Genomic DNA, 144179 nt, shown 5'->3' on the forward strand with positions numbered 1-144179 from the left:
GGCCACACATCCACCCAGGAGCAGGACCACCCTCACAGCTTCCCAGCTCTCACATGGAAAGGAAGCAGAGCAGATATTTCTAAATGTTGTCCCAGGGTGCTATGGGCCCACCGACAGGTCACAGTGTAGTTAGCTCCTAGAACAAAAGGCCAAAAGAAAAAAAGGGGGCAAGGTGAGGTGTGGTATCTTACACTCCTACTCCTCTCCTTTAACTGCGACGTTCTCTACACCAAGAGGAGGGAAGGGAGCTGCCAGAGAGATTATGGGTTTGCACAAATGTGTCTCAGCTTCTAGATTTTTAAAGAAGGTTTCCACCCATTTGAACGGATGCCATTAGCAAACCCTACATCTGTAGCTGCTCTGTAGCCTGCACCAGCTCTCTGTCACTGTGGTGGTTTTGGCAGGAGCTCTGGTGGGTTTGGCCAGGATGCCGAGCCAGAGAGACACGCTGGAGGTCAGGGCTGAGTTTGGTAGCATGCTGGCTCCTGGCCTTTTGTCTTCAGTTCTGTCTGAGCGCACAACCCCTAACACAAAAACCAGGACTGTGTCATTTCAACACAAACACTTCAGATTTATTGTAGCGTTTATTGAATACACTTCCCCTTCTGTTGAGAAAACTTGTTTGACTTTAAGAAGTCTTCTAGCAAATTCAAATGGGGAAGTAGGCACAGATCCACTGGTGTCACGCAGGGTTGTAGGAAATACACAATTCTGCTTTGCTTAGAAAATATCTTAGATCAAGAGAAAGATGGGTATTCAAGATTTCATCGTGGTGTATTGGACTGGTTTTTAGCCTGGAAAAAAGCATTTACAGCCTGTTAAGTTAAACTAAAGTAACTACTTTTGCTTATAGTATAGCTTGCTCTTTTTGTAAAGCACAGTGACAAAACACAGACAATAATGATCAAAACACTGACTTCAAATGGGATTTTGTTTACAGTTTTTAATGAAGCAATTTGTGCAAACATTTTTTTCTTCTTCAACATTAGAAGGAAAAAAAGAAAAAAAGAAAAAAAAAAAACAACGGCCACACTTGGGTGCCTGGTGTTAACACAGACAACGCTTTCTCATTGCAACCATATTTCAAAGCAGTAGAGTGCAGGGGCAGTGGCCGGGCCCTTAGTATTCCTCAGGATTGCTTGAGTGCAAATCTCGCATATATGACTCAATTATGTTAGGAGGTACACCTTGCAAGAGGAGCCTGCAGAAGGAAAGTCCACCTGGAGAGGGCAAAAAGGAAAAGGCAAAGTCAAAACCGTCTATGTGAAAAATCGCTGAAACAATACTCCTGGACTAGCTGCCTGGAAATGTGTCTAATTATGTTCCAGTTAGTTACAAAGATTCAATCAGTCCCTGCTCGGAAATCTTCTCCTGGGTTTAGTATATTTAGACTTTAAGGCACTAGACATCTAGAAGGAAAAGCAAGTTCTGGCTAGGCCCATAGAAGTCCTTTGTTTCCTGCTATTATTTAATCTTAATTTAATTTCCTAACTGGTTGGGAAATACTTATCACTCTTTGAGAGGTTTTGGGATTCTCTATAGATGATTTAAGTGCTCTGACTGAATGGCAGAATAAATGCATTACCATGTTATGAATCAGTAGGAAGAACTGTTTCCGGTTTATTTCTGTTCTTTTTAATTAAGCACCAAGTTCTAACTCAAACACGTTAGAGAAGAAAAAGGAGACGACTCCTTTAAACTTGGCTACTTATACATTGTCAAGAGTGAAACAAATTGGAAAAAAAAATTGTTTTTGGTTAGTTAATCTTCACCCAAGGACATTTTTTACTTTGATACTTTTTTAGAGAGAGTGGAAGCGAGGGGGAGAGACAGAGAGAAAAACATTGACATGAGAGAGACACATCGATTGGTTGCCTCCTGCACACGCCCTGACCAGGGCAGGGATCAAGCCTGCAACCAAAATACGTGCCCTTGACCAGAATCGAACCTGTGACCCTCGAGTCTGAGGGCTCACACTTTAACCACTGAGCCAATCGGCTAGGGCTCACATTGGAATAGTTTGTTAAAAATAGTAAAACCTATCCAATACCTTCTGAGGGTCAGAGAAATACCTACTAATATTTCATACTTACCTTTCATGTTTCTGAATTATATCTAAAAAAATAAAAGTACCCTTCATGAGAGAACCCATGAAACTATACAATTCATGGTCCTTTGGAAAAGTACTTCACTACTTGCTAATAAATTCACGTCCAGACAAAAACAGCATGCCATATGAACATTCTTAAACTTCTTTAGTGCAAATTTGGAAAAGTCATTCTCCTTTTAAAAAAAGACTTCAAGTCACATATCGGTAGAAATGATGCCACTTTTGTACATGTCCATTCCTGGATGCAAAGCGTTCAGAATGCTTGGGTATCACTCATTTTCATCCACATTAAATGCTTTAATTCATGCTCTACCGCATTCATGTCAACAGGAGATTGTTGTGCTGAATAAGTACAAGTTGTTAATTTCAAGATACTAAAATACAAATTAAAAACTACAAAGTTAGATGTTTTAAATAGTCTATTTTCATTGGACTACATAATGAAAATCATGCCATACACCACAAGCTCTGTATGACTTATGACAGCATAAGCTTCATATGCCAAATCCATATGAAAGCTTACCTTAGATGATAATACACATTCAAAAATCCTTACTGTGCTACAACTAAGGAAAAGAGAGAGAAAGAGAGAGAGAGAGAAGTTTTGAGCATTAATAAAGTGCTAAAACCAGAGTTGAGTACTCGGATGAAATTATGGTTGCGATTATGATGAGGTGATTTCATTAATCCTTAGTCATGTGAAAGATGTAGGAACATAGAAGCACATGGAATGAAGGGCAGGGATCCAGTCACTTCAAAAGGATCATTAATATGTAAAACACTTATTAATATGCACAACCACTTTGCCTAAACAGGTGGCAAAGCCAATTGGATTGTACAGTGAATATTTATGGTAAGAGCTTCCAAACCATTAGCTTAAAAAAAAAATCCTACAACATATATATATTGTGTTTTTCAACAAAAGAAAAACATAGATGATGAACAAAGTATTAGTGTACATATATATATGTTGAAATTCTAAAAGGCAAAATTATCAAGTAGGTATTAATGTGAGACTAGTGTATTCTATAATATGTATTCTGAAATGATTCCAAATGTGACTAATCTATATAAACACAAGGCTTAAACAAACAGCCTAGAAAGTGACTATATGTATAATCTACAAAACTTTTAAGAAATAGCCCTAATTCTTTCCTCCTTTGAAAGCTGACATTACCTCTGGGAATTCAAAGAGCACATATGATAAACTCAGGCATAGATCTACATCATAGAGTTTACATCAAGTTTCTTACCCATCCCCAAAGAACTTCTTAATCCATTCTTCCAACTGGGGGAGAATCATACATATACTATCAGACTCATTTAATGCTTAATAGATTTAATAATGGGACCTAGACTTATCTGTCCATTTAAATTCATGAGTATATGAAATACTTTTGGTCCCATGAAAATATCTAAAATGTCCAATAGAAAGATGGGTTACAGATATCCTACTGGTGAATTTTTCAGGGGAAAGTCTTAACTATGAAAGTTTCTAAATATTATATCTGTTTTTATTTGTGACCTTTCCCTATCAAAAATGCTCGGAACACTTTTTCTACAGCTTAGCAATTTAAAAAGGTTCAGTTTTCTGAATTTCAACACAAATCTAAGGAAACTACCCTGGAAACTATCTTAAAGGGAGATCGTATCTCTTTACATGTGAAAAATGCAATTATTACAGAAATGTCATTGGTTCCCAGGTGTTGATAATCTTACATCTAAAATATGGTATCTTCAAATGCACTTCCGGCTTTATTTATGGGGACCTGTGCTATGGTACTTAGTTTTCTGACAAAACTTAGCTCCTAATTACTTAATAACCTTGAATAATTTGGCCTTCCTAGTTCATGGCATAAACACTGTATGCCACGAGCTGCTAAAAAAATATAATGAGAAGCAAATGAGAAAGTCAAGCTTTACATGCAAAGTGCGATTTCATGTAAGAGGAATGGAACAGGAAGTAGAAATATCCGGTGCGATATGAATTTTTAAAACCTGTTGCTGCCCCTCCAGGAACAGTGGTTCTCCAGGGGAAAATACTCGTTGATATATCACTGTAGAATTAGAATATTTGTACCAATATTTATTTGTTCTCAGTTCACATATTTACCTTTATTTTTACAGCTTAACTTGATTCACGTCACCTATTATCAGATAACAATCTGACGATAAACAACCTTGGCTTTAGTTTTAGGACCCAAAAGTTTTACCAATATGTTGCAATTGATATTTTACTATGAACGTATGTACTAAAATACATTATTTTTATTATTAAATTCAATTATCATATAATTCACCATGCAATTACATAAAAATATATCATCTATATCTATCTATATCTATATCTATATCTATATCTATATCTATATCTATATCTATATCTATCTATAACATTATTATCTTTTAGGAAGGACCCCCAAATGTTGAACCAGTTATGAAATCATTTTATATCATTAGCAACATTCAGTTATTTTCAAAACACGCAGAAGTTGCACTAGGCTTTTGTTTTTATTTTTATTTTTGGATGCTGAAACATAAGTACCAACAGTACCTTGGAATTATTAAGCCTAAGAGTTTAGAAACCAGAGGTATTGCAACTGGGACCATAATCTGCACTTAAGCTAATAAAAACTTAAAAGTAATGTTTACATTTGTAAGCACTATCTCAAGAGTAAGCCTTAAAATTTTTCTAAGTGATGTTATGTTTTAAACTTGTTTTTTCTCTCTCACTCAATTATGAATCTATTGTACCATATTACCACAGGACTGACAGAGATCAGAAGAGAAAGAATAATTTAAAAAAAAAAAAGATTACCAAAGGAATTTTTTTCAATAAGTTTCTTAACGATTTTATACTAAATTTAGGACTAAAAACTTTTTTAACATAAGTACTCTAAGCATTTACTACATTTTTCCAAAAAATAGATATTACAAGATTATCTTTCTGACTTTTAGATAATAATTTCTTCACTATAAAGAGGTAGAAAGAGGTAGAGAAAAGACTTCACTGTCACAGAAAGGCAAGGTGATACAATACGGATGAGAGAAAAGATATTAGAATCATGTGTCCCAAAGTAGGTTTTGATTGCCAAGAAAAAAACTTTACTATACAGACTATACTCAATTAATATGAAAACTGATTAAGACAACGGGTTATGCTGAAACTTTTCTACCACATCAATCCTTATACGTTTTCTTGAATTACATGGGTAGAAAACTAGTATAAATGAAATGTAGACCTGTAAATAGAAGTTCTCTAGTGAGATTTTAAAAGCAACTGGTTAAAATATGTAGATGCTATATTCTACATAAGTAATAGTCTACACTAAATTAGCAAACTTACCCATATGTATTGAAAGTTTCACAAAATAGTAAACTAATTTAAAATAGTGTAAATTTCTATCTTTAGATAAGTTTTTGCCCTAGGCTTCTATTTATAGATGGAGTACATCATCAAAATAATACCCTCTTAACTTCATTTATTCTCACCATGCTGTACACATATCAGCATTCTACTGTAATTAATATTTCTTTAGTTAACAAGAATTGCAAGAGTTTAAGGTAAGTCTACTTAACAAGTCAAACGAACTTCACAAATAAATCAAGAGTGAATGCAAGATGTAAAAATGTATTCTCTACCCCAATTCTCTTGCCCCTTCCTCCTCCACCCCAGAACATTTTGGCAAACAATTTGGATTTTGCAGTAAGCATAATAATTAAATGGTTTTCTTTCATTTTATTCTACACCCAAGGTCTTGGATGTCATACCTTTCACCTCCAGTTTGCATTCGACCTCCACTGTCCCTAGGTTATTGACTGCTTTGCAGCAGTAAGTGCCTCCGTCATAGGAGCTGGGCTTGCGGATCTCCAGCGTACAGACCCCTTGGTTGCTGAACATCCTGTATCTTGGGTCATCCACAATAGCAACTTTGTTTTTCATCCAGGTTATTTTGGGCTGAAATTAATATTGAAGTAAATTAGGGTCAAAACATATCTGTACTTAGCATATTAATAGGCCATCAAAGCAGTGACAGAATTTTAAAGCATAGCTTAGAGAGGACACCTAAAAAGAATCCACATCTATTTGAGCACAGTTTCTCTCAAATTAAGCTCTATTTAGTGCTTGGCAAGAGAGCAAATGAGCAGTTCTTCTTTTTTTCTTTACATTGTACTAGGATAGAATGGACCACCTCAGTAGCTTCTGAGGCGAATACATTTCTATCACCACAATAAATTCAGCAAACCTGGTTCCCTTCACTTCTGCAACATCATGCAGTTAGTGATCAAGTTTGCACTACATGAACAGTTCTGAAAAAGTAAGTCAGGTTTGTTCACAGGGCAGCTCTGGAGCAATCTTCCCAAAAGGATTCAATTGCATTTCAATTTCATCTACAGGTCCATGAGGTTAACTCATCCAAGAGACTATATATTGCTGGACATTTTTCTGAGAATCCCCATAAGGTGTCATAACCATCAAATTTCCTCACTTCATTTTCCTGATATCTTTTTCTAATTATTTGTGGGCTACTTATGCCTCCTCAGCATTTAATTTGTCCTCTGACATCTGCTTTCATCATCTGGTGGCAATGGATCTTCTCCAACCAGGTAATTCAAGATCTATCATAACCTAATCACCCAGGGAGGTGAATCCATTCTCCTTGACCCCTGAACTATATCTAACATCACTGACCTCCTACTCCTTATTCGTATTGTCTTCCCCTTCCTTATGTAACTGCACAGCCTCCTCATTCCCTCTTCTACCTCTTATATGATTTTGCTTTTTCAGACCTTAGAGATGGCTCTTCTCTGTCTTCTTCACACTGTTCTTTCTTCCTTCCACCTTTCAAGTGGAAGTATTCATTGAGGCTCACTTGGTCCTGGCTTTTTCCTCATTACCCTCTTTCCTCAGTGGTATTCCTTTTTAATGACTCCAAGGGATGGATTGTACCTCCTCATCTGCCCCCATGCCTGGGGACTCCTAAACTGAGGGTCACAGCCTTGGCCTTTGTCTAAGCTCCAGTGAACTTCTCCTCTGCCTACTGATCATTCCTACTTGGATGGACCAACATCACTTCCAATTAAACACAAATTCAGCATCTTCCTCCTATCCTCAGTTTGGCTTCTCTCTGACTTTCCTATTTCTGTTCATGGTACACGTGGAAAAAATACCACTGTTTGCAATTTTTCAAATTCTAGGGCTCCTTCCCTCAGTGCCACCCAGATAAATGTCTCCATGGGCAACATTCATTAACTGCTTGTTCTTTTCAAATGCCAACATGAAACCTTCAAACCTTTCTAACTCTCTTCTGTCAGATGTGATTTCTCCCTTCCAAGTACTCTGTACCCTTAATATAGCACACTTTAAATTCTGCCTTGCATTATAGTATCATTATTTGTCTTAATCTATTAGAGAAAACTTGATGAATCAATATTTCCACCTAATTTTCAGGTGAAACAATATTACTTCCATCTCCTCACCTCTCAGTTCTTTTAAAAATAGGTGATTTGGTTTTTCCTTAGAATGAATCCCTTATTTAGTAAAGAAATGTAAACATTTTTTACTACTTAAATAGTGTACCTAATTTTCCAACAATACCACCCTCCAACCCCAGAATAAGACACAAATAGCAGTTGGAGGGTCCGTTTGTATGCCTACTTATATTTATAGTGTGGCAAATACAAAAGGGAGAGTTTCGGGTTAATTCTTAAATTTAACTAATGTGATTAAAAAACTAACAAACATGGTACCTTGGGATTTCCTCTCACACTGCAGTTCAGAGTGGCATTGTACCCAGCTATAGCGTAGGTGTTGACCAAAGGCTGAGTGAACATGGGTGCCTCTGTGAAATCGAAGTCTTCATACACTGGATTTTTATAGACTTTACCTTAAAAACAAGCATTAGAAATACACAAATTGGCCTGAGACTATATTATTCTTGGCATACTTTACTCGCCATGAAAACTTCCCTGAACTTAGAAAAACATGTAAAAACACGAGTGAACACCACACCGCATTCATTCTGGAGGGCACACATATCCCACAGGGGGCAGAGTGGTCATCTGAAACTGAAAAAATGTTGAGAAGAATTTGGTGTCAGAGTATTTTGATCAACCATGAGTTTTACTGTGACAGTGATGAGGAAATGAAATGATAGGCATGGAATTCAGCCTCACCCGTTTCATGGGTCTCACGTGTAGCTACTTTGAAGGTGTCTAAGAATAGAAGTAACCCAAGCTCAATAAGTCAATATCTACTTTTTCCTATCCTTGTGAATTTAGGCATTTATATACCTACTGCCCAGAAGTTGGAATGAATTCAGCTTACATTTTTTAAAATGCAATAATAATATAATTTTCCTCTAAAATGTTTACTTTTAAATTTATTATTGGACATTTTTTATCAATTTAAAAATATGTGTTTATAATTTTCTTATTTCCTTTCACCACATTTCTTTTTCTTTCAGTCTCCTCTAGTTACTGAAAACCAAAGTCTCCAGATGTCTAGTTGTGAAATTGTGATTTATAATAAGAAACATATATTTGGTCTTTATCCCCATTTCTGGCTCCAAACCCTTGAAATTTCCTAAGCAAGGAGAGCTATAAAGGTATCTTTTTTTATGTTAATGAGGTAGCATTTGACACACACCACCACCACCACCACCACCACCACCACCACCACCACCGCTACCACCACCTAGGGACTGGTTGCCAAAGGAAACCAACCTTGTGATTAGTGGGTTGAAACTTTTAGTCCCGCCCCCAGACCTCCAAGGAGGAGAGAGGGGCTGGAGATTTAATCAACCACGGCTGTGTAATGAAGCCTCCTTAAAAACCAAAAAGGACATGTTTGTAGAGCTTCTGGATTGGTGAACACTGGGAGATTCTAGGAGAGTGATGGCGCTCTGAGGCTTGGACATTCCGTGCCCATTCCCCATCCTTTGCCTATGCTCCTCTTCCATCTGGATGTTCCTGAGTTAAAATCTTTTCTATTAAACCAGTGATATAGTAGATAGAATGTTTCTTTGAGTTCTGTGAGCTACTCTAGGAAGTTAATCAAACCTGAGGAGGGGGTCATTGGAACCTCTGATTTATAGCCTGTGAGAAGCACAGGAGACAGCTTGGACTTGCAATTGGCATTTGAAGTCGGAGGTGGGGACATTCTTGTGGGCTGGAACCTGTGGGATCTGATGCTATCTCTGGGTAATGTCAGAATGGAGTGGAATTGTGGGACATCCAGCTGGTGTCTAAGACTTGTTTGGTGTCAGGGAAACTCAACCAAACCTCCACTCACTGGAATTGGGTGAGAGCCCCCTTTATCAGCCCACTACCAACTCACCATCCTTGGCGATCACAGCGCTCTCTTTAGTCATTGTTGCATTCTCACTGAGGCCACACATGTTTTCAGCAAAGACCCGGAAGTAGTATTCATTGCCTATGACCAGTTCAGTAATGGTGGCATGGGTTCGGTGATAGTGCTCAATGACAGTGAACCATTCCTGAATGAAAAACAATTTGAGGAAAATCACCTAAAAATACACAACTATCCCAACTGTTGATTAGAATAAATATCAGGGATGTTTCATTCACTAAAAGAAAAATAGCACTAATTTTTATCTTGAGAGCAATAACGATGTACATTTAATGTATTTAATACGTTATAATTGATTTATACTTGACTGTATAATTTAATCTTCATTTATACATTAGAATCATATACCCTAGAGGTCAACTACTACCTTTGTACTTTTCTCATAACTGTACAGTCTGTCATCGATCAATCTACTTGTCTACTTATCTACCTTTTGTATAACAAAATATAATTATAACATGTTATTGCCAAGATATCTATTCTGAGGAAGAGATGATGCTAAATCACCAGAGAAAAATTAAAATTGTTCAACAAATTTGCCTAATATTATCAACACAAGTTCTTTAAGGTCTGTGCTCAGATCTCACCTCCTCCCTAACTGTTCAGCCTTCCATTGCTCTACTTAGGCCACACTGTGTCACCTTAACCTGGAGAAGTTTTCTTCACGGCACTTGCTACCTTAAATTATCCTATATAATAAAAGCCTAATATGCTAAGTGGCTGGACGTCCATTCAGCCAACCAAAGTGTAATATGCTAATGATATGCTAAGGCCACTCAACCGCTCGCTATGACATGCACTGACCACCAGGAGGTAGACACTCCGACCGGTAGGTTAGCTTGCTGCTGGGCTCTGGCCTATCAGGACTAAGCAAGACAGGCCAGACACACCCTGGAGCCCTCCCATGATCCCTCCCTGGCTGGCTAACCTCCCGTGTCCTTCCCTGGCCCCAATCGTGCACCAGTGGAATCCCTCGGTCTGGCCTGTGCCCTCTCACAATCCAGGACCCCTCAGTGGATGTCAAAGAGCCGATTTTGGCCCGATCCCACAGGTCAGGCTGAGGGACCCCACTGGTGCACAAATTCGTGCACTGGGCCTCTAGTCTATTTACTGTTTGCCTTGTTTATTCTCTACCCCACCCATGACTGGTATGAACAAGCCAGGATGTTAAAGACAGATGTTTATTCTCTCTCCTTATATCCCTAGTGCCTATCACAATACCTGGCACATAGTAGGTACCTTGCACAAAATAAATGTTTATTAAATACTATAATGGATGAATGAATGCTAAATTTTTTTTTTCATTTTTTCCCCTTACCATACCAAAAAATATAGTAGTCTCAAAATTTATCTGGCAAACAGTGGAAATTCCCATGGTACCACATATGTTTGGGACCTCTAATTGAGAAAATACACTTGCTGACAAAAATGTTCATAAAGGAAAGAATTTTTCTTACAACTTTTAGGGGCCATAGTTATATATGTACTTTGCATATTTTAAGACAGCAAACAAATGTATTTATGCCCTTTTTTATATCCAAAGCACTTTATACAAACCTTTATTCTAACATTTATCATATTGTTTTATCATTTGGTTTTATGTCTTTCTTATTGCCTAGACCAGGGGTCCTCAAACTTTTTAAACAGGGGGCCAGTTCACTGTCCCTCAGACCGTTGGAGGGCCGGACTATAGTTTAAAAAAAACTATGAACAAATTCCTATGCACACTGCACATATCTTATTTTGAAGTAAAAAAACAAATGTTTTCGGGAGGCCGCATGTGGCCCGTGGGCCATAGTTTGAGGACCCTTGGCCTAAACCAGTGGTTCTCAACCTGTGGGTCGCGACCCCTTCGGGGGTCAAACAACCCTTTCACAGGGGTCGCCTAAGACCATTGGAAAACACATATATAATTACATATTGTTTTTGTGATTAATCACTATGCTTTAATTATGTTCAATTTGTAACAATGAAAATACATCCTGCATATCAGTTATTTACATTACGATTCATAACAGTAGCAAAATTACAGTTATGAAGTAGCAATGAAAATAATTTTATGGTTGGGGGTCACCACAACATGAGGAACTGTATTAAAGGGTCGCGGCATTAGGAAGGTTGAGAACCACTGGCCTAGACTGTGAGTGTGCTAAGAATAGGAGCTGCCCTCCCTCCTTCCCTTCCCTTCCCTTCCCTTTCCCTTCCCTTCCCTTCCCTTTCCTTCCCTTCCCTTCCCTTCCCTTCCCTTCCCTTTCCTTCCCTTCCTTCCCTTTCCTTCCCTTCCTTCCTTCCATCCTATTTCTTTTCTCCAGCAGCTAGAAGTGTGCTCAATCCATAGTAAATGACTGAATAAATACACAGGTTGGCAAAAGTAGGTTTACAGTTATTCCTATGAAAGATAATACAATAATTAATAAATAATACAAGAATAAACTTTGTGTTCCATGTAATCACAACTGTAAATTTACTTTTGCCTACCCTTGTATGTTGGCACAGATAATGAAAACAATGTTTATGGAAGGTATGAAAGACTATAGGAATTTAAGTGAAGAATAGTATTTGTAGCCACAACAAGGCAATGGTGCAGTGATCTCTGGGAAGTGCATTGGGCAGAGTGAGCATCTTGGGGTCCATAGGTCCACTCCTGCTGAAATGCAACAGAAACACAGGGGTGTAGGGGTTAGGGACCATCCCCTGTCACTAGGCAGACCTGAGACATATGAAGCATCAGGAAAGTACTGGCTCATCTAAACTTGACTAGGTATCTAAGAAAACAAATATTGAGCAAGTCTGATGGGGATGGAGGTACCACCTGAAGGAAATGTGGTACCTCTGGATTCACTGCCAGTCTCTAAGCCACAGTCCAGAGGAGAGCCCTCAGTGTTAAGGAAATTCAAGACATGCAGTACTTCCCTTTCAAAGTCATCCATTGATCCAGCTCTCAAGCTGCCTATGTTTAGCTAAGAGATATTGCTTTCAATGACACATTTTGTCACATAACACCCATCCGGTCGGGGGGTGGGGGAGAGACATGCTAGAAATAGTTTATGAAAAGGTGGGGCTTGAAGTCCATTATTTTAGCTTCATGATAACCAAGCAAAGTAAGTATTCGTGAACCTACATGATAGACAAGGAAGATGGAGATCAAAATGATGTCCATGTGTACTTGTTCTTAAGCGGCAATGCTGGGATTCAAGTCTGACTCTTAAGTCAGCTCATCTCTCCATGGCCCCATGGGTTCCTCATGAGAGAGGACCTCCTACTTCTCCCTTCACTTCTGGTGAAAAGTGATTTTGCTGGTGCTGAATCAGAGAAAGCCAGGCCTTACCATGCTCTTCTTGTCAGCCTTCTGGCTCGGGTACCCACTAATGACCGCATTTCCATCGTGCTTTGGTGCTGTCCATGAAAGGAGAACAATCTCTCCCTAGACATCCTCAATCTTCACAAGTTTTAACTGTCCCGGTCGTGCTACGAGATTAGTTAGTAGCATCATTGAGAGCCCGCGTTCTTTCCCAACCTACGCCATGAATCAGGAGGCCATTTCAAAAGCGCCCTCCCTGCCTGCATCTCTACCCACATTTCTTGCACCATTCTTAAACATCAGAGAAGTGGAATGCACTCTAGCTAAGCTTATCTGGAAACTCTTGATTTTCATCTTCCTGAGGGGAAAAAGGATTTTGAAAAGAAAATTAAAATGAAATCTCAGACCGTATTAACTACCCCTCCAGGGCAGCCTACTGGCGTTGAATCACAAGGCTAGGCTGCCTAATTGGAAATGTAAGCTGATATTGGCTGTGTCCAGAATCTACAAGGTTTTCTATGCAAGAATTCAACACAGGAAGTAGTCCTATTGTTGAGGAGTTGAGAGAAACAGAGTAAAGCAATACAGATGTTTTCCACTAAAAAGTATATCCATTATTTTTCTTTAATATTGAACCTCCATCTCCAATTTTCTTTAATATAGATGCCCCATCTCCCATGATTAGTCCTTTTAGTGAAAAATTGTTCTGAAATGATAACAAGTCTTACTAATTTATGTTAAGAAAATTTTTAAAAAGAATTTTATGTAGAGCCAGCCTCACACAAATTGTTGCTTTAGCCTTAATGACAAGTAGTCCAAATACTGATTTGACAGGACGTTCTAGTTCCTTCTTCCAAACCTACCCACGATCTGGATGTCGATCGATGCGTTTTCCACGAATTTCTCCACTTTGACTTCCAGATCGTATTTCCCTGAGTGGCTCCTCTCCGCTTTTCTGATAAATATGATCGTGTCAGTCTCAGAGTTGCGAATGTTGATTTGATTTTTATCAATTTCGGCACCATCCTTCTTCCAAGTTAATTCTGGTCTTGGTTTTCCCTAAAAAGGAAGACAGAGAAAGTAGAGGGGGAGGGAAATCAGATTGTCTCAAGATTTTTTTTTCTACTATTACAAAAAAATGACAGTGTCTTGCTCTGTTCAAGGCAAAGTTGGCAAAGAGTCTGGTGGTGGGCAACTATAGCAGCAACAGTAATTCCCGCTGCCTTAGTTATATTCTGCGTACAAGGCACTACATTAGGTACATGAAGTTTATTATTTCTTGTAATCTTCATATCAAGATGGTATCATTATCCTCATTTTTTGGATAAGGAATTAAATGACTTGCCCAAGGCCTTGCAGCTAAGGAAGCATTAGAACCAGGTTTTACAGGCTGGTCTCTCTAGCACCAAAGCCTGCAGAGCACAGCATAAGGGTCAAGAGCATGGGCCCTGGGGCCCTGGAATCTATATGTGGATTCTGATTCCACCACTGAATAGCTGTGTTTCCTCGGGCAAGTTACTTAACCTCTCTGTGCCTCAGTTTCCCAATTTGTAAAATAAGGACAGTGCTGCCTCACAGGGTGGTTATAAAGATAAGTTCTTTGAAAGCTTCTGTACACTACGTAAGTGTTTTATTAATATCATCTAAATATGAATGATTATTATTCCACCTTTTATTCCAGCTCATTTCAGACTTGTCTATAATTCACTTTTTTTTATAGCTGCTGAAACTATTCTCTCAAAGCAGACTTTGTGCCCAGCCAGAGTGGCTCAGTAGTTGAATGTTGACCTATGAACTGGGAGTTGCAGTCTGATTCCCGGTCAGTGTTTCACATGCCCGGGTTTCGGGCTCTATCCCCAGGGGAAGGACGTGCAGGAGGCAGCCAATCAATGGTTCTCTCTCATCATTGACGTGTTTTTTTTTTTCTCTCTCTCTCCTTCTACCTTCCTCTCTGAAATAAATCAATTTTAAAAAAGCAGACTTTGAAAAATTATAATCTCACTCATGGACATGAGTTTCAGTTTATATGACAAAGAAACTTCCTAGGATTCCTGAGCTCCCAGGCTCACCCCGAAGGTGGGAACCAAACATTCATTCAGTCCGGTGAGGCATGGCCTTCCTCCGGCTCCTAGTGTGGCTTATTGATAAGGAATGTGAAAGACACACATCAAACCCCCGCCCAAAGAGCTGAAAGAATGGCTGGGGTGCTTAGACTTGCACAGGGAAAGGAGAGAACAAATGGTTAAGAAAAGGAAAAACAATTCCAGGTCTTTCCTTAAAATTTGCTCTTAACTATTGGAGGAGGGGGAGGGGTTATTGAGTTCTCTGAGAACCTATAAAGTAAGAAAAGCACTGGATTAAGTGTCAGGAGACATAGACTCTGCTCTTGGTACTACCATTTACTAGCTGTGTGACCTTGGGCAAGTCACTTAACTTCGCTGGCCATCAGTTTCTTCTCTTTTCAAACGAGGATAAAGAAATCTGCCCTTCCTGCCTCACCAGGTATTTTTTCAAATTAAATGAGAAAATGCCTATGAGAACTCTAGAGGTGATACAAACATGGAGCAGTCTTGTCAGCCCCTTCCTGGCAGCTAAGCAGCCCCTGGGAGGCCATACCTATGAGGTCCCTGTTCTCATGCTCTCTCCTCTCCCAGACCCAGTGACAGAAATGAAACACACAGACGCCCAAGATCTGGGATCAGCCCTAGCGATAGAAATGATTCAGCAGCTGCAGTCCAGCACTGGGGCTGAGTCCTGAGTGCTGCCTTGTCTCAACTCCTGCTTTTATCTGAGCCTGTGGAGGAGGGAAGTGGGAGGAACCTTGCCAAGTCATCTCCTTCCCCCTCTACTGTGTTTACACTCACGTCCTCCCTGGCTTCCATTCTGATTGCACGCAGGGTGTATGTGGAAGATAACAAACTGCCTCTTCTAAGGTGTGGGCCCCCTGGCTTGAGTTGACTGTCTTGTTAGCTTGGTTTTCATGGGGCTCTGAGCTTGAATGAACTCTGTGTGTGTGTGTGTGTGTGTGTGTGTGTGTGTGTGTGTGTGTTTTCAAATGTGCACAGGGACCTAAATTCTAAGGCCATGCTATCTGATATAAGAGCAACATGTGGCTAGTTAAACTGAAATTAGTTATAATTTTAAAAAATTGAAAATTCACACTAGTTCCTAGTTGCACATTTCAAGTGTTCAACAGTCACATTTGGCTGCTGGTTACCGTGTTGGAGAGCACATATATAAACATTTCCTCCATCACAGAAAGTTCCATTAAACAGAGGCAAAAAAAAAAGGTGTCAAATAAGTAAGGGTGTGATGATGCAGTGTGTGTGTGTGTGTGTGTGTGTGTGTATGTGTGTGTGTGTGTGTGTGTGTGTGTGTGAGAGAGAGAGAGAGAGAGAGAGAGAGAGAGAGAGAGAGACCAAAACTGACTACTGCAGGCAAAGTCTAGTTAATCTTATAAATAACAAATTCTTTCGCTGGAGCAATGATTTAACAATGTTCACATTTTTTTTTCAGTTAGTGGCATTGAGACATCAAATTTCAGTAATGTCTCTTATTGGAATTCTGCTTGGTTTGGGGTAATGGCGAGAAGTAATCCCATGTTGTTTTCCTGAGAACTTCACTGCGAATGAAGGTCAGTTTTACAGATGTGTAGGGCCAGAGTCTCCAAGCATTTCTTGTTTTGGTTTCTCCCCGATGTTTCCTCCCTGCCCCACCAGAGTCCCAGAGCTTCAGGTCTCATTTGTGTCATGCAGAAGGAACATCTATGGCGGTTTTATAGATTTCTCTTTCACAGCAGCAGATCATCACTCCCCAAATCTCTTCCCTTATTTAGCTGTCTCCCTTGGAGGAAATCCTGAGTCCTGATGAACGTCAACACTAGAGCATCTCCCCTGTCTTCTTAAACACCACAGCATTGCAAGAGAAAACGAGCGAGCCCTGAATTGTTACCTGGAAAGGTATAACCAGGTTGACAGCTTCTCCAACTCTGCGGATGTAGGTTTGCTTCAGGTGCCGTGGGATGCGAATTTTTGGAGGCTCTGAGTGAGAGGAGCAGAGCACAATTTGGTGATCAGTACAGTACACTGGAAATAGCCTTATATTGGCATACTGCTGTGATGCTCACTGCTCGCCTTTGCAGGAAAACTTAGATGGGCCACTAATAGATAATATATGGTAACTCTGGTTCCAAATGTTTTCTTCCAAGAAACGTTTTAACAGTTTAACACAAAAAAATTTATCCTTGACCTCTTTGATTTTATTGCAACTTCCTATTTTTATTGCCGTTATAAGTCTAAAGCGACTTTATAGAAAAACACCAAATTTTCTCTTGGGACCTTGTACATATTTTTCATAGTTTCCAACAGGGAGTATATTCTCCAATGAACAATCCATTTAAGGTCTATAGACACCACATTAGCTGGTAGGACTACCTATTCTTTCTTACCAGAAAAAAAGAAAAAAAAAGAGATTTAGCACTGAGGACTTGCTATTGAGATGATTCTGTTGGCATTTTATAGTAACTTTCTCCCTTGTGCTATCATGAACTGCATAATGGGCAACTCTAGCCTACTGTGTATTAATGTGCACTAGTTCAACATCAAGAAGATACTAGAACATGTTGCTGTAAACCCATTAGGAGCAGGGAGTCAAAGGCTCATGGGCTCACCCACAACCACTTTCACACCCTGAGAGGGATGATGTCGGTCTCATCACTTGGGTGCTCATATGTGACAGACACTGGGCTAAATGCTTTTCATGATGGGACCAATTTAAACCTCTTTGCCACCGTAGGGGCTATGTACTGCTTTTACTTTATGATAAAGAAATGGGAGCATAGGAGTTAAGGAACTTGCTCTTGGCGACACAGGCAGGATTAGAACCTGGAGTCAGCCTGAGGGCCTATGCTCTGCTGAGAAGTACAGACTGCAGAGTCACAGACAATAGATTAGACGCGTAGCAGATCAATCTGGTCACAGACTCCTGTTCTGTAAACGCAGGATGATAACAGCATCTAATTTGTAGGACTGTTGTGAGGATGAAATAATGTAATCCACGTAAAGCATTTAGCATAATGGTCAAGAATAGTAAACTTTAGCCCAGCCGGTGTGGCTCAGTGGTTGAGCATTGAACTATGAACCAGGAGGTCATGGTTCAACTCCCGGTCATAGCACAGGCCCGGGTTGCAGGCTCGATCCCCAGTAAGGGGGGCGGGGGAGCGCGCGTGCAGGAGGCAGCTGATCAATGATTCTCATCATAATGTTTCTATCTCTCCCTCTCCCTTCCTCTCTGAAATTAATAAAATATATTTTATTAATAACATATATTTAAAAAAGAATAGTAGTAAATTTAAGGAGATAATGATGATATTGATGATGTCGATGATGAGGATCCTGGAGATCCTCCAACTCCCTAACTTAACGTGTGAGGAAAAAGAGACTCAGTCAGGTTCGTCAGCAAACTGAACCATCATCCTAATAAAAGCTCACATATGCTGAGGGCTTAGCACTCTGTGAAACAAGCAATGTGGATTCATTTCTTTAATTCTCACCCCTCTTGAGGTAGTAAAAACTATTGCTATCTCCATCTTGCTGATGAAGAAATCAAGGTTCAGAAAGATCAAGTCTCTTACCCGAGACCACATAGCTAATAAATGATGGAGACATTTTTAAGTTTTAGAGAGCTGTCAAGTCCATGGTGATGGATAACATTTTCCCAAAATTCTAATTTTTTGCTGAAAAGCTCTTCTTTATTTCATTGACCAGTTGACAACAAATAGTATAAATGGTTCTCCTTGAAGTGACAGGCTCGCGCCATTCATTTTCTAGAAAATGTCTGCCAGGTAACCAAATCTGACAAGACGTTGCTTGTCACATAGTCATTCTTTCAAGTAAAAATGGAATTTCATGAAACAAGTCACTAGTTTAGCCTCTAATTCAGTTGCACGAGGGCTTTTCCTAGAAACAACCATTGTACTACGGTACACAGCACAAGGCGTCATGCATACTGTGTGTTTTATTGTCGCAAAGTATAGAAAAAAAAGTGTACTCAAGCACCAAGCTTTAATAATACTAATGATTTTATGCCACATCAAGAACACTCCAAGGCAATACTGGCCCTTTTATTTTAGCTGCAAGTGCATGGTGGGGAGGAAGATAAGAAAGAGTAACAGTTGGTGGCACTGACTTGATCCACGCTAAGGCACCAGCAGTTTTACCCATGGCCACTCTCACACCATTAGAGCAGCTGTCAAATAGTGTGTCCAGATTACTAGTGTTCTCTCTCTCTCTCTCTCTCTCTCTCTCTCTAGTCAATGGTGAAGAACCCCAGTGAGGTTAACTAACTGGTCCTCATCCCAAGATATAAACCCAGGCTACCCTCCACACTGCCTGAAAAGAGCTGTGGTTTTGTTTTTGTTTTAATTTTAAAATATGTTTTTATTGACTGTAGAGAGAGGGAGAGATAGAAACTTCAATGAGAGAGAAACATCATTGATCAGCTACCTCCTGCACACCCGCTACTGGAGATGGAGCCTGCAACACAGGCATGTGCCCTGACTGGGAATCTAACCAGTGACCTTTTGGTGCATGGGTCAGTGCTCAACCACTGAGCCATACTGGCTGGGCCGTTTTGTTATTTTCAACTCCCAGGAAGCATGAATACAATATCAAAGGAGTGATAACAAAATAAAAAGTTTTGAAGGAGAAAGGGATTTAAGAAATAAAAGCAAATAATGTAAAAGGGAGATAACATGCTGAAAGGCTCGCCACCCACCTATGATTTCCTTCACGAGGATGGGCTGCGAGTAGTACTTGGGCTCGCTGGCACCGGCTGCGTTCACAGCCTTCACACGCACAAAGATCTTCGCATCCGTGGGCAGGCCCGTGATGGTGAACTTGGTCTTGTCGATCAGATCTGTGTTTGCAACTATCCAGTCCTCAGCTAAAATCCACAAAAGAAAAAGAAGGCAAAACGGTGTTTAGAGAAACAATCATCTTAACAGTCAACTCCAAATTAGTATTTGACTCATAATTAAATCATTTGGCCTGGACTCAGATCACGTGTGTGGCTGGGCATTTTTCAGACTTAAATGAAAAAATGGCCTATACTGGCTAATGCAAATAACAGGAAGAAGGACAATCAGATTCTGTTATTTCTGAAAAAACCTCTATTCAGGATACTAGGGTCACTTGCATAATAACTGTTCCCAAGAATTTGGCAGCAATTGTACAATGAAGGATGTAACCATGATATCTAGCCATCCATATACATTAAAGTTCAGAAACACAGGAAAACGTTATTCTTATGAACGAGAGACAGAACTTTATAGTAAATTTCCAGTCATATAATCTCTCTAGTTTATTACTATCGGATGTTTGTTTATTACTCTGAAATACACACATGAGGACAGGGAATCTGATCATGCTCCCATTTACGAAGACAGTACGCATATACCCACGAAGGTGGAAACGAAGCGCAGGGGCCAAGACCTCCTAAGGAGGTGGCACAATTCTTCCACCTCAAGCCAGCATCCAGGGCTAATAACTATTTCAGCTTCTAACAGTTCCTATGCTTTATGCCCACAGGACAAAAGAAGGCTTGGATCCCAGATTATGAACTCACTGCCCGCCCCCGCCCCCCTCCATCTCTAAAAGGACTTCTCTTGTGTGTATGGACGGTGGGTGTACTTCATGCTGGGTTATGGGCATTCCCAGAAACTTTATCATAGAGTAAGAAAGTGTGAAAGCTTTCAAAGAATACTTTACCTGACGACAGATCATATGCAGCCTCCCCATTTTCATCAGACTGTTTTGCTGATGTACCTTTGGGAATCCGTCATTAAAATTAATTAAAGACACCCACTGTCACACCAGAAGACTATGTATCAGTAGTCAGCATTCTCTGTTAGTAAAGTATGCAAAGTATGCAAAGATATTTGTCTTCAGAGCAGTGACGGAAGAGACCAAACACGTTAGGGGGGCAGGACGGGTTCCTGAGGAGGGGCATGGCCTGCTTTGTTCAGACTGTGGTTTTTGTCCTGTGGCACCGGCCACAGAGAAGAGGAGGAGAAAGGAGCCTGAAGCACCTCCAGCTGTGGGAGCAAGAGGTAGAGAAGAACCAGGCAAGACCCTGAAGAGAAAGGAGGAGCGGGCCCTGGACTCCACAGGGGAGCAGTGCACGGTGGAACAGTCCATCCTTGCTCCTGCCCCAGCCACCCCAGCCTGGGCGGGTCCTCCGAGTTCCCGGGCAATGAAGTGCTCCCGTGATGGGGCTCATGCATCAGGCTGGGAGTGAGGACACTCATAATAAGGCCCACCCTGTCTTACGAGGGCTCTAATTCTCAAAGGAAATGGAAACTGCCCCAGCCGCTGAGGAGGCAGCCCCTGGTTGCCATGAGAGCAAGCTGTTGGTCAAGAAGACAAGGGAGCCAGCTGGTCTCTGCATTCTGCAAGAGTGGAGGAGATGGTGCTGGCTCACAGGGGTGGGGGGGTCATGGGCACACCCCACTGGTTTGGCATGATGACTTTCTGGGTACTGGGGGAGTGGGGACTGCACTGGCTCCCATAGAACTTTCTCTTCTGCCTTATTCCAACCCTTCTAGGAGTACTAGTATCAGGGAGAAGGAGCAGGAAGTCAGAATATCCTGGTGGCTGGGAGTGCATATAGATAATAAAAATTACTTAGGACTTGGAAAAAGAGATACGTCTTTAAGCCAATGCTTGGTTTGGGAACTACTGTGTTGACATTTTCATAGTCAAGAGACAACTGATGAGCAAGTGAAATCAGGAGGCAGAAAACGTGCACGAAAGAGCAAAGAACTAGTAAAGAAGAAAATTTCAAGAGAAAACAGGATGCAATGGGACCCGAGGGGAACAAATCTAGCTGAGCCCTTCACCTCTGAACCACTTTCGCTGAGGGAAGCAAAGAGAAGAAGGAGCGAGAGTGAAGGAAGAAAACAGAGAAGAGTAAAATGCTGCAGGCGTTAAAAAAAACAACACCAAAAAGAAAACCAAACAAGAGAAAGGCAGAGTCAAAACCAACACACCATCTTATAAAAGGAAGAGTTCTCTTACAGAATAAAACCTGACATGTCGAAAAGCATTAAACACTACAGAAAATTAGTCTGGAGGACAACAGCCATTAAAAGAGAATGAAGAATAGGTCAGCCACATGAAAGAAGTAAGAAAAGACTGCAAGAAGAAAGATGTACACGTTCCATAGAAAGCTAATTCCAAAACGTTATGTGGCAAAATATATACATAATAATGACTGTGTACATATATATATGTATAGGCCTATACATATATATCTACACAGACCACACACAAAATCATGTAAAATACACTTCGTTGTATTTTATCTAAGGTGGGCAACATCAAAATGACAGCCATGTATCATTTTGCTGTATCTTCTTACTTTTTAAACCTATCAGAAAGAAAAGAGTAAAGAATTTGCTCCGGGTCATACATAAACAAAAGGTTCATGGTCAGCAGCCACAACACATATAAGATTGGGGAATTCTGGGTGATACAGACAACAGAGTGAAGTGCTCATGATTTTTTTGAAATAGTGTTGTGGGGGAGGGGAATGCAATGGGAATCAACCATATTAAGTTCTCAAGAATTTCTCTGTTGCCCCCCTCCCATGCTGGGATAACTCTGGGAACTTTCTTAGAATGTCCCCCTGGTTTTGGTTAGTGGCTTTCTAAGCCCCGGAGAAATAAACCTCCTGCTCTGTGAGCGCAGCGCATGTAAATGGAACTGAGTGTTACCAGGAGGCTTCGTCCCCCCTCCCCTCCTCCCCACCTGACCACCCCTGGTCATTCCCACAGGTGCCCCAATCCAGGGCCAGGGGTTTCTTTCTCAGCAGTTTTCTCTTCATAAGAAGTTTCTTCTCCATCCTGGTGTTGCCTCCTGGGGAGGTGCATTTGGAGTCACACTCCTGATTTCCCAAATGTGCCCTGTGGTCTCTCTCTGTCCTTCATGTAAGATCCAAGTGAAAGTTTTGGGTCCAAAGAGTTTTCCTGAAGGCTACCCCTTGGCTCATCCTTTGTGGATATGAGTGTGCTTCCCTGAGGGTGGTTTACCTACCATCGTCTAGAATGGAGCCCGAGTCCAGAGCTGGGGCAGTTTGATTCATATATTTTCAAACCATGACAAGGAAGAAATCAAGAAACATTAGAGGCTTTCAGTGAATTTCACCTCTTTTTTGGTTTTCGGTACACTCTGGCCCATATTTTCTTGTGCCACTTTCTCTTTTTCTATGATTTTTATCAGCAATTGTTTTCCTGTTTCTTTTCTGCTCCTAAATTTGAGTGATTAAATTTTTAGGTATCCAAAGCCCTGAGAGAAGTTACTGCCACATGGGCAATCCATTTGGTGCCTCATGTGGGATTTAACGCTGCTTCTTTTCAACACTAAAAAGTTGTCCTTAATTCTTCTTCTTCCTCTTGGTTTCCCACTTTAGAAGGCAGGGGATGGTCACCAAAGAGCCAAATACTAGTATGTAGTTGCTCTTTATTCCCCAGAAAGAGGCAGCTCTTTTGATTGCTGACCTCTGCTCAGTTTAGGGTTGAGAATTTCTAATTTGCTTCTTTCTAACTAGACTTTTATTTTGCTTTGGTACAATTTAATTCCACAAATTCAAGAACTGGAAGTCCCTGAACTATCTTGACTTAGATCAATGGTGCTGTCCAATCGGGCAGCCAAGGTAGAATATTTTTGAGATCTTAATTTGCTAGCCTTGAGTATCAAAGAAGGGCTAAATTTTTATCCATCTTAGAAGGATGACCTTTGGCTTGTCATTTTCAGTAGGCAAGAGATGAGTTCCCAAGAGAGAGAAACAAAAGAAAGGGGGAGCATATCTCACCTAGTGATGATGGTATTCATTTAACCACGAGTTGTACTTACTTCCTTCAAGGCAATACTCTAGCACATAGCCATCTAAACCTGCGGCACCGATCTGATCTGGGGGCCGCCACTTCATTGTGACAGTGGTGTCAGTTACATTGTCAACAGCCAGAAGTGTAGGGGGGCTGGTTACAGCTTCAAAGATAAAAGAGAGAGAAAAAGAAGAAATTATTATCTGCAGAGTTTATGGCACCAGGAATGGTAATAAAATGAGCTAGGATACAAATAAAAATATACACAGAAGACCCATGTCTTAGTAAAATTAAATGAAGACTCCTCAAGCATATGCTGTGTGCAAAGATCTGCCAGACATGGAAACATTTTATTTTTAAAAATATATTTTTACTAGAGGCCTGATGCACGAAATTTGTGCACTGGGGGGGGGGGGGGGGTCGGTGTCCCTCAGCTCAGCCTGCACCCTCTCACAGTCCAGGAGCCCTTGGGGGATGTCTGACTGATGGCTTAGGCTGGCAGTTGGACATCCTTAGTGCTGCCACAGAGGCAGGAGAGGCTCCTGCCACAGCCACTAGGCTGGCCAGCCATAAGCCCGGCTTCTGGCTGAGCAGCATTCCCCCTGTGGGAGTGAACTAACCACCAGGGCAGCTCCTGCGTTGAGCGGGATTGGGCCGAAACTGGCTCTCTGACATCCCCTTGAGGGGTCCTGGATTGTGAGAGAGCACAGGCCAGGGAGGGATGCGGGAGGTTGGCCAGGCAGGGAGGGACCATGGGAGGGCTCCAGGGCATGTCTGGTCCATCTCACTCAGTCCCGATCAGCCGGACGCCAGCAGCAAGCTAACCTACTGGTTGGAGCATCTGCCCCCTGGTGGTCAGTGCATGTCATAGCTAGCGGTTGAGCGGCTTTAGCATATCTTTAGCATATTATGCTTTGATTGGTTGAACTGATGACCGAACACTTAGCATATTAGGCTTTTATTATATAGAACTGATTTCAGAGAGGAAGGGAAAGGGAGAGAGAGAGAAACATCAAAGATGAGAGAGAATCATTGATCGGCTGCCTCATACATGCCCCACACTGGGGATTGAGCTCACAACCCAGGCATGACCTCCTAGTTCCCAGGTCAATGCTTAACCACTGAGCAACACTGGCTGGGCAACATGGAAATATTTTAAAATGCTGCCACATGCTCCCTCCAATTTGGGAGGTTAGTGTGGAGGCTGGGAGGCCCTAGGAAGTTAGAAAAAAGTCAAAGTTTGGAATCTAATGATCTAGAATACATTTCCCATAACTCTCTAAAGTACAAACTCTTGTATTAAGTCTTTCTATTGAAAAAAAAATTCACTACCATAAAATAGCGAAGCCCTCACCTTCTGTTTCTTTGTCTTTGCTGAACTGACTTTTTTGGTTCAATAGGTAACACTTAAGATGTGCTTGTAAAGCAAAGACTAGTTCTGAAGCGTGTTTTGTTGAATGATCTCAATCTGTTGTAGTTACAGTGTTTACACAAGGTGCTGGGTTATACCTTCAGAAGGACAAATGGCGTGTGGTCATGTGTCAGAGAGTTCAGCAACATGTTTTCAGTGGGGAGCAGAAACTGGAGCCACCCACAGCTGTCATTGGAATTCTGGTCATGAATTCCAGGGCCAACATTAGGAAGACATTCAACTCTACCAAATTTCTTAGTCAGAAAACTACTCCTAACCACCTCCACCCTCCTGCTCACCCACCACTCTAAGCAGCCTCCAGATCGGCTCCAGTTGGAGGTCGGAAGGAAGCAGTCATAATCTGGGGTAATGATTTCCAGGACAAGAACACTTCTCTCCTGACTTACCCAAAGGAACGAATGGCTTGGAGGGCATACTGGGCTTGGAGATGCCGATGGCATTGACGGCAAAGATACGGACCTCGTAGGCCACGCCTTCAATCATTTTTTTGGGCTCAAAAGTTGTTTCTTTGCAGAGCTCAAAGTTCAGCCTCATCCACCTGGAGCTTTGCTTTTTTTTCCTCTCAATAAAGTATCCTACAGATGACATAAAATAGAAACGCAAGTTTTTTCCCCTTGGTCTCTAAAACTATACTTTGTCAGATATTAGAAGTTCTTCAATTTTCCAATATTCTCTGCACTCTAAGTCAATGTATGTCATTTTTAAACCACCTTATTTCATCAGTTGTTTGAGATTATAGGGAATACAAGTATTAACAGCATAGGAGAAAGAAAAATAACAGGACTAGAAAAAAATTAGAATTGTACTAAGAAGAAAAGAGAAAAATAGATAATAGATATGTAGGTCATACCAACTGATAGAGTCGGTATAGGTGAGCAATAGATTTAGCACTGAGTCCAAACAATATGAAGGGGAAATGACCAGTTTCTTGAGTGAGTAGAAAAGAATTTTTGTTCCATAGGGAAAGCAAATTCTCTAAGTATTTAACTCTAAAATAAATTTCCCCATAGACACAATTCTACAAAACTAGACATTTACTTACTAGAATGGTTTAAAGTTAGACTCACAGTGTTTCAATATAATTAAATATTATGTCAACTATAAATGTCAACCAAAAAAAAGAACACACAATCATACAATATTCATCAGGGCTATTAAAACCCTTGAATACGTACAGAGCATCCTAAAATACAGTATTTCATTTTGAAAAGATATGTAAAGACAGTATAATAAATTTTCTTCTAAATACCAAATTTTTAATGTACTCTGTACTAATTTTTAATGTACTTTGTACTGACATGCATTGAGGACACCACTCCAGTGGCAGTTCCACAGACTGACCAGCATGCAGTTACCTAAGATTGGGGACCCTCCATCGTAGGCAGGAGGCTCCCAGTTCATGATGCACCAATCGTCTCCCACATCTGTCACATTCGGTGCCACTGGAGGATCAGGGATGTCTGTAGCAAGCAAAAACATAGAATAAAATAAGAGAGAGAGCACGTGCAAAGAAAAAAGTTAATTGGAAAAATGTGCTTTTTGGTGATAATCATAGAAGCAGCCTTATTTCTGAGAACTTTTGCATGTTTACTGAAATGCACTGAGTAATTAATTTGGGCAAAAACTCATGCTTCATCTGAGATAAGAGAAGGTAAGCCAAATAAAAATTAAAAATAAGAATCCTTTAAAGTAGTGTCACAACTTAGATAACAAGCCCCACATGGAACCCAAGACTCTTGTTCTTTACCTTGAGAATAGTAACTAAGTAATGTCCAATGTGATTTTGTTTTCTTTTTTTTTTTTTAACTACAAAGTGAACTTCCAGCAGAACTGAATCCAGGATGGTTTACTGTGAATTTTACAATAGTTGGAAGATTCAAGATGTTCACTGATAAAAATCCAAGTAAAAATGATAAGTCACCATGTCTTGTAAATATAGTTCAGTGCCTGATAAAATGACCTTAGTTTATGGTCAATTTGAAATATGTTTCAGGGACATCTGAAGTGCGATAAAGAGTTCATGAAACCTAGGATCACCAATAATCTGCTAGACTCATTTCACTTGGATTCAGGCTCAGGAAAAATGTACTTAGATGGTCATCGAAGGACCAAGACAGATCTTACTCCTCTATAATGATTGTGATGTGGGAAATTATTTAACATTTGTTTCAGTAACTTTAGAGGACACCGAAAGGGAATATGACTATGAAGAGCTACTGACCAGCACCCAGAATGGCTGTCTCAGTTACTCATTCCTGCAGTATGTCCTCCATGCCATAAAAAAATAAAAAAGAGGAAGGAAAGAAAAAGAGAAGGAAAGAAAAGAAGTGTCAAAGATAGAGAAAGAAAGACAGTGATTTATAAAATATAGCCAAACTATGTTTCTCTTTGTTGCCTACCCAGAAATGTTGAGAGAATCAAGAGCTGACAGTGTACTCATGATCTAGACATGCCAATTTGTCTTTAGAAGTTTACTGATCCAGTGGACTTACCCACAGTTTATATATATATACTAATTTCAGAGAGAGGAAGGGAGAGGGAGAGAGAGAGATTGAAACATCAATGATGAGAGAGAATCATTGATCGGCTGCCCCCTGCCTGCTCCCCACTGGGGACTGAGCCCAAAACTCGTGCATGTGCCCTGACCAGAATCAAACTCGGGACCCTTTAGTCCATAGGCCAATGCTCTATCCACTGAGCCAAACTGGATAGGGGGACTTACCCACAACTTTAATCTTGATGCTGGCATGTGCTTCTCCAGCTTCGTTTTTCAGATTTATGTTGTAAACACCAGAATCATCTCTTTCAGCGACATCAATAACCAGAGTGCTGCTGTCAGGGTAAGATTCTGCCCTTATCCGGCCACTCTCCATGATGGCCTACGGAGGAAAGAAATAGAATGTGGCATGACCTATACAACAACAAGGACTACACTGGAGGGCCATATAACCCAAGCTGGACAAGGTACTAATGCCTAAAACACACATTCTTAGTTTAATCTTCCGTCAACGCTAAGGACAAAGGTATCATCCCACTTTACACATGAGAAAACTGTAGCCCAGGGCCACATGGCTAAGAAGCGGTAGAATTGGGATTTGACTTCAACGCCCACCAACCATTAATTCACCAAAGAAAAAGTTGGAGGACTAAAAATATGAGTACAGAGTGTTATTCTAGGAGACAAGTCTCTGCATATAAAATCAGAAATAGTTAAATTCATTTCAAGAACTAAATAATGATTTTTTTCATCTTTCAGAGGTCTTGATATTTTAAAAATATTGAAAAGGTTTGAAGGTCACAATGCCAATTTTTCATAAAGTTAATTGAGTATTGATTTTTCCCTTCCAAGAGGACACAAGAGAATGAACATCTCATTCCCAAAGTGAAGTTGAGCAGTCTATAATGTTTTTCTTTTTTTCCTTCTCCTCCTCCTTCTTTTCCACTTCTTTCATTCCATTTTTCTTAAACCATAACTTTAAAGCAGCATTACACTTTTTTCACTAATAAAATATATTTATTATTGTTCTGACCAAAGTGCAGTAATTTTTAAATCTTCTTAAACAAATAACTATGAAATAATTTTCAAGAAAATAAAATACAAATGGAAAGTTTAACCATTAGATTTCTTATACTTTATACTAAGCCTTATATTTAGTCTAGAAAACAAACAAAAAACCCCCAAAACAAACAAACAAACAAACAAACAAAAACCCCAAACCACTTCACCATAAATCTAGTACATGCATTTCAAGGTTCCAGTGCTAGGAATTTTGTTGAGATCAATTTAATCATTAATAACACTATATAATAGAGCATAAGGAACACATGTGACCCTCAGATTTATGTCAGAATAAAACCAACAATTCCTTCAGGCTCTGAGCCTCCAGGGCCCTCATCCCAATCCCTGGAAGCAGACTATGCCCTGTCACACAAATTTGTAAAGTTGTAGTAAAACTAAAATATAGCCTAAGTTTTCTTTTTTTTTTCTTTTTTTTAAAAATATATTTTATTGATTTTTTACAGAGAGGAAGGGAGAGAGATAGAGAGTTAGAAACATCGATGAGAGAGAAACATCGATCAGCTGCCTCCTGCACACCTCCCACTGGGGATGTGCCCGCAACCAACGTACATGCCCTTGACCGGAATCGAACCCGGGACCCCTCAGTCCGCAGGCCGACGCTCTATCCACTGAGCCAAACCGGTTTCGGCGCCTAAGTTTTCTTACCTTTCTATAGGATATGGTCAATTATTGGATAAATACTAAAACACTTCTAGCAATTCATCTTATGAGTTTGTTTACCAAACACATTGTACAAGAACTAACTACACAAAAAGTTCCTTTGGAATTTGGTCCACAAATTCACTAAGCAGGTTGGAAATTTAAAACCTGCAAGAAAAAGAGGAAGTGAGGAATCCCTAACCCTGACACATTGTAATCACTAAAGGGATATACACATACTAAAATTTTTTGCTCACAGAAGGCACAAACTATAATAGGGATTTCCTTATTGAATAAAAACAAAGAACTAGCTAATGCCCTTCTCTGTTTTGTGAGTACCACAGCTAAGACAAATTTAGACTCCAATTCACTGTCTACTCCTGTGACAAAAAATAAATTTAAAAAAATTGGAAGATGAAAAAAGACAGAGAGAATCTTAAAAGCAGCAAGAGAAAAACAGTTAGTTACCTACAAGGGAGTACCAATACGACTGTCAGCTTATTTCTCAATAGAAACTATGCAGGCCAGAAGGGAGTGGCAAGAAATATTCAAAGTGATGAATAGCAAGAACCTACAACCAAGATTACTTTACCCAGCAAAGCTATCATTCAGAATTGAAGGTCAGATAAAGAGCTTTACAGATAAGAAAAAGCTAAAGGAGTTCATCACCACCAAACCAGTATTATATGAAATGCTGAAAGGTATCCTTTAAGAAGAGGAAGAAGAAGAAAAAGGTAAAGATACAAATTATGAACAACAAATACATATCTATCAACAAGTGAATCTAAAAATCAAGTGAATAAATAATCTGATGAACAGAATAAACTGGTGAATATAATAGAATCAGGGGCATAGATAGGGAGTGGACTGACTGTTCTTGGGGGAAAGGGGTGTGGGGGCTGCGGGAAGAGACGACAAAAATCGTACACCTATGGATGAGGACAGTGGGGGGGGGATAAGGGCAGAGGGTAGGGTGGGAACCGGGTGGAGGGGAGCTATGGGGGGAAAAAGAGGAACAACTATAATAATCTGAACAATAAAGATTTAATTTTAAAAAATTGGAAGATAAAAAGTTTAATTTGTCTTACTATATACTTTCTGGCCACTAATTGTGATGTGATCATGAAAAATTAAAATTGCCTTAAAAAGGGATTGTGATAGCAGCTATCAAAGCAATATTCAAGCATGATTTCAAGGATGTTTTCAGGTTTAGTTTTGATTTAGCCTTCTTTGTCAAAAATCTTCACAACTTCATCAAAAACTTCACCCACAGATTTAGAAGCATCTATTTTCTTGACTTTCCCATTTCTTCATATGAGTTATTAACTGGCTTTGTTGACTGAAGATAGGTTTGAATTTTCTTTTCCAAGCTTTCTGTTGTCACCACTACTCTTTCCCCTCTCAAGACATCGTACAATACAGATCTCATTATCACAATTAAAAAAAAAAAAAACAGAACGAAAGATACATCTGCCTTCTCATCCATGGTCTTGTTCCAACCTTGAAGGTTGTCTTCAGATCTTGGAACTTCACCAGTCAAGAATTTATTCTTCGGAGCATCCGCAGCCATTATCTGGTCCATCTCTCTCTTAAACAAACTGATGATTATCTCGACTGGCACAATCTTTCCATCTTTAATGTACTTTCCAGTGAGTTTGCCATACTGTTGAAGGAGTTCTCCTGCAGAACGGTGTGTGTAGTCATATTTCTCGATGATGCAGGCGCACTGGGTCCCTTTGCCAAGAACAAACTTGACCAGTGGCTTCACGAGGCCCTGAGGCCAGCAGGCCACCAGCAGGAAACGAAGACCCAGGTTTTGCAGCAGCTTGCAGCCGCAGCGGCTCAGCATACACAGCCAGCATTACATTTTTTTTTATTCCCAGGTTATATCTTCTATATGATAATGAACAGCCAGTATATAAAGAGGCGAAACAGAGACAATCAAGGTAACTTTAGGTAATCTAAGTAATTTGCCACTAACTACTGTTAGCTCTCTATTGTCTCTGGATTAGAACTCATAAATCTTCAATAACAAAAGATTGTGAGAATAGTAAGAATACCTGAAATAGTTTTCATAATTTTTCTGTTTCATAATAGAACAAAATTTTATCATAGTAGCCAAATTCTAATCTTAAGATTATAAAAGACTAGAAGCCAGTTGCACAAAGATTCGCGCAATAGGCCTTCCTTCCCCTGGCTGCCGGCACCAGTTTTCCTCCAGCACCTGGGACCCAGGCCTTTGGTCCAGCAGCAGCGAGGCTTGGCTTGGCTTCTCCGCTGCAGCCATGGCTTCACTCTGGAGCCTTCTGTCTTCACTCCTAGCCCATATATGCAAATTAACCGCCATCTTTGTTGGATTAATTTGCATAGTCACTCTGATTGGCTGATGGGCATAGTGGAGTGACACCAATTTGCATGTTTCTCTATTAGTGTAGATGTTCTGCTTTTTTTCATGTGAAAAGAAAAATATTTATTTAAGGTGGTGTTATATTATCCTCTTCAGTTTTCTATATTTTATTTTGCTTATTATTGTGCTATAATGTGCATAAAGTAAAATTCACACTTTTTAGATATGCAGTTCTATGAATTTTGAGTAATTTATATGATTCTGTAACCACCACCTTAATCAAAATACATATTATTCCCATCACTGCCAACAGTGTTCCCATGCAGTCATGAACTCACCCCACTCTCTGACCCCTGGCAATCACTGGTCTGTTATCTGATAGTTTTCCCTTTTTGGAATTCCATGTAAATGGAATCAGTGTGTAGCCTTTTGGATTTATCTTCTTTCAGTTAGCATGATGCTCTTTCAATTCATCCATGTCTCTGCATGTATTATTAGTACCTTCCTTTTTTTGTTGAGTAGTATTCCATTGTATAGTTTGTGTGCAGTTGGTTTATGTATGTACAAACTGTATGTTTGTACAACTGAACTTTTGGGTCATTTCCATGTTTTGACAATTATAAATAAAGCTGCTATAATCATTTATGTATAGCTTTGTGTATGGACCTATGTCTTCATTTCTCTTGGGTAAGTATGTAACAATAGCATTGTAGAGTTGTGTAGTTAAGTTCACATTTAACTTTATAAAAAACTACCAAACTATTTTCCACTTTCCAAAGTAACCTGAAACACTAATTCAAAAAATATATATGCACCCCTATATTCATTGCAGCATTATTTACAATAACGAGATTTGGAAGCAGTTCAAGTGTCCATCAGTAGATGAGGGGATAAAAAAACTGTGGTACATTTACACAATGTAATACTATTCAGCCATAAAAAAGAAGGAATCTTACCTTCTGCAACAGCATGGATAGACCTAGAGAGTACTATGCTAAGTGAAATAAGCCACTCAGAGAAAAACATTTACCATATGATTTCACTTATATGTGGAATCTAATGAACAAAATAAACTAACAAAGTGGAGACAGATTCATGGATACAGAGAACAGACTGACAGCTGTCAGAGGAGATGGGTTTGGGGGCTGGGTAAGAAGAATGAAGGAATTAAGCAAATTAAAAAAAGAAAGACTCATGAACACAGACAACAGTATGGTGATTGCCAGAAGGGAAGGGGTTGAGGGGAGGTAGAAGAGGTTAAAGGAGGGATATATGGTTATGGAAGGAGACTTGACTTGGGGTGGTGAACACACAGTACAATATACAGATATGTATTATATATTGTCCACCTGAAACCTTTTTATTTTTTTAACCAATGTCTCCCCAATAAATTCAATAAAAAATAAAGTGATTATTTATAGGTAAAAACAAACACCCAACTGTCTAAAGTGGACATACCATTTTGTTTTCCCACCATCAATGAGGTTAATTGTTCCATATCCTTGCCAGCATTTGGCAGTTTTTTAAAACATCTTTTTAAAAATATTTTTTTCTCCAGCTTCTTTCACTTAGCATAATTATTTTGAAATTCATCCACATTGTTGCATATATCAGTAATCCATTCTTTTTTATTGCTGACTAACATTCCATTGTGTGACTATCCTAGAATTTGTTTATTCATTCACCTGGTGATGGACAATTGCATTATTTTCAGCTTTCAGATAATACAAATTAGGCTACGGTACCATTTGTTCTAGTGGATTTTTTACATTGGATTTTCTACATCTACAATTATGTCACAGGAAAATAAATGCAGTTCTACTTCTTCTTTCCAATATGATTACCTTTTATTTCTTTTTCTTTCCTAATTGCCCTGGCTAGAACCTCCAGTACAGTGTTGAAGACAAGTGGTGAGGGTAGACATCTATCTCTCTTTTTTCCTGATCTTAGGGGCAAAGCATTCACTCTTTCAGCATTTACTTAATGATAGTTATAGGATTTTCATGGTTGTCTTTTATTATGTTGAGAAAGTTCCTTTCACTTCCTAGTTTGCTGTGAGATATTAGAAAAGGGTGTTGGATTTTGTCAAATGTTTTTGTGTCTATTGAGATGATCATACTTTTTCCCCTTAGTCTATTAATATGGTAAAATATATTAATTGTTTTTCAAGTGTTAAACAACCTTTGCATTCTTGGGATAAACTCTACTTTGTCATAATATAGTATTCCTTTTATATATCTTTGGATCCAATTTGCTAAATTTCGTGTAGAACTTTTTATCTATGTTCATGAGTGATACTGGTTTGTAGTTTTCTCTTCTTATAATGTTGTTGTTTTTTCTGATTTTGCTATAAGAGTAATACTGGTCTTCAAGAGTGAATTGAGAAATACTCTTCTCTCTTCTCCAATTTTCTGGAAGTGTTTGTGCAGAATTGGTATTATTTCTTTATTAAGTGTTTGGTAGAACTCTCAATAAAGCCATCTAGACTTGGGATTTTCTTTGTGAAAAGTTTTTTTTTAATTTTGCTTTATTGCTTAAAATATTACAAAGAGTAATACATATGTCTCCTTCCCCTCGCCCTTGACCTTCCCCTGGCCTCCTCTAACCCCCAGTGTCTTGTGTCCATTGGTTTTGCTTATATGCATGCATACAAGTCCTTTGGTTGATCTCTTACCCCCTCCCCTCAACCCTCCCTAGTCTTCCCATTGTAGTTTGACAGTCTGTTTGATGCTGCTCTGCCTCTGTATCTATTTTTGTTCATCAGTTTATAATGGTCTTTATTATCCATAAATGAGTGAGGTCATGTGGTATTTTTCTTTCATTGACTGGCTTATTTCACTTAGCATAATGTTCTCCAGTTCCATCCATGCTGTTGCAAATGGTAAGAATTCCTTCTTTTTTACAGCAGCATAGTATTCCATCGTGTAGATGTACCACAGTTTTCTAATCCATTCATCTGTTGATGGGCACTTAGGCTGTTTCCAAATCTTAGCTATGGTAAATTGTGCTGCTATGAACATAGGGATGCACATATCCTTTCTGATTGGTGTTTCTGGTTTCTTGGGATATATTCCTAGAAGTGGGATCACTGGGTCAAATGGGAGTTCCATTTTTAACTTTTTGAGGAAACTCCATACTGTCTTCCATAGTGGCTGCACCAGTCTGCATTCCTACCAGCAGTGCACGAGTGTTCCTTTTCCTCCGCATCCTCTCCAGCACTTGTCGTTTGTTGTGACAAGTTTTTAACTACAAATTCCATTTCTTTTATAGATAGAAGGCTATTCAGTACTGATTTAGCAGCATTTCATAAATATTTTCTAATTTTATTTATGATTACTTCTTTAATTTATGAGTTCTTCAGAAAAATGTTCCTTAGTTTCCAAATATTTGGAAAGATTCCAGATATCTTTCTGTTATTGCTTTGTAATTAATTCCATTGTAGTCAGAGGACATACCTTGCATAACTTAAATCCTTTAACATTACTGAGACTTTTTAATGGTTTATCTTGGTAAATTTCCTATGTGCTTATTAACATAATGCCCATTCTGCTTTTTCAATGGAGTGTCCTATCAATGTCAATTAGTTCAAGGTGGTTGATAGTATTCTTTGAATCTTCTGTATACTTAATGATTGCCTGTCTTCTTGTTCTATGAACTATTGAGAGAAGAATATTGAAATCTCTAATTTATATATTTCTCTTTGCAATTTTATATCTTGCTTCCCCCCACTATTTGTCCCATCTGTTCTTCATGCTTCTTGCCTGCCTTTCTTTTGAATTAATAAATGTTTTGGTGACTGCATTTTATGTCCTTTGTTGGCTTATTAGCTATAAGTCATTTTTTATTTAGGTAGGTCCTTTAGGGTTTATAGTATACATCCTTAATTTTTCATGGTCTACCTTCACATGATGTAATAATAGTTCATGTATAGCAAAGAAAAGAAACTTATAATAGCATTCTTCTACTTTATTTCTACTGATCCTTACTTCCATTTCTCCCCACTTGACCTTATGGTTTTATTGTCATAAATTTTACTTACACCTATGATATAAGCCACACAGTGCATTGTTATTATTTTTCAGTCAATTATTTTTAAGAGATTTAAATATTGAAAAACCTCTTATGTGTTTATCTATTAAATGCAGTTATCATTCCTGATGCTCTTTGTTCCTTTGTGAAAATGTTTCATCTGATATCCTTTTCCTTCTAACTTAACCCCTAGAGTTCCGGGGAGCGCGATCACGCTCCTCGCTCCTCCTGTCTTCCCCCAAAAGTGCCAGGAGCGTGATTGCGCTCCTCCTGCAGTGTCACTATTAAATGCTAGTAGTTCACTCTTTATTGACAGATGGCACCTAAGTGCAGATTACTTATGATGCCGAATGTTTGTAGTTCTAAAATTGACCACTGGCATTTATCTGCCTAATTTTTTACAGGTACTACGATTTTATGAAGTTTACTCAGATTCTGTAGCCCTAAAGCTTCAAAATGGCGTCCAGTTCTAAGTCTGCTTTTATTAGTGATGATGACATTGCTAAATATGTCAGTTCTTGCTGTGAAGATGACGATTTTGTGGAAGATATTGGAGAAGGGTGTTCCTCTATTTTAACGTTATATGTTTTGTTCAATTTTTTTCTACTAGTATTTTATAATACAATCAGCAAACAATATATGTCAAAGATGAAAACAAATGTAGTAAAGGTTTCCTTAAGTTTTTGAATATGTAACTTCATTTACTTGAAATTAATAATTTTTTTTTCTAAACTGCTGTAAAATCAGCAAAAATGCCTTGGCAATTTTAGCATAGTTCCTAGGATATTGGTTGGCACTCAAAGGGTTAAGGACTTCTTTTAGCACTTCTTATAGTTCAAGTTTGCTGCTGCTGATTTCTTTCAGATTTTATATATCTGAAAATCATTTTATTTTGTTTTCATTTCTGAAAAGTATTTCTGTTGAGTACAGAATTCTAGGTTGACAGTCTTTTTCTTTAAAGATGTTGCCCACTGTATTCTCACTTGCCTTGCTTCCAGAGAAATCTGAAGTCATCCTGGCCTATGTTCCTGTGTATTAAATGTGACTTTTTTCTCTTTCTACTTTTAAGGTTTTTTCCTACTCACAAGCTTAGAGCAATTTAATTATGATGAGTCTTGGAGTCATTTTCTTAATGCTCCTTGTGCTTGGTTTTTATTGAGCTTCTTGTATCTGCATTTATAATTTTTGCCAAATTTGGAAACATTTTGACTACTATTTCTTTACATAGTTTTCTGACCCCCTCTTTCAAGACTCCAATTGCACTGCTTGAAGTTGTTCCATGGCTCAATGATACTTTTTTCCTCCTCTAGAAAATAGAAAAGGAGGAAATACTCTCCAACTCTTTGATGATGATGATAATGATGATGATGATGAAGAAGAAATTAGTTTTAGGTTTACTCCAAAATTGAACAGATAGTCCAGAGAGTTCTCATATAACCCATCCCTACATATGCACAACCTTTCCCACTATTAACACCCCATGTCAGAGCAGCACTTTTGTTACAGTAACACATTATTATCACTTAAAGTCCATAATTTACATTAGGGTTCACTCTTGGTGTTGTACATTCTATGGGTTTTGACAAATCTATAATGATATGTATCCAAAACTATAGAATCATATGGAGTAGTTTTGCTGCCCATACGACATCCTATATAATAAAAGCCTAATATGCTAAGAGTCCAGTCCTCCAGTTGGCCATTCAACCCATCAAAGTGTAATATGCTAATGCTATGTTAAAGCCGCTCAACTGCTCACAATGACATGCACTGACCACCAGGGAGAAGATGCTCCGACAGGTAGGTTAGCTTGCTGCTAGTGTCTGGCTGATGGGGACTGAGCGAGATGGGCTGGACATGCCCTGGAGCCCTCCTACGGTTCCTCCCTGGTTGACCAACCTCCTGCATCCTTCCCTGGCCCTGATCCTGTACCGGTGGGGTCCCTCAGCCTGGCCTGTGCCCTCTCACAATCTGGGCTGAGGGGACCCCTCCCCCAAGTGCACAAATTTTGTGCACCAGGCATCTAGTTTTATATAGGAATCCATAGGGTCACATATGAGCTGATACTAATCTACCACTACAACCTTATTATTCTCTCCCTCACTCTACCCCAGTCACACTGGCTTTCTTTTTATTCTTCCAACACATCAAGTTCATTCTCTCCTTTTATCCTTTGCACTTGCATTGACTTCACCTGAAAATCTTTCTTCTTTGATCTTCACATAATGGGTTCCTTGTTGTCATTTAAAGAGGCTTTTGTCATTCACCACACAGTTACTGGCTAATTATATTAGCCTATTTTTGTTTAATTTTCATAGCACTTGTTACTATGCAAAATAATTTTATCCATCTATTTATTTAAATAATTCATTGCATCTTTCTTCTCCATCCCATTCCCTCACATTCATTAAAATGAAATATATAATCTTGTTCACTGCACATAAAAACATGCCAGGTCACATAGAAGGAAGTCATATATATGAAAGGTAAATGAATGATTATTACATTTGTCTGAGAATCACTGATCTTTTCTTATCAAAAGAATTACACTGTTGCTGTACCCCTGTACATTTATTTGCTTCTTCTTTCATCTAAGTAATGGAGGTCAGGAAGTGGGGTGGGCAGTGTGTGTGTTTGTGTATATGTGTGTGTGTAGAACAAACCTTATCTGCTCGGCTCCAAATAACTTTAGGAGGAGGTTCTCCACTGATGGGAATCTCAAGACGAAGCTTGTTCCCTGCAATTACTGTTACTGTGTTGTCAGCATCAAGACCATCCAGGTTGATTTTAGGAGGATCTGGAATATTAAACATGGTCTTTGTTATCAGACAGTCATTCCCATGTGAATATCTGGGATAGTACTTGGCTAGTGTTAAACATTGGTAGTAATCAATATTTTATCTGCCCAAAAAGAATGTAAGAGGAGTCAGTGTAAAGGAGGCACCTTTCAAAACTACTTCATAGTAAGATTTCTTAAGAATCAACCATATGGTAGTGATTAATAACAGTTCATGTACTTTTTTCCTTAAACATCACACAGTTTTGAATATGTTACAATTCCAAGGTATGCAACAACAAAAATAAAAGAACAGGACTTTGCAAAAGTTACTTTTATCTACTCACCAATCACATGAACTTTGGCAGACATAGTATCAGGGTAGTCATCTGGTGTGAATACATAATCCCCTTCATCCTCAATGAGAGCATTGTCTATCACTAATTTGTGGATTCTAAGGAAATGAGAAAACCATATTTCTAAGACTTTGCAAAGATTTAGATTGTATATGACCCAAACTGAGGAGACACCTGGCTTTTATCTGATTAACTTGTTTAGTGCAGCTTAGAGAGAGAATAATGTGAAGTCTTAATTTTCCTATGTATTGGTCCATATTAAATATCTATTTTAGACTATATGGAGTTATCTCTACAAATACAACTTACTTATTAAGCAAGAATCTCTTATTCTTTTTTATCTCATGGCATTAAAAAGGCTAAAAGAAAATATCTCACTGATACCATACTTTAAGATTCAAGAAATTATTAAGAATAACCTTGACTTTGGCTTTATATACCAAACCTAAGAGTAATACTTTTTAACTTTATTGAGGTCATGAGCCAGTGAAAATCTGATGGCCACTACGGATCTTCTTGCTGGAGAAAAACAGGTATTTTTGTACACACCGAATTTGCTAACAATTTCAGAGGATTTATGAAGGCCCTTAAAGTTCATTCATGATATTGTTAGGATCCATGGATCCAAGTTTGAGAACCCATGCCTTAGATTATTTTTGCTAGGTTCTAGGATATTATTCCCTTCCCCTCCAAAAAAAATTCTGGAAAGGTCATGTGACACTTATTGGTTAGGGACAGTTAATCCAATTTGACCAGTTCCTCAACTAGAATCAGTATCATTCCTCTAACCTCATGTTTAGATAGAAAGAATCAGTCAGTGGGTTTTGAATAGACAAAGCACCATATTGTAAGGTGCAGACCCAGAATTACAGGTAGGACATGATGTATAACAGAGAAATATATGCTTCTCCTATTCGGCAGCAATGAATCAGAAATAGATTCTTTCCCTTGGACGGCTCTTCAAACATTCTTGCCAATGTGTAATTTAGGAAGGGGAAAAAGTAAAGATGGGGACCAGCCTTCACTTCGGGGTTGCCTAGCTTGCTTACCTTCCTTTGTGTACAACCTTTACGCGGTCACTCTCCTGAACAGGTAGCCCATTTTTAGTCCATTTTCCTGTAATGTTTTCAGAGACTTCACACTTCAAGCAGATTTCTTTTCCAAGTTTTGCAGTCTGATCAGCTAGAGGTGTCAATATCTTCAGAGGCTTCACTACAAAAATAATAGACAATTATCAGTGCCAAACCCAATCCAGACAGGCAAACATGGTGTCATTTCACAACGGTATGGCCAGTTTTGTTATTAAGGATTGCTTTGAAAATGAGAATTTGTTCCAATGCAATTAATATATTAAGGGGGCAATTGTAGCATAACACAAATCTCATGTTTGATTGCATACAATTTTATTCATGACAAAGATTAGGTGAATTTAAAAAACTGCACCCAGTTGAGCTGAGCCAGGTAGGACTGTACAAAACACCCCCCACATTCCCACACACACATCTACCAGCTGCCTCAGTTCACCCGTGTGATGTGAGCCACATCCATGCACAACTGAGATTACCACTATCCAATAGCTCACAAGCTGCAACACTTTTGACACCACATCCATAAGCAAATGTCAGTTCCTTTTTAAGGTAAAGCACCATATACATTGTTCTATTTATCAACCACTTAACATGTGTAAAACTGTGCTAATATTTTTGTTAGGTTCTTTTTGGGTTTTGAATAGACAAAGCAACATATTGTAAGGTATAGATTCAGGATTACAGGTAAGATATGATATATAACAGGAAATCATATGCTCCTGTTGTAAGATGTGTTGCTGACAAAAATTTTGAGTGTTGTGTCCATAACCTCAGTCCCTCTCCCTAGTCCTTTGGTTTTTATTTCATGACTTTGGATAGCACAGTGATTTTCAGAAATGCATATGTTGCATTATAACAGAACTGACTGTACCTGCTCTAAATGGATACAAATATCAGATCTGCCTACGGTTAAAAAACCTTTTTTGATATTAAACTAAAATGGCCACCACTCCAGGAAACATAGGAGTGTACTGAAATTACTTTTTAATAATTTGGTGATTATATGAATTGCAACTGGACCAAGAAAGCAGTAAGGAAATAGGATTTCTGCTCTGTGTGTATTATCAATCTTCTTGCGAGATCTGCTATTTTAATTTTCATATCTAACTGAAAGGGAAAGACTGCCATTGAGAACTAATAGTGGGCATTTAGGGGAAGTACATTAATTCTCACATGCCTCTGAAGCATATGAGCAAATTAGGTCTTCAGTGTTCTCAATTGAGGCCTATTAGTTGAGTAACTCATCTCAAATGTAATTGCAGAATGTTGAATGTTTATTTAATGAACAGATAGCAAGTTCGCCTATGGATTAAGCAAACATGATCAAGAGTTGATATCATGTCTAACTATCATCTATTATGTAATTTGGAGATGAAAATATTTCTTAACCATGGGTAACTTCTCTGGCAGGTGGTTTTTATCCTTCCCTCTCAATATGGGTGTTCTACTGTGAACTTGAATAGTTGGTTCTTTTCTCAGAGACCCCGGTTGATAGGACATAGACACACAGCTAGAATGGAATTTAATTTTACATATTTAAAATTGCCACAGGTAGAAATCAAATAGATGGAAACTTTTCTAAAATGGAATTAACAAATGCAACACCACTGGTAAGCCAACAAGGAAGACATCCAAGGAAGTCTTACTTACAGCCAACGCTAAGTTTAGCGGATGATTGTCCTCCTGTTGTCATTGCAGAATATTCTGCACTATCAGCCTTGGTTGCTCCTTCTATGATCAAAGTGTGTTTTTTGCCCTCAATTTTAACTTTGTATCTTGATTTTGGACCAGGGATGATCTCTTCACCATTCTTAAACCTGGGTTAAAATAGATTAAAATTTTTTATAAATGACCCTTCAAGAGATGGGCCTTATTGGCCTTGTTTTCCCCATATCCCAGTGTTTTGTAGAATATCTGTCAGGACACCAGACATTCAAGAACGATTTAATGAATTAAAGAATGTATAAATCAATCTATCAATAAATTATTATTATGACAAATGTTGTCTGAAAAACTACATGAAAAGAACATAAGCTCCCTCTTTCCATTCAAGATAAAACAGATGAATATGCTAAGAGCAGATATTACCCATGTTTGGGCCTTTGACGTACACTAGTGAGAATAATGGCTTAATACATTTGATGATTCTAGATTAGAATGAACAATCAACTCTGTGCCAATTACTACAGACTCCGGCCATGTAATTTACTATACTTCCCAACAAAGCATTTTAATTTAGGATTAAATTAAATATTTCCATCTGACCAAAAAAAAAAAAAAGGTGTTTTTTTTTAAATATTTCCATCTGACAAAAAAAAAAAAGGTTTTATTTTTTTTAAGTAATTGGTGATTCTTAGTCTAAAATATTTTTCTGAGGTACTATAACAATAAAATGCTTAGGAATAAAATTTTTTTTAAAGTATATATTCCATGAGCATCTATTATCTTTGGGGTTGAACAGACCTGGCAACCTTGAACCTACTTCCCTACATCCTTACCAATACAGCTTTTCAGATCTTTTTCAGTTCCATAAGTAAAAAACAAAACAGTATTTTAGTATAGTTACCATTTATACTAACACGAATGAGACTGGAATTCTTTTCATATCTGTAAAAACAATTTCCTATTGTCCAAACTATGAAGGTACTTTTTTGTCTGTCTATTAAAAATGAACAGACCTCATTAAAGATATTTACCATTTTACATTTGCATCATCTTCAGACACCTCACATTCTAATTCCACTCTCTCCCCACAGTAAGCATTTGTATCTTCCAGCTGCTTGGTCACCATAATTGGAGGCTCTAGTGTGAAAATAAGAGAGAATCAGAATCATTAAATGTTCCAAACCTGCCTCACAACCCCAAACTTATTCACTGATGAAAAACCAGAAGTAAGAAAGTATCATACCACAGAGCTATGGTTAGTTTGATGGTGATAGATAGTAGGTGGGGGTCTTTATGACTTTTTTTGGCAAAATAAATAGCTGACAGCCCTGAGTAAATTTTCCCAGAACTCATCAAATCAAATAAATTATTGTTCTAGAGAGCAGACAAAATGTATCAAACATAATTTTGCTGTGGGGGAGGGATAGGATGGACAAATAAGATACCAGGTGGTAGACATTTCTGATGAAGGAGAACCTTTAAGACTAAAATTCTTCGATTCTGGTTCTAGATGGGTGATAGAGATTGCAGAATTGTCTTGAGAAGGGGTCTCACAAAAATAAAAATAAGTGATGGCTGGCTTCACTGACACCCTCTGGCTCTTTTCACAATGTCTTAGGAAATGATACTCTTTAGAGCTCTCAGTGCCAACCACTAATGCCCCTTTAGTTATGAAGCTGGGTTCAAGAGAAATCTATTTTTTTTATCAGCTGAGCATGCGAGATGAGGATTATTCTGTAGACTTCATTGGGTTTCAGAAGGTATAACTAGAATAATTATTTTGTAAAATACTGCTTGCTTGAGTCAAAACCTATGGGCATTTGTCCTCAGCAGTTTTTTCTCTCCTTAGCTTTTCTAGTCTTCAATGAAACTGAAGATTAATTAGGATATACATTAACTGCCAGGGTAGAGTAGCTTCAATACAGAGCCAATCGAGCATCCAAACTAAACTATCTCTAGAGATGCTACTTAGTTCTGTTGTGGAACTCAAGACCTCACCTCATCACTTTCACTTTAATTATTACCCCCAACAGACAGCCCCTGGCTCTTGATGACTATAGTAAGAGATTTCACTTTACCTCTCACAAAGAGCTCTGTGGAACATTTCTCATCGCCAGCCGTCACATAATACTCCGAATCATCTGTTAGCCCACAGTTATTGATAAACATAATTCTTTCACATCCTTTATGTTCAAAGATGTATCTATTTTAAATGGGAGGAAGATAAACAGAGTCTATAAACCTGATTGTATTCTTTTCTTTCTTGCCAGACAATTTGGCTTATAATTTGGTAATGCTTGAAAGACAGGGATATAATTTTGATCTGCCATTTATGAAGCATATCTTACATAGTTTAATGAACAGCAAACATGAAACCACTTTTTATCTTTATAATGCATAATGTAATTTATATGCATACTTATACACTAATATTTAATTTCAGTCATTTTCTTCTATTTAAGGTTTTTATTTCAAATATAAATAAGTTCTCACATATTTTCTATTTAATATTTTAACCCATTTTTGGAAAACAGGGTTGTCTGAGAGATTGTCAACTCTATACATTTTTTAAATGAACAATCTATCTACTTTGTAGAGGGACAGAGCCTTGATCTTATTCACTGATTCATTGATTCCACTCCTTGCCTAGTCCAGGGACACAGACTTTTGGGGCAAAGAAATGATTACACAATTTAAGCAATAATATTAACTTAATCATTAATATAGACAGTAATTCTATAGAATGTGACATTCTCTTAAATGAGCTTAAGAACTAGTGTTATCAGATCACAGTTACCATCTATTAAGAAAGAACTTGGGTATTTGGAAACAAAAAAACTAAAAGCCAAGAAGACTGCCCAGTTTCATTATCTATGATTTGGATTATAGATGCGTGTAGTAGGGCATTAAAACAGACTACAGGAAAACATTTTATTTGGAAAATTCTCAAATTGAAGACTTCGAGGATCAAACACTAAACATTTTCTAGACTAAGATAACCAAGTAAAATTATGTTTTTGATGAATTCAGGCCACCTTCAAGAGGTTTTTATCATCACAGTCATTCTGTAGGCATGACCACATTAAGAAATCAGAAGCCACCTAATTGTTCTACAGAAGTGACAAATTTTTAGGATTAAAGTCTTTTATAGACATGCATGTGAATCCTATTAACTTAAAAACATATTGGAGTTGAAAATCTCTCGGGCTGACAAGGATCTCTGTAAATCAGTTTCATAATAGACCAGCGATACCATCAGACATCAGGGATTAGTCTGTCTTCTTCATTTGGGCGAGGGCCAAGCAATAATAAAACCCAGGCTTTGGATGCTACTCTGGAAAAACAAAACTTATGTACTTATAAATTGGGACTCCCAGCTGGTATATCAAATATGTATTTCAAAATTTTTCAAACTTTTATTTTAAAAAATTGAGAGAAGTTTGGTAACACCCTGATATAATCACACATAACTTATAGTGACAAAAACCATAATTGGGAGTCATCTGAAATAGTTTGTATAGAATTAAATCTAAAACAAGGTTTAATTCACACAGCGCTGTAATTTTAATGGTTTCAAAATACATGAAAAGGTTTTATTCTCCCTCTATATAATTTTGCTTTGTAAAGGTTAAATAAAAAGTGCTGTTATTCATAGAAAATTAAGTCAAACTACTGTTTGATATAGTTATCACTGATTATTCGTAAAGTTCACTTACTTTGTACTGGGTCGAATTTCTTGACCATTTTTATACCATTTCACCTCCAACTTTGGATCTGCCAATTCCACAACAAACCTTACCCTGCCTCCTTTATCAACCTGATATGCAGGATCAAGAATTTTTGCAAAAGCTAGTAGAGAGAAGAAGCAAAACTATATTAATATGCATATACATATGCTATGAATTTAAATAGTCAATATATGTATGAGAACCCAAAACAAAATGAAAAATTAAGACTCAGAGAAGAAGAAAAATAGAAACCTTACAAATTATCCTTATATTTTAGAATTCTGGGCTGATTTACATACAATAAACTGGTTTATAAAGTTTAAAGAGAATCCACATGTTTTTGGAAGAAACATAAGAAAGAAATTACTGAGGAGGCTTTTAAAATGATTGTCCTAATCCTCCAGGGGATGTCTGATATAAAGCACCCAATTGAATCTGAAGAATATGCTTATCCTCCTAGTATACTAGTAATTACTGTCAGAATTATTGGTATTACCTTCGTATGTCTTCTATGTCACAGATAGTTTTTTTAAAAATCTAGAATTTGTGAGATAAATTCAATGATTCATAAGTCTAAATTGAATGCCTTTGAGTAATTGAAATAGGCTTATCAGATATTTTTGTACTGTGGATACTTGCCCAAATAGCGGCACATTAAAAACTCCTCTTACATATGTAGTTAGGAACGCAGGGTTTCAACAAAATTTAAATAACATAGAACATAGTGGTCCTTTAAAATATTGTCTTTGAAAGGTCCTAAACAAAGGTAGTTAACCTTTTTAAAAGTTCATATGTTTTATGATTTTAAAGATAATAATTCTCCTTTAAACAGTTTGTGAAATACCTTTAAGTGTGGAATGCCTCACGAAGTTGTCATGCTTGCATTTCCATCATTCCAACTTTATTATACTACTTCTCAAACAAGCTCATGCCCTCACATTTTAGCAAGACAAAATACATATTAGCTTAAAAAAAGTTATCTATCACATACCTCGAGACATCAATTCAGAGCTAAGTGACAAGTATAAGGAAGGCCGGTGTGTCAGACACCTCTCAGAAATAAAACTTCAGGAGTCCGAGAGAGTGAGTCTGAGAATGGCCGAGTTGGTAAACAAAACAGAAACAAACCACTTCTATATTTCTGTGGGGCCATTTCTCAACCAATTTACACAGAGAAATAAAGGGCAGATTTTAAAAAGGAGTTGGTGAGATTATTTAAATTCTATTTGAACATTAACAAACAATAAACAAGAATCAGATTGATATGTTAACCTGCTGTGTCATAAACCATAACGAACGATGACCAAGTATAGGAAACTATGAAGAGCTAATGATCAATTTAAAACGTATTTCTTTTTTCTTAGTTTAAATGTCAACGTCTTACAGTATTTTTTTAAAGGGTATTTAAAAACCACACGAACTGCATCCACTTTAGGTCACCAGGGAGCAGCATCGCTATTTCACAAAACACGATGATAACCTTATTGGCTGTGAGAAGTGAATGTACAAGAATCTGATGGTAAAACAGACATCGAATCTCCTCTGCCTAAACAAGAGTGAAGGATTAGAGAGTGAGGGAGATGTGGAGGCTGGAGAAAGGGGGCGCTGAGAAATTATCAGTGACATTGGGAATATTTAATACTCTATTATATGCAGTACGTGGCAGAATTGTAATGTAATCCTTCTGTTAACCTTACACTTTAAGCAGCTTGTCGACTACCTACGTAGTCAGTGCTGTGCGGGGCAGTGGACTAGCTCACCTGGAGCCAAAGGTAATCAAAATAAGCGTTCGCTCCTACAAAACCCACCCCAGCCAGTCCCACCCCAAACCCAGGGGGAGGGAGGGAGGGTCTCGGGCGGGGTTTCCCCGGCGGCCACGCCCCCGAGCGGGCTCACCTGCGCTCTTCTTCTCCACCCTGCGCATGCGCTTGAGCCGCTTGAGCATCCCGCGCAGGTCGGTGATGCCGTACTGGAAGGCGATCTTCTCGTACTCGTTGGGGTTCGCATTCTTCAGCAGCTCCCACACGTCTATCTCGGGTTCCTCGTCCTGCTGCTGCTTCACCTCCCTAACCGGGGAGAACCGTTGCTTAGCTGAGCTGCTGCTCGCTGGCCCTTAACGACCGGGAAGGGTTTTCCGGTTCAGTGTTGAAAGCTCTGTTTAGTGTCTGAGCACTTAAGCTGAGAAGAAAGTCTAGGGCTTTGCTTTAAGTCTCAGGGAAGCTTCCAGATAGTTAAAGATTAGATAGGTGCACGTATAGGAACACTCGTTTTCCTAGCATAGACGGGGAGGGGGGGGAGGGGAGAGGGAGGATTGGAGGCTATTAGGAAATAGCTTGAAGGTATTTTTACTTATTTTCAACTTGAAAAGTCTAGAAGGTGAGATTTGAGGAACTTAAGACCAGTGTTCATCTAGGATATGGTTATTGAAAAAAGTAGTTTAAGAACTAGAAGTTTTAAATATTGGTCTATGAGGGGAAAAGGCTCTCTACCTTCATTGGTGTGCACACCCTATCTACTAATCTAAATATGAAGACAGTACACATATAGTACACACACCTTTGGATTATGCAAATAGCGTGTTTCTTACCATATTAGTAAATGTGTATGCTCATGATTTTTTGCTATTTTTTTAATGCAAAAATATTTGAAATTGCCACGTTTTATTTTATTTTATTTTATTTTGGTTGGTTTGTTTTTTGTCTGATTTTTGTGGATACATATGATTTTGAAAATAATTGTTTTCTAAATTGTCAGGGGAAGGAAAACGAGGCCAATTATTTTTTTCATTTTAAAGTACAGTCTTGAAATTTTTAGGACAGCCTTGGTATGAGTTATAAAGATATAAATGTTAAACCTTAAAGCAAATGATTAAGAGTTACATGAACAAGGAAATAGTAACTTCTTAGTGTAATTGTCAAAATTATGACTCAAAACTTCGATTACTGACTAAAGAACATATAGAACATGTAAAGAACATACACAATTAAAGAATATTTGATTTAAAGTATATTTGTCTGCCCTTGTTTTAAAACCAAAAAATGAAACAAAAACTCAGGAATAAACACTCTTTAGGAAAAGATCCTTAGGGTAAATGCAAATATAATTTAAATGGATTTCCTTCATTGGCTAAATCATCCTGATTTTGTTGACATTTAATTGACTTCTTTATCAGATTAATTAGGGAATGTTACAGTGACTACTTACTGTGAATAATGCTGGTTTGGATATGATTTTCCAGGAAAACTGGTCAACACATCTTAAACATCAGTGTGAAAACAGACTCATGCTACCATGTTAGCAAATGATGGATTACATATGTTTGCATTGTCACATGAATCACACTTGTTTCAGTGTTTTGAGGAAATGCTGGATTGCAATTATGGGAACGGGAGGAGAATACAAATATTAACATAGAGTTTAGGGTGATGTTAGGCAAGGAAGACTGCTGAATATCTAATTTCCATTGTCATGTAAGTCATTTTACCTAGAGGCAGAGGATGCTGAGGCTAATCTGGGAAGTGGAAGGGAGTGAGGGTCACTGGTCCATCAATAACCTTTGTGAAAAGGACTAGAAAACACCATTAGAAAAAGTGTGCCTCTTAAAAACACAAGTATTGTGTTCACTCACTGAAATAACAACACCCTCTATTAACCTGGGGACATTGAAATGCTTGGGAAATTGTACTGATGTTGGAATATTAGTAATAATTTGCCAGATCTACTAAATCTACTGTCTGAAAGCAGTCTAAATTTCAAATATGTCTTTTAAATATTTTGTAGGAAGTCTGGAAGAATTGCAATTAAAATGCATATGTACATATGTATATATTCTCTGTGAGTATTCCCTCAATCCACTTTATTAATGCTCGATTTTTGTCGCATTCCAGCCTCAATATAGTCCCCAAACTGTAAAATTGTGCCATGATATATTGTGTTAAATTTGTATTTCAGCCAAGAAGAATTAGATACATATACATTTCAAGTATTCTCCTGACACTGGCGAAAGGATTTAAAGATAACAAACTAGATTAAAATAGCTAAAAAGAGGCACAAGTGAAACACTAAGGCATACCTAGATCCATGAGGTGAATATTTTTATGATGGAAGCCAGTAATAAAGATCATTTTCCGTGTGATTTCTTAAGTTTTGTTAGTACTAATAGATTCATAAAACCAATCTTCACCATGTTTTTCCATTAAAACACCAAAATATACCTCACTCTGCCACATTCTTAATTTTATCAAATTTTGTGTGCAAATACCGATGACCTCTTGCCTGTTCCTTCCTTTTCTCTCTGTCACTTAACTGAATCCCAAATTGCAAGATTGAAGTATTCCTCATTTTGTACTGGATTGTGAGATCAAGGCTCCCATCTGTAGCATTTTCTTAACTCATCCAGAACATATCTTTTCTTAACATGTGTGGCTGCAGATGGCCCTACCTGCATGGCTGCATTAATTTATAGTAGGGAGAAAAATTCAAATTTCTATAGGCACTCCTGATTCCTTTCCAAGCACTGGGATTAACCTATATAACATTCACAGTACTTTCATCTACATAAAAATTTCTATAACTTGATGATCCTAGTGAAGTACAAAGCAGTTATAGAAATTTTATGTAGAATAAAACTTTCAAGTATTTATATAGGTCAAAACCCATAACAAGATGCTACCTAAAAGATTTACTCAGGGCAGGGATATCTTTTGTTGTATGGAGATGTTGGTTATAATGATATATATTCAGATAGGGGTTTTGCCATAGACTCTTAGAGTAGATATGGTAACCACATGTCATTACCACAATGAAAACATATGCAATTCACAAATTAGTAGAAAAACACAATGATTTGTAAAGTTATGTTGATGGATTAGTATAGTATATTAAATGAATATATTCTTATGTTAACAACAATCTATTTATGAGTCAAAATCATAATTAGGGGATGTAAAGAAAATGAGACATGTTGGCTGCCCATATTTCCTAGTAATTTTCACCATTAATTAGGTGATTTCTTTTACTCTGCAAACTGGTAGAACTAGTCTGTTCTTTTTTCTTTTATCTTTTTACCCAGAGTATGACAATTAATAATCTACTGTATCATGTTTTGATTGACTGGTAGATATGTATATGTATATATTTTGTTTACAAATATAAACACTTCAAGGGAAAATGTCACATTTTTGGTGGAAGTGAATATTCAACACCTACTGGGAGCCATGCCTTTTACATTTAATTCTCACAATAATTCTATTAAGTAGTTTTTATTCTCCACATTTACATATATGGAAACCAAGTCTCAGAGAGGACATATAATTTGACCAAAGTCATGTAATCAGTAAATGGTAGAGTTGAAACTCAAATCCATGTTTTTACCACTATTCTTTCCCTCCCGCAAATATGTATTCTTCCCTTTCTGTGTGCCAGGCACTGGGAGACACTGGATTTCTTTTCCTCACATCACCTGTAGCATTATATTCTATACCAAGAAAACCGTATTTTGCTGGTTGAGTAAATATTTGCAGGGAAAAAACCTTTCTTGTCTTCATAAAGTGTCAATTTGTGTTATAAACTGAAGCATCAATTTGAAGTGTCCAAAGAAGGAAAGATGATTTGATACTGCCAATGTATATTGATTGGCTAATACCCATTGGTAGTTAATAAATTGCACCTTTTAATATTTATGTTCTCAAGCTAAATGTTTAGAGCTGGGGTGAATTTTTCATTCATTGGAACTTGAAATCAGACTAAACTGAGATATCCCAGTTATTTTTTTAAATAATTTGTTGTCAAGCATATTTGTACTTGTGTTCTTTTAACAACCATAGCAAGCACTAAAAGGAATAAAAAGTTAACCTAAAAAGTTAAATGAAAACTGATACCAATATTATATATCATCAATTTAGAGCTGTAATTTTACTGTTAACTTACAAATTTAGTAGATAAACACAATCAATTTCTTCTTGTTGTTTCTTCACTAAATATCTGGATATGTTTAACTTTATATATAACAAATATAATATTGCATATGATATGATTATATATGCAACTGTATAGATATAAAATGATTATATGCTATACATCCATAATGAAGTTGTACCAGTTTTATTGTAAGAGCGAACAATGTTAACAGGGTTGATAATGCTAAATATTTATTTCTATTTTATTACCATATTTTATTTCTTTTTAAATGAACATTTTTTGACATTTTAAACATCTCTGAAAGAAAGATGTATCTTATAATCAAAAGTATGTCATACTAAACTATTAGGAGCAATTTTTTTTGCTCAGTGATTTATAAAATACAGGTATATCTTAAAATGGATGGTGTCTTAGATTTGATGAAATACAGTAAGTCATAAATGCTATATTAAAGTAGGTGTGCCTTCAAAATATCTATGTATTTTATATATATAATATGTGATATATATATATATATATGTATATATGTATATATATATACATATTTCTACCAAAATTGTGAAACTAATTTTTAGTCAAATATCAAAGGCAGGAGAATGGAAGCTTTATTCCGGCGTCACAGGGAATCATGGTTGAAATGAGAGAAATTAGAGGTTTTTAGGTATTTAAGTCTTCTGTCTCAGTTTTCAATCTCTTCATCCCCGACTAAGAAAATATGCAAAGACTCATAAAACATATAAGAAGAAAATATAACAGCACCAGCTAAAACAAACAGATTAGTATGCTAAAACCTTGAACAGATTAGTATGCAGTTGTTTCTCTGTCTCTTTCTTAGTTGACTCTGTTATGTTCTATAAGCAAAACACATTTTAAGAAATAAGAAATTCTTTGAAACACATCTACTTTAAACTTGACTTCTCTGAGTGGGTATCTAAAAATTTCCAGGCCACAGCTCCTCACTCCATCACTTGGTTCTCACCTACGTTTCAGGAGACCACTAAAGTCAAGTTCCCCTGCATCCTCTTGACCTTCTCCACTGTCATTAACGAAAGAAAAGCAAATCTGGGTTTAGTGCTGAGACACATACACAACAGTTTCCCCCAAACACTCTACGTATAATGTATATGCAATTTTGTACCAGCACACAAGTCCTGGGACTAAATCAACACAAACTATTCCTTTTCACACAAGTGACATTGAAAACTTTTTGGAGTATGTAACTTGTGGAAAAGTAAACATGAAGAGACACAGTTTTGTAGATTGCATATATAAAACGGCTTAGATTTGTGTTAAAATGGAGTAACACAAATGCAATGAAGCCACACAACACAAAGTACTTTGTTTTTGCAAGTTGGAAGGGTCTGGAAACATACCCATGTGAAAAGCAAAGGACTTTTGCTGATCTCTGTCACTCGTGTCAAACAGAGATTGGCTTGGAGGACGAAGTGTACCAATGTCACATATATAAGTGCAAAGCTTATATTCAAAGGTAACCTCTTTGTGTCCACCAATAGATGAATCAGATAATGTGATACCGACATAACATAAGAATGGAGCTAGTGCAAAGCTTTTTAAAAGATACATTCCTGCCCTAGCCAGTTTGGCTCAATGCATAGAGCATCAGCCTGAGGACCAAAGGGTCTCAGGTTCCATTCTGTACCTTGGTTGCAGGCTCCTACCCGGCCCGGGCCCTGGTCCGGGTGTGTGCAGGAGGCAACCAATGTTTCTCTCACATCAATGTTTCACTCTCTCTTTCCCTCTCTCTTCCACTTTCTCTAAGAATCAATGGAAAAATATCCTTGGGTGAGGATTAAAAAAATGAAAAATAAATAAATAAAAGTTGCATTTCTTTCTGTTTTAAAGGGAAATACGTATAAGCTTTTCATTTTCTTTTAAAATGAATTTTTCAAAAATTTGCCTTTGAAATGTTGATGAGCCTTCTACAGGATTTTTTTAAAGTGCTTTTCTATAGAGAAATGCATCTTAAAGTAGACATGCAACCATCTTTGATTTCTTATAAACTCTAAATAGAAGCTATGGAGCTTACACTTAAATGGCACTATATACTCACTTGCATGTTTAATTTTTTAATAAAGATTTTGTTTCCTGCTCTTTACAAATGTTAGCTATGGTTCCTAAGGGGAGTCTGCGGATTTAAAAACTGTGTATAACATATAAGTCATACGAATTGAAGTCCAAAAATGTGTTTTCGAAAGTTCTTTAATAGCTCTGTAAGTGATTTCTAGATGAAAAGCGATGTAAGTTTTCTGACATTACTTAACTGGTTCTACATAAGATGTGTATCTTTATAAATTTATCTTTTTTGGCCACTTGGTGGGAAATAATGCAATGAAGGAAGAAGGCACATATGAATAGATTGAAAGTGTGTTTTTATAAGGCAACTGTGAAACCTGCCAAAATGGGAGCTTCACTATTAACAAGAATATTCTTAAGAATGACCCATAAGCCCTGGCCTGTGAGGCTCAGTTGGTTGGAGTGTTAACCCCGTACACTGAAGGGTCATGGGCTGGATTCCCAGTCTTGGCACATTACCTAGGTTGCGGGTTCAGTCCCTGGATAGGATGCATTTGAGAGGCAACCAATCGATGTTTCTCTCTCACATCAATGTTTCTCTCTTTGTACGTCTCTCTAAAATCGATAAATGTTTCCTTGGGTGAGGATTTTTTTTTTAAAAAAGCATGATCAATATATACTTGATTTGGCCTTAAGCCCATGGCTTTTCTAGAACACTAACTTTTGAATATATGGTATGTTTAACTATAGTGAAAAAAATTCTCATTTGAAATGATAGAGGGTGGAGGAAGAGAAAGTGTTTTTTTAAAAATCCTCCACTTTCATGTTGTACAAAAGCTACGCTGAGTCCCCTTTTGAAGTTACCTTCTCTTGAAAGCAGATCTGATGTCAATGTTTGGAGTACTCCCGGTAGATTCTTTGAAAGGAAAGAAAAACAATAAAATAAACACCATTAGGAAGGCAGTTTTGTGTTCAGTTCCTTTCCAGACTGGGGATTCTTCAGAAGGAAGGAAGGCCAGGTGAAGGGGCATGGCTCCTCCTGGAATGCTACCAAGATAGCATAAGTTATCCTCCCTCACACAGAATCAATGTTCCCGCAGCCCATTGTCATTCCACCTGCCTGCCTATTAGAATCTCCTGAAGAGCTTCAAAAAGTGCCAGCTTCTTGATCTCCCTGCGGGAGATTTTGATTCACCTGATCAGAGATAGGTACCCAGATATCAAAATTCTTAAGAAGCCCTTCAGGTGATTTTCAGAGATGCCTGGCAAGATTCTATAATCCCAATGGGGTTGGATCAGAACCAGATTTCCACTTAATACACAAATCTTGACAACACCTCCACCCCAGATCACGCAGCCTCTGCTTGACATCTCTTGGAATGAGCTTCTCACAACCTGCTGTTGTGTCTACAAAGCTTTATCGAAAGAGCTCACTCTAATGTTAAGACAAAATTCACCGTCTCCTAATTTCTACCTTTTGATTCTAATCTGCCTAAACACTTCTCGAGTACATGGAAAATGGCCCTGTCCTTCTGTGTGATGGCCCTTCCTCTATTTACAATGAATCGTATACGCAGGACCTCCTTCATCCACACTGAATCGAGCACGATTTCTGGATTCTCCATCCCCCTGGCTACCCTCCTCCAGAAGGGATCCTGGTGGAGTATAGCGCCCAGGGCTCAAGACATTACTCCAGATGCGGATCAGCTAGCATTCTGCAGGGCGGGGTATCATTTTCTAAACCTAGATTCTATGCCGTGTCTAATGGCCTAGTTTTAAATTATGCCAGCTTTGTCTTTGGTAGCGACATCACACTTTGGAGTCATCTTAAGTTTATGACCTTTACTGCCAAGTCAACTTTCCCTTTGTGTACTCAGAGAAGTGGTTCCCACCCCCAAACTACCTGTACACCTTTACATTTATCCCTATTAAATCCAAACATATAAATGAAGAACTTCCATATCTCATCTCTGTCCTTATAAGAGAAACCCTCCCTTCCACCTGGGTATCCTAACATCCATGTGCCATATTAACTTACCCCCAAACCTGAGTGGGAATAAGTGGACCCAATGAAGCATGTACATTCAATACAGCATCAGCCCTTATTTGGGAGATTGGAGGGATATAGATAGCATGAACAAGATATGCTCAGCAATAATATCCTCAATTTCCCCTTGTAAATTACCTCATAACTATTTAATTCAGCAAGCTTGCTGGGACCATCACAACCAGAAACACACAGTTTTAAAGGAAACTTTATTTTCAAAATATCATAGTATTAAATGGCCTTCACCTCCATCCCCTCATGCCCCATCAAAAAAAAAAATCACATTGATCCAGACAAGAAGGCTCTCTTACCGCGCACTTCAAGATCGAAGGAACAGCTGTCAAACTTATCCTTATAGCTGACTTCACATCTGTAGTTTCCTGCGTAGTTCTCTTTGGCCTTGATGATCTGCATCTCGAATGTGTATATCTGCAATGAAATGCATCCGACACATGTCAGTCCTACCTGGCAGAAAGATGCCATCACATTTCAGTTTTTTCCCCTACCCTGCAGCACTGTCTTAAAGACGCGTCTGTATCTGTGGATTCTATGACGATGCCCTCAATAGGGGAGGGGTCCTGTGCTCCACAGCCTCTGGGCACAGCAGGGCAAGCGTGCTAAGGGTAGACGCTAGGAACACTAACTCCAGAGAATTTTATGGGACTGAAATCTCTCAAAGCTGAACATAAAAATGACCTTTTATCCACCCTGAAGGGATGAGCTAGCCAGGCCCCTGTGCCCGGAGTTCAGGGCCATACCCGAGTGTGCCTTTCGAAGGTTTCCTTCAGCTGGAGGTGCTTCCCAGCTTTGCTGGCCAGGTCCATCCATTTCCCTTTAAACCATTTGACAGTGGGTTTTCTAAGGAGATCTTCAGCCTTGACCTTGGCTATAAAGGTGATATTTTCACCTAGAAAAAGCACAAGTGATTCAGACTGGTTTAGAAATTGTCATTTGGCCCAGCCAGTGCGGCTCTCAGTTGATTAAACATCGTCCTGTGCACCAGGAGGTCACCAGTTTCATTCCCCATCAGGACACATGCCTGAGTTTGGAGCTCGATCCTCAGTGGGGATCATGCAGAAGGCAGCCAATTGATGTTTCCCTCTCTCTGAAATCAATAAAAACTATCATTTTTAAATGACATTTTAAAAAACTGTCATTTGTTTTGCTCTCAACTGGAAGGAGTTATATGGGACTGCATTGCATACACTATGATGAGACTGGTGCCCCTAGAATTGTGCAATGAAATGGCCCTGATTATTTTACAAGCACCTTATAAGGTCTTTAGATTCTCCAACTTACCCTGTGTTTGAGGTTTATGGAACAAAAAAGGAGCAATGGATTAATTAGTAGAAATAATTGGGGGGGGGGCGGGTTGATATTCTATATACGAAATAAAAATGGTGAAAAATTCACAAATGTATGTATACAGATCTATATATACTAGAGACCCGATGCACAAAATTCATGCACGGAGGGTTGGGGGGTATCCCTCAGTCCAGCCTGCACCCTCTTGCAATCCTGGATCTCTTGGGATGTCTGGCAGTTGGACATCCCTCTTGCAATCTGGGACTGCTGGCTCCTAACCGCTCGCCTGCCTGCCTGCCTGATTGCCCCTAACCACTCTGCCTGCCTGCCTCATTGCCCCTAACTGCTCACTTGCCTGACTGATTGCCCCTAACCACTCTGCCTGCCTGCCTCATCACCCCTAAACACTTGCCTGCCTGATTGCCCCTAACGCTCACCTGCCTGCCTGATCACCCCTAACCGCCTCTGCCTCGGCCGCTGCCACTGCGGCTTCGTTTGGAATGTCATCCGGAAGGTCGTTTGGCTGTCAGGTCTAATTAGCATATTATGTTTTTATTATTATAGTGTATAAATTTTTTCAAATCTTTTTTATTAAGCAAGTAATGGGAAGTCTGAAATTATGGGAATATGATTATATGAAGCTGCTCTTTTTGAAATAAACTTTCCTATCTGTTTGAATTGACAGATTACTGATAAGACCCTAAGTACATGAAAACTCTAGCTCCAGGGCCAGCCCAGCATTTTGGTGTCTTCTGGAAACATGAGGGGAGCTGACATTTCCATTTACATGCAGTGTGCTTCTATATTCCTGACCTGAAAGAATATAGGCAACCATAGGCTCATATGCATACTATTTGGTAAGTGTCAAAGACTAGTTCTGATCCCAGTATCTACACTAATAAAAGACAAACATGCAAATTGACCGTACCTTCGCTATGCCTTAAGCCATGCCCACCAGCCAATCAGTGCAACTATATGCAAATTAACCCAACCAAGATGGCGGCTGGCAGCCACGGAGCTGGAGCAAGCAGGAGGCTTGGTTGCCCCTGGCGATAGAGGAAGCCAAGCTTCCCTCCCGCCTGCCCTGGCTGGCTCTGAGCTCCTCTCAAGGCTACAAAGTTTCAATTATAGAAGGTAAATAAATCCCAGAATAAAAAAAAAAGAAAAGAAAAGAAAAAGAGAGGCTGGGAGCTTCTGTTGCCAGGGCAGGGGGAAGGGGGGGCCTTGGCCAGCCTGAAAACGGCCCTCAGCCCCTCACCCAGACTGGCCAGGCACCCCAGTGGGGACCCCCCTCCCCCAAAGGGGGTGTGGCCAGCCTGAAAACAGCCCTCACCCAAGCTGGCCAAACTTCCATGGGGTGAGGGTCCTCCCTGGGGGGGGGGGGTCTTGACCAGCCTGCAAACAGCCATCAGCCCCTCACCCAGGCTGGCCAGGCACCCCAGTGGGGACCCCCACCCTGAAAGGGGTGTGACCAGCTGCAAACAGCCATCAGCCCCTCACCCAGGGTGGCCAGGCAAACCAGCATGACCCCCACCCTGATGCGGGACACCCTTCAGGGCAAACCAGCCAGCCCCCACCCATGCACCAGGGCTCTATCCTATATAATAAAAGGGTAACATGCAAACTGTCCCTAACAGTAGAACGACTGGGAATGACTGGTCACTATGACACACACTGACCACCAGGGGGCAGACGCTCAATGCAGAAGCTGCCCACTATGACACACACTGACCACCAGGGGGCAGACACTCAATGCAGGAGCTGCCCCCTGGTGGTCAGTGTGCTCCCAGAGGGGGAGCTCTGCTCAGCCACAAGCCAGGCTGATGGCTGCCAGTACAGCGGTGGTGGTGGGAGCCTCTCCTGCCTCCTCAGCAGTGCTAAGGATGTCCAACTGCAGCTTAGGCTTGCTCCCCCCTGGCAAGTGGACATCCCTCGAGGGCTCCCGGGCTGCCAGAGGTATGTCTGATTGCCAGCAGGTGGTCATCCTCCGAGGGGTCCCAGACTGCGAGAGGGCACAGTCCGGGCTGAGGGGACCCCCCCCGCCCCAGTGCACAAATTTTTGTGCACCGGGCCTCTAGTATTTCTTATAAAAATGTATTTAGTTAAAAATTCCTGGACCCCAAGTTATTAACTCACCACCCTGCTTATTTCCTTCATGGTACTTGGTTTTTGTGATTATCTGTTTGTTTAACTTGTTGTTTTCTGCTCATCCTGCTAAAACTGCAAGTTCTGAGTGCTCACATGTTATAGTGTTCAGAATAGTGTTTTAACAGGTGTGCAATCAGTATTTTTTAATGAGTATCTCCAAAGTTGAATCATCTGTTTGACTAGCTTCCTCTGAGATATTATACATCCTGATAGTGTAATCATTTTACAGAATGAGGCATGTTGTAATGACAGCAAACACTGGCTCAGAGATATAAGATATGCCAGGCATTATTCAAAGTACTTCACAGGCAGTATCATCCCCACTTGACAAATGAAGAAACCTATTTGTATCCCACCTGGCTCCAGGCTCCAGGCTCCAGGCACTCAACTCCTACATACTAAAGTGTACTGAAATGATAACTCACCTTTTCAAGGATTTAATATAGAAATACAATGGGATACTATCCTATATAATAAAGAGCTAATATGCAAATGGTCACCACACCCTCATGCCATCATGCCTTAATGGCTCAGACACTCGACACTGAGGAGAGAATAGGGACCAGCCAGGCACAAATGAGCTTGCAAGAGAGGAATGGGGACCAGTCAGGCTGCGACCCAGGCAAGGGACAAGCTGCCTGCCCTACGGTCCTGGGTGCCAGTGGCTGGGGCTGCAGCCCAGGAGAGGAACAAGCCGCCCGCCCCGCGGTCCTGGGCACCAGCGACTGTGCTTGTCCCTGTAGCCTGGGAGAGGGACAAGCCGCCCGCCCCGCGGTCCTGGGCACCAGCGGCTGTGCTTGTCCCTGTAGCCTGGGAGAGGGACAAGCTGCCCGCCCCGCAGTCCTGGGCACCAGCGGCTGTGCTTGCACCTGCAGCCTGGGAGAGGGACAAGCCACCCGCCCCGCAGTCCCAGGTGCCTGTGGCTGTGGCTGGCCTGGGTGAAGCTGGCCTGGGTCCTGGGTGCCTGCGGCCGGCCAGAGGGAGGGAAGCTCGGGTCCTGGGTGCCTGTGACCAGCCAGAGGAGGGAATCCTGGGTCATGGGTGCAGGGCAAGGCAGAGGCAGTTAGGGGTGATCAGACCAGCAGGGGAGCAGTTAGGGGTGATTAGGTCAGTAGGGGAGGAGTTAGGGGTGATCAGGCAGTCAGTCAGAGGGGTTGGGGGTGATCAGGCAGGTAGGCAGGTGAGTGGTTAGGAACCAGTGGTCCTGGATTTCGAGAGGGATATCCGACTGCCAGACATCCCCCAAGGGGTCCAGGATTGCAAGAGGGTGCAGGCTGGGCTGAGGGACACCCCTCCCCCTGCCCCTGTCCATGCACGAATTTCATGCACTAGGCCTCTAGTTCAGCCATAAAAAGGAAAGGAAGTACTGATTTATGCTACGGCATGGATAGACCCAGACACTAAAGGTCACATATTGTGTGATTCCATTTATATGAAATACCCAGAATAGGAAAATTTACAGAGACAAAGGAGATTAGTGATTGTCAGAGGCTGAGGGGAGGGAGAATGGGGAGTAACTGCTTAACGGGGGTACAAGGTTTTTGTTTGGAATGACGAAAAGTTTGGAACTAGATAGAGGTAGTGGCCGTACATTGAGTGTACTAACAGCCATTGGTTGTTCACTTTACAATGGTTGATTTTTTGTTATGTGAATTTCACCTGCATTTTTTTTAAAGCAGGATTTATGCTTGGCACTCACCAACTTTCACTGTTCCTGTTTGAGGCTTTTCCACGAACAGGATGGACAGCTGAGAATTGGCATCCTGCTTGTCATGATCCTCTGTGGCAGGTGATTCTCCAAGAGACCATTCTAATGAGCAGAAAGGAGGGAAAGGATCATTTCAGGGCCAGGTTCTTCAGAGGTAGACTTACCTGGGTTTGTTGTTCTCATCATCGCGGAAGCTTGACTTTGTCTAGTCAACCTGGATAAATGTAACACCACTCTTTCCATCCATCACCCTGCAGTCATCAGTAGAGAGTGACAGGTTCCCATTCTTACATGGATGTTTCTTCCATGATGGGATAAAGGAACATTTTCTAATTCCTAGAAACTAACACTTTTCAGGTAGGGTGTTATTCTGTCTTTCTTGGAAGCCATGGTTCCTTTCTTTTCCCACCCTGCCTGACCCCTAACAAATAAATAATGGTGAGAAGTATATTAAAGCAGTACTCTCAGTATTTTTGCAGGTAACTGACTATGAGGCTATACACATATAACAAAAGAGTTTGATGGGTCAGTTTGCAGGTCAATTGGGAAGGGTGAGACAACCAAGTCTGGCCTGGTATTTCTAAATGTCTTGCTATTGTATAATTAGACAATTTTATAAGGATCATACAGATGTGGCCATAGTTGGACAATTAAGTAACAGATCGTGACCTGCAGGTATAAGTTTCAAGGATATTAGGAGCATCCTGAGTGGGGGGTGGGGGGAGCTCAGAAAAACAGAAAGAAAAAACTCTTTGAGGCTTTCCCATGAAGAGAGAGAACCTGGAAATGAAGTTTATTTTGCATTTTCTAGTTGCACTCCAGGTTCTTAGCTTGGATTAATCATCAGTCAACTCCAATGAGGGGGGTAGGAGAGAGAATATAGATATTCCCTCTATCTCTGAGAGCTGAATTCAGAGAAGTTCAGTTTCAGCTGCTTAAATAGCTGGAAAAAAAGCTTGGGTTACCAACTTTACCTGTTAATGCTTCTTGAAAAGAAGGGGATGTAGATTTTAGTTATTTTAGTTTTCATGTGTCAATCATGCTCAGTATTTCTATCCACAGAGACCATCATTTTCACAATGAAGTTATGCAATGAGTCACATGATTACATGATTTTTAATAACAAAGTTGTTGTTAAAAATTTATGTTGTGTGTCTGTGATATTAATAATAGTAGTGAATAGTGATCATTCACATTTAGAACACGAGGCAGAAATTTTACTATTTTTTTTTTCATTTCTATACCTACAAATGCTTGGCCCTTAAGAAGCCCATAGTGGGATCATAGTAGGCACTCAACACAAATTTATAGAATGAATGAATTGTAGCACAGCTGGCAGGATGCATCTGTAGGTGTTTTATCAACTATATGTAAAGTTCTATAAAAATGTGAATTATTATCTAACTTCATCACTCTCCAAGTGGAGATTTTAAAAGTTTCTTAATCTCTCTGTATTTGTTAAATGATAGTTATAATAAAACAAACCAACCTGTGGTGTATGTAGGTAGATTCCTGAATTTGTGTATATGTATCATGCAAAATTAATTGTTTCTCAATACATTAGTTTTCTTGTAAGAAATGTAATGTAATGAAAGATGGCTATCAGAGCTACAAACTGGATAAAACAAAGATTAGAATCAATGCAGCTTCAAGAAATGAGGTCATTAGTGATTGTTCCAGGCATCTGCTCACCTGAATCTTTTCTCTCCAGGGCCCGACTACCCAAACCTGAAAGGAAAGCGTGATCTGGATGATGCAAGAGGAAAGAGGTGCCAATGAAGTGCTGACTGCAACCTCCTTGGATCCCCCAAACCCTCTTCTGATAACAAGGAGAAAAAAACTAGAAGTTGGCTTGGATGGAATATCAGTAGAGCTTCAACTGTGAAAGCATCTCTAAAAAGATGTCTTATTTAAAAAACAATGAGTCCTAGCTGGTTTGGCTCAGTGGATAGAGCATTGGCTTGTGGACTGAAGTTCGATTCCAGTCAAGGGCACATGCCCTGGTTGCGGGCTCGATACCCAGCAGGGGGCATGCAGGAGGTAGCCAATCAATGATTCTATCTCATCATTGATGTTTCAGTCTCTCTTTTCCTCTCCCTCTCTTTTTCTCTCTGAAATCAATAAAAAATTTAACAAAAATAAAATAAAAAACAATAAGATTACCCAGCTGGCATGGTTCAGTGGTTGAGCCTCGACCTATGAAACAGGAGGTGACAGTTCAATTCCGGGTCAGGGCACATGTTGGGGTTGTGGGCTCGATCCTCAGTAGGGGGTGTGCATTGATTGGAGGCAGCCAATCAATGGTTCTCTCTCATCATTGATGTTTCTCTCTAAAACCATTAATAATATTTAAAAAAACAAAAACAAATGGAAGACAAATATTTTTGCCCCTAAAATTTGTATCCAAGATTTATGCATCTCATTTATTTCACAAAGAAAGACTCTTTTTAAAAATGTCCTCATGTTAAAAAAAATACAAAATTGCCATTAAAGCCATCGTTTTTCCTCTTAGCTCTGACACCTCCTGCTCTGTACCTTGCCTCATCAAGGTGTTCTGTCTTTTCTTTTCCTTTACTGCAAGTTAATAATAAATTACAAAGTGGGGGAAAGAGAGGGTTTGGGATCATCCTAACCTGGAGGCAGGACAAAAGACGGGGAGGCTTCCTCTTCATCTGAAACAAGAAATAGGCACACAAAGTCAAGGAGAAAAGGACATCATCCCAAGTATCCTGAGGAAAGAGAAATCTGAAAAAGAGGAGGAGAAACTACACAAAACACTTTCAACTGATGAGTAAGCCTTAGAAGACTTGGTACCTGAAAGATTAAATGTGAGTGTTTTGGGCAAAAGAGAAAAATAAATAAAAGGGTGAGAGAGTAAGATAATCCAAATGAAAGTGTAAATTAAAAATTGGAACTCTATGCAAGCGTTTTATGTGATTGTAGGTTAGGATGCTAACATTTTTAATCTTGATGAAATCCACAATGGAGGTGATTTTTGAGTTCTCATTTTGTAGCTAACATCAATGAGAGGCATAATTCATGAACCATGATCATTTGGACACAGACATCAAAGCATATGTGTATTGTTTAAAAACTTATTCCCCCCACCCCGAAAACCTCATGATTAATTTCCCTTCTATAGAAAACAAAAGTCAACATTAACTAATATAAATCAATTTGTCATATTTATTAACTTCACCAATAATTATTTTAGAAATTTTATAAGAACTTTCTCAAGATTATATTGGTGTTGGTCAATGCTGTATAATTTTAAAAATATTGCCTGGCTGACATGGTTCAGTGGTTGAGCATTGATCTATGAACCAGACGGCCATGGTTCAATTCCCAGTCAGGGCACATGCCCAGGTTATGGGCTAGATCCCCAGTGTGGGACTTGGAGGAGGCAGCTGATCAATGATTCTCTCTTCATCAATGTTTCTCTCCCTCTTCCTTCCTCTCTGAAATCAATAAAAATATAGTTAAACAAAATAATAAAATAAAATAGGATTCAGCAAATGCATGCACATGACTGTTAATTATAAAGTGCCTTAAAATATTCCTTGAGATAAAATAGCACATTTATGTATAATTTATTAGCATATTTACAGTAAGTAGTATTTATTAGCCTGAAATTTCTAAGACTGTCAACCAAAGATATATATTATTACTTTTTACAAAATAACTAGGATAATAATATTCAGGAACCTTAATGTTATATCTTCATAACGCACGAGTTGACTTGCTGGATACTGTGAGATTCAGGATCTTCAGAGGAAGCTTTCTGTGGTCAGAGAAGCTTGGAAGATGTTAGGTTAAATAAAGTTAAATGCTTGCATTCTATTGTACTGTGTGTGTGCTTGTATTACGGACATCTCAAAGCTGTCAGTGTGCTAATATGCTCCAGCAATTGGGGTGGAGACAAGAAATGATACAGCAGTTAATATTTCCCAAACTTAGTTCACGTTTGACTCCTTCTGGAATATCCATGAACATTCCACACAATGGTACATTTGGGGAAGTATAGGCATGTCTGAGCTATCAGTAGAATTCTACAGTTCAGAAGTCTTAGATAATTAAAATTTTACATAAAAATGAAATACCTGGTAATTTAAAAATATTTTCCATAAATTTAATTCAATATTAATATTTTATTCTTATAACTTATTTGAAGACTTTTATTTACTGAACTAGTTAAAGAATCTTGATTTAAAGTCCTGTAAAAATTATTGAAAAAATAAGTTTTAAAACTCAACCAAGTCCTAGAAAGGAACTTCCTTTATTATATAGAAATTAGAACCATTTTGAGTAGAATGAACACTTCATTTTAAATAGGTTTTGTGGGTATTTGTTTGCTTTGTGCACAGGGTATAATGAATCCTTGAGTTAATTCTTTGGAATGCTAAATGATTAAGAATATTCACATACTTTCATAAAATTAAAATGAAGAGATAAGCAAAATATTGATGAATGAATAGTTTTGATGTCAACTAAATATTAACACTATTTGGATGGACATGCACAATTAGTTTAGACTATTAAGACACCTCATATTAAATCAAAGCTTCAGAGTGTCATGAAATGATCTAGACCAGTGGTCGGCAAACTGCAGCTCGGCAAACCACGGCTCGCGAGCCACATGTGGCTCTTTGGCCCCTTGAGTGTGGCTCTTCCACAAAATACCGACTTCTGTGCATGGGCCATGAAGTTTCAATTGCACTGTACTTGTGCGCCCGCACGTGGTATTTTGTGGAAGAGCCACACTGAAGGGGCCAAAGAGCCGCATGTGGCTCGCGAACCGTGGTTTGCAGACCACAGAATTCTAGATGATCCAACATTACTTCCAAACAGCAATTCCTGCTCAATTGACAGTTTTTGATTTCTTATACATACATTTCCAAATTTACTAACGTGCTAGAAAATATAATGGACAAGTTGACTGTTTCCCTTCTTTGAAAAGTAGTTTTGATCCAGCCAGGGTGGCTCAGTGGTTGAGCATTGACTTATGAACCATGAGGTTACAGTTCAATTCCCGGCCAGGGTACATGCCTGGGTTGCAGCTTAATCCCCAGTAGGGGGGTGTGCAGGAGGCAGCAGATTGGTGATTCTCTCTCATCATTGATGCTTCTATCTCCCTCTCCCTCTCCTTTCCTCTCTGAAATCAATTTAAAAATAAAAAATAAATAAATAAATAAATAAATAAATAAAACTTTGGTCCTGACATTCCTTTAGATTAGGAAATGTAGTTAAGATTTAGGGATCCTGACCTAAAATTTTTAAAAAGTTGCCTGGTTAAATCTGGTTACCATGGAAAAACAGGTTCTACTGCTAGAAGGGAAATTGAATATCCAAATCTTTTGGGTTGTGCCTAATTCAACAACACACATGGGAAAGGTATGGCATCATACAAAGAACATTTTCAAATAAAACAAAGCAAAAAAATATACAATTTAAGTCACAGTTTCTCTCTTTTTTTTTTCTATTTAAAAAGTGACTACAATGATGATGAAAACATACACATCTGTTTTGGCTCTTTATGATACAGCAAACATGAAGACATGGACCTAGAGCAGCTGCGCTAGCTCCCCTAGCTACATAGAAGGGAAATTCACCAAAGCAGAATTTTATTTGCCTTTAAGTCATGGGAAAATAGCATTTGTAAAACCGTAAAAAAATGATTCTTTAAGCAACTGAAATTCCCAAAGAAGAATGTCTGGAAAGGAGAGAAAGAATTTAGTCTCATATTACATGAGATTTTTGGAGGATACACATGAAATTTGAAATTTGAGGGAGAGACTTCCACTGATAATAGGATATTTACATTCTTATAATTCTCCACACTCTCTTAAGCATAAAATAACTTCTACCTATGGTTGATTTAAATTGCCTTTCTACATTAATTTTTTATGTAAAACAAACTTGAGATTATTGTTGAGATTTTAGAATAAAGTCCAAAAAGCCTATAAAATTAAAATACATGTGAAATACATGTTTGGCTCAGTGGATAGAGCATCAGCCTACAGACTAAAGGGTCCTGAGTTCAATTCTGGTCAAGGGCATATACCTGAATTTCGAGCTTGATCCCCAGTGGGGGGCATGCAGGAGGCAGCTGATCAATGATTCTCTCTCATCATTGATGTTTCTATCTCTCCCTCTCCCTCCCTTTCTGAAATCAATAAAAATACTTAAAAAAAATCTAAAAAAATAAAATACATATGACTATAAACAAACCTCAGGTAAACACCTGATTTGATTTAGACAGATTTATGAATTCCTCAAGCAGGGTAATCAGTTTTAGTAATTATTAACATACCAAAAATAAAAATAGCACAACAACAACCACATATGGAAGACAATAACACCAACGGCTAACCCTAACTCATCATGTGTTAAGGCATTTGATTAAATTATTGTATTTTCTTAATGAGAAGATACATGCCTTCACATTTTGATGCTTCTGAAATCAAGACTCATCTTACAATAAACATATTTAGTAAGTTTTTTCTCCCCCCAATCTATTAAATTGATATTACATCTTATAATGGTTTTGTCTTAGAATCACAAAATATGGTGATATTGCCCAGCTGGTGTGGCTCAGCAGTTGAGCATCAACCCATGAATCAAGAGGTCACCAGTTCGATTCTCAGTCAGGGCATATGCCTGGGTTGCAGGCTCGATCCCCAGTAGGGGGCGTGCAGGAAGCAGCTGATCGATGTTTCTCTCTATCCTTCTCCTTCCTCTCTCTAAAATAAGAAAATATATATATTTTAAGAGAAAACCATGGTGATATTAATTTTTAACAAACTTCTTCACAAAGAAATATGTAGTTAGAAGACACATAAAGCACAGAGACATTTTAGTAGATGGTTGTCTGATACCTAAAGGTAAAATTATGCAAAAAATTTTAGCATGATAGTAAGAAGCATGAAGATCGTGTTATTGCAGATGTAAAGAGACCTAAATTAAGAAAAATATAATCATTTTTTAAATTAAAAGAATCATATTATTTAGGAGAAATTTTCTGGAACTTCTGTTGATTTACTTCCTCCTCTGCCAATCACGCTCATTCCCAAAGAAAGAGGCTTCAACTCAAGTTTTGTGAGCTCTTTACTATGCACAGGGTTCATTTACAATAGTTTATGTGGTAAAGTTGTTTTTAATGACTGGGAAAAGAAAGATTTTACTTTTCTTGCCATGATTATCAAAAGGTAGTAACTATCCCAATTGGGCTTACCAAAAAATATACAGACTATACATTAATAAGATGCAAAAACTAAAATTAAAAAATATATATATATATATATTCAGAACTTGGGCATTAAAATGAGTACTGATCGTCAAAGTAATCTCTGATTCTAATGCTGCTGGCACATTTGCAACCACCCACAGGGCCAACCAGTTTTGACACTTGCCACAGAACCCATTGTTGAGGCACAGAAGAGAGTCAGTCTCATTACTTTATGTTCATGGATTCAATGTTGGTTGACCATAAAAAAGTATAATCCCATTTAAACACCTACATTCTTCTTTACACATGGCCCTCCATGACAATTGTCTGCTTTCAAAGCTGAAATGCACTGAATTCTGTCTATGGTCATTCTCTCCTCTAAAGCTCCCAAGTCAGCTCCTGGAGGGCAGGACCCAGCACTAGACTCTGGCCTGGTACGCAGCTGCCTCTGAACACTTGCTGAATAAATGAACGTTAGACTAAAAGACAGTTCTCTGGCCCACTGACGGTATAAAAAGAGAATATGTACTTTACCTTTTTTTTTTTTTAATTTGCCACCTGTCATATTCTTTCAGAATACATGGAAGAATTCTAAGTCACGGTAGCTTTATTTTTATAAGGACAATGCCTCCCGGTGATTTAAAGGGATTTACACATGTAAATTCTGGTATTGCTGTTTAGTTAAACACATTTTTTTCAAATTGCCATCTCTACTGTTTCAATTCCAGGACAAGTGGGCAGTATTAAGGAACAGGATAGCTGGATGGAAAAGTCCAGAAGCAAACAAGCAAATCAACAACTAGTGAAACCCCGTTCTGGGAAATCAGCTGTTTCCCAAACAGAGACTCTTGGTAAACATGAAAAGTTGGCACATCTACCCACAAGCATTACTTGTAAGATTTATATCAGAACCAGTAAATATTCTGCAGCTACATAAAAAGGTTCAGAACATTTCCGGGTTGTTGCATAACAGTTCAGGCAATCTGGGATATTAAGGCTGCATTGGTATGAATGATGTTCTTAACAGTGGCAGTCTTGGAGCTATCAACTGGATATATGTCAACTACTTGGACAGGGGACCAATTAAGTGTGAAAATGTACTAATATCTAGGCATGACCATTTTCAATAGCTTTAAGTGAGTTGGTTGTACATCATCTATCTGTTCTGAGCACTCAATGCACAGCGTCATCATCTCATTCTGAACCTCATTGTTAAGAGTATGCATGGGGTGTTCATCATCCTGCCCAGCAAATAGAAATAAAAATCTATCTAGATTACCATTGTCTGTGGGATCAGCAGCTAGGCCAGCACAAAAATTCAAATGTTCATTCCTTTATTAGGAGCTTGCCTTGTGTGACTCTCTGGCAGAAACTAGTAAAAATGAGATGAGGGGCCCAAAGAGGTGGTAAGACATGGTGCCTGGCTGTCAAAAAGCTTACACCTGTGAGGGAAATAAATGAACCATTAATATGTGAGGAAGTGGAAAAAAGAGTGATTGAACAACAGAAGCAATAGGTCCAAGAGAAGTCAGAAGGAAGAAGGGAGATGGAAGTCAGGGGAAAGCTATATAAAGGAGTAAAACTGAGCTGAAGGGTTAAAAATCAATTAGATGGACTGAGGGTTGGGGAGGGTGAAGAGCAGGGAAGGACATTCTAGTCAATGCTGCAGAAAAGGTCTGTTGCACTTGTCAATCTTGCTTTGCTCATGCACATCTTCTTTCTCAACCACAGCCATACAGACAGCAATGTTTATTGTGTCTATTCTTTGCTTAAGTATTTTCTTTGAAATTTTCCTGTCCTTGATGAAAGTGGGTAATAGTTGAAAGGTTTGTATATTTAGAAACAACTTCTATTTACCTACCTTCTTTATTTAGGGATGTCACCTTCTATCCTAAATTGATTTTCTTCCTAGGCATGTAGAGAAAATAGATACATGGCGGTTTATGGATTTGGGCATGTGACTGTATGTGGCCATGGCCTTGCTTAACTTCTGCAAATGTCAGTGGGGGGAAAAGGCTACTAATTTCAGGATTCCCTCCCTAGTCATCTGGTCTGGCTCTTTCATCAAACTGTGTTCTCCATAAAGAAGAGTTTTTGTTGATTGGTTGACTGCCTGGTTGGTTGGTTGGTTGGTTGACCGTAATATACAGAAAGTCATTTTCTCATTTAAACACACAAATATAATTGGATGACTTTTCACATTAAGGGTCAAGCACAGGCTTTGTTTAAACTTTGACAGCTTGCCCTCGGGGATTATATCATCTGCTCTGTTGGTTGAGCCTTACAACCTGGCCCAAACATCTTTCCAAATTTGGAAACAGAGGTGTATGCCATCAGCTTTGTAGAGAATAATGTTACAATAACTTCAGCCAGATGTCCAAACATCCTTGAACCCATCTCATGGAAGGAGTTCTAGGAGTTTGCATTGTCTGCATTCCATAAGCAAATAACTTTCAGACTGTCTCATGTAGCCAGGATTAATATTCATGTTACTATCCATGGGAGCCACCGAAGGTCAAGGACAAAGAGAGTGTACTAACAGCATTATGTGTTCATTTATGAGCGTGTAAGTTCAAGTTAGCTGAAGAAAAGTTGTTCAATGTACTGAAAGAAAGAAAAAGGTATTTTACTCAGGTATAGAAGACAATAATATTATAGGAATTAGGTAGTGAAATATAACATAGTAAGAACGAAGATACTTAACATTTGTGGAGTGGTGTCCAGAAAAAAAGAAAAAGTTCTTATTGTAGTCAGGAAATAATTGGTTATTCCAAAATTTAAACTATGCCATTCCTTACACAAATAAGAATGAATATATAAGTCATGATACAAACATATAAAGCAGAATTGTCAAATCTGCCTCCATGAAAACTGTTTTTAGTAGAAAACTAATACTCCTTAACTTAAGACAGATGGTCAGAAGTGGCAATGACTTCCTCCATAGGGACACAAAAGAATTTGTATTTCATGGTCCATGTAATAAAGATTATTCATTGTTTAAAACTAGACTATCTACATATAAAGTAAAAAACAATAATATTGCAGAAATAAATGAGTTTCCAAATCAGTGAGGTGCAATGTGATGTTTGCTTAAGGGTGTCTTGTCTATCTATATGTCATCATATAAATCTACATGAATACATAGTGTTACAAAATGAGATGCTGGCCTTCAAAATTACTAGTGAAACCTGGAACAGTTTAGCACAGTGACATGAAAACATTCAATTCAAGAAAAACTGGGCAATCCAGATGAATTTCCAAATTGGTGTAATCCCAAGAAGACCAGACACCCCTTTTCCTTCATATGCACATTGGAAATTAGAAAATACCAATTAATTTGCTGGCATCTCAACAAGTGCTTGTGATATGTATTTTTTTATCGTTGTTGTTTTTCTTTTAGAAATGTGTGTAATAAAAATGGACCAAAGCACCATTTGCCATTATACTGACTGGGTTGTACAGAGAAGATGAAAACAAGGAACACTTAACCGGGCTGATGAAAGATAATGCAGAGAAATTCCATGGAACCCCTCTGGCAACCGTTACTGACTTCTTTCTGCTTCTAATTTTATTGAATTCAGCCCCATTCTCCCTCCCTTCACTCACCTTTTGCTGGTGCAGTTCCGGCTTCCTTCTCTTTATTTGGTTCTGTGTGGAAAGTACAAGCACATTTAAAAAAAATGTTTTATTTATATGTTTTATTTATTTGTTTGTGTTTGTTAATCCTCACCAGAGGATATTTTTCCATCGATCTTTTAGAGAGAGTGGAAGAGAGAGGGAAAGCCAGAGAGAAACATTGATGTGAAAGCAACCAAGGTACGTGCCCTTAACTGAAATCAAACCTGGGACCCTTTGGTCCTCAAGCTGATGCTCTATCCCAGCCGTGGGCAAACTACGGCCCGCGGGCCGGATCCGGCCCGTTTGAAATGAATAAAACTAAAAAAAAAAAAAGACCGTACCCTTTTATGTAATGATGTTTACTTTGAATTTATATTAGCTCACACAAACACTCCATCCATGCTTTTGTTCTGGCCCTCCGGTCCAGTTTAAGAACCCATTGTGGCCCTCCAGTCAAAAAGTTTGCCCACCCCTGCCTATCCACTGAGACAAACCAGCTAGGGCAGTGGTCGGCAAACTGCGGCTCGCGAGCCACATGCGGCTCTTTGGCCCCTTGAGTGTGGCTCTTCCACAAAATACCGACTTCTGTGCATGGGCCACGAAGTTTCAATCGCACTGTACATGCGCGCCCACACGTGGTATTTTGTTATGGCGTTCCGCCATAACACTCGCTTAGGCTTTTATTATATAGATAATATAATATAGCCAGGGTATAAAATCTATAATTGTACAATAGTTTCAAAGAAAATAATTTGGGACAAATATTAATCTTCTGGGTTGAGTTGAGTGCCAATAATACAATATGATAGCAGGAAAATCATATTTTATCAGTGGAGACCATCTACTTTGCATTTCTCTCTGTTCAAAACCACATTAGTTTAGATACCTTCAAATGGTGTCTGACTTGTGGTACATGTAAGAAAGGAATTCTTTCAAGCAAGAACTCTCTCTCTCTTTTTATTGAATATAGATCTGAATCTTAGTTAACTAATAAAGACACTTTGAGCAGAGTTTCGTAGGAGACTTGTTTGAGCAACAGGAAGTCAGTATTGTGCAATGACTATGGAATATGGCATAATAAAGGAAACTTTATAGTGACCCAGTGACAGCTACTGATCTGAAGAACAGAAGGAAAGGTTATGTCTGTAATGGCCTGTAGGTCCTCAATGTACACAATGTTGGCAAAAATAACTCTGTATGTGCAAGAAGGAAATATACCAAAGGAGAAGTTCCTAAGAAGAATGTCACACATTTATACTGGTTGAAAGAAAACTAAACTTAATTTCACCCCTGTTTAAATTCATGGCACTGAGCCTGTTTCATTCATTGTGACACATAGCAATACTCTTCTATACTACTGAAGGGTTTGGGGCATGTGGTCTGGTATTCTTAGCTGGACAAAGGGGCTTCTGTAAGCAGTTAGATTTCTCAAGCTGTCTTCCAGAAAATGATCTCCAGGGCGGAAGAACTTCATAATCCCCTTACACACTTAATTGCAAAAAGATCACTAGCAACTAAGGTCTTATTCAATTCCTGCTTTCGACTAGGCTGGACTGGTCTACAGTGTCCTCCCACGCGTGTCTTCACACCACGTTCTCAACTCAAGTAACATGCATTAAATCACATACTGCCTTGAGTTTTGTTTCATGTTTCAACATAGTGGTTGTAATTTATTGAGCTGTTCTCTGTCTGTGTTTTATTTTCTATGTCGCATTAAGCACACTGAATACACAGAAATGTTTTCTAAGAACTCTCCACTGCATCCAGTTCAGTGTGTTTGTACCCAGTTATCAATAAGAATCTGGTAAAGAGCCCTGTATCCTTCCGAAGGGTTAAGGCAGAGTTGGGCACATGGTGAATACCCTATGAATAATTCTTTTTCAAAAAATTTTCAATTACCATTTACGTTTAATATTACTTTGTGTACAGCATAGTGGTTAGACAATCCTATACTTTACAAAGTGTTTCCTCTAATATTTCCACTACCTACCTGGCACCACACATAGTTATCAGAATGTTATTGACTATTCCCTGTGCTGTACTTTACATTTCCACGATTATTTTGTAACTACCAGTCTGTACCACTCAATCCCTTCACCTTTTCCATCCAGGCCTCTGGCAACCATCAGTTTATCCTCTGTATCTACAGTCTGTGTGAATAATTCTTTAAGGAATGCCAGTTTCTCATCCTGTTCAAGGAGGAAGAGATGCCGGAAGGCACTTTGATGTCTTCATAGGAAAGGGCACATCGCCTCTATCTTGCGGGTCATTTGCATGGAAGACAAATGATTCTGGAGACCCATGCTGGGAGTTTAACATTCCACTCAGGCCTGTCAGTCCTTTCAGTCCTGTTCTCTTCCTTGGGTCTCTGTAGGTATAAAAGCTGGCTTTACCTGGTATGTGTCACTGAGCACTGCCTCTACCTGCCAAGTTCACTGGAACTCTTTACTCCTTGTTTTTTTTGTTGCCACCTGGTGGACAACGGGATACTAAGAACAGGAGAAACTGGTTCTGATGTTGAGACTCAGGCCACCAAATCTTCCTAGGAACTCACGGAGGAGTTTCTGGAGGTGCTTGATGGTGGCAGAGTTCAAGTCGCAAAGGGGCTGCTGATCTTCCAGAACCGAGGTGAGATCTGCTCTCCACTCTCACAAGAAAGATGTGTGTTTTGTTTGCTCTGAGCTTATGTGAGAAAGCCCTGCTAAGCCATCAGCCCCTCGGAGGCTCAGCCTCCACAACACTAAAACATCGGCACAACTACAATTTTGGCATAATTCAAAGGGTTTTACAAGTATATGGTGTGTCATCTAAATTAGATAAACGTGAGAGGGTTATACAGACACAATGTATTGTTATTATTATAAACCCATGACAACTGTGGTCATCCACCTTCACCATAGGAGTTAAAGCTCCCAGCTTCACCGAAGGCCAAATCATGCAGGAGACACATTCTGGATTTTCAGCCCAAATGGGTGAGAGAGTGTCTTTACTTACCTTCCGGGAGTGGGGCTGGAGCTGGGGCCGGCACTTCATTTTCTAGAAATGAAAAGAGTAACATAAGTGTTAGGCTCTTGTAACACAGAGCTACTTTTCATAGCCCCTGGCTGCACTAAAGTCTAGGCCGTCATCTTACTGGTACTAACAAGAGGGATGAAGCAGGTAAAACATCAACCTGTGGCATCAAGAGGCCCAAGACATGCTGCCTTTTGGTGTATGATGTGGGGTGAGCATCTAAATAGTATTGTATAGCCCAGCCAGCATGGCTCAGTGATTGAGCATCAACCCATGAACCAGGAGGTCACAATTCGATTCCTGGTCAGGACACATGCCCAGATTGCAGGCTCTATCCCCAGTGTATGTGTGTGTGTGTGTGTGGGGGGGGGGCGCGGTGCAGGAGGCAGCTGATCAATGATTCTCTCTCATCATTGATGTTTCTATTTCTTTCTCCCTCTCTCTTCCTCCCTGGACTCAATGAAAATAAAAAAAATAAGGTAAAATAATAATTTTTTTATAAAAAATAAATGGTATTGTATAGATTTCCAGGAGGTGGCAGAGACTAGTGATGGGTAGAGCACAGGTGAAATGGAGATCCAGGTGGCAGGGTCATATGCCCGGAGTAGATTTCCACCTACACTTATCCAAAGGTTTTAGAGCTCTGGTTTTGAGGTTTTCTACCTGGCTTTAGAGATCCAGAATTATAGAGCAGTCTTGCGGTAAAGTCTGTTAAAGAAACTTCTGTTAAAGCACATTCTATGTCCAAGTCCCTAAAGGCACACCCCGTGACCAAAGGGCATAGAATTTCCCCTGCTGAGTCCCGGCGGATGCCCAGGATTGGGGATTAGCGACCTGCGCGTGAGGACCAGCTGCTCCTCCTCCAGCGCAGGAAGACGCAGTTAACAAAGGCGATCTCTTTTGCAATTATTTTCTTCTTGACAAATATCAAAGCAAAGTTTTTATATTATAGGCACTTTCTGGGATCCTGGGAGTTTTATCTTTGTCTGGATCTAGGATTTTCCGCATTTTTTCCACAAGTGGCTTTTTCCAAGCCAAGAGGACAATACCTCACAACCGGCGGTGTGGCCCAAGAGTCATTTCTATGTGCAGGCCAAGCGCCCTGTCAGTCTGGGCGAACAGGAGTGGGCACCGAAGAAGGGCCAGATGTCAGGGCAACAGAAAACCAGAAAGGAGAGATGCAGGGCTGCCAGGATGTAGCAACGTCTTCTTCCATCACTAATTTTTTTGTTTCGGGTATAAAATCCAATCAAAATTAAAAAATGATTTTCATTCAGATGATCATATAAATATATTACTATTTAGTAATAAGGTAGGGAAAAATGACTAAATGGAAAAAAACATACATATAGCCCCAACCAATTTGGCTCAGTGAATAGAGCATCGGTCTACAGACTATAAGATCCCCAGTTGGATTCCGGTCAAGGGCATGTACCTTGGTTGCAGGCTCCTCACTGGCCCGGGCCCTGGTCGGGGTGGGTGCAGGAAGCAACCAATCTTATGTGTTTCTCTCACATCAATGTTTCTCTCTGTCTTTCCCTCTCTCTTCCACTCTCTCTAAAAATCAAACAAACAAAAAAACCACACATATAACCTTTCAGATTAGCAGACAATAACACGACAGGATGTAATGTGGCTAAAGAATCAGTGAAAGACACGGGTTCCATAGATGGCATCTTTCTTCGCCACATCATGGAAAGGATCTTTAGTGCCATTGGCAACCAGAAGACAAAGCCCAGGGTCAGAGCATTTTATTTTCAGAGTTCTGAGTGCAGAGGTGGAAATCTAATGTTGAGCTCTCAGCTTTGGGTGAGCTGATTCAGCACATGGATATCAGAATACTAGGAGCCAGAGCCCATTTCTTTGACATGCTATCTCTGCTGCCCATTGCCTGAGGACCTCTTCCTGGCTCTCTCTGCAGACAAGTTTCTCCTCCCTCCAGCCTCTTAAAAAATTTTTTTTTTTTTATTTCAGAGAGGAAGAGAGAGGGAAAGATAGAAACATCAATGATGAGAGAGAATTATTGATCAGTTGCCTCCTGCATGCCCCCTACTGGGGATCGAGCCTGCAACCTGGGCATGTGCCCTGACTGGGAATCTAACCATGACCTTGTGGTTCATAGGTCAATGCTCAACCACTGAGCCACACCAACTGGGCTCCCTTCAGTCTCTTTTCCCCACAGCTGCAGGGATTACTTAGGCCAAACTGGATTTCATCCTGTTATTCTACACGAGAGGGTCCTGTTACCTATTTGGTTAGGTCTAGGGCCCTTGAGGTTAGCATTCAAAGCCACTGTCAGCAGCCACTTCCTCCCTCTCCCTTCGGGCGGCTCCTCTGTTCTAGAGCTGGTGTCTCTCTTCACCTTCTGACCTTTCAGTGATGATCTTCTTTCCAACAGACCTTTTGTGTTTTTCTCTTTGTGGGATTGTGTCAGATAGACTTAGGTTTTTAAATCCTGACTCTACACCCTATTAGTTGTGTGACCTGGGCAATTCCTTAATCTCTATCAGCTTGGTGTCCCCATCTGTGAAATAAGAATAATAAGATAAATGACCTCCTAGGGTGCTAATCCTATTTAAAATGCTCAGTAAAGTTCCTGGCATGTAGATAGAGCTCTATAATTTACAGCATTAATTATTACCACTATTGTTTGATAGTAATCTTGATTTGTCTTTTTGACATTTCTCGTAAGACACTCAGAGCTAATTATTACATTCTGTCCCCCTCCCTATTTTCTCAGAGCTAATGATTCCATTCTGTTCCTCTCCCTTATTTTCTTGGAATTATAGAACACATCATAATACATTCTTTATTCATTAACTAGAGGCCCGGTGCATGAAATTTGTGCACAAGGGAGGGGATTCCCTCAGCCCAGCCTGCACCCTCTCTAATCCGGACCCCTCGGGGGTTGTACGACTGCCAGGGATCAGGCCTAAACAAGCAGTCCAACATCCCTCTCACAGTTTGGGACCGCTGGCTCCTAACTGCTCACCTGCCTGTCTACCTGATCACCCCTAACCGCCTCTGCCTGCCAGCCTGATTGCCCCTAACTGCTCCCCCTGCCAACCTGTTACCCCTAACTGCCCCCCTGCCAGTCTAGTCACCCCCTACTGCCCCCTCTGCTGGCCTGATCACCCTAACTGCCCCCTCTGTCAGCCTGATTGCCCCCAACTGCCCCCCCACTGCCGGCTTGGGGCTTGGTTACCCCTAACTGCCCCCCCTGCCGGCCTGGTCACCCCACGCAGCCTGCTGTTTGGTCGTTGTGTGAAGGTGTCCCACCAATTTGCATATTCCTCTATTATTAGTATAGATTATTTTTCATTAATCTTCAGTTGTCTTTGTATATTTATGTTTCTTTTCCCTCACAACAAAATCAGAACAGGGATCTTTCATTTTTTTCTTTTCTCCCTGGTACCTCATTTTACTGCCAAAAACACATTAAGTGTGCAGTAAATTGATTTTAAAAAACTTAAGAAGGGCTTCTTTGGTGATTGCACATAAACTATCAAATCGGCCGTACTTTCTCAGCATCTATGTAAACAAAGGCCTATTTTGTAAGGGAAACTGTAGTTACTTAAAATCCTGTTTTGGAAGTAAGGCCAAGGGTGAATTCTAATCAAATAAATAAAAGTAAATCGTCTTGGACACTGAAACTGTAAATGTGCCCTGAATATGAGTTCTCCATTTCCACCGTGTCTGAATGCCCCAAATCAAAACAAAACAAGAATTTAAAGGGCTTAATTCAACTTCTGAGAAATCCACATAGCATGGGTCATTACCGGATAGTCAGAACAACAGAAACATAGGATATAAATGCTGGTACATTTTTAGATAGGTTGCAGGAAGGAAAAACAGAAAAATGCAGCTTACCTGGTAGGTAGGCAGAGCTAGAACTTCTCCTTCTTAAAACCATAGAAACTCCATTACTTTACAGCAGTGAAGGAATAAATAAAGCACAACCAGTTTTTGGTACCCACCACACATAGGACCTAGTGTATATTAATTCTTATCATCTTTACAACTCTATGAAGTCAGTGCTAAAATTACCCCCATTTTGCAGATAGGAACTGAGGCCCTGCGAGGTCCCACAGCTCCTGAAGGGTGGCCCAGGTCTGCCTGATTCAGAACCTGGGCTCTGCAGCCTGGTGCTGCACTTCCCCTCTCAGATGCTCATACTTGTGGAGCAGAAGTAAACTGAGGACCTTTTTAGAGATATTACTGCACTTCCCCCACTGAATTGATTGGTTTTAACCCATTGTGCGCCATAAGTGTCTGTAGACACAAGCGGCGGACCTTCCCCACATGGCCACATGTGTCTATAAAAAAAAAAAAATGTTTTCCCTAAGTGGCAACTCTGACCAACTTTAAAATCATTTTTCATAAGAATTTTCAGCTGAAAATATTCGAGAACACCCGAATTGTAATATATTTATTTTTATAATATTCATTGCAAATTGTTTTTTTTTTAAATTAAATTCAAAATATCGTGGCGTGTGGGGATGGTTTTCATTTTGGATGCTTGGCAGTTATTATTGTCATGGCCACAGAGCCTCATGTGGATGTTGCCTTGTCTGTAGGAGCAGAGCCTGCCTTAATTTCCTCTCCTATGCAATGGAAATCATAGCAGAAATGATCTCAAGGGTTGTTGGCAGCGATGAGTGAGTTCCTGCAGGGGCAGGAAGCATGGTACACCCTGTATAGGTTTTATCCCTTCTTGGTTATTACCATCATTATCAGAATTTTACTCGAACACATGTTGTCTTTCCACACATGCCACCTGCTAGGGATTGGCCTTATTTCGAGGTCTGTGGGCTGCGTCATGTTCTAGAACACGTCTGAAATTGGGGTGGGAGGGGAGGAAGCATCTGGGAACCGAACAGAGGACTCTCACTCTCCTACTATAAGAACGACGGAGCTTATAAATGAGGCTAAGATGAGATGCCAGTGTTTAAGAAGCTCACAGGTAAATGAACTGCCCTTTCTACCAATTTACTCACTGAACTGAATATTTTGAGGTAGCTTGCTCTCTCAAAATATTCAAAACTCACCACCTCCAGGCCCCTCTAGTGGTTTTGAAACTGCAGTGTGCAGACAGATCATCTAGGGATTTGGTCAAGTGCAGATCCTGACTCTGGGTTCAAGATTCTGCATTTCTAACAGGCTCTCAGGTGATGCTCATGCTGCTGGTCCCTGACACACACTTAGAGTGACAAGGCTCAGACTATGCTCTGAATTTCACCAAGTCCCTTCCATTCCAAATGCCATCGTGAATGCGAAGGGTTTACAGTAAGTGGAGAGCTTTCTTCTCTCTTTGATCACAAGCTTCTTGAGGACAAGGCCTGTCTCCTCCTTCTTTTCAAAATCTGCCCAGCAGCTGCTCCATAAATATAGTTGACTGGCAGCCTGTTCCTACCCGCACAAAAGGCCCTTCCCCTCACTGCCAGGAAATGAAGAACTGGCCCTGGCACTCTACAGGCAGCTTTCTTCGTCTGTCTTACCCACAGGGAACACTATGTCTCTCATTGGTGACCCTCCCGCTGGCTGTATGCTCACAACATTCACCCAACCCCATCATTCATATTTCTTACTGTCAACACCTCTTCCATTTCTTAACAAGGGCAGGAGAGCAATTAGGACTAGAGTTTTGGCCATCAATGACAGTATACCCCTTGCCTTTCTAAGGAATCCCCCCTCCCCTTTCAAAATCTGGGCTGCATTTCTTAGCAAAAAGCCCCCCAGACAAGCATGGACAAGCCTGCCACCTCTGCTGTCAACTAGCTTAGCCTTGCTGTGACTATCGGAAGGCACCCGGCCTTGGGAAGCTCTTGAGCACTTCCTCTTAAGGTTTAGAGCAAATGGGTATTTATTCCGGTGAGGTTCTACTACAGCTCTGCTTTTTCAAAAGCCAAAGGGCACATTCCACGCAACTTCTCTGCCAGGTGAGAAATGTGGCTCTTTGCCTCCCTCCCGTCATCTCATTGTCTCCGTTAGAAAGCAGACCAACAGGATGGACTAAAGAAGCAGGGATATATAAGTTGCTGTTTTAATTTTTTTTAATATATCTTTTTACTGATTTCAGAGAGAGGAAGGGAGAAGGAGAGAGAGATGGAAACATCAATGATGAGAGGAACATCAATGATCGGTTGCCTCCTGCATGCCCCACACACTGGGGATTGAGCCCGCAACATGGGCATGTGCCCTGACCAGGAATCAAACCGTGACCTCCTGGTTCATAGGTCAAAGCTCAACCACTGAGTCATGCCAGCCAAGCTGTAAGTTGCTGTTTTTAAACTTTTCTTTCTTTCTTTTTAACAAAAAGAAGAAACCAGATACTCTAAAAAGTTAAGCCCAAGGAAATATTTTAATGGACAATGTGAAAATGAATTGGATTCTGAACCAGCAAGTCAAGCGAGCTCCTTCCCCCTTTGGCAAGCGCGGCTGCTCTTTGATCCTGTCTGGTTCACAGATATAGACTTTCCCTCTGCAACACTGAAATGCTTTCAAAGGGCTCGAGCTATTTATGGTGGATTTTTCCTATGACCACCTACTGTAAAAAGCACAGGTATGCCACCAATGGCAGGCCCGCACAGCGAGTGCCAGGGCATTCTAATTGATGGGCACTGGTGGCAGCTATTAAATAGACAGCCCACATGTGGCCTCCGTGCTGCTGCTGAAAGGCTAGGAACCCAGGAACTCCATTACTGGCCTCCCTTTCTGCTTCCAATGATCAAGGGATCCATGCTCAGTAAATTGAAGGGGGGAAATTTGAAGTCTTAAGAGGCATTGACTTGCCTCTCCATAGGTATGTGTCTCTACACCAAAATGATGTAAACAACCCAGCTCTCCTCTTCCCATGGGCTCACTGGCTCAAATACATTGCCCGACCTGCTTAAAAAATATTTTATGGGACCTCATGCACAATTTAATTTAGCTTTTTGAAAGCATGAAGGGCACAATTGCATCATATAATATGCTATGTTGGCATAGAAAAGACAGGAAGAACCTATAACAACAGTCATTTATCCTTGAGTGGCAGGATTCTAGGTCTTTCTTTGTGGTTTTCTTTTTGTCACGTTTTTTGATAAAATAAACATGCTAAAACCATCCTTTGGTAACTTGGGGTGCCAAAAAATATTGTATGTTAGCCTAATTATTATTCTTATTCTTAAAGTGAAATTCTCGGTTTGAAATAAAATATGTGAATGCATTATGTATTGCAAACATTATGATGAATAAGGCTCTGTCTGGCCAACTTCTGTTTTGTCACTCTTGGTAGTACAGGAAGTTATCTTTCTTTTTAGAGTACATATGTCATAAACACTGGCAGGTGCATCCCCTGCTGATAGTGGGGTCTGCACTCTGTACAAGTAGCAGTCTGGGCTACATATGCCTTGGCAACAGAACAGCAGTAAATGTATTAATATAAAATATTGTTCAGCCCAGCTGGCATGGTTTAGTGACTGAGTGTTGACCTATAAACCAGGAGATCATGGTTCGATTCCTGGTCAGGGCACATGCCTGGTTTGCATCAATCCCCAGTGTATGGGGTGTGCAGGAGGCAGCTGACTTATGATTCTCTCTCATCATTGATGTTTCTATCTCTCTCCGCTCTCCTTCCTCTCTGAAATAAAATTATATATATATAGTATATATATAATTTATATAATTATATATAATTATATATATATAATTATATAAATTATATATATACTATATATATTTAATAAAATATTGTTCAAGGGGGTGGCCATCACTCTTAGAGAAGTTTTGATTATATAAATCATAAGTGTCACCAAAACAATCAGCAAACACAAATGACAGTACATTTCTACTGCCTTATCCATCAGTGATATAGATTTTGGGCATAAATTATTGTTTAATCTAATGTTTTTATAGTTTTGTGCTTACTTTGTCTCCTGTTCTATTCATTTTGACATTTTATACCTTGACATTTAAGGGAATTACAGATTTTTAGAGGCAATTTTATATTGATTTATAACAGTGATTCTCTAAGTACGGTCTGGCATCCCCAAGAGTCCCCGAGACTCTTTGGGGACCCCATGAGGTCAAAACTATTTTTTAAAATAATGCTAAGACATTATTTGCCCTTTTCACTCACAATCTCATATATGCAGTAACCTTTCCATAGAATCTATGTGTGAAGACAGGATGCTCTAACAGCTAATAGAAGTTGTGCTGTGTATTCTTGCGTTGTAAAACTGTTATCAATTTAAATTCCTAGTACAGTAAATATTGATAGATATAATGAGCAAAATAAATGTTTTTTCATTTCCTTATTAATTATCTATAATAATAAAAGCATAATAAGCTAATTAGATTGGATGTCCTTCTGGACGAAGCAGGGACTGTGAGGGAAGCTTGAGTCCCGAGTGCTGGAGGGAAGCCTGGGTCCTGGGTGCCAGAGGGAAGCCGGTGCCAGCAGCTGGGGGAAGGAAGGCCTACTCTTGCATGAATTTCGTGCACCAGGCCTCTAGTCTATATATATAAAAGTCTAATATGCTAAGTGTCCTTCCTTCCTTCTGATGGGTTGCTATGAGGCACACTGACCACCAGGGGGCAGACGCTCAACGCAGGAGCTGCTGAGCTGCAGTGACTTGGCAGCGGCGGTTCTTGGGTGAAACCAAAGAGGAAGGAGCCTGATTCCTCGTGGGGCCACACAATTCCACCTTAGGCCATGGGTTATGTTGTTGCTGGGGCACTGTTGGCCCCAAATCTGGTTACCTCACACTTGCGTTTGTGTTTCACACCCTGTAGGACAGCAACTTTGCAGAATGCCCTCTTGCACTCTGGGACCCTCAGGGGATGTCGGAGAGCCAGTTTTGGCCTGATCCCCACAGGCCAGGCCGAGGGACCTCACCTGCCAGAGGGACCCCTGCTCACTTCATAGGTGCCTTTCGAGCCACGGAGCCACCCAGGTGCGGCCGGCTGGGAAGGAACTGTGGGAGGTTGGCTCCAGGGCATGTCCGGCCCTTCTCGCCCAGTCCCACCCTGCAGGCCACCTTCTAATTAATTTCCTTTTAATGTGCATGAATCCATGCACCAGGTCACTAGTTATAAATAATATAAAAGTGGACCTGAAACCAAAAAGTTTAAGAAATGTTTAGAATTTATTGCAAATCTTGGTAAAAAATATTTTGTATGTGTGCTTTTCTCTTTCTTTTAAATAAACATGTCATATGGCTCATTTAGGAATAATCTGTAGCCTTGATTAATAAAACAAATAAAGCAGTCAAAGTCATAAATTGATTTGGGGGTAATAACCACTTTCCTGGGGCAATAATAGAGACAAAAGGTCAATGTTGTCTACTACCACCTCTCCTCAGAACTCAGCTATCTAGCAACCTCACTTACTCAGACAACAGCTGCTGAGCAGTAAATTAAAAGGGTCTCCCAAGGGCAAAATGGATTTCTCTCAAGCTCCTCAAGCCCCTCAAGCTCTGAGCACTAAGAGCTCAAGTGCTTTACTGACAAGAGAAGCCCCTGACCCAGGTCCTCAGTTGGTCTAGGAACTGGGAGGGACCAGGGTGAGGCAGGCCAGGTGCCCAGGGACTAACTTTTAAGGAGGCACTCCTCACAGGCACTGACACTGCTCTTGCACAACCCTGAGAGTGAGTGCCTCCTTAAATGTGTTGCGTTAGGTACCCTGCAGACACTCCTTAGTGAGGCCCTACTCAACCAGATAGTGACCTGGTCTGAGGTCCAGAGCAAACAACAAAGGGAAGACAAGGGCAGCTTCACATACTGACTGACAAAAGTAAAAAAAGAAGACAGCAGCCTCCCAGCAAGGGATGAGACAGGAAATCTATGAAAAATTGGACACAAATTCTAAATACAAATAACATGAGCCTATTTAATACAAAAGCAAATAGTTTGGGCTCTCAGGATTTCACGTGGTACAATAACATACCTATAATTTAAGACAAAGTTAAATTATATCCATTGCACTTTGTTTTTAAGAGCAAGGAGTAATTGCCCTGGCTGGTGGGCTCAGTGGTTACAGCATCAGCCCGCGCACTGAATGATCATGGGTTTGATTTCTGGGTGACAGGTTCAATCCCCAGCGACCAATCAATGTGACTCTCTCACATCGACGTCTCTCTCTCTCTCCCCCCACTCCTTCCCTCCCTTCCTCTCTCCCTAAAAAGCAATGAGAAAAACATCCTCAGGTGAGAATAAAAAGAGAAAAAAAAAAAGGCGAGGAGTAATATATTACATTTTAGGCATGTCTCTATCCAAATTGTTTGAAATAATAAGATTCAAGAATAAAAACCCGTAGCTACCCAGAGAATCCAGCTATTCAGAATGATTCAATCAATTTAATCTGTATTCATTTACTGTGCCTGTGTTTTGCCAAAGACGATATTCTAAGGTTCTGAATAGAGTAACTTAATTGTGCATCAAGTATGTAAAATTTCAGTGGCTCATTATTCAGTTTGATGGAAGTTCACTGAATCCACAGGATTTATTTTCCCCCTCTCCTAGTCAGCTTGTTCTTAAGTCTTTCTAATTAGGAATGTTTCAACTCAAGATGTCATTCTACACAGGAAGAGGATTAAAAGGTGGTTAGTATTACATTGCAACAAATAGCTTCTCACTATAAACACGGGGCTGGGTGAAATAAGACCTTCTGCTAAGATCTGATGACTTGTCTCTTTACCCCCGTTCTCACATGCTTTAAAGGAAGAATCGAATGGCGGTTGAATGGCAGAGTGGTGTGGGGAAACCTTTACTCAAATTGAAGAAGTTTAAAAACTTTGCACAGGTCCAAAGAAATTTATTGCCAAAGTGATTTGAATTGTTAACAATTTCCTCATTTAATCCCTTCTTATGCCTTTCCCGGGGGTCTGTTCCTCGGGGGACCATCACCACAATCACATCGCTCTTAGGTGGTTATAGGGTTATCAGATAATTCCTTAAAGGCCTTGCCCAAGGCATACTGGGCCTCACATTGAGTAACGTTTTAAAAATAGAGGAAGAACAGTGCCAATGCCAGGTGGGGTCATAAAAATAAAATTCCACAGCAGTAAACACAGCAGCACTCAATCAATCACCCACCGCATCCACATGTGATCGAGGAGCGTTCTTCATGTGGTTATCACAGAAATAGTCAGACCCCACCTGCAAAAAGCACCCCCGGTGGAGAGAGACGTCTTAATGTCCAACAAACCCAGATATAGTGGTAGATCTAGTTACATGGTCAACTGTACAGGGTGACTCCTTCACCTACGTGGGAAAGGCCATGCCCCACAACGTTGTCACCTTCTGTCTAACAACTGGAGACCCCCAGCTGGACATGACACATTTCATGTAACACAACAGAGCTTCTGGGAGTACAGAACTCTTATTTGATCCCGGGGTAAAAGCTAAGATGCTTCACCCCAAGTTAAAAAAAAAAAAAAGTTTATGATGGTGCCAATGATGGCTACGATAATAACAACAGCTCTTTTGTAATGTATTATGGATATTAACACAAGGTAAGGAAGTGAAATATCCTCAAAACTTATATTAAACGTGGCATTTAACACCTTTAACAGACAAGATTTCTAAGTTTGCTGCAGTTATTATGTGCTAAGTCCTGTTCTGAGCTTTTTACTTGACCTATTTAATTCTTACAAAGATCCAATGAGTTAGGTACTATTACTATTCTCATCTACAGATGAGGTAACTAAGTACTTGGTATGACTGTACTTTGTACTGTCTAGAATATTCTATTAATAAATAGTATAATTTTTTCATATCACTATGTTTAATAATTAATATTATTTATTTAATATGCATAAGAAAGCCAAAATACTATATGCAAAATACTACATGCAAAACAACTCTAAAGATATCAAACTTAAAAATGAGAAATTAAAATGTAGTTATACACACAGACAAATTTTTAGTTATAAGCAGAAAATTCTGTCTCAAGATACATACAGTTTTATAGAAGGCAGAAACTATTACCTAATACAAGCAAAGAATTCCTGAGACATTTTAAAAAAGATTTGATGCTATTTAGAGGAAGAATTAGATGATTTTGGAGAAAAATTTTTTTAGCCCAGGTTCTTGTAAATGTCTAATGTACAAGACAAAAAATTAATAAGACCAAATGATAAAATCTAACATCTGACATATTATTAGACGTAATTTTATTAAATATGATTTTATTGGTTTATAGAGAGAGGGAAAGGAGAGGGAGAGATAGAAACATTGATGAGCATAAGCCTCCTGCACACCCCCTACTGGGGATTGAACCTGTAACCTGGGCATGTGCCCTGACTGCGAATCAAACCGGCAACCTTTTGGTGCATGGGGCGATGCTCAATCAACTGAGCCACAGCGGCCAGGCATATTAGACATAATTTTACATGTTGTATTGATGTGCCAACGAGGCCCATAAAAAGATTCCTAAGAGAGTATGAAAGGGCAAAAGTCTTATCAAGGTGGGTTTCAGACTTGAAAGACATAATGAAAGTAATATTGCAGGTAGTTTTTTGGGAACTCCTTTTATTTTTTTTTAACATATTTTTATTGATTTCAGAGAGGAAGGGAGAGGGGGAGAGAGATAGAACATCAATGATAAGAGGGAATCATCAATTGGCTGCCTCCTGCCCACCCCACACCAGGGACTGAGTCTGCAACCCGGGCATGTGCCCTGGCCGGCAATCAAACCATGACCTCCTGGTTCATAAGTCAATGCTCAATCACTGAGCGATGCCGGCCGGGCACTTGTGAACTCATTTTAGAGAGAGAAATAAGCATGTGAATAAATGATCCTGGTCTTTCTCTTTGCCAAATCAACTACTTCACACCCCAATCTGATGGAATCCATATAAAATCTGATGGAAATGCGTATAAAAACACGGGAATAACCTGCCCCATGAATGGAAACATCCTGAAATGTTGTTTGTTGTGTATTTTTGTGGCTGTCCAAAATGAATGCCCTCTTTGTAAATTATAACTGGGCATATCCATGAAAAGAGATGTGGTTCAATTTTTAGTTATAAGCAGAAAATATCACTACTGATATTTTGAGGCTGTCCTTGTAAAAAAGCTCTGGGGACAGAAGCCCTGTTTGCTCTGGTGATGAGACAATTTGCATACACATAAGAAATTAGATGATAGCCCTAGCTGGTTTGGCTCAGTGGAAAGAGCGTCGGCCTGGGGACTGAAGGGTCCCAGGTTCGATTCTGGTTAAGAGCATGTACCTTGGTTGCAGGCACATCCCCAGTAGGGGGTGTGCAGGAGGCAGCTTATCGATGTTTCTCTCTCATCGATGTCTCTAACTCTCTATCCCTCTTTCCCTTCCTCTCTGTAAAAAAAATCAATAAAATATATTTAAAAAGAAATAAAAAATAAAGAGTCTCATCTTCACCATGCTAAAAAAAAAAAGAAATTAAATCATAAAGTTTCTTTTTCAGTTTTGTATTCCTTAAATATTATGCTTTCAAATGTTAGGAAACTGCTGAGGACTGAAAGGTCCCAGGTTCGATTCCGGTCAAGGGCATGTACCTTGGTTGCGGGCACATCCCCAGTAGGGAGTGTGCAGGAGGCAGCTGGTCGATGTTTCTCTCTCATCGATGTTTCTAACTCTCTATCCCTCTCCCTTCCTCTCTGTAAAAAATCAATAAAATATATTTAAAAAAAAAGAAATGGCAAATGTTAGGAAACTGCTCTTGCATAAACAATAGCTACTTCATGGTGACCCTCACTCAGAACACTATAATTCAGTAACTACGATTCTGTGTATTTGAGTTTCCCTAGACACAATACGCTGAACCAACCAAGGATTCCTGCAGAAAAGAAATCTGTTCCCATTGCAAATGGATATAAAGTAAAAACAAAGAAAGAAGACATGGCCATCTCCCCGCAGCTAAACATGGAATGAAAAGTTTTCTGCTTCTTTTCTTATTGCTAGAGCTTTAATCCTGTTCTTTATTATCTAACACACCCAAGCATGTCTAGGGATGAGGTCTAGAATTACTACAGAAGACACAGGCTGCCAAGAGTATTTTGTGTCTCTTAATATAGGTTTCATAGACTAATTAAGGGAGAGTGCAGACAAAAATAGCAATTATTAACAATAATAAAAATTCTTCTCTGTGTGTTTATAAAGAGCCTACAAATAAATTTTAAATTTAAAAAATCACAAGAAATTTAAGCAAAAATGACAAAAAAAAAAGCTATCTAGGGCTATAAAACAATAGCACTTATTTCCTTTCATAGCAGCCTCTTCCCACAACTCTCTGAAATTTAAAAAAGCATCTATTTGTTTACAGAAGTATTGCAAAAACATCATTTTATATTCACTCAAGTTTTAAAGTGACCATTTAATTTTGTGGCCTGTCGTGTGTGTGTGTGTGTGTGTGTGTGTGTGTGTGTGTGTGTGTGTGTGTGTGTTTTGTTTTGTTGTTTTAGAGACCTCAGTCTGGGTAGTTTATTCCAATATTCATGTCAGATTCAGAGACTTTGCAATTGGTATAAATAAGGAAACTCTGTGAATTGTGTGTCCAGAGGAGTCTGAAATAAAATGTTTCACCCTAGCCCTAACCGGTTTGGCTCAGTGGATAGAGCGTCGGCCTGGGGACTGAAGGGTCCCAGGTTCGATTCTGGTCAAGGGCATGTACTTTGGTTGCAGGCACATCCCCATTAGGGGGTGTGCAGGAGACAGCTGATCGATGTTTCTCTCTCATTGATGTTTCTAACTCTCTATCCCTCTCCCTTCCTCTCTGTAAAAAAAAAAAAAAAAATCAATAAAATATATTTAAAAATAATAATAAATAAAAAAAATAAAATGTTTCACCCTAGCCGGTTTGGCTCAGTGGATAGAGCTTCGCCCCGCAGACTGAAGGGTACCGGGTTCGATTCCGGTCAAGGGCACATACCTCAGTTGCAGGCTCCACCCCAGCCCTGGTAGGGGCGCATGCAGGAGGCAACCAATCGATGTTTCTCACATCGATGTTTTTCTCTGTCTCTTGCCCTCCCTTCCACTCTCTCTAAAAATTAATGGAAAAATATCCTCGGGTGAAAATTAACAACAAAAAATAATAATAAAAATAAATTTTAAAAAAATGTTTCATGGACAAAATAAAATGAGACATTGAGAGAACAGAAGATTGTAAGTACCACACTTTTCCCTTTCTCTTGGGTCCCTCAGACCCACCACAGGCCAGAGGGCCTAACCTTGATCTCTGTTCATTTCAGGAACTTTCTTACCCCAACTTTGCTGCTGTTTGAAAGGTCTGGGGAGACTTCTTCTGACTTACTGGATGAGAAGCAAGGATACAATTTGTTTTCCCAAGTTTTTTTAAAGTGATATATTTAGGGCGCTTGAGAGGAAAGAATTGGCCAGTCCTTTATTTATCTTCCTAACAGGTGCAATCCGCACAGTCATAAAATCAGGCTACTGAAAAAGAATGATTTTGCCAAGTATTAAGTCTCTCTAGCGTGCATTTGCCCCAGAGTATTCCTTCTTAAAACAGATAGCTCAAGCCTATACATACCTCTTCAGTACAGCATGGCAACATTTTTTCAGGGGGAAACATATGGTAGCATTCATTCATTCATACAACTTCTTTATTCCTCCTCCAAATCTTTCACTTGGCCTAAATAAACCATTCGAAGTAGAAGAATAGTTGCCCTTGATTAAATACCTCCTCCCTCTTCCCCGATTCTTTCCCTTACTTCCTACAAATGAAATTTTTCCCAATTTGAAGGAAAGGTAATATTTTATATATAAGATGAGGGTATTTTTCCCACTGCTTTTCAGAGAGTGAAAAGGAAGGAAGGAGGGAGAGAGAGACACAGAGGACAGAGAGAGACACACACACATTGATTGATTGCCTCTCATACTCACCCCAACCCAGGCTGGGGATCGAACCTGCAACCCAATACGTTGCCCTTGACCGGGAATCAAACCTAAAACCCTTCACAGTGCACAGGCTGACGCTCTACCCACTAAGCCCCGCCAGCCAGGGAATAAGATGACTTTTCCAAAGATTAATTTGTTTTGGTGTTTGAAATAAGCCATCTGATCTCATGCAGGTAGATTTTCTGTCACCAGGCTTCCTTTTTCTGATGATGATTAAGCCTTGAGCCATGCTAAGAAATAGGCAAGAGGTAATGAATGCTGCTCTACATTGAGATAGTTTGGGGGCTTAGCAGAATTTTAAAATATAGCAAAATCTCTAGGGAACCAAGAAAGAAAGATATAGCAAACGAAAAAGTCTTATAGACTTTAAAAAAAAGAAAGAAAGCTATTCTCCATTACCATGTTCCCACCTATTTCTACTGAAAAGGGCCAAGATAGATTAGCTAGGTAGATAGATATTGCATGATGATATAGCAAAAGAATCTAGCAACAATGCCATGCCTTTGATTCTCTGAATTATCAGAATGGGAACCTTAAAATTATGGTCATAAACAGAATGATGTTTTTCTGTATGTTTGAGTTTTCCAGAAGAGATCTCACATGGCTGATGAAGGAATGACAATGACTCCCCTAAGCTTTTTGAATGTTACGCAAGCACCATAACAAGAACTTTGCCTTTTTCCTGCAAGTTAAGTAGATAAAACATAAAAGGGCCTGATAGATCATGTAACAAAAAGTGAAATTTGTGTTGAAGCCTCAACTTGATGCTTTAGAAGAGCGTTTTTTCTAGTAACTTTAGATTCTGACAGTAAACAGTTGTCTAAGTATGGTAGGGAACTGCTTTATGGTTTTAATGATCACAAACTACAGAGATACCATTCTGAGGAGTCATGGGGGGGGGTGAAGAGCCATTTGTAGCATCTTAAAACTATTAGAGAGTCTACTACAGAAGAAAGCCTTTTGGAATTTTCTAATTTTGTGTTGATAAAAATACTTTGTGACAGGAAAAAGGAGAAGTTTCCAGCGAAAGGTGATTTTTTTTTTTAAATCAACCCCAGGGCAATTAGTGAGGGCTTTTAAAATAGAGGCCATATTGAATATATCTCTCAAGTCCCAGCAACTGACTCCTAGTAACTGCTCAATTAATGGTTGATGCGCGAATAAATGTATGCAAAGCATTCCCACAAATCTCGAGCTTTTTTTTCACATCCTCTCTCACCATTAGACTAGGATAACTTAAAATTACTAGGCGTCAGGTTCTGCATGAATCCAAACTATAAGATCTAGAACTGGTGGTACAAATAATCCAGTTCTCCATGGAATAAATACACAATTTATAGTGGTGGAGAGAAGGAGTAGGAAGTGGCTGCTCCTTAAAAATAATACTGTCTTCCTCCAAAAGGGGTTAGTTAGTGAATCATCAAAAATTACTAGGCATCAGGTTCTGCATGAATCCAAACTATAAGATCTAGAACTGGTGGTACAAATAATCCAGTTCTCCATGGAATAAATACACAATTTATAGTGGTGGAGAGAAGGAGTAGGAAGTGGCTGCTCCTTAAAAATAATACTGTCTTCCTCCAAAAGGGGTTAGTGAGTGAATCATCCAGAATCTTTTCAAAGGTCTAAACAAGGCCCATTAACTAGTCACTTCCATCAGGGTTCCTTCTAGAGGCCCAAAGTTACACCTGTACTTCTTCCTCCTCCTTAAAAGATCCAGCTCTCCCAAGACCCAAAATGAAGTTCCCAGAATTAGGCCATTGAAGGTTGGGAGGCAGTAGAGAGATACATCATTTGCAGCTTCAGGTGCTGAAAACTCAGCCTCTTCCAAAGAGTTGCCAGGTCCTCTTGGATCCTATGAGGGCCAAACAGCCCATGTCTTCGATCAAGAGTGACAGCAAGTGGTCATGTCCTTCCTGGGCATGGTTGTCTGGGCGGGGGAAGAAGTAATAAGACCTGCAGGGGCTGGAGGAACCTGTCCCTTGGGTGGTTTGAAATGACTCTGAAGAACTGGTTTGGAGGCAAGTTTTATTCTTTTTAAAAAATATATTTTATTGATTTTTTACAGAGAGGAAGGGAGAGGGATAGAGAGTTAGAAACATCGATGAGAGAGAAACATCAATCAGCTGCCTCCTGCACACTCCCCACTGGGTATGTGCCCGCAACCAAGGTACATGCCCTTGACTGGAATCGAACCTGGGACCTTTCAGTCCGCAGGCCGACGCGCTATCCACTGAGCCAAACCAGTCAGGGCAAGTTTTATTCTTGAGGCTATCTTTCAGAGGGATGTTTACATGGAATAAAACGAACCCCAGTAAAAATGAGATCAGTTAGGAAAAGGTACAAGAACCAGAATAGTCCTAACTCTTCTGATGAAAACAATAGTAAAATGCACGCATATCACCAGGAAAACTCTTCAAGGTGCAGTTTCTTTAAGAATCAGTTCTAGGATGAAGGATGTCAGAGGGGAAGGGGGTTGGGAGGGTCTGGATAAAAGAAGGTGAAGAGATTAGCCACAGAACAGATATGCATAGCCCATGGACACAGACAAGTGTGGTGAAGGTCAGGGGAGGGGTGAGGCAGGAGCTGGGTGGAAGTAGGCCAAGAGGGGAAAAAATGGGGAACATCTGTAATAGTGTCAATAATAAAAAATATATTCATGCCAAAAAAAAAAAAAAAGAATCAGTCCCGCTGGTAATGATACAAATGCAAAAAATCCCTGTAATTCCTCAAAAGATTTTGAATATATCAGTAACCCTCTCTTTATCTCTACTCCCTATCACCTAAATTTAAACTAACCAAAGAATCTGAGTATAAAATTACTGTCCTGGGTCAGGGACTCCTACACAGAATATCAACAGTACTTTTATAGCAAAAGAAGATCATGAGGACTTTGGTATCTGTGTTACTTTAGTAAAAATATACATTTTTGGGGGGGTGGGGAGCTGAAGTTAAAGATATAGTTTCCTCTTTGTAGCTCTAAAATTTCATTGTCTCTAAAAGTAGAATGGATCAGATTGAGTTGGCAGACAAAGTAAAAGTTTAGCAAACAGAATAATTTTAATTAGCTTTATAGGCGCTATAGCCTGTCATATTTTTTTTTCTTTAGTAGTTTCTCAGCCATTTTCAAGTGGGCTTCATGCAAATTCATCCACTAAGTGTGGGTTAGTTAAAACAATATTCTGTCCTCAGTCAGAAAACATAGAATGCATTTCATCCACATAAGCCTTGAAGAGGCTAGTCAAGTGACAGATCAAATAAAAAGGACACTTAATACGCATGTAAATCATTTGCATTACAAATAAGACACTTTAGCAGGGGTTGGACTCCCTGCCCGATAGTCAGGATTAAGTTCCCATATTAATGCATGCATTTGGTGTGGTTATTTCGGGTGGAAGACTTCATCCATCAATGCTCCACCAGCAAGTAAAGCCAACCTGTAAGCTGATCACCACAGCCTGTCAACACTGGTTACTTAATTACATAAAGAAAATATATTTCAAAGACTTTTGGTAATTTGGTTCAATGTCTAGCATCTTTCTTAAGGTTCTTCACAATAACGGTTAAAAGCAGTTTTAAGAATTAAAAATGAAAACACTAAATGCTATTTTTTTGCTCTTTGCTAATCTTTTTTTCAGCTTTTATTTGCAAAAGTCAAAAATAAAAATTCAATGAGCGCTCATGAAGGCTCATATGGATGAAATAATATTTTATCAGATGTTTCCATTAAAAACTAAATTAAATGTACTTGTGCCGTTAATTTGTGCTTTTCGTTAAGTCATTTTAAAAATTTCTAATTCCAATTTATTTATGTTACTAATTAGTAGTTAATCTTGATTGTTTTATAGAAAGGAGAAGCATTTCTTCTAATGAAGAATAGTTTCATATTTTCAGTTTAATTATTTTTGAAAGGCTACATATTATGAAATTATCTACAATAAGACTCATTAAAAACACAACCCATCAGTGATACTCAAAGTTTGTCTCTTATGCAGGTGTTTGATTTTCTTCCCATGCAAGAATTTAATGAATGAAGCTCCAAGTGCACTAAAAGCAAAAAATGCCTGCATCTGTCTATTCTAAAAAGTTTGCCAGTTGATAAAAACAACCGATCTGGAAATAGTGCCACCAATTCTTTTTTGAAATCTTGATCAAATCTATTAACCATTTTTTTAGAAGTTTATTCCAAGCTCCTCTCCACACACGCAAATTGCAAATACATGATGAAAATTTTGTGATTCAACCTATGAAAATACACTTGAAAAATGCAACTGGCTCACCACAAGCAACTAACATCCTCAAGTTACATGTAAAGGATCCCTTGTCATTGGACGATAAAATTACAATTTGAAACTTTCAGTCACTATTCCTTCACAAACTATCATTGTCAGATATTTTCAAATTGGTATACTCTTCCTATATCTTTCCTCTGGTCTTTTTATTCTCAAGGGTCTTTTCCTGAAAGCACAGTGATTCTATTATTTTATAGTCTATTTAAGAAATTGGATTTGTTTAAAAATTAATACCAAAATGAACACACTCTATTTAAAAAGTACAGCAAAAAGGTTTATGGATGAGTCTTACCCTCCTTTTTAGCAGGTTCTGGGACAGGTTCTGGGACAGGTTCTGGGACAGGTTCTGGGACAGGTTCAGGCATGGCTGCAGTAAAGTGTTATTCTCCAAAGAGTTTGCTCCCCTCCAGTAAGATGACAGAAACCCCACGAGCAGTTGAGAGATGGTGCAGGTCAGTGTGACAAGCAGTTGGGGAGAAACCCAGTGCTTTTGTACTGCCTCTGAACTTCAGCCGTGTGGCACCGCCCCTTCTTCAGCACAAGGATGCTGGAACTTGACAGCGAGGAGGACCTTTCTCACATCTGTTGTCTGTACTCTGCTCTCTCGCCTATTGGAAGGAATCTCCTGTCCATCTCATGTGGCTGATGAGAACACCTCTACTTTCTAAATTCAGCTGCAGCCTCGTGCTCCTTCTTACTCTCTCTCTCTCTTTTTTTTCTGTCTAATGAAAGCCTGTCTCAACTCAGGAGTGCAAAAAAGTTTGCCAAATGATAAAAAATTAAATTAAATTAAAAATTAGAATATGTGAATCCAACATGTATCTTAATTTTTACTAAGGGTATAAAGAAAAAATCTCTGAATTAAGATGATAATTTTATGTTCCCATTAGATTTTTATTTTTGTCAGTTCTTAATTATTAGCTTAAAATTTTTTCTTATTTATTTTTTTGAGAGTAAGAAAGAAGAAGAAGAGAGAGAGAAAAGAGAAAGAGAGAGAGAGAGACACCAATTTTTTGTTCCACTTATTTATGCATTCATTGGTTGATTCTTATATGTGCCCTGACCAGGGATTGAACCCACAACTTTGGCGTATCAGGACAATGCTCTAACCAACTGAGCTACCCAGCCAGGGCCATTAATAATATATTGAAGTTAATTTGAAAAGCCAAATTTCTATGTTGAATATCTTCTCTCATTTAATCTTCTAAGAATAGCAAAGGTTTCTATTAAGGAATACTTAGACTTTATATTTTCTCAAGAAACATCTTTTTAAAACATTACAGGGCATATAAAAGAATGAAGGAATGATACATGGTGCCACATGGATGAAGCTTGAGTACATGGTACCAAGTGAAAGAAGGAAGACACAAAAGACCACCTACCATACAGTTCCATTTATGTGAAATGCCCAGGCTGCTCAGAAAGTTGATTAGTGGTTGCCAGAGGCTGGGTGGAGGCGGAATTGGAAGTGACTACTAATGGATCCGGAGATACTTTTAGGGATGATGAAAATGTTCTGGGATTAGATCGTGGTGATGATTGTACAACTTGGTGAATATATTAAAAACCACTAAATTGTACATTTCAAAATTTATGGGGGCCTGGCTGACCTGGGTTAGTGGTTGAGCGTAGACTTATGAACCAGGAGGTCACAGTTTGATTCCTGGTCAGGGCATATGACCAGGAACATATAGGAGGCAGCCAATCAATGATTTTGTCTCATCACTGATGTTTCTATCTTCCGCACTGAAATCAAGAAAAACATATTTAAAATAATAAATAAGTAAAAAATAAAAATATATGGGGCAAAGTCAGACAGACCAGTAGCCATTGTTTTGTTTCAAGAGAGCAGACAGACACAGGAATCTAACTTAAGATGTTGGTAGACTATCAGATTTGGCCACTTTCTCTCAAAGTCTCCTGGAACTTCATGGAGAACTATGAACTACCAAGTGGTCAAACTAAAAAAGACACCTTACTTTCTTTATCCACATTCATGGCACCTCAGAGACCAGAACTAAAATTAGTTTATATATGAAAAGACTCCTTGAGTGCCTTTATTGCCATGTGTTTTCAAGATCATTCTCAAGAGACTTTGATTGATTTGTAGGGAACCAGCCACCCTGTCTCATTTAATTTCCCTTGTGGCTGAGAGCGCAGCTGGTCAGACTTAGCTCTACCAAACTCTGTGCCAAGCTAACTTTTCATATAAGGATGGAAACTCAACTTAGAACTCAATAGCATCATGCTTTAGCTATGTGGGGGGCGGGGGAAGAGAGCAGTCAGGAAGGTCAATGACCATTTTCTACAAAGAAAGCCTTTTCTCAACCACGTAGTGCCACTGATCCCACTGTTTTGCTTTTAAAATTATTTCCTTGCTCTTAGATGCTAAACATCAGCCAGAAAACAGCATATTATATAATACAAAGTTAGATGTGCCTTGAAAAGAACAAAACCAAACATTTCCCCTCTCTCCCCTCCACCCCCCACCCCCAGTCTACCATGAGAGTATCAATTAACACATGAAATAAACTAAAGAAGCTAGAATCTGAAGTCAGACTTTTGGGTTCTATTTCTGGACCATCATTGATTAGCTGAGTTACTCTAAGAAAGATAAGGGGCCTTTCTGGGCCTCAGGTTCCTTTTTTGTAAATTGAGGGGCATATAAAAATTACCTTTGGCCCTAGCCAGTTTGGCTTAATGGATAGAGAGTCAGCCTGTGGACTGAAGGGTCACAGGTTTGATTCTGGTCAAGGGCACATACCTCGGTTGCAGGCTCCCGGCCCTGGTCAGGGGCATGTGGGAGGCAACCAATTGATGTGTCTCTCTCACATCAGTGTTTCTCTCTGTCTCTCCCTCTCCCTTCTATTCTAAAAATCAATGGAAAAAATATCCTCAGGTGAGGATAAAAAAAAAAAAAACAACTTAAAAATATTTGACCTCTGCAGACAATCAATGATTCTCTCTCATTATTGATGCCTCTATCTCTGTCTCCCTCTCTCTTCCTTTCTGAAATCAATAAAAAACATATATATTTTAAATGACCCCTGAAGATCCTTCTAGATTTAACATAGTGATTCTACATGGGTACACCTAAAAAGGAATAATTTCTTCAGCATTCCCATAGCACTGAACACCACATATGAAAGGACATAAGGACTGAGTGTCACATTGCAGAAGAACGTTTATAGTGATGGGCAGATTTCACGCATGCCACAAAAGAGGTGCATGCCATCATTGGCCTCTGCAGAAACTCAGTTGGGTTTTTAATCCACTGATCATTTTACTGAAGTGAACAAGTGCCAGGAAATAATGAAACCCATGAAGAAAATATGTTATGGCCTAGGGAACTTTTTGCTAAAAAGACAAAACTGCTCTAACCTATTTGGCTCAGTGGATAGAGCATTGGCCCAAGGACTGAAGGGTCCTGGGTTCGATTCTGATCAAGGGCACGTACCTAGGTTGCAGGCTCAATCCCTGATCCCAGTTGGAGCATGTGTGAGAGGCAACCAACCCATGTGTCTCTCTCACATCCATGTTTCTTTCTGTCTCTCCCCCTCTCTTCCACTCTCTCTAAGAATCATTGTCAGCTGAGGATTAACAACAACAAAAAGGCAAAACCTAATTGGAAGTATGAACAAATTCTAGGAAAATGATTGTCGAGTGTATTAATGGGTAAAGTAAAATTTTTAATCAGGGTAATACATCGACATGAGTAATTTTTCAGGATTGTATTGTTTTAGGAGCACATAAACCCTATTTCAGATCTTATACATCCATCTAGAACAGTGATGGCGAACCTTTTGAGCTTGGCATGTCAGCATTTTGAAAAACCCTAACTTAACTCTGGTGCCGTGTCACATATAGAAATTTTTTGATATTTGCAACCATAGTAAAACAAAGACTTATATTTTTGATATTTATTTTATATATTTAAATGCCATTTAACAAAGAAAAATCAACCAAAAAAATGAGTTCGCGTGTCACCTCTGACACGTGTGTCATAGGTTTGCCATCACTGATCTAGAAGGTTGCAGACACTTTATCTCCAACATGCTTCTCAGGCAGTGGGAAAAATGGTCAACAGGGCTCTTCTTTTTTTCCTATTTTTAAATGCTTTATTGTCCCCCACCTCCCTTGGTGTTCTTTAGGATTAGAGTTGGCCGAATATTGCATGAACCCACAGAATAACAGCTAAATCAAGATAGAAGTCTTTCTTGATCACATAAAGGAAATCCAAAAGTAACTCCTCTAGTCATTATAGTGGGTCCACAGTGCCATCAGAAATCCTCGTTCCTCCTTCCTGCTCTACCTACTGTCCTTCGGGTAACTTCATGGTCTAGAATGGCTGCTGGTGCTCGTGTCATTACATCTACATTCCAGGCAGCAGAAAAAAAGAAGACTCACTTTCTTCATTGTAAGGAACCTTCTTTGAAGTCCCACACACAACATAGTACATCCCACTGGCTAGAACTTGATCACGTGGCCACATCTGGCCACAAAAGGACCTGGCAAATGTAGTCCTTCATTCTCAGTGGCAATGGGCTTCTGTTACCAGAGAGAATAAAGAGAATGGATGTTGGATAGGCCAATACCAATTTCTAGCACATCTTTCAAAATAAAAACAATAATGTTCACTGCACCAACCAAAGAGTGCAGAGAAGTATAAATGTTAACCCTCACCCTCTCCTTAACTTTATCCTCACTCCAAGGTGTGAATTAGGGATCCAAACTTGGTCTAACTTTCCTCTGTGTTCATATATACACATGCAAATATATATTCGTACATAGGAAGTTCTTCATCTATTTTTATCTACATTACCCTCCAACTTGCTTTTCCCATTTAACCTGTCATAGACAGACATCCTCCATCCACACTAGTACATGTGTGTATGGGTGTGTGTGTGTGCATATAGCTGAATAATAATCATTCATGGACTGGATGCACCATAGTGTGCCATGTATTCTCAATTACTTCTCTTTTGATGGACATTCAGCTTGTTTCCAGTGTTTCGCCACCACAAATAACATCATAGACTATATACTTATATAATACTTTTATTTTTTTAAAAAAAATATGTTATTGATTTTTTACAGAGAGGAAGGGAGAGGGATATAGAGTTAGAAACATCAATGAGAGAGAAACATCGATCAGCTGCCTCCTGCACACTCCCTACTGGGTATGTGCCCGCAACCAAGGTACATGCCCTTGACCGGATTCGAACCTGGGACCCTTGAGTCCACAGGCCGACACTCTATCCACTGAGCCAAACCAGTTAGGGCAATACTTTTAAATTAGTCAGATAGAGATTAAAAATGAACTTGCTGGTGTAGATGCAGTTTAAATCTAATAGATTTGTGTTAGATTACTTTCCCAAAATGTTGCCTACTTAACAGGCCAATCAGCAATGTACAAGATTGCTCATTTTCCCATACCCTGTATGTTTTTAAGTTATCAACTTAGTATGTTAGAAATGATTGCTCATTATTAACCATTTTTTCCAAAGATTAAGCAACATATCATGTTTATTGATGATTTCTATTTTTTCTGTTATTGCTTTTTTTCAAATACTTAATTTTTTCTAGTGATATTAACTCTGTCTATATGTCTCAAATAACTTTCCCCCTTTTTTGCCTTTTGATTTTATAATGCTTTTTTTTGCTATAAACATTTTATTTATTCAAATCTGTCCTGTTCCTCTATAGCTTCTGGATTTTCTGTTTTATTTAAAAACGTCTCTGCACCTAGGGTTACTCAAATATTTGCATAATTTTTTTCAAATATTGATAAATATTTAAATATTTTTATTGTGTGAATTAGAGATCCAAACTTGGTTATTCTCCCCCACCCCAGCTTAACAGGGAGTCATGCTAGCACCATTCCACTGCCTTGAAATGTAACCCAGGGTTTAAGTTCCCATATAAATTTGAATCTATTTATAGATGCAGTATTCACATTTCACTCATCAGTGTGTTTATCTTCAGCCAATATCATACTATTTGGATTAATTAGCTTTACATTATATTTTAATATCTAATGGGGCAAGTCCCCCTCTCTGGCCTAAATGTTCAAAATTTTCTTTGCAATTCTCCATTTATGTTCTTCCTTGTAAACTTTAAATTCATTTTGTCAATTTTGGTAACCTACTTCCAACAGAAAGGATATTCTAATTAAAATTACATAAATTGTTATATATTGATTCATAGATAATTGTCATTTGAGCATATTAATCTTTCTCATCTAGAAATAAGTTTTGTCTCTCAAGTCAGATATCGTTTTATAGTTATTAATAACACTTTATAATTTTTTCCCATTAAAATTCTATACCATTCATGTTAAATTTGTGCCTACGCATTCTATTTTTGTTACTATTTTAAGTGAAATTCTTTCTCCATTTCTATTTCTTACTGGTTACTAAAAGTATAAAGAAAAGCAATAAAAGTTATTTTTATAATTATTTTGTGTCAAGTATTTATTAGTAATAATTACTGAATTTTATCAAATTTATTTATATATATTATTGTAATCATGTGCTTTTATTCTTTGATTTGCTTATAAAATGAGTTACAGTATTTTGAAAAATTGCTAAATGTTGGACAATCCTTGCCTTCCAGGTAATCCCATTTTATTATGGTGTCTTTATTATTTTATTAATATAATTCTGAATTTATTTGCTAATACTTTAGTTTATATATTTTTGCATTTATATATTGGTGAAATTATTCTATAACTTCTTTTTGTGCTATCTTTACCATATAAGTTATGCTTGCATCATAAAATTGATTATAGATACTTGCTTTTTCTAATATTTAAAATAATTGGAATAACAAGAAAACGTGTTCTTTGAATTAACCTGCCAAGCAATATAGAAACAGCCTCATAGATTGAGAGCAGGCAGACATCTCTGGGGGGAGTTATGGGGGAAGGGTTGGGATTGGTGGAGGGATTGAGCAAAAAAGAAAAAAAAAGAGAAAGAACTAGACATTGACAACACTGTGGTGATTTGGGGGGAAGATGGAGGGTGGAGGTGGAAGAGGGCATAAAGGGGATAAATGGTGATGGAAAAAATAAAGTAGTTTAAAAATAAATGAATCTATATATATAAAACCCTAATATACAAATAGACCGAACAGTGAAACAACCAAACAACCAAACAATCGAACAACTGGTCACTATGACGTGCACTGACCACCAAGGGGTGCGCACGGAACATGGGGGGCATCAGCAGCAGGCAGCAGAGCACAGAACATGGTGGGTATTGGCCGCAGCAGGATGGTGGAGCAGGTGAGTGGGGGCTCTGGACCAAGGTGGGGCACTGGTCCCTGTCATCAGGGCGAGCCTCTGGTGGTTACTGAAAATTCTTTGCTCCCGTGCGCCGTGGTCCCGCCAGGTGCTCACACCTGTTGCCAGTGCCTGCACCTGCTGCCAGCACTGGCCCTGCTCACACCTGCTGCAGGCGCTGGAGCAGCCGCTCATACCCGCTGTCGGCGCCCAGCCCCGACCCGATCGCTCAGCGCTGTCAGCGGGTGCGAGCGGCGGCTGCTGGCCCCAATCACCCCTGTGGGGTTCTCCACCTCCCCCTACTCCTGAGGGGTGATCGAGGCAGCAGCTACCACTCGCACCCACTGTTGGCGCCAGCCCCAATCGCTCCATGCCATCAGTGGGTGCGAGTGGAGCCAGCGCCATCAGCAGGTGGGAGTGGCAGCAACAGGAGAGGGGCTGCTGGCAGACAGGGGACCGGGAGTTGGGGGTGCCACAGTAGGAGGGGCCAGGCAGGGGCACAAAGAATGGGCCGACTACAGCCTCACGGCCCACAGTTCCTTTCAAGGTGCACAAATTTGTGCACTGGGCCCCTAGTCTATATTATAAAAACCCAGTGGCCCTAATGCTGTAACAACCAAAGACCGGTCACCAAAAGGCTGCGTGCGCAGCGAGGCAGGTGCGGGTGGGCGGGGACTTGACTCTGGGTCCCGCGGCATGCTGGGACTCAGGGGAGTCCCGCGGCACCAGCAGGACTCAGGGGTCCTGGGTCTCACGCTATTTCCCACAGGTCTGGATCTCGCGCGATTTTGCGCACTGGGTCACTAGTAAATAAATAAAAAGAAAAGGTGTTCTTTAAAGATAACACAATTATAAAACCATCTGGTTTGATCCATTTTTATTTTTCATTTTATTTTATTTTAAATCCTCATCCAAGGATATTTTTCCATTGGTTTTTAGAGAGAGTGAAAGAGACACAGAGAGAGAAACATTGAAGTGAGAGAAACACATGGATTGGTTGCCTCCCGTACATGCCCCAACCAGAGCCCGAGTGGAGCCTGCAACTGAGGCACATGCCCTTGACTGGAATCGAACCTGGGACCCTTCAGTCCGTGGGTGGACACTCTATCCACTGAGTCAAACCAGCTAGGGATGGTCTTATCCATTTTAATTCATAAATCTTTTAAAATATTTCCAATTTCTTCTTTAGATGGTGAGATGTTCAGAATTTTTACTTCTTTTTAAATTACTTTAAAAATTATTTTTCTAGATTTAGTAAGAATATTATTGTATAAATGTTTTAATTTGTAATGCTTGGTATATCTGTGATTTTTATGCCCCATTTTTATTCCTAATAAATATTTTTATTTTCTCTTAATATGTTTTTGCTGAGTATAACTATTTTTATTGGTGTTTTGGAAGAACAAGTTAGGTTTATTACATTTTCTTCTTTTGGTCAAATTTGTTGTTGTTTTTCTATGTTGAAGATTTAATTTAGACATTCTTTTTAGCCTAGGACTGTAGCTGCATTCCATAGATTTTGACTTAACCTACCAACCTTTTCATTAATTTATAAATAATCTTCAGTTTTGTTTTTAATTTTCTTATTGATCCAGGAGTTATTTAAAAGCGGTTTATTTCTTAATTTTTAAGAAATTAAGATTTCTTCATATTTTTTAATTAAATTTTTAGTGAGGTGAAATTTTCATCATACAAAATTAACCATCTTAAAGTGAACAATTCAGCGGCATTTAGTAAGTTCAGAATGTTGTATAACCACCAATTCTACCTACTTCCAAAACATTTTTATCATTCTAAAATGAATCTTGGTACCCAGTAATCAGTTACTCCCCATTCGCCCCTCTGCCCAGGTCCTGGTAACCAACATTATGTTTCCTGTCTCTGTGGATTTACCTATTCTGGACATTTCCTATAAGTGGAATCATACAATATGTACTCTTTGAGGCTAGGATATTCTGTCTGATACTGATACTGTTTCTTTCTTATAAGAAACTAGAGGCCCGGTGCATGAAATTTGTGCATGGGTAGGGTCCATAGGCTTGGCCAGTGATCAGGGCTGATCAAGGCCTTCCGGCTGCCGGCCAGAGCCTGCCTTCATTCCGTGCCGCCCCTTGGTGGTCAGCACACATCATAGCGAGCGGTCGAACTCCCGGTCGGTCAAACTCCCAGTCGGTCAAACTCCCAAGGGGACAATTTTCATATTAGCCTTTTATTATATAGGATAGTATTCAATCATGAATAAATAAACTGGTGGGAAAAGCATTTCCCACCTAATATGCATTTTCAATAAAATATTATTTTATGCTTAATAATAATTTATCAGTTACTAATATATTTTTTGTTACTTTAATCAATTGTATACAAATAATACTTATAACAATAACTTAATTCTGAATGTATTTTTAACACTACAAAGCCTTGTAGTCAGAAAAAAAAATGTTTTTTAAAATTTCTACTTAAATATATCTTTTGAGGTAGAGAAATATAAGATGAAAAAAATTTAACATTTAAGGCCAGAAATTATATAAAATGGGAATAGAATCCTGTGGGGTAAATAGAATAAAAATATTTACTTAGGGGAAAAGAAAATAACATTACATTTCCAGAGGTTAAAGAGCTTATTTATATACCTTTAATATATTATGGTGGGTACCATATCACTATGACATTTTTATTCCAGGGGAGATATTTAAAATGGTGAGGTTACAGTTTTTTTTGTTATTTTTAAGGCCAACTTTTAGAGAAGGCTGGAGATGATATTCTTTGCAACTATTTAAGTTTATGATAGAACATTGTTAAATAATCAATTTGAAAATGTATGAAGATTATCCAAAAAAAATTTTGGAAGATGCATTAGTGAGCTCAGACTACCATAACAAAATACCATGGACAAGGTTTGTCTTAAAGAACAGAAATGTGTTCCTCACAGTTCTGGAGGCTGGAGAACTGAGATCCAAGTACCTGCAAGACTGGATTTGGGTGGGAGCTCTTTTTCTGGCTTGCAGAGGGCAGTTTTCTCATTGTGTCCTCACATGGCAGGAGGGGCAGAGTAAAAGCTCTCAAGTGTCTCTGATAAAGGACACTAAACCCATCATGAATATCCCACCCTCATGACCTCATCTACACCTAATTACCTCCCAAAGGCCCCATCTCCAAATGCCTTCACATTGGGGATTAGGACTCAACATATGAATTTGGGGGTGGGGGGACACAATTTCATCCATAGCAAAAAGTATGTGAACAAAATAGCTTAAGGGTTTTGTTTAGATGGCTGGTTTCAAAAGAGGACAATGATCAGGGGGAAGGGGTCTAAGTGGCAATAGACAGACCCTGCCTCTCCCCCTGCTTTCCCTTCCTTTCTCTTTCCTGGGCCCTGGCTGAGATAGGGGGAAGAACTTTCCCCAAGATTCAGCTCCTGGCCCTCTGGTCTCTGTGTACATTCTCTCCCTTGGTGAGCTAATCCCCTCTCAGATTCTCAGCTATTACTGTGTGAATGACTCGCAGAACCCATCTCTGACCTTGATCCTGAGTTTCACTTCTGAACTTACAATCTGCATTGAATATTAAAAATGTAACCAGTTAAGGATGATAACCATTGCTAAAACTTCCATTTTTTCCTGTGCATATATCGTGGAAATTTTTTAGTTTTAACTAAGCTGTGAAAAGCAGAAGTCCAGGGTCCAAAATGAAATTACTTAAAATACAAAAGAAAGCAGGCTATTGAGTACCATAAATTAAAATTTGAAGCCTGACCCCACATTATCACATATAGTCTTAGGTCTACCAGTTCTCCCAGCCATAACCAACATCATAGTATATGAAACTAGAAGGAACAAGTGACGAAGATGGGAAAGTTTTGATGAATTTGTAAACTTTTAGACTAAGTGAATTTTGCCTGTGTGTATGTCTGTGTCACATTTGTTCCATGCACACTTGCAGCTACCAGGACAGTGATGTTTCCATCCATGACATTATAAATTGGCATAAATGCCAATTGGGAATGGGTGGTGATAAAATTGAAGATATTACCCCAAATAGTCTATGGAAATCCATTCCATGTTTTAAAAAACTTTCTTCCACAAAATGTTCCTGGACTCATCATTCTTGAAATGAGAAAGAAAGAAACCCACTTTCTGGACATTCCTTGGTGTGACTTTGAATTTTCTCTCACACCAAGCACAAGTTCATACTGGAAGCCTTGCAGGCTATCAATAGAACTCTGCTCACCCACCTTATTTTAAAGCTGAAGCATGTTAAGCCCTCTAAGCCGCTCCTCATAAGACATACCCTTCATCTCCCAAATTAGTCCTGGTGCCTTTGCTGGATCCCTTCCAAGACTCAGATGTTCTTTTAAGCTTCATGTCCTATCACACACCATGCAGTAGGCTATAAGCAGTGAGAGCTCCTTCGCCTTAATATCTCTGATTTATGGACCCTAACAATTTTCAGCCTCAATATCTTCTACTCTGGTCTTATAATGCTCATTGGGATAACCCACATGTTTCCAAATTCTCATGACTGTAGGTGACATGCGCAATACATTTCTTTTCAGTGAGACACTAAAAAACAAAACAAAAATGAAAACAAAGAGTAACCCAGAGGTCCCTGACCTTGACCCATTATTTCCCCGCTGCAGGTCTTTGTACCTACCACTTCCTGCAGCCCAAGCAGCTATACTTCCCATCGTGGTGATTGCAAAGCTGATCCAGTTTGGAAGGACAATCTCAAAGATGACTTCCTCCACAAAGCCTTCTCTAATGTTCTAGCTTGCCATGATCTCTGACTCTGAATACTTTACACATACTCCCTGTAGAGTAAACTCAGTCCGATTACCTCCTATTGTCCCTATTTATGTGACTTATTGTTTAAACCAGATCCCAACCAGGTAGCCTGTGAACTAAATCCAGTTTGCAAATGAATTTTGCTTGGCACACACACACTTATTTCATATTTTTAAAAAAAACTATAAAAATCAGCCCTGGACTACGTGGCTTAATCAGTTGGAGCATCATCCCATACACCAAAAGGTGGTGGATCCAATTCCCAGTCAGGGCACATAACCAGCTTTTAGGTACTATCCCTGGTCAGGGCACATATAGGAGGCAACTGACCAATGTTCCTCTCTCACATCAATGTTTCTCTCTCCCCCTTCCTCTCCCTAAAATCAATAATATATCTATATATAGATGTATATAATACAAAGTGTGGATTTCCGGCCTCTCTTGGAAATACTGGGTCTAGGTAGACACATTAAACTGGAGCTCAATAGAACCCACCCCAGTTTGCTTCTCGGGCCACTTCAGTCATTTGGGCTAACTGCCTAGCCCAGGTGGGTATTTGAATTTGCAATACTCAGTCTAGACTCTAGAGACTATAATACTGTAATGGCAGGATCTTGTGTTAATCATCTTTACAGCCTGCAGCAAGCACTTGGGAATTTGTAGCTAAAAAAAGTTAATGTATATGGGTTGAGAGGCAAGTATTTTTTTATTTGTAAGTGACTCTGAGGTTATGTCACTGGGATCTGACCAGTTCCTCCCATTCTCCTATTCCATCACAACATTGCTCGACATCTATCAATAAGTATCACTCATCTTCCACTATGTGTTGAAAGCTTGGAGATGCATAACAAACAAGTGTGGCACCCTGCCCCTCCCTGTAGGGGCCCATTTGAGGTAACGAGAAATAAGCACACGAAATAATTTATGAGCAATATATCATTATAATTTCAAGGCAACACAGCGAAGTGTTTAACAGATGAGATGCTGGAGTCAGACAGACTTGGGTTTCTAGCTTGGCTCTGTATTTAGAAACTTGTAATGTTGGGTAAATTATTTAACTCTCTGGGCCTTAGTTTTTTTCATCTTTTACTGACCTCTTTCAAGACCTAGTTTGAGACAATAATTATATCTGGCCCATAGAGACATGAGAAGGTTAAATGAGCTAACACATGTGAAGTCTTTGGCATAGTGTCTGGACTTGTTAAGTGTTCTATAGATGGAAGGCGGTTTTTATTGGCTGCTAAATGATCCAGAATCATCCATAGTACACTTTGTATATAAAATTCACCAAGCCCTGTTTCCCATAAAGTCTGTGTTATCAGTTAGTCTGCTATACGGCTACTGAAAATGGCTCCTTAATATTCAGAGTTTACTCCTATGTGTGACTGCTGAGTCTGTGTGGGTGTGATAGAAAAGATTAGTTTGTCACCAGGAGTCTTTTCACACTGGACATGTAACGGCCAGCCCTCGGTCTGCAGCTGCAGCTGCTATTTGCAGCGCTGGGCCTCTGAGCTAGGATTCTGGGGCTCAGATTTATTTTCTGCTCTGTGCTTTTGTTGAAAAGACTGGTGCTGCTCAGCTGCCCTGACTGTTGCTGCCGTCCCACGGTGCCCTCATTTTGCCTCCCTAGTTGAAGGCATGCTTCACGCTCAGCTGTCTCCCAGAAAATGCAGGGAAGTCACCATCATCATTTAGTAAATACTTAGCGTGTCCCAGGCATCCTGCTAAGCATTTTACATGTATTATTTCATTTAAAGAATTCTCATAAAACGCTAGGAGATGGATATCATTGTTACCCCTGTTTTAAGATGAGGAAACAGATACAAAGAGGGTAAGTCTCTTTCCGAAGCTCCCAGTTAGAAAGAGGTGAAGCTTGTATTTGAAAGCAGGTGTGATTTCCAGAATCTAGTATCTTAACCTATTAAACTATTTTCCCTCAAATACAGTTAGGTGAATATCTTCCCTTCACAAACACATTTCTTTCTATCATGAGTTATTTATTGCTTCCTTAGCATAAGGAGGGTGACAAAGAGGTTTCCTCTGTAGGCTCACTCTATAGACTTGTAGTGCCACTTGCAACATTACTTACAGGGCTGTATCACATTTGGGTTAAGTGAGGAAAATGCAGTGATCCATTAGTCAAGCCTGCATGGGACTTTCAGAATGTGCATCTATTGATTATGAAGAGAACAAAGTCCACAAATAAGAGTTTTAGTGCTTCAATTCTGAGAGAGGTAGCAATAAAGCGAGTTCATGAGTGAGGACCACAGGTCAGACAAAGTCATAAGCATCATTTCAAATATTCCTGAAAAGTATATGGTCTATAGCAGGGGTGGGCAAACTTTTTGACTCGAGGGTCACAATGGGTTCTTAAACTGGACCGGAGGGCCGGAACAAAAGCATGGATGGAGTGTTTGTGTGAACTAATATAAATTCAAAGTAAACATCATTACATAAAAGGGTACAGTCTTTTTTTTTTTTTTAGTTTTATTCATTTCAAACTGGCCGGATCCGGCCCGCGGGCCGTAGTTTGCCCACAGCTGGTCTATAGTCTCTTATCAAGCAAAACAGAAAAACATTTTCATATCTTTGGACTTTATCAAGTTCAAAGTCTTTTAAGTGGAAAAAAAGCATTTATGTATCTTCAACCCTAAGTCCAAAGTCTTTAGATATAAATGAGAAACCTATGCACATATCTTAAGAGGTGAAGACATGCATGAAAGCAAGTGATCGGTCTGGTTTTGAGTTGGTCCAGAGTTGCAGACCCTTAACAATGGACAGAGAATTGGGTCATGCAAGTTAGAAGCAATGTCTTTTCAATTTTCAAAACCCAAAACACAGTGACTATAAGAAGGAGCTCAGGTTGACAGTGGAGTAGAGAGAAGAATCGCTAAATGTCCTTGGAGCACCAGGTCTCAAGTCTGGACAGGATCTCTGGTCTGAAATGACCACCATTAACTGAATGGTATCTATCTTTATATGAAAAGACAACCTTCACTAGCATGGTAATCATCTTCATTGAGAATGCATTATTTTTTAACTCCAGGAAGATTTAGAAGAAAGTGTAGAAAAGTTTCAGAGAATCAAAACCATGGTGCTACTATTTTCATATTCATATTTGAACTGAGCTATTTAGGAGACAGTCTCATAATTCCAACTTAAAAGATGTAATTGAGCCCTGACCAGTTTGGCTCAGTGGCTAGAGCATCGGCCTGTGGACTGAAGAGTCCTGGGTTCGGTTCCGGTCAAGGGCATGTACCTTGGTTGTGGGCACATCCCCGGTAGGGGGTGTGCAGGAGGCAGCTGATCCATGTTTCTCTCTCATGGGTGTTTCTGACTCTCTATCCCTCTCCCTTCCTCTCTGTAAAAAATCAATAAAATATATATATTTTTTAAAAGATGTAATTGAGTAATTGATTTAGATTTGTGGTTTTAAGTTGAAATTTTCTTGAGTTTATAAGCAACATTCACATATCTCAGAGAATGTTATTTTACACATGCACATATAAATTATTTAAATATTTAAAGTTTAAATATTTAAATTAACTATTTAATTTAATTTAATTTATGTCCCCCCTCACTAGGGGACATTTTTCATTGATTTTTAGAGAGGAGGGAAGAGCGGGGGAGAGAGGTCAATGTGAGAGAGAAACATCAAATGGATTGGTTGTCTCCCACACGCACCCAGACCAGGGAGGGGGATTGAACCCGCAGCCCAGTCATGTACCCTGACTAGGAATTGAACCTGAGACCTTTCAGTGCACCAGACAACTCTCCCACCAGCTATATTTTTACCATTTTCCAAATTTTTACAGCTTGTTTTACCACACCTACTTTGACATTTTTCTTTCTTTTTTTTTTTTTTGCAATTTCAATTTGTTTTTATGCATCCAACCTAGTGTTTATAGAAACAACTCTCCATATTCAAATTTCATCTATTTACTTAACATTTAATTAAATTTCAATTATAAGTCTTACACTGGCATAAACAGGTTTGGGAACAAGTAATACTCTTAGTAAGGCTATGCTTCAACTGGTGGGAGAAGTAAGCCTGCGTACTTAAGAGTATTCCAGGGTGCGGCCATCAGTATGTTTTTTTTAGAGGGAGTAAAGAGAGGTGGTTAATTTTGCCAGTCATTTAAGTGGAGGTGGATAAAGAGAGTTAGGGTAGTAATAGCTATTATTTCTTGAGTACTAAGCCTGAGTCAAGCACTATGCTGAACATTTTGTATACCTTATTCCATTTAATCCTTACATTCTGTATATAGTTTCCCATTTAATTCTTACAATAACCCTGAAAATTATCATCACCACTTCACAGATGAGAAAAGCAACTTTCAGAAAAATTGAGTACTTTTTTCAAGTAGAAATATTTAAGAAATAGAGGAGTCAGAATTAGAATCTGAGGGGTCTGTCTCCAACACTCACCCTTCACTCCTATGGTGCACTGTCTCGCACACTCAATCAGCCATGAGAAGCTGAAAAGAAATCCCTTTCCATTACCTAAACTAGAAGGCCTCCATTGGACCGGAAATGTCCTCCATTTGAACATTTCACGGGCTCAAATCATTATTAGGGCTCACTAAATGGGGGAGAGGCCAAGATATTGGAGGAAGCCAACTGTTCAGCTTTATAGTTTCTTAGGAAACTGGCTCTGAAAAAAGAAAAAGACCTTGATAAGCACTGGATCATAAATAGTAGCCATGAAGCACACTTAGCAAGGAAGGTTTGCTTTCTTTAAATAATTTCTGTGGGTATCCTTGGCCCTTTCACATAAGTCAGATTCTCTTCTGTCCCCAACTGTCTTGGTTATATCATTAGCACAGTCCAGTTGCCCCCTTCTGAGGAAGGGAGAAAACCCTTTAAAATCTAACCAGTTACTTGCAAGTTGCTCTGGGAATATGAAATGGAGATTTCCTTTTAGATTTAGGCAGATGGTTTGCTGCACATCAGAATCTCTTGGGGACTTTGAAAAAATACCCACACAGGGGCTTTCACTGCTTTGCCCAAGCCCACATTCAGCGTTCAGATTTAGCTGGAGTGGGTGGGATGGGGTGCCAGCATCAGCATTTTAAAAATTAATATTCCCCCAGGTGATCGAAATGTGCATCCAGCCGGCTGGTATGGCCCAGTGATTCAGTGTCATCCCATGATTCCATTCCCCGTCAGGGCACATGATTGATTTGTGGGCTCGATCCTAGTAGGGGGTGTGCAGGAGGCAGCCAATCAATGATTTCTCTCTCATTGAAGTTTCTATCTCTATCTCTTTCCCTTTCTCCCTCTAAAAATCAATAAAAACATTTTTTTTAAAAGAAAATGTGCATCCAGGGTTGTAAACCACAGATCCCAACAGTCAGACTTGTAAGGACTCAGTAGAGGTCGTTGATTGGTTCAGAGGAAAAATTCCTACCCAAGTAGCTCACATTATACGTTGGATATATTTTTTTCTTTTTTTTTAATTGAAATATATTTGACATATAACATTGTGTAAAATTAAGGTATACAACATGTTTATTTAATATATTCATATATTGTAAAATATGATTGCTATTGTAGCAATAATTTAACATCGCTATCACATCACAGGTTATCGTTTATTTTTAGTGGTTAGAATATTTAAGATCTAGTCTCTTGGGGAATTTGATGGTTATACTAGAGCTTTGTTTTCTATATTCAATAGTCTGTGCATTAGATCTCTAGGGCTTATTTACTACTCACTGCAAGTTTGTGCTGTTACTATCTTTCCTATATCGCACCTCCCTAGTCCTGGTATCCACCATTTTGCTCTCTGATTTCACAAATTTGCTTTTATAGATTTCACATATAAGTGATATCATACAGCAATTGTCTTTCTCTGTCTTAGCTCATGAGAAAGAAGGACACCTGTCATTTGTGACAACAGGATAGACCTGGAGGATATTATGCTAAGTGGGGGCATTTCTGAAAGGCCACTGTAGCTCACTCACTATCTTTATACATTTCAAAAGCCCTAGTCTTTCATTTGTGGCTACTCATTGACACTTCAGCTTCTTTGTCAAGTAGTGAATGCTCTAATAACCAAGAAACCTGATATAAAAAGAATCCTGTAGCAAACAGTTTTGTGATTATTTTTATATTTTGCTTTTAGTGTGTGTGTGTGTGTGTGTGTGTGTGTGTGTGTGTGTGTGTGTGATTATTTTAAAGCTTAATATTGATCTGGAGACAAAGGGTTATATTCTGTTCATAAGTCACATAAAAAAAGAGTTTTCTTCCCCATTTCCAAAGTGATCATTTACCTTTCCTTTAAAATCTCAAGTTAGGCTGAGCTAGAGCTTTGGTGCTATATCAGACTTAGGCAAGACAAGAAGTTACAATGTTGTAACTTAAAAAAGGAGAAAACGTGTTTGCCTAAATATGGAAGCAAATAATTCTACACAGCATTTTTTTTATTTGAAAATTCACTTCTTCTTTTCCACCCAGTAGTAATATCATATTCTGGGGAGAGGGTGACCTAAGGATGCATTCAGCTACCTTAGAACAAAACTAAGATATTTTGTATTTTACTGGCCAATATCGCCAAATTGCTTATAAAATATTGTTAGAAAAGACCCTAACTTTACATCATCTCTCTGGGTTTGAAAGGGAAAGGGAGGAGGAGAGGCAGAAATCTGGCTATTTTTTGAGGACTAGACTTTCGCAGGCTGTGCTGGTGATTAGCAAACTCTGTGCGTCATAGTATAAAATCGGCCCGGAGGCCCAAAGTGGAATTTTCACAGTGCTGTGTGGCACATTTAGCCAAATGTATCATAAATTGTCATTTTTTCCCTTTCTTACCAAACCCCAAAGCTCATCTTTCTTATCTCATTTGAGAAAATTCCATATGCTTGAAATGTTGAGACAAATGGAAATGTCATTTACATTTCCATAGTTAGAGGAAAGGCAAACCATGAATTTACAGTTCTCTCCCATTTTTCTTGAAGGTTTATTCAAGGTCATACTAATTTTTTTGAGAGAAAATAATTTACGCTTACTCACTTTGATTTACACTACACTAAACAAAATGATGTGTCATCACATTTTTAAAAATCACAGTTTACTGCTCTTTCCTTCCTCCTTAGCCCTTTTAAACACGTATATTTATAGGGTTGATGAAATGGATACTTTGTATATATTTATCCTATCAACTCTACATACTTAAAGAGATTTATAGGGTCATCTTCCTAAGCATAATTGACTGAAATCGCTCTGGGTACTACCCCTCGGCCCCTCAGTGTCCCTGCAATTGTGTTTCCCTCTATAAACTGAGTCAATCCGACAAACACGCGTCTAATATTATTTGAGAGAAAAGAGTTAATTCTGCAGATTTAGAAAACGTTTTCCCCTCCAGAACTTCCCAGGTTCTAAAGACAGAGAAATAGAGACACTGGTTGAGAGGCCCTCCTAGGGGGGAAGATGCTTCATCCCAAAATAAACTCTTCCTGCTCAAGTTAGAGCCTCGGGCTTAAAGTCTCAGCGTTCTGGAACCAGAACAATACAAACATGGGATAAGCACATTGAGAAAGGAGCATTTGTACGTGATGTGATCATAGCTTTGTTAGTGCGGGCTCAGTGGCACGCTGGGAATGCATTGAAGTTAGGGGGCATTGCAATCAATACAAGGGAAGACAAGGTGCCATCTACTGGTGAAGACACTGAAAACAAGTCACAACTTGCCATTTTTCTCAACAAAACGTAGGATCTTTTCAGACAATGCAGTCTCTATGAGCTGGTTGGAGGATACACAAATCACCATCCTGTGGTCATGAGAAGTTAGAAATGCCATCTAACGCATTTCCAAGACTGATTGGAAAACTTACACTTTCATTTCTAAAAATGGACTCTACAAAAATCCGTGCACAAGATGGTAAAGATAATATAAAAGGGCCCTGGCTGGTGAGACTCAGTTGGTTGGGCTCCTCCCCTGCACCAAAATGTCTATGGTTTGATTCCTGGTCAGGATACATGCCTGAGTTGTGGGCTCAATTCCCAATAGGGGGAGTGCAGAAGACAGCTGATAGATGTTTCTCTCTCACACACATGTTTCTCTCTCTTTCTCTCTCCCCTTCCTCTCTCTCTCAAATCAATAAAAACATATATTTTTAAAAGATTACATAAAAGGCACTATTTGCAGTTATTAAGAAAATGAGCCGTGTCCAGTAAGGGGAGTTTGATTGCATGGTATGTATATTATAGTATATGTATCTGTTACACTGAAATGGCACATATGAAGAAGCTCATCACCATTAATAAGAAAGAAGTAGACTTATACAAGTTGATATGGAGCAATATGGTCGAGGTATACCAGGGGGTAAAAACAAGTGGCCAGACAGTATTATAACATGATCCTGTTTTGTAAATGCCTATCTAATAAAAGAGTAATATGCAAATTAACCATCACTTTGTGATAAAGATGGCGGCGCCCACAGCCAATAAGGAGGGAATATGCAAATTGACGTGACAAAGATGGCAGCACCAGCCAGAGCCACAGAGCCAGCTGGAGAGCGGGCAGGAAGGCTTGCCTTCCTGGGCCACCCTAGCAACCCAGGAATGGGACTGGGGCAATCAGGCCAGGAGGGGAGGGCAGTTGGGGGTGATCAGGCCAGCGGGGAGGTAGTTTGGGGCAAGCATGCCAGCAGGCGGAATGGTTAGGGGTAATCAGGCAGGCAGGCAGGTGAACGGGTAAGAGCCAGTGCTCCCGGATTGCAAGAGAGATGTCCAACTGCCGGTTTAGGCCCAATCCCACAGGTCCCAGATTGGAGAGAGTGCAGGCCGGGCTGAGGGACACCCCCCCCCCCCCATGCACGGATTTCATGCACCGGGCCACTAGTTATAATTACAATAGGGAGGCTTAATCATTAAAGTAGTAACAGTTTTCATTTTTTATACCATATACCATTTGTAACTAGGATAAAAGGAAACCAACACAAATTATTTTTAAAGGAAAATAAAAAATGTTCAATGTTTTAGCTATGTAATATTTTTAAAAATATATTTTATTGATTTCAGAGAGGAAGGGAAAGGGAAAGAGATAGAAACATCAATGATGAGAGAGAATCATTGATTGGTTGCCTCCTGCATGCCCTCTGAGCACACATCCTAGGATTGTGTTTTGACCGGGAACCAAACCGTTACCTCCTGACTCATAGGTCGACACTCAACCACTGAACCAAGCCAGCTGGGCTATGTAATATTTTATTATCTAAACTTTATACATTTCTGAAACAAAAAAAAATGGTTTAGACCCTTAAATTGAGGGGGAGGGGTTTACATATACCACTTCTTTTCTAGGAATTTATTTTACAAAAAAACACTTGCACAAAACAGTGAAGATTGTGTAAAATCATGTAGATATAGAGAAGATATAGGGAAGCTATAGAAATAGAGTAGGGGGAAATTTCATATTATATATGAAAAAAATAAATCACCTGAGATTTCATTACCCAAGTATTCAATGTTATTGGTATATTTCCTTCCTTTTAATGTCAATGTCACACTTTTCTATACACATACATTTTATCTGCTGTATTTTCTTGTGACATTACCATAACTTTAGAAACTGCCCTCATTTTCTTTTCCTATGCTGTATCTGGAAGTTGTCTAAAACAAAACATTTGCAGTTTTACCCTCCCATCTCTTTGTTAACCTCATTTGAATCTTGTTTTCATGCTGTCACCAAGGATAAAACTCCAGCTTCTTCCAAAACAGAGACCAAGGAAACGATCAGATTTCTTGAATGCTCAACTCAGCACAATGACTTGGCTGATGGAATAAGTAATACATGCTGAACAGTGGCACACATGGCCTCAGGAATAAACAGCTGGTTGAAATGGTCACAATTCTTGCAAAATCTCACAAATTATGAAAATAAGACCCTTGGTGAAATAAAACCAATGGGGAAGATTGACTTAATCTGATTCGGATTGGAGTGAAAAATAGTATAAGCCGCTAGGAAAACTTATCTAGAAAAGAAGTCCTTTTTTTCTTTCTTTCTTTCTTTCTTTCTTTCTTTCTTTCTTTCTTTCTTTCTTTCTTTCTTTCTTTTTTCTTTATTGATTTCAGAGAGGAAGGGAGAGATAGAAACATCAATGATGAGAGAGACCTAGCCCGCAACCCGGGCATGTGTCCTTGACCGGAATTGAACCTGGGACCCTTCAGTGGATAGGCCAACGCTCTATCTACTGAGCCAAACTGGCTAGGGCTAGAAAAGAAGTCCTTGATAAGCCCAGCTTATGTACTTGTCTCTTTAACTGACAGGGAGACTCCTAGTGGATTCGGAAAGGCAAAAAGAAGGGGTTTATGTAACTGAGTGCTGATGGAAAATTTTATTCAAGTGGTTGACTCACCTAAGAAAGGAGGAAAGAATGATTGGGGTGACAATGATGACAGGTCCAAGTCTTGAGTGTTTAGCTACGTGAGACTCTACTGTATTACACTCAGAGTTATTTTTGGGACGGTCACAAGAGTACTTGAACCTTGAACAAAGAACCTCTCCTTGACTTACTTTTGCAGATGGGAGTAAAGTGTTTGAAGTGTCTAGAATTTGAAGCAACTGTGAAACCCCAACCAAAAGGCTAGTGAATAGGGGTCTTTTCCATTCTTTTGGGTCGGCCTTTCTCCTGTAAAACCCACAGCATTCCCAAGCCCATGTTTAGTCCTGTTTTCCCATAGGATTTGTAATCCCTGCTGACGGGAACATTGGATAGGACTGATGAAACACAGTGGGTATATGATATAGTTGACCACAGGTACAGTATGAAAATCTTAGCTACACTTTGTTTTAGCCAACCTCACAGCACTGCTCTAAGTAATGGTGGGAGTTGCATTTAAAAAAGGAAAAATATGCCGAAACGGGTTTGGCTCAGTGGATAGAGCGTCGGCCTGCGGACTGAAAGGTCCCAGGTTCGATTCCGGTCAAGGGCATGTACCTGGGTTGCGGGCACATCCCCAGTGGGAGATGTGCAGGAGGCAGCTGATCGATGTTTCTCTCCCATCGATGTTTCTAACTATCTATCTCTCTCCCTTCCTCTCTGTAAAAAATCAATAAAATATATTTTAAAAAAATAAAATAAAATAAAAAATAAAAAAGGAAAAATAGCAATACCAAGCATACATGCCCAAAGTCATGTTCCCTTGCAGATAAGCAATTCAGGAATATTCAAGCCTTCAAGCCTTTCCTCTGAAAAATATAGCAGAGTACATTTTAAAAAATAATACAGAGAAAAACACTTGAAAAAAGAATAAACAAACCACACTATGGTTAGTTGCAAAATATGAACTTCCTGCCAAGTTCAACATTACTCCATATCTCCTTTGGAAAACATATCTGTGACAAGTTAAGACATCTATCACAAGCCCTGTCTTAGATTAGTGCCTTCCTTTCATTGACCTGAATTGACTAAGGCTCAAATAAATAAAGATCTTCGTTCCAACAATAGACTTCCAGGGTAGTTATAAATATAGACTCAAACTACTTTCCTCATGAGGTTAGGTTTTAATTTCTGACATATAAAGTGCTAATGGGCCCAGCCAGTGTGGCTCAGTGGTTGAGCATTGACCCATGTACCAGGAGGTCGCAGAACAATTCCTGGTCAGGGCACATGCCCAAGTTGTGGGCTCAATCCCCAGAAGGGTGCATGCAGGAGGCAGCTGATCAATAATTCTCTCTCATCATTGATGCTTCTATCTCTCTTTCCCTCTCCCTTCCTCTTTGAAATCAATTAAAATATATATGTATATTAAAGTGCTAATGGTTTACGTGAATATCTGGTCAAAAATCTGCAGTGCCCCCCAAAAATATCAGCAATGCTCTCTCCGCTTGTAATATACTACGATCGTATTATCCAAGGCAATAACTGAGGCAAATGAAAATTTCTCCCAGGCCCTTTGCTTTCTTTCCTCATCCCATTCAGGTTTAACTATAATGCTCAAGTTCTATTTCATCAAAACATCTCTATATATAAAAAGCTAATATGCTAAGTGTCTGACCATCCAACTGGTCGCTATGACACACACTGACCACAGGGGGCAGATGCTCAATGCAGGAACTGCTGAGGTGCTGTGACTTGGCAGCAGCGGTTCTCAGATGACGCACCACAAAACCAGAGAAGAGGGAGCCTGATTTCTTGCAGGACTGTGTGATTCCACCTTTGGCCATGAGTTATGTTGTTGCTGGGGCACTGTTGGCCCTGAATCTGATTTACTGCACACTTGCATTTGCGTTCCACACCCTGTACTATAGCAACTTTGCAGAGTGTCCTCTAGAAATCCAGGAACCCTCGGGGGATATCGGAGAGCCCGTTTCAGCCCAATCCTCACAGGCCAGTCCGAGGGAACCTACCTACCAGAAGGACCCCTGCTCACTCCGCAGACGCTGGGGAGGGACACAGGAGGTTGGCTCCAGGGCATGTCCAGGCCATCTCACCCAATCCCGCCCTGCTGGCCACCTTCTAATTAATTTCCTTTCAATGTGCACGAATCCGTGCACCAGGTCACTAGTTTAATATAAGAAGAAAAACATTCTCAATTCTCAATCACAAGAGGGCTAAATATTGTTGATTACAATTTATCAAGTACAATAATCCTATGTGGTAGGTAGTATTATTATCTTTATTTTACAGATGAGGATACCCAGAAACAAAAGTTTCAGTATTTTGCCCAAAGTTTCATGGCTAGTAAGTGGTGGAGATAAGATTAGACTTTAGATTGTCAGGTTCTAAGCCAGTGGTTCTCAACCTTCCTAATGCTGTGACCCTTTAATACAGTTCCTCATGTTGTGGTGACCCCCAACCATAAAATTATTTTTGTTGCTACTTCATAACTGTAATTTTGCTACTGTTATGAATCATAATGTAAATATCTGATATGCAGGATGTATTTTCATTGTTACAAATTGAACATAATTAAAGCATAGTGATTAATCACAAAAACAATATGTAATTATATATGTGTTTTCTGATGGTCTTAGGCAAACCCTGTGAAAGGGTCATTTGACCCCCAAAGGGGTCATGACCCACAGGTTGAGAACCGCTGTTCTAAGCCCATATTCAGAAACTGACATCCTCAGGCTCTCATTTTGTCTTCCCCACTCAACAATAATCTCATTTGTTTTTTTATTTGTTTTGTTTTGTTTTTTATTGTTTAAAGTATTACATGTCTCCTTTTTTCCCCGATTGACTCCCCCCCCCCCCCAGGGCAAGCCCCCACTGCCCCAGTGTCTGTGTTCATCAGTTAATACTAATATGCATGCATACAAGTCTTTTGGTTGCTCTCTACCCACCCCACACACCCCTGCCGCCCTGCCATTTGTCCCTGGATTTATTCTTATTCATCAAATTATGTTGATCATTATATCTCACACATGAGTGAGATCATGTAATATTTATCTTTCTCTGACTGGCTTATTTCGCTTAGCATAATGCTCTCCAGTTCCATCCATGCTGTTGCAAATGGTAAAAGTTCCTTCTTTTTTATAGTGGCATAGTATTCCATTTTGTAGATGTACCACTCTTTTTAATCAACTCATCTGCTCTTGGGCACTTAGGTTGTTTCCAAATCTTAGCTATTGTAAATTATGCTGCTATGAACATAGGGGTGCATATATCCTTTCTGATTGGTGTTTCTGTTTTCTTGGGATATATTCCTAGAAGTGGGATCACTGGGTCAAATGGGAGTTCCATTTTTAACTTTTTGAGGAAACTCCATACTGTTCTCCACAGTAGCTGCACCAGTCTGCATTCCCACCAGCAGTGAATGAGGGTTCCTTTTTCTCCACATCCTCGCCAGCACTTGTCGTTTGTTGATTTGTTGATGTTAGCCATTCTGACAGGTGTGAGATAGTACCTCATTGTTGTTTTGATTTGCATCTCTCAGATGATTAGTAACTTTGAGCATGTTTTCATATGTCTCTCGGCCTCTTTCAAAATGTGTCTATTTAGGTCCTTTGCCCATTTTTTTTTATTGGATTGTTTATTTTGTTAAGTTGTATGAGTTCCCTGTAAATTTTGGAGATTAAACTCTTATCTGAAATAGCATTGGCAAATATGTTCTTCCATGCAGTGGGCTTTCTTTTTGTTTTACTGATGGTTCTTTTGCTGTGCAGAAGCTTTTTATTTTGATGTAATCCCATTTGTTTATTTTCTCCTTAGTTTCCATTGCCCTAGGAGCTGTATTGGTGAAGATATTGCTACAACATATGTCTGATATTTTTCTGCCTATGGAGTCTTCTAAGATTTTTATGGTTTCCCATCTTACATTTAAGTCCTTTAACCATTTTGATCGTTCATGGTTTTTTAGCTCAATTCAGTGGGATGTGTTTGTTCCTGATTTGCTTCTTCAATAATTCACTTTCACTGGTACTTAAACATTTAAGCAAAACATCTTCTCCAAAGATATCAGATTATTTTATACCCATGGATAGAATTCATTCAACTGTACAAATTCTACCACACTAGTTACATTCAATAGCCACATCAATGAGTAGAAAAGATATTTTAAGTTACAACCAGGTGAATGGGTCCTCTCCATCCTGGCAAACCCACCTGCTGTTACTCCTTTCATGTGCCTTTCCACTCCTCCTAACTTGGCTCTCCTCTTACATTTGACTATGACACATTTTTTCCTACAGGTTGCCAAACATCCTTGTGATGGGACAAAAAAAGAAAGAAAGTATGTAAGGGTATCCACAGCTTCTTTCTTCTCTGTCCTGCTACAGAGAATTCTCCCTCTTCCAAAGCCCTAAAGTGAAAAGATTCTTATTACTTAATAGAAGAAAAGCTAGGTCAATTCAAAGATGAGGAAACTCTGGTCAGAGAGGTTGTTTTTCCCAAAGTTCATGTTACTACTGAGTGATAGCACCAAGATTCTAAATTTAAATATTGTAGGAATTACATTTTTTAAAAAATATATTTTTATTGATTTCAGAGAGGAAGGGAGAAGGAGAGAGATAGAACCATCAAGGGAGAATCACTGATTGGCTGCCTCCTGCACACCCCACACTAGGGATCAAGCCCGCAAACCGGGCATATCCCTAATCAGGAATCAAACCGTGACCTCCTGGTTCATAGGTCAGTGCTCAACCTCTGAACCATGCCAGCTGGGCAGGAATTACATTTTATTGATGCTTGTATCCCCATAGCTTGATATCAAGAAAACACTAAGTGCTTGGTCCAAATTTGTTGTATGAATCAAATGATTAGGAAGGAAAAGAGGGAAGGAAAGAAAGGTAATCAATATCAAGTGATGTGTATTACTATGTTTGAACATGGCCGAGGTTCATACTTAATTCTGTGTGAGAGTTGGTTGTGTCATAGTGAGGTACTGAATTCAATTGTTCTTGGATGTCACTGAATAAGCAATTCTCTTTCTGTGTTTTCTTTCACCAGGTATTTTGCCAACCAATAGGATGCCTACTGCTTACTAGTCACTGCAGGGTGAAATAGAAACAAAAATGGGTAGGGATGATAATGTAGTTGGGGGTGTCACATTATAGAACCCAAGAGTTCCAGCACAGGACGGTAGGTGCTCCGGCGGAGACTGTACCCAGTGCCGTGCATAGTGGACAGTGATTCTATCTTCTATGAAATGAAGAGAAGAGAATAATGAGGGAAATTTCCCAGAGGAGCCTTGGAGGGTGTGCAGGACATTCTTAACAGAGAAAGCAGCCCGGGCAAGGGCATAAAGGCGTGACCATCAAGCTGTATTCAGAGACTAGTGGGGCTGATCCGAGGGTGCCGGTAGGGTCATGCCTAGTGCCAGGAGTGAAGGCTGACAGAGAGGCTGAGCCAGGTTCTGAGGGGCCTTATCTACTCTGCTAAGGAACTTGAACTTCCTCTTTTTACTAATAACCAGGCTTATATAGTTTTCCTGCACAGTACACAGTATCTGTGTGTCCCTGCCCTTCACTCTAAGTGAAACTGCTCCGAATGCCTCTACCAGCCTGGACTTTGGTCCTTCGGGCAAGACATCCTAGAAGACGCTCTAGTTTGGTAAGACTTCAACTTCCAACCAGCAGCCTGGGGATATTCTGGGAGATGTGTGTGTGTGTGTGTGTGTGAGAGAGAGAGAGAGAGAGAGAGAGAGAGAGAGAGAGAGAGAGAGAGGGAGAGAGAGAGAGAGAGAGGGAGAGAGAGAGAGAGAGAGAGAGAGAGAGAGGTGGAAAGAGATATAATAAACATTCGTCCCAAGCACACCACAAATATTATATTTATTGTCAAAGATTAAGCAATTTTGTTTCTTGGATTTGTTTTTAATATTATATATGTAAGTTGTTACATAATTAACCAACTTTAAAGGTCACCAAAATTAAAAAGGCAAATAATTTCATGTTGAAGTACCAACTACTGGCATTTACAAAATGTTTTGACCTTTTGATTTTAATCATTGTGTAAATAAGTTTTACATAATTAATATAAAGCACACGTCGTGTTCTATTTTGTCACTTAGTGGTATCTCATAGAGAGTTCTGCATTCATCTGTTCACTCATTCATTTGATTATGAAGAAGTAGTAGTAACCATAGTGATATGCACAATCCTCCTACCCTTGGAGCAAATCTGTGACTTAGATACTATTGTTATCCCCATTTCAAGATGAAGAAACTAAAGCTCCAAGATGCTAAGTTATATCCTTAAAGTCACATAACCAGCAAGTAAAAGAGCCAGAAGTCAAACACAGACCCAACAGATACCTAGTTTGGCCGTTACTGGTCTATTGCAATGTACTTAGTACATTGTGATTTGCTGAACTCCCTAATTTTTGGCTATGTTGGTTTTCTATGGCACTGCTAACAAAAAAATTATACCTTTTTTTTTTTAAAGGATAGGGGAGGGGAAGCTATTTCGTTGGCATATATCCCAAAGTATTACCCAGTTTAGAACCCTTGTTTATGTGCTCTGATCCTTTCCATGAACCACTGATTTTCAAGGCTCCCAATTGTCTGTCAATATCTGCTTCTCAACAGTCCTGCCAGCACTGAGGGGTTTTTACTTCTTATTTTATTTTATTTTATTTTATTTTATTTTATTATTTTATTTTCATACCTCAAAAGAAATACCTGTTTGGTTTTTGCCATAGGCTGGACAACACAATGAACAAACATTTTCATTAGCAGTACCCCTTAACTACAAATCTCACCATGCCCCCCAACTTCAAGGTGGTAAGAGTTGAAGAATATTCTCCTATACCTTTCTCTAGCTCAAATATAATGGTATTACTTTTTACTTGAATGGATTGAACTATACATATCACAGTGCAACTTATTTCTCTCACTATATCATAAATGTTACTCAAAGTCAACAACACACAGCTCTAATTTATTATTTCTATGAATATGGATATAACACATATTTTCCATACAAATGAAAATATTATTTTTATTTATTGAATTTATTGGGGTGGAGTAATATTTTTGCCTGAATAATTCTGCAATAAACATCCTTGTATAAATGTCATTGTACTCTGGTGCTTTTATTTATTCAGGAAAGACTCCAGAAAGAACCAAAGGGTACAGTGCTCTGGGGGTCCCCCGGGTCTGTCTCTTGCTTCAACAGTGTTTGGATGGAACAGACCCAGGGACACCCCTTCTTCCAGTCTCCAGCCACCCTCCACTGTCTTTTCCAGTCACCACCTTAGGAATCATCAGCCATCTAGGCCTTTGAGACCAGCCAACACCGTTTTTTGTTGTTGTTGTTGTTGTTGTTGTTGTTTTTAACTTCTCTTTTTTTTTTTTTCCTCACCGGAGGATATTTTACCATTGTTATTTAGAGAGAGACAGGGAAAGACAGAGAGAAATATCTCACATCAATTGGTTGCCTCCTGCATGAGCCCCGATCAGGGCCTCGGGCCAGGGAGTAGCCCTTGAGCAGAATTGAACCTGGGATCCTTTGGTCCACAGGTCAACGCCCTATCCACTGATCCAAACCAGCTAGGGCAGCCGTGGGCAAACTACGGGCCCGCAGGCCGGATCCGGCCCGTTTGAAATGAATAAAACTAAAAAAAAAAAAAGACCGTACCCTTTTATGTAATGATGTTTACTTTGAATTTATATTAGTTCACACAAACACTCCATCCATGCTTTTGTTCCGGCCCTCCAGTCCAGTTTAAGAACCCATTGTGGCCCTCGAGTCAAAAAGTTTGCCCACCCCTGAGCTAGGGTGACCTTAACTTCTTATTGCTGAACAACCATGACCTCCCAAGTTCGTCAGAATTATTCCACCGAGGAAGAGGCTGCCATCACCAGCCTGGTCACCCTGCATCTACGGGCCTCCAGCACTTACCTCTCTCTGGGCTTCGGTTTCCTCCTCAACCATGTGGCTCTGCAAGGCGTGGGCCACTTCTTCCCAGAGTTGGTGGAGAAGCGCCAGAACGCTGAGCATCTCCTAAAGATGCAAAACCAGCGCAGTGGCCACATTCTCTCCAGGACGTGCTGAAGCCTTCCCAGGATGAGTGGGGTGACACTCAGGTCACCATGGAAGCCGCCAGGGCCTTGGAGAGGAACCTGAACCAGGCTCTTTTGGATCTGCGTGCCTGGGTTCTACCCGCGCAGAGCCTCATTTCTGTGGCTTCCTGCAGAACCACTTCCTGGGTGAGCAGAACCACTTCCTGGGTGAGCAGGTGAAACTAATCAAGAAGATGGGCGACCACCTGACTCTCCTCTGCAGGCTGACCTGCCCCAGGCTGGGCTGGGTGAGTACTAGTATCTCTTTGAAAGGCTCAGGCTTAAGCACGACTAGAAGCCTTTGGAACCCAGAGGACTTTGAGGGGCCCCTCTGCATTCTCCTGCTTTTGCCTGAACCTCTCCCCAAACCCCTAGCCATTCTTTTCACCACTCTGGAGCCCTCTCCCATGCTCTGTGGACGGAATGGAAACAATGAACTTTTTGCAGAAAAAAAAAAAGAACCAAAGGGTATGGGAGCTTTTAAATTTTAATGTATACTGCTACATTTCTTCCCCCAGAAGTAGTAGTAACTCAAATTCCTGACAGCATTGATGGCAGTGTCTATTCCTTCATATCCTTGTCAACACTGGACATTATTCATCTTTTTTAAAAAATATATTTTGTTGATTTTTTAGAGAGAGGAAGGGAGAGGGATAGAGAGTTAGAAACATCGATGAGAGAAACATTGAATTAGCTGCCTCCTACACACTCCCCACTGGGGATGTGCCTGCAACCAAAGTACATGCCCTTGACTGGAATTGAACCTGGGACCCTTCGGTCTGCAGGCTGACGCTCTATCCACTGAGCCAAACCAGTTAGGGCTATTCATCTTTTTAATATTTCCCCAAATATTTTCCCCCAAAAAATGGTATGTTATTGTTTTAATATGCATTTCTCTGAATACCAGTGACTGAATATCTTTTCATATAGTTATTATGTTTATTAACTCTTCAGGGAATTTTCTCTTCTATGAGTCCATTTTTACTCATAAATACTTTGCAATGTGTTGTTCTATTTGGAAATCCATGCACGAGAAACAATTTATGAATTGATAAATGTAGAAGTACTCATTTCAAATGGAGAGAAGAGTTGTATAGAGAGGTTGATTGTAGGTGTTTCTATTTATTATTTTAAAAAATTTATTAATAGAGCTCATTACTCTACACCAGTGATTTTCAATTGCTGTCCAGCAAGAATTTTATTTTTATTTTTATCGATATAGAGAAAGGGAACGAGAGAGAGAGGCAAGAATTTTTAAAACATGCAATACCTGGCTATTTAGTCAGGGGCACTGACCTCTTTTCCAACAGTTAACACAATAGTCGTCTCATGTGGATGAATCAAACTTGTACATATTTTTTTTGTCATGTCAGCAAAAAAGTATAATATGTTCTTTGGTGTGCTGCAGAAATTTAGTATTTAGTTTATGTGTGCCATGAGATTAAAAAGGTTGAAAATCGCTGCTCTACACACACACACACACACACACACACACACACACACACACACACACTTCCTTTCTTCTCCTCTTCGTTTGTGCTCTTTGCTTTTCTTTCTCCATAGCAGACCCTGTTGTGTCTATCCCTGTCTGTGCCTAACCCTGTCTATGTCTATCCCTGTCCCCGGAGCATTAACCACTCCAGTACATGCCTTAGAAGTGAGTGGGAATTGGAGGATAAATACCTTAGTTTCCTCCCCTCCAGGGAAGGGAGATAATTTTGAGGTGCAAGCCAGAGAGTTCTCACCAGAACTTGACCAAGCTGGTATCCTGGTCTTGGCTTTCTGGTCTCCAAAATTATGAGGAAATAAATCTCTGTTGTTTAAGCCACCCAATCTATGGTATACTGAGCTGACACCCCATTTTATAGATATTATAGCATCATGCTCCTGTCCTTCTACAGTCCTTATAAAGTCATGTTTAATTAGTAAAATAAAATAGATTAATTCAGCCTTATGAGCACTATGCCTCTTGTCTCATAAGGTTTATCATGAGAATTAGCTTCATGCGGAACGAAGGGCCCCATGCTTGGTTTAATGTGCTGCTGTCACCATCTTAAAATTCTTAATACATTTTGAAGAAGAGGCCCTGCACTTTCCTTTTGCACTGACCCCACAAATTATGTAGCCAGTCCCGCTTTTCATATATCCCAACACCTAGCACAGTGGCTGGCACATAGTACCTCCTCAATAAAGATAGTTGAGTGAGTGAATAAATGAATAAATAACTGACTGACTGAATATAAAGTACCCAGAGTTGCCCAGTTGGCATGGTTCAGTGGTTGAGCATTGACCTATGAACCAAGAGGTCATGGTTTGATTCCTGGTCAGGGCACATGGGTTGTGGGCTCAATACCCAGTGTGTGGCATGCAGGAGGCAGCTGATCAATGATTCTCTCTCATCATTGATGTTTCTATCTCTCTCTCTTCTTCTCTCTTCCCCTCTGAAATCAATAAAAATATATAAAAAAGCCATGGGAGACACACTCAAGAAGCAGACCCAGGAGAACCAGGATGGCAGCGTAAGGAAGAGACCTGTGCGTGCTACTTCACACAACAACATCGAAACTACCAACTATCGGACAAACAGCTATCATACAGAACCATGGGAAAGTTGGCCCAGTGGAAGCTCTACAACTGGAAGGAGAGAAAGAACATTGAGACTGAGTAGGATGTGCAGAGACACCAAGTACAGAGCCCAACCCAACAAACTGCAGATTTCAACTCCTCGCATAGAAAGAAGCGCATTGAGACTGAGTAGGATGTGCAGAGGCACCAAGTACAGAGCCCAACCCAGCAGGCTGCAGATTTCAGCTCCTTGCATCCGGGAGGGACGCAATCGGGGGGCGGAGTCGGGTTCGGGGTAGGCCGGGGCTGGGCCCGGCTGGGCCGGCGCTGTGGTACCTCTGTACCAGCAGGCGCACAAACATGCCCACCAGTTCCAGGCTTCTGTGGGGCGCTGGGGGACGGCAGACAGGCAGTCTGTGCACTTGGTGGAGGGCATGATCCGAGCAGGAGTGCTGGATGTTCAGCCACCAGGAACGCCTGGAGATTTTGTCTGGTGGAGAGCCGCCAGCAGGGGACAGAGGGCCAAACTTCCTGTTTCCCCGGTAAGGCTGGGATGGCCCGGTGAGGTTGAAACAGCCCCAGTGAGGTCGGGACGTCCCCAGTGAGGTTGAAACGGCCCCGGTGAGGTCGGGACGACCCCGGTGAGGTTGAAATGGCCCCGGTGAGGTTGAAACTGCCCTGGTGAAGTCAGGACGTCCCCAGTGAGGTTGAAACGGCCCCCGTGAGGTAGGGACAGCCCTGGTGAGGTTGAAACGGCCCCGGTGAGGTTGAAACAGCCCCGGTGAGGTCGGGACGTCCCCAGTGAGGTTGAAACGGCCCCGGTGAGGTTGAAACGGCCCTGGTGAGGTAGGGACAGCCCCAGTGAGGTTGAAACTTCCCCGGTGAGGTCAGGACGGCCCCGGTGAGGTTGAAACGGCCCCAGTGAGGTCGTGACGGCCCCGGTGAGGTTGAAACGGCCCCCGTGAGGTTGAAACTGCCCCAGTGAGGTTGAAACGGCCCCAGTGTGGTCGGGACGGCCCTGGTGAGGTTGAAACTGCCCCGGTGAGGTAGGGACGGCCCCGGTGAGGTTAAAACGGCCCCGGTGAGGTTGAAACAGCCCCGGTGAGGTAGGGACGACCCCAGTGAGGCTGTAACGGCCCTGGTGAGGCTCAGACGGCCCTGGTGAGGTTGAGACTACTCCAGTGAGGTTGGGACAGATAATGGGGACCAGTATAGACTGATGAACAGGGGTAGATACAGAGGCAGAGCAACATTGAACAGACTGTCAAACTACTGTGGGAAGCCTGGGGAGGGTTTGGGGGGATTAAGAGATCAACCGAAGGACTTATATGCTTGTATATAAGATTAACCAATGGACACAAGACACGGGGGTGGGGGGAGGGGGTGGGTAGGGGCCAGGGGAATGTCAAGGGGGGGATAAAAGGAGACATATGTAATACTTTAAGAAATAAAAATTATTTTAAAAAAACACAAATTAATTAATTAAATAAAATAAAAAATAAATTACCCAGAGCTAAGAATTGTGGCCCTGTCTGTCTGACCCCAAAGCCCATGCATTTTCTGCCTCTCCATTTACCGCTATTTGCACTCAGATATGGAGCTGGGTTTGACTTAAATCTGCCCAGAGATCTTCCTCTCACACTCATTGCTCCAATTACTTTCTCCTGGGGCATATCTGGGGTAGTGTTGCGGAGGCAACATTCTCTGGCATAAACATCCCTCTGAGTCATAGACCAATGCCATCCCCAGGGGCCCAGACAGCTGCAGCTGTCAGGTATCTGTGAGTTACTTTGAGCTGGCATGAAAAGTATCTCCTGATTGGTTAGATCTACCTTATATCCTGCCCCCAGATCTGTAGGACTGGCATTTCAACAGAATACTTTGATATCATATGAGACTACAACACCAAATGCTGAAAGGAATGAGCCTCCTCAAATTCAGTTGAGATAATCCCTTACCTCAAAATTAATTTGAATTTTATCTACAGCCCTTGACCTTTCTGTGGCCATAGTTCATTGGCAGGGGTAACATAAAAGGATTACACTTGAAATCAGGAAACTGGGGCAGTTGTGGAGAATTGACTCAGTTTCGGTAAAGGGAATTTGTGAATTGGATCATCTTCCTAAAGCCAGGAAGTCTATCTTTATGGTTAAGGGTGCAGCAAGATAGATTTGCAAAATCCTACCCTGAAACAGTCATCAAAGCTAAAGAGCTGGGGCCGCCTTTGGTGCATCGCCCACTGGGCAAATATTTAGCTCTTTCAGCATTCCAGAAATGAGCTCTGTGCCCACAAACCATCTTCAAATGGCAAGCCTGGGGGGATTTGGGCTCAAAGAGAATTAGCTGGTGTGTTTTCACCATGTATAAAGCACACCCTGGGTGAGGGGTGAGGGGTGAGGAGCAGGGGTTGCTATGCAAATGGATCAGCACTAGGAATAACATGGCCTAACATTCTTTAAATAAAAAGCTGAGCAGGGCCTGTCTCCTGAGACTGTGCTTTGCCATATTGACCATGTCAATTACCCTATTATGGTCACTCCATTGTTGCTTTAGTTTGGCCTCTTGGTTTTACAGTGCAGTGGTAGATAACAAATCCTGGCTACTTTGGGCTCCTCATAAGGGTGGAGGGTATTATCTTTTGGATCTATAAGTTTAAATGGCAAGTGGTTAGAATCTCAAGAAATCAATTGCCTCAATGACTCAGTGAACCCTAGGAAAGTCTTACAGGCAGAGTGTAAGGTCCACATGAATCTCTGGTGGGTGCAGAAAGGACACAGACATATTCATCCGCCCTGGACAAATCAAGAACTCTCAAATGTCAATTCACTCTCTCTTTCTGATATCCTCCCAAGAGAATGCTGGACCAGGAATATCTCCTACCAGCCACTCCGCTCTCATATAATAATAATAAAGTAATTGATTATAGTTTTTCTACATATATAGACACTTGACTTATTTGTTGACTTATTTATTCCCCACAACAGCCCTCTGAGGTGGGTATTATTGCTACTCTCCTTTGACAGGGAGGAAACTGAGGCACCGAGTGTTATGTAGGGTCACTCTACCTGGAGAAGGGACTGGATTGTTTATTCTAGTAACATTTCCAGGAGATTGCAAAGGTGGCTTAAAATATATTTTTTAATGAACTCAAAATGCTGAGAGCTGAAGGGATGGGGACTTAAAGAAAAGAAGGACTTTGTTATATGTTTTAAAAGGGGAGTTATGTATATCTCGAAAAATGTCAGCTGGAAGCATAAGGCCACTTTGGAAAAGCATACTCAAGTAAGTTAATGACACTTTTCACTCGGCATTATTGGTGCTCTTGATGGAGATTCCTTTTTTATATTAGGTACATCTGTCAAATACCAACTCAAGCCTGTCTTTTAAAGAGTATAGACCAAGGCACTACCTAACATTGTCCTTCTTGGTGTCTCATATTGAAGCAATAGCTGTACTTTTTACTTTTAAGCTCTGAATGGTCACTTTCTTCAAACTCATTTTCTACATTTGTCAACCTGGGCTGCTTTAAAATCATCAACTTTCAGACAAAGCTAGTATCTCTTTTCCCCATCCAATGGGATATAAATCAAGTTGACATACGAATTAAAAGAAAATTTAATCAAATACATGCACTGGTAATTATAGCATTTTCAAATTCCCACTCCACATTATAAGAGGAAGTGGCGAGTGGAAGCTGCAGAGGCATCTACAGTCCATGCACTATGTAGATCCTGGAAACACAAAAGTAAAAAATGAAATGAAAGCAAATGACCAAGGTTGTTTTAAATCACATGAAGTTGCCATATTGACCATGTCAATTACCCAATTATAGTTGCTCCATTTTTGGCCTCTTGGTATTACAATGCAGTGGTAGATAACAAGTCTACCACTTTTAAATCACATGAGGTAATATCTTGGAAATGAGGAGTAGTCATTCTTCTTGCTTATCTTGCAACCTAAAGATTATCAGTAGATTGAAACTGCTTCTGGGAGCAAGCACCCTGGAAGACACACAAGTTAAATGGGTTACAAAGAGCTTTGCTTGAACTGGGCTGAAGAAAATGGAACCTTTTATCAAATGTAACCCAGAAGTAGTAACCTACTCACCCAGGGGCCAATGGTGCAGGAGCACCTGTTTCAGGGCCACAGCTCTCTTTCAGTCTCTCCCCTTCACCATGACCTTGCCACCTCAGGACTTCTGCTCAGGCTGCTCCCTCTGTCTGGGATGCAATTGCCTCCCCTCTCCACCTAGTTAACTCCTCTTACTCCTCAGTCCTCAGTCCCCTTAGCACTTCCTTGAGGAAAGCTTTCCTGAGCAAATCAAATTCCCTCCTCATAGACTCCCAAAGCAACCATTTCTTTTCTTAATAGCAATTATGCTAGTTGGCAATTTCATTGGTGTGATTATTTGATCAACGTCTTTCTACCCCACTGAATTGTAAGCTCATGAGAGCAGGAACTGTATGTTCTGCTAACCATAGACTCCTCATTACCTAGCCAAGTTTCTGGTTCACAGTAAATGCTCGACACCTATTTGCTTGATAAACAGATAGTTGATAAATGAATGTGTGAATGCATAAATGCATGAAAGAATTTGAGATTTGGAAACTTCTAAGATATATTTTTTAAGTGGCCCAAAACAACTGTTGTAGAATTACTCAACTGTTTATTCCAAAGGGTCATATGAGTGTCCCAAGTATAATTTATATATTATGGTGCTTAGGCCCTCAATTATATCCTGTGATATTAATATGAATTTATGGCTCTGTGCCATAGTTTCAAGAAAACAGTGCTATCTTCTTACTGTAATGAAGCATGGTTTTAATCTCTTAAGAGCTCATTAAAAAAGCAATCTGGGATAATTTTATAACTGTAAATATCCTAATAAAAATATGATATTGCTTATATGGAAAATTCAATAGGAATCTATTTGCAGACTTAATAGTATAAAGAAATTTGTCAAGTTATAGGTTACCCAGCTTTGTGAAAGCACAGCTCAAGACCAAACTGCTCCTGATAATTTCTGTTTGAAGTAGAAATTCTGATGATTTTTATTGTTGCAAGGTATCAAACATATAGTCCCCATTTAGAAAGCCCAGAGTAAGATCTTTCTGAAAGATTGCTTTGGTTATTATAAAGATGTAGTTAAACATATATCTGATGATAATAAAAGAGAACATTAACTGATAGCCAACTCTGACAGACAATGTACTAAGTGCTCATTTAATCTTCATAATAATTCTAAACAAGGTAGGGACTATCATTTTTCCAGTTTACAGATGAGGAAACTGAAGCACAAAGGTTGTATAACATTCCCAAGATTATACCTCTAGGTACTATGGCTGCAGAGCCCACATCTGCACTGTCCACGACAGTGCCTAGTAACCCAGGTGGTTGTTGAGCACTTGAAGTGTGGTCAGTCGGAATTAAGACGTGCTACAAGTATAAAATACATGCTAGATTTTGAAAACACTATGAAACATATAAAATATCTCACAGTTATTTCTACTGATTACATATTAAAATTATATTTCAGGTACACAGATTTCAATAAGACATGACTAAAATTAGCTTCATCTTTTTTAATGTAGCTACCAGAAAATCTTCAATGACATACATTCATGGCTTTCATCCTATTTCTATTTGACAGTGCTGGTCCATACACTTTTTACAAAATATATTTTTTTATTGATTTTAGAGAGGAAGGGAGAGGGAGAGAGAGATAGAAACATCAATGATGAGAAGGAATAATTGATCAGCTACCTCCTGCATGTCCCCTACTGGGGGTTGAGCCCACAACCCGGGCATGTGCCCTTGACTGGAATTGAATCCAGGACCCTTCAGTCTTCAGGCCGACGCTCTATCCACTGAGCTAAACCATACACTCTTATACTATATTATACTGTCTCTTAATCCAGTAGCAGAGCCTTTCATTGCCAATAGTTGCATTTTGTATAGGACTACTAGCAATGTGAATGCACTGTTGGCATGAATGATGAGGTAACAAATATGGAAAGAAAGGAGCAGAGATGTCATTGAGATTACCAGCAGTAAAATCCCAAAGCAGCAAGACATGTTGGCTGTTCTCTTCAATACATGTAGCTCTGCGATGCTATTCATTGTATAGAATGCTTCCTCACTTTTAGACTCTGTCCTGGCTCAAGCTTTTGTGGACAGATACCAACAACCAATCTACATTTTTCTTGGTCTTCCTCTCCCCCCCACTCCCCCACCAAACTAATAGAAGAAAAACTATCCCTCTTGATGATTTACCTTGGGGCTCATCAACATAGTACTTCCCTCTACTGAGCAACTTCGTTCATTCATTGATTTGTTCTTTTATTACCAAGTCAGACAAGAGCTTTGCCTTACTATATTGAGAAAATATGGGCTCTTTCTCCTCCTTTATGCAGACCCTAAGGGAGAAAGGATGTGGGGACATGAAAGAGAGGAGGAACAAACAAACAAACAAACAAAAACAAGAAGAGAGGGACTCCGTGTGAAGTGGAGGGGGCTATGGTGGTCATGGCTCAGAGCACAGAAGAGGACAAATGTCTGTCCTTGCTCTCTCTGTCCAGCTGCTATAACTCCCTCCATCACAGTCTGAGCTTTTTTCCCATCACCCTCTGTCATGCTTTCCCATTCTGATTTAGAAGCCTCTTTCAGGATTTAAGTTTCCTATTTTTTTCATCTCAGCTGCAAAGGTACAGAGTAATTAGCCGTGTTGATCATGCAAAAATAGGAGGTGGACCACAAACAATGTGAGTCCTGATGACTCCAGAAAACTTTTTTATAAGACCTAAAAATATCTCTCAGAGTTATAAGATGAAATGGTGATGCCCGGAGACTCAGTAAAGTCTGAAATGTGAACAGTGAGTCCTGGACTTGGAATTTCCTGGCACTGGATAGGATAGTCCAAGGAACACAGCATTGGGGCAGTCCAATTGATCCCTTAAGAACATCACAGCCCTAGCTGGTTTGGTTCAGTGGATAGAGCATCAGCCTATGGACTGAAGGATCCCAGGTTCGATTCTGGTCAAGGGCATGTGCCCGGGTTGTGGGCTTGATACCCAGTGGAGGGGCATCGTGCAGGAGGCAGCTAATCAATGATTTTCTTTCATTGATGTTTCTATCTCTCTCTCCCTCTCCCTTCCTCTCTGAAATCAATAAAAATATATTTTTAAAAAAGAACATCACAACGCCAGGCTAAAGTTCTGAAGACATGACCTAAGTATTTATTCTTTCTTTTGCCCCCCAAAATTTCATGTGTTGACTCAACAGACAATGGATATCAGGACAGACCTATTTTTAAAAAACACAAATTAGAAAATACTTCCCAACAAAATGGAAAGGAGAAAAAAAATAAAGATAAACAGCATAAGCTTATAAACAACAGCCTGATTTTGTTTTTAAATTTGTATATTTTACTGTATATATTTATTATATCTGTATATTTTTCAGGTATATCATCTATTAGAATAGAAGCTCCATGAGGGCAAAGATTTTTGTCTATTTTTTTCATTGTTATATTACCACTAGAGGCCCAGTGCACGGCCTGCGCCCTTTCGCAATCCGGGACCCCACCAGTGCACAAGGGGAGCCAGGGAGGGACCAAGGGAGGGCTCCAGGGCATGTATGGCCCATCTTGCCCAGTCCAGATTGGCAAGTCCAACACTGCCTGCCACTCCTGCCTGCTGCTCCTGCTCATCACAGCCCCACTGCACCTGCCGCTCATGTGGCCAGAGGAACGCTCACCAGCCATGAGCCCAGTATCTGGCAAACATAAGTCAGCTGAGCAGTGGGAGTGCACTGACCACCAGGGGGCAGACGTTCCAACTGGTAGGTGAGCTTGCTGCTGGGGTCTGGCCAATCGGGACTGAGCAAGACGGGCTGGACACCCTGGAGCCGTCCCGTGGTCCCTCCCTGGCTGGCCAACCTCCTGCATCCCTCCCTGGCCCCAATCGTGCACTGGTGCGGTCCCTCAGCCTGGCCTGTGCCCTTTTGCAATCTGGGACCCCTCGGGAGATGTCGGAGAGTCAGTTTTGGCCTGCTCCCGCTCAACGCAGGAGCTATCCCCTGGTGGTCAGTGTGCTCCCACAGGGGGAGCACCACTCAGCCAGAACCCAGACTCACGGCTGGCAAGTGCAGCGGTGGTGGCAGGAGCCTCTCCTGCCTCCGCAGCAGCACTAAGGATGTCCAACTGACAGCAGGAGGCAGGCCTAAGCCGCCAGTCGGACATCCCCCAAGGGCTCCTGGACTGCGAGAGGGCGCAGGCCGGGTTGAGGGACCCCTCCCACCGAGTGCATGAATTTCGTGCACCAAGCCTCTCGTGCCTTTATATTGCTCTATGTGTCAGCTTTCCAAAGAGCTGGGCTCTGCCCAGGTCCTGGGGAGGAACTCTAATTGGACATTTGTGGCTATTTAAATTTAAATTAATGAAAAGGAATTGACATCAAACATTCAGCTCTTCCACTGTGCTAGCCACATGTCAAGTGCTCAATAGCCACATGTAGCTGGTGGCTACCAAATTGAACAGTATAAAATACAACCTTTCCAAAATCCCAGGAAGTGCTACTGGATAGCACTGTTATAAGTTTATTTGAATTGTTTTTTATTAATAAACTAGTAGTCCTGCGCATGAATCCATGCCCCAGGAGCTCGCTGCCACCCTCCTGTAGCTCTCTGACGCCTGCTTGTAGCTCGCTGCCCCACCCTCCTGCTGATCCACGATCCAGTCGTTACTCGGTCGGTCATTATGTAGCGATCATTTGCATATTACATCTTTATTATATAAGATAACAATCAATGTGTCCTTTTTGTCTATTAATTGTTTCTATTTTTTATTATTGATGCCACTTCCCCCCCTCTACCCATCTCCACCCAGCCCCACTTCCTCCCCTGGCCTTCACCACACTGTTGTCTGTATCCATGGGCTGTGCATCTGTATCCATGGGCTGTGCATTTATGTTCTTTGGCAAATCTCTTCCCCACCCTCCTCCCCTCCGACATTTGTCAGTCTGTTCCATGTATCAATGTGTCTTAAACAATTACAATATGTGAGGCCTCATTTAAACCTCCTAATGACCTCTGGAGAAAAGGCTCTATTATTATCTCTACTTTCAGAGGAGGGAGCTGAGGCCAGAGGGATTAAGGACTTTAGTCAAGATCATATATCTAGGGAGGTGTAGTGAGGACTTGAACGCAGCCAGCCTGGCACCAGAGTTGGTGTACTTAACCACTGTCAAATACAGTGTGGTTCCCAGAGCAGCGGCATCGTTATCACCTGGAAACATAACTGTTAGAAATGCAAACTCTCAGGCCCCACCAGAACTACTAAATCGGAAACTCCTGAGGGTTCCAACCCTCTGTGTCTTAACCAGCCCTCTCACTGATACCTGACACACCCAGCACCATGCTAGGCTTTAGCTATTGGTATCTTTTACACTGGCTATGGTATGCCTTTAAAAATAATTTTAGCAGAATAAAAGAAATAATTGTTAATTAACATGCGCTGAGCACTTACTTTGTAGAAGATTTGGGGGTCAATTTCTCACTCGAATGGACTCAGAGCCATTATCTAACTTGCCTGTGGTCACATAGGCAGGGATGCGAATCTGTTATCAGTGGAAGTAGAGTTCTTGGGGTGCCACAAGGAAAAGGCCCCCAGGGGAGGATGGGGTTTTGTGGAAAGCTTTATTGGTAATGTAAAATTAAGAGGTTTCCCACCAAGGTCCCATCTCTTACCGCCTCGCCATGGAAGAAGTCCAATCTTGTCTTCAGCAAGGCCAGAATTAAGGCCACTGCCCATAATTTCTGTTCCGTATTACAGTCCAGTCCAACATCTGCCTGGCTTAGCTTGTGTTCCCAAGCTGCAGTCCATTGTGCATGGGTTCTGCAGGGCCATGGACCCTGTGGTTAACGCCACATGCCTATGGAGAGAGAACAGGTGAGTTTCACAGGTGAGTGCGGGTCACGGAGCAAGAGAGAGCAAGAGCAAGAGAGAACAAGAGAAAGGGAACTCTGTCTGGAGATTTTAACCAGGAGTTTCTTCAAAGTAACCAATCACCTTTTTAAGATTTCGCATGCTTCTCAGAGGGAAGGTGGGGGAGGGCATGTGGGTGGGAGGTAATTAGCCAAAGACCTTGAATGCGTAACCCATGGACACAGACAATAGGGTGGTGAAGGCCAGAGGCGGGCTGGAGGGGGTCAATGGCGGAGGGGGGGGGGGGGACATAGGTATTTAGATTTTTAAAAATATTTAAATAGAAAAAAGATTTTTCATGCTTGCAGTGGCTCCACGGTCCTAGCCAATGATCTTTTTTCAGGCTAGACTGACAGGCAAGCACCTTCACTATGTCACCTCGGCTTCACTGCGCCTGTAGCCATCTCCCCCTTTGTTCATCTCTTCACCCCGTGATCTGCAGGGAATGGACCCGTGGTTCCCTGGGGAGCATGAAACTGTAGCTTCCTGATGAAGCTGCCCAGATGACCATGCTTATAATGTCTTTGCTTTCTTCCCTTTATTAATATTAACTAGTTAATTAGGACGACAACAAATTCAGGCTCCTGGCTCTGATATTCATCCTATTCACCAACAGGTCTTAACGGATAGTGGAAAAGGAACTCACTGACAGTGTCTCTAAATGCAAATGAGTTTTTAAATTCTCTGCTGCAGGAGTGTTCTTCTCTTCGCTCTTCTCCTAGAGGAGATTGACTCCCTTCTCTCTAGATCTCATTCTATTACTTTTTAAAATTTTAGTCCAACATAAAAATAAGTTTTTGCATCTATCCTAGAATGTGCCAACCTGAGGTTCAGAACTTTTATTCCTGGAGGAATTTTTATTTCTGGAGGTTTTTAAACAATACAAATTCATTCATGCACTCCTCGTAACAAAATATTGAGTACCTACTCTATGGCAGGCACAGTCCTGGGCAATGAAGAACAAACGATGAATAAGAGACAAGGCTCCTGTCTTCACTGGGGCTTTTGTTCTGCTACAAGAGACACAGACAGCAAGCAGATAAACAAATAAATAAAAACAATAAATGCAGATTGCAAAACGTAGTAAAAAGGAAATAAGCAAGACGCTATGTTAGGGGGGAAATGATGGTCATTCGGTTGCCTTCTCTGAAAAAGTGACCTTTAGGCTGATGCATGAAAGAGGAGAAGAAGCCTGTCATCCTAGGGGATGGCATTCCAGGTGGAGGGAATAGCATGTGCAAAGGCCTGGAGGTGAAAAAGAGCTCAGCTGGTTCTAGGAACTGACAGGCTGTGGGGTATAGGGGTTTGGGGAGAGCTAAGCTGAGGTTGAGATGTAGGAAGGGGCCAGGTCACAGAGGGCCACATGGGCCAAGGAAAGAAGTTTGGATTTTATTTTAAGCGGGATTTTACGCTTAACAAAGGAATGCCCTGATCTGATTTATAGTTTTAAAAAAGCCATTCTGGATGCGAAATGATTTTAAAGAGTCAAGAATAGCTAGGAAGATGACAATGGAGATGAAAATAAGTAGACAAATACAAGAAATAAATGGTATCCCCCAAAGATGTATACACACACTTTGAATAATTATAAAGGCAATGCTTATTAAAATATATTTCATTTTCAAAATTGAGCTATCAGCTGTTAAAGTGTGTATACATTTTTTTGGATACCCTGTATTTTGAAGGTAGATGACTGTGTTCAGTATCTGGCTAATAGGTGATGAGTTAATATGTGTTCAATGAATGAATGACTAGATAATTCTAGATTGTAGCCCTGGACAGTGTTTTATTCAATACTAGTGGCCTGGTGCACAGAATTGTTCACATTGAAAGGAAATAAATTAGAAGAAAGATTCGTGTGGTAATTACGTTACTGCAAAAAATTACATGTCAAAATAGTTTATATAATATAGTATTATAAAATTAAAGTACAAAATATTTTAATATTGTTATTTGCCCTTTCTCTATAATAGAAGTGTCAGAGATGAAAGAAAATTAGTAAAATGTACATGAAAATAATATATAGATTTGTTAATAAACAAAACAATATGATATAAAAACAACAGACATGATATAAAAACAATAAAAACATGATATAAAAACAACATTGATAAAAACAATGACTGATAGAGTGATTAAACTTATTCTAATATCTCCCTGTATACCACCACATTAAGAGTAAAAACACTTTCAGAGTGCTTGACTAATTTCCCTTGTAATGAAGTATTTACAACTTTAACTTTAACGTAACAAACTCTTCAAACTCGAAAGAAAGCAACATATAACTGACCATGTCCGAAAATGGGTTCAAATAGGAATATTCCTACTCTGTCTAGAATTTGTCCTCATGATTTATTAATAGTCATCGCAAATGCTGGCATCACGGAAACTGTCTTCGAATTAATTTAAATGGGAGGCCAGTGTCAGACGGGAACAAATCAATGCTTGGAATCAGAACAACCTTTCCTTTCGCAGATTCCATTAATACTTCAGCTTCGATTGTGTTAGGTCACAATCTTTTGATAATAAATCTAGTACCATTACAAAGACCCCATTTACTATTAAGATTTCTTGGTAGCATGATTATTGCATCTACTTTCAATTTTAATTTATGACATGGCATTCCTGAAGGTGTAATACTATTAAGAAATTCGATGGGAAAATTTTCCTTGTGCGCATCAACGTTTATTTTTAAATTGCCAGTGCGCATCATAGGTACCAGTCGGTTGGTCGGACAGTCGGATGGACAGACGGTTGGTCACTTAGCCTTTTATATATAGACTAGAGGCCCATTGCACGAAGAGATTCATGCAATAGGCCTTCCCTTCCCCTGGCTGCCGTCACCGGTTTTCCTCCGGCACCCGGGACCCAGGCCTTCGCTCCGGCCGGAGCCTTCAGTCTTCGCGGCTCCAGCCAGAGCCTTCAGTCTTCACTCCACTGCTTCACCCCTATGTATGCAAATTAACCTCCATCTTTGTTGGGTTAATTTGCATACTCTCCTGATTGGCTGGTGAGTGTAGCGGAGGGACGGTTAATTTACATGTTTGTGTATTATTAGGTAAGACTAGAGGCCCAGTTCAGGGATTCATGCATATTGAAGAAAACTAATTAGGAGGTGGCCAGTGGGGCGGAACTGGGCAAGATGGGCCAGACACTCCCTGAAGCCAACCTCCTGTGGTCCCTCCCTGGAGGGACAGCTGCACCAGGGCTCGATGGGCATCTGCAGAGTGAGTGGCGTCCCTCCAGCAGGTGGGGTCCCTCAGCCTGGCCTTCAAGGATCGGTCCAGAACCGGCTCTCCGACATCCCCTGAGGGTCCAGGATTGTAAGAGGGCAGTTCTCAGGTGACACACCCTGGAATCAGGCTCCCTCCTCTCTGGTTCCAGGTGTGTTACCCGAGAACCACAGCTGCCAAGTCACCACAGCTCAGCAGCTCCTGCATTGAGCATCTGCCCCCAGTGGTCATTGTGCATCATAGCTACTGGTCGGACGGTCGGATGGTCACATAGGCATGCATATATATATAAAACCCTAGTTTTGCCTGTGACCTAAGATTTGGTGTTTTATCCTCCACTTCTCTTAAAAAATATCAAAAGAAGAATATTTTGTGACTCACGCAAATCCTACGAGCTTCCGATTCCAGTCCATGAATAAAATGTCATTGGAACACACACACACACACAAAGTCATAAATATAAAAAGTCATAAACATAAAAAGTGTTAAATCTATACATGTTTAGATGAGTTTCTGCTAATCTCTTCACCTTCTTTTATCCAGCGCCCCCACCCCCACTCTCCTCCCTTCTGACATTTGTCAGTCTGTTCCATGTATCAATGTGTCTTAAACAATTACAATATGTGAGGCCTCATTAAATATAAAAAGTCATAAATATAAAAAGTGTTAAATCTATACATGTTTAGATGAGTTTCTGCTAATCTCTGCACCTTCTTTTATCCAGTCCCCCCTCCCCCACTCTCCTTTTATACTCATCTAGATGAGTATAAAAACTCATTTGTGTATACTAAGTCATAAATATAAAAAGTCATAAATATAGTTTTCTCGGGTAACAAACTCTGGTGGGGCCTGAGAGTTTGCATTTCTAACAGTTACGTTTCCAGGTGATAAGGGGATACATGGAAAATAAAACACTCTCTCTCACTCCCCCTCTCCTTTCATCTCTCTCTAAAAATCAATATATATATATATATATACATATATATATAATCACCAGTATTTATCACAGTGCCTATTTAATAATGATTTGTTGAGCAAATAAATGTGGCAACAGGGACTGTACCAGTAAGACAGACTGGCAAGAAGAGCTCTAATTTTTCTTTTTAAAGTAATAAAGTAACAGCTCTACTTTATGGAGCACATTTTGTATGCTAATTATGCATTCATCAACTAGTCCTCACAACAACCCTGTGACATGGTACTGTTGTCACCCCCATTTTACAGCTGGGGAAACGGACAGTCACAGACATACCCTTCAACACATCTACTCAGTAAGTGCTTATTGACTGCCTTATGCATCAGGTCTCATGGAGAGTAAGTGGAAGATATAGTCTTGAACTTAAGACTGTCTGATTCTGCCTGGCCAGCATGGCTCAGTGCTTGAGCGTTGACCTAAGAACCAGGAGGCCATGGTTCGATTCCTGGTCAGGGCACATGCCCAGATTGTGGACTCAGTCCCTGGTGTGGGACATGCAGAAGGCAGCCAATCGATGATTTTCTCTCATCATTGATGTTTCTCTCTCTCTCTCCCTTTCTCTTCCTCTCTAAAATCAATAAAAATATTTTTTTTAAAGAAAAGACTGATTTGAAGCCCATGCTCTTTTACGGAGTGATATGATATCTAGTGAAAATTAGAGAAATGAAAAATCTATGACCTCCCTCAATCTTTTCTGTAATTTATAAGCAACAGCCAAGTCCAAAGTGGAAGCTGGTTAGACTGGGTTTAGAACACGCCATCTGCCTGTACCCCTGACCTTTTCCCCTACTCAGAACACTTGTACGCGTGACACCAGGATCTCTGGCTATGGGTGGAGACAGGGAGCTGGCTGGTTCCACAAGTCTGCATTCCCACTTGCTGTCCCAAAGGTCCAACTGCCTGCAGCAATCTGACGTCATGCCCTGATTGCTAAGTCTGGTCTGGCACAGGGACAGAGAGACTCCGGGACGAGGAGTCGAGAATTCTTGCTGGCCACTGGGGAAGGCCAGATAACACCAGGGAGACGCTGGCATGCTAAAAAGAGGCAGTGCTATTTTGAGAATCTGTTCAAATAATGCTTCACAGTGGAAAAAGGGTGGCACCCCGCAGAGGATGTGACCTGGTAGGAGTTAGGGCTCAGCCATCAGTGCCCTGGGTTTCTATTTTTATTGCTAAAACTTGCAGTTTGAACCTAAAAAGGTTGGCTTCTAAGAAAAAGGCAAAAATTGCCACTCTCCCTCCCAGGAGCATGCCTGTGCCTGCCCCTTACCCCATTTCCCCCCCACAGGCATGCATCTCCTAAACTCTAGGGGACCCCATGAGACTTGCAGCCAGGGGAGCAATGGGCAGCATCAGCTCATCCCAGGCTACCCCCTGAACCTGCCTCTAAGGCCCCCTTTTCTCTGACTCTCCAGTGAGCTGACAGCAGCCCCACCGTGGCTCATTTCTCTCCTGTAACATGTTCAGAGAACCAAAGCAGCCCGCCCAGTCTCTCTCCTGTTGCTTTTTCTATCCCAAGCCCTTCCTTGTTTCACTATCCCCAGCTTTAATAAACATACTCTCAAAATAAATAAATACAATTTTAAAGGTAAAAATAGATGTGAAATCTGGAAATTTTTCTGGAAAATGTCATAGAGCAAGATGGGTAAACTATTAAATATACCATGCCATATCTACATAAAAAATATCATGCAGCTATTAAAAGGAAAATATGAAGCTTTATTTGTCCACAAAAAAAAATATGTTCAGGCTGCATTTCTCTGTGAAAAGAGATGATTACAAATAGAGTGTATTTTTATGGCATCATTTTGTAAAATATATGCATGTTTATATATGCCTAGAAAAAGTTTGGAAGGAGCCCAGATCGATGTGGCTCGGTTGGTTGGGCACTGTCCTGGGCACCATAGGTTGCTGGTTTGATTTCCTGTCAGGGCACATGCCCTAGTTGCGTGCGGGCTTGAGCCCTCAATCCCAGGTAGGATGTGTGCAGGAGGCAGCCTATCGATGCTCTCACATCAATGTCTCTCTCTCTCACTCCCCCTTTCCTTTCCTCTCTCTCTAAAAATCAATTAATATATGTAAAAAGAAAAAGTTGAAAGTCAATACAAAGAATTACAGGTGGTTATTATGCCTTTATATTTATACTTTGCGAGCTTTTTACAAGAGGTATGAATTATGTGTGTAAAATTTCTTTAAATGAAGCAATTTCCATTTTGAACAAAAAACGTGATGATCAAAGAAGTTCCTGACCAAGTGATTATGGAAAATTAATCAGCTATTATACCCACAGGTTTATAGTTAATTAGGAACTAATTAACATGGAACTCTTTGGCTGGGGCTAGGACTTCTATTTGCGTAGGGATAACAGAAGTCTACTAAAGGCAGAGAGCACTGGGAGAAGAGAAAATGAAGTCTGCCAG

At 39.9% G+C, this 144179-nt stretch overlaps 2 protein-coding genes, 1 non-coding gene and 1 pseudogene across 3 annotated transcripts; all 4 read right to left on the minus strand.

Annotated features, from left to right (window-relative positions):
* Positions 1–1115: 1115 nt before the first annotated feature.
* Positions 1116–12856, minus strand: LOC111824977 (myosin-binding protein C, slow-type-like). Its single transcript, XM_023749870.1, has 6 exons — positions 12811–12856; positions 9450–9609; positions 7862–7998; positions 5882–6068; positions 2634–2676; positions 1116–1220 (listed from the first exon to the last, which is right to left on the minus strand). Exons 1-5 carry the CDS (start codon positions 12811–12813, stop codon positions 2663–2665), a joined length of 501 nt encoding a protein of 166 aa, XP_023605638.1. The 5' UTR covers positions 12814–12856; the 3' UTR covers positions 1116–1220; positions 2634–2662.
* On the minus strand, positions 6278–6408 carry LOC111824989. The gene has a single exon (XR_002828095.1). It is a non-coding gene; the product is annotated as a small nucleolar RNA SNORA66 (small nucleolar RNA).
* A 191-nt stretch (positions 12857–13047) lies between the features above and the next one.
* Positions 13048–94933, minus strand: MYBPC1 (myosin binding protein C, slow type). The gene is made up of 28 exons (XM_023749869.1): positions 94783–94933; positions 74304–74345; positions 71298–71339; positions 63100–63138; positions 62159–62194; positions 60458–60568; positions 56064–56212; positions 55617–55734; positions 54123–54174; positions 52204–52260; positions 47202–47371; positions 45294–45426; positions 43656–43780; positions 42609–42714; positions 41563–41729; positions 39874–40036; positions 38816–38922; positions 38356–38489; positions 27820–27976; positions 26453–26557; positions 25484–25672; positions 23694–23828; positions 22201–22209; positions 20550–20606; positions 19558–19725; positions 16735–16823; positions 13647–13842; positions 13048–13141 (listed from the first exon to the last, which is right to left on the minus strand). Exons 1-28 carry the CDS (start codon positions 94853–94855, stop codon positions 13134–13136), a joined length of 2937 nt encoding a protein of 978 aa, XP_023605637.1. The 5' UTR covers positions 94856–94933; the 3' UTR covers positions 13048–13133.
* LOC102428016 lies at positions 30537–31165 on the minus strand (annotated as a pseudogene).
* Positions 94934–144179: the final 49246 nt, after the last annotated feature.

This window comes from Myotis lucifugus, unplaced genomic scaffold (assembly GCF_000147115.1).
Source record: "Myotis lucifugus unplaced genomic scaffold, Myoluc2.0 scaffold_10, whole genome shotgun sequence".
Lineage (NCBI taxonomy): Eukaryota > Metazoa > Chordata > Mammalia > Chiroptera > Vespertilionidae > Myotis > Myotis lucifugus.

Bases quoted from the DNA above. Each gene is read 5' to 3' on its own strand.
- LOC111824977 (XM_023749870.1), bottom strand. The intron at 7,999-9,449 runs GTGAGTTGGTAG...CTTGTTTTTAAG, and splicing joins CGCTGTGATCGCCAAGGATG to GTAAAGTCTATAAAAATCCA. The intron at 6,069-7,861 runs GTACCATGTTTG...TATTAATTTCAG, and splicing joins GTGTGAGAGGAAATCCCAAG to CCCAAAATAACCTGGATGAA.
- MYBPC1 (XM_023749869.1), bottom strand. From the start codon at position 94,855: ATGCCTGAACCTGTCCCAGAACCTGTCCCAGAACCTGTCCCAGAACCT. The intron at 54,175-55,616 runs GTAAGAGAGCCT...TTCCTTTCAAAG, and splicing joins CTTCGATCTTGAAGTGCGCG to AATCTACCGGGAGTACTCCA. The intron at 47,372-52,203 runs GTGAGAACCAAG...CTCCCCGGTTAG, and splicing joins AGTGGTCTCCTGAAACGTAG to GGAGGTGAAGCAGCAGCAGG.